The 144,179-nt window shown below is 37.9% G+C and overlaps 1 protein-coding gene and 2 pseudogenes across 1 annotated transcript; all 3 read right to left on the reverse strand.

The window, feature by feature from the left end:
- Positions 1–18,520: 18,520 nt before the first annotated feature.
- LOC149171937 (sister chromatid cohesion protein SCC4 pseudogene) lies at positions 18,521–20,229 on the reverse strand (annotated as a pseudogene).
- Positions 20,230–36,093: 15,864 nt separating this feature from the next.
- Positions 36,094–109,177, reverse strand: VCL1 (vacuoleless1 (VCL1)). Its single transcript, XM_089424158.1, has 16 exons — positions 107,338–109,177; positions 106,402–106,692; positions 43,824–43,963; positions 43,367–43,472; positions 43,166–43,258; positions 42,908–42,997; positions 42,620–42,733; positions 42,216–42,323; positions 41,983–42,056; positions 41,810–41,864; positions 37,759–37,940; positions 37,547–37,676; positions 37,368–37,470; positions 37,137–37,234; positions 36,757–36,933; positions 36,094–36,601 (listed from the first exon to the last, which is right to left on the reverse strand). The coding sequence occupies exons 1-15, from the start codon at positions 108,109–108,111 to the stop codon at positions 36,769–36,771; spliced, it is 2,523 nt and encodes an 840-aa protein (XP_089280284.1). The 5' UTR covers positions 108,112–109,177; the 3' UTR covers positions 36,094–36,601; positions 36,757–36,768.
- A 12,793-nt stretch (positions 109,178–121,970) lies between these two features.
- Positions 121,971–122,698, reverse strand: LOC149171939 (actin pseudogene; annotated as a pseudogene).
- Between the last annotated feature and the right edge of the window lie 21,481 nt (positions 122,699–144,179).

A 144,179-nucleotide genomic window follows, 5' to 3' on the forward strand; every position in this document is an offset into this window, starting at 1 on the left:
TTTAATAATAAATACTTTGATTCCTATAATTTTGGAAACTTCATCTTTGTAATTGTAGTCATCGTCAGCCCTGTGATCATGGGAAAACTTCGGTCCTTTAGGCATTCATCTTCTCCATTATTTGTAGACGTCAAATATCCTTTCTCACTGCTTTTTGTATCTCTTGCTTTCTATCTGAATTACAGACCTTTTTCATCATCGAATTGCTCCAAGATATGTCAAGCAGCTTTGATATTTATAGTGGTTGGAACCTGTAGTTTGAGGCTGACATGATGAAATGAAAGCCAACTTGTAAGGAGACCAAGGTTGACTTGATGGAGATGTAAGACTCAAACATTTTTCTTTCTTAACCTTAAGGAGTCCAAGAAGGGTATAGCTTTTGACTTTGACTCAATGAAAATCCTAGAGCACTCAATGGGTGCTTTTACCTATAGACTTTTTGACCCAAGCATGAAACCCATGCTTTAATAAGTCAATTTAATAATTAAAAAAAAAAATTGACAAATTTATATTACATCATGACTCAAGTATAATTATGAACACTGACACTAGTTACATTCTTCAACACTCCCTCTTAACTAGGGAGGTATTCATAATTACATACATATAAAGGTACATGGAATATTTCAAAATGAAATGAACTACGAAGAGTTCTAGCACACTCAATGTTGCAGATTATATACCTAACCAAGGTAATCTATTTGGGTGGGACTAAGATGGACTCAAGATTTCAACGAGTCTAGGCACCATCAGGCTTACTTACTAACCATCAACCCAGGGATCTAGATGTGTATCCAATGTCAGAGCTCCAGGACCAATGCCACCCTCCCTCTTCGAGATCTAGACATCAACACATAGGCCAGTCATATGTCCTGCCAAGCATCTAACATTAGATGCTTCATATCTCCCTAATAAACTAGACATATCATTTTTTCCTTCTTTATGGAGAGATTTACCTCTTCAAACCTCAACCTCAATCAACAATAAACTTCCAAATATACATACAAGTAAACACAAAACTTTGAGGTCCTCAATCATCCTAATGTCACTTATATCAAGTTATTCCTATGCAACTAGTTAAACGCTTTTCTTCTTTCATTTCTTCAGAAGACATCCTCAATATATTGTAGTACTTTCATTCATTCTACAATTTATTCTTTAAGGTATTCATCATGACTATCATAATATTCTCTCCCTCTTAACTGGGGATATGTACTATTTTCTTCTTTTTATGCTCCCTCTTAGATTAAGGAGATCAACCACTTCCTTCTTCTATAATATTGGAGAACTTGTCATGGCTTCATTCCTTCTTACAACATCAAGGTAATTTTGATATATAGCTTTTAACATCTTCATCATCTTGAAGATTATGCACCTCCAACACTTTAATAGCCAGTACAACCAAATATATATATATATATATATAAGCATGAAGTTAACTATATCGAAATCATATTATAATGGAAGCATTTAGACTTTAGACACCTAAACCTAGTTAGGTTCATAATTGTTGACACCTAATCATTGGGATTGGGTGTATATGTGTAAAATAGTTTAAATAGAAAATAAGGAGAGATGGAATATGAAGAGACACTATGAGATGAAGCCCAAGAGTCTCTCCCTCCATGTGTATATCTATGATCAGCCTTAATGAAAAATAAAAATTCAATTTGAGGAGTTACCTCCTAGCCTAACATGGTATTAGAGCTCAGGTCCCAACCACTATTTTTGGCTCCCTTCCTACCCTTGTAACTCCTTCCTCCCCATGTTCTGCATATTTCATCTGTCCTGCAGTTTAAAAATTTATTGTGTTTGTTGCCTCCTCATTGGATTTTTTGGAGTTGTCTTCACTATTTTTGGAGATTGACGAGCAAGGATTACTGGTTGTTGTGCAGCCTAGAAGCACTGTGTTGTATTGGGATTGTTGCAAAGCGGAAGAGTGGTAAGCCTGAAGTTTATTTTGTTTATGATTAATCGAATGGTGCAAGCATGAATGTGGCTATGTTAATTATACACTGGAATGATATGTTGATGTGTTAGTGTGTTGAACTGGTTTGTATTTCATTGAGTTCAATGGTAGTTATGTTGTTGAATGGCATAATTAATGGCCCAGTTGTTGTGTATGATGTTGAACATTGTGGTATTTACGTTGTATCATATACACCCTCCCGCACCTATGTTGCTTGGTTAATGAACACCACTCATTGTTAATATCACCTCTACCTAGTTCCTTGGTTAATGTTGCTGCTCCTCCCACATATTCATAATCCCACATACCGGTATGTGGCTTCATTGAATATTGACACGTTGGTCCACCCTTTGAAACCACACTTCGTGGCTCTGCAATACCACACTCGGATACACCTTTGCTCCCAGTTTTTAACACCTGCCATACCATACTCTAGTTTTTATTACCCACCATACCACACTCACATTTTTAATACATGTGTTTTTTAATAAAACTACATATTATTGTGTTGCCTCTCTTAATACGTGTATTCACCATGGGGCCAAAACCCGCCTCCCTATAACCCGCTGGCCTCTGTCATATAATTACGTTAAATATAACTTGTTATATCACATAACTCCACCCCTCCACTGGCCTCCATATGTAACGCTACCTCCATATATAACTATGCCATTTCATTTATACCCTCCCCCAAATATACCCTCCCCCATATAAAAGACTGAATGTTTTTTACACATATATCCACCAGAAGTGAAAAAAAAAAAATATATTGGCAGCAAAGTACATTTTACACAATATACATTTTAAAATGCATTCATTGATATTTATTATTGGAGTAGTTCTCTCGGGAAAATAGAACTATCCTGAATGGTCAAGGAAGATAAAACACACTCTCATTTTCAATGAGTTGTTGAAAGGAGTTTGCGCAGGCGAAGGAGATAATGAACTTGAAAATCCCACCTTATATAAGGAGATTGTCATTGGGAAAACAAGAACAGCAAGGTCTGTGCCTTGATTGCAACATTGGTAAATGAAGAGGTGAGTAGCCATATTTCACAATTTTCAAATGCTTTTGAAGCCTTACAGAAGTTGAAGGAACTCTATGACTCACACTCTGAACTTGATGTTGTCCAATTGATGATTAAATTGTGCAGTCTTGAATTGCAAAATGATGATCCTCTTGCTTTAGTATCACAAGTAAGATCTATTATGCATGATATCAAAACCATTGGTGTTCAAATAGACATTCCTCTCATAGCTTTTGTCAAGGCACTATATCCCACTTATTCAAATTATCTTGAGTCATTGCAAGCAAGTGGAAACCTCAAGGAGATTACCTTTGACTCCCTTGAGAATAAGTTTGTTGAGAGAGAGAAGGCTTTTGGGAAGAAGAAAACTCCTCATTCTTCTGAAGAAGTTGTGTGTCTTACACATAAAGAGAAGAATCATGCACAAGGTTATTCTAGAGGAAGAGGTGGCCGAAGAGGAAGAGGAAGAAGGAATTTTAGAGGCAAGGGGGGTAGACATATACAAGGAAAAAGGTATGATCTTCATTGCATACGTTGCAATAGAGATAGACATGATGCATCCACATGTAAGTTGCCTTGGGACAGAATTGAGCAAGAAAGAAATGAAGCCAAAGGTAAAACCAATGACAAAGGGAAAGGTAAAGTACTTGAATCCACTCACTATGTTGTGGCACAATGTAATATTGGAGTAACTAAAGACTTGTTTAATGCTTCACTTGCTTCCTAGAAAAATGATTGGTTGCTTGATTCAGGAGCAACTTGCCACATGAATCTTAGAAGAGATTGTTTTGAATAAATTATAGGAAATGTTGATGGAGTAGTATACTTTGCAGACAAGTCAAAACTCAAGCCATCAGGGCTTGGCACAATCAAACTCAAATTGTTTGGTCTTCCAAACTTTCTTATGCATGACATTTTATATCTCCGGGAGTTGAGGAGAAACTTGTTGTCTTTGGTCCACAACCGCCAGCAAGTACACTCCATTCATATGTTTGATGGCAACGTTGAGGTCAAAAAAGCATCAGATCATTCACTTGTCATGACAGGGATAGAATAAGAAAGACTTATGAAGTTGCAAGGTACCTTCGCTCATGCAGATAACTTCTCATACAGTTCTCATTATGATGAAGGTACAAGTCCATCAAGTCTTTTATGGCATGCTAGATTTGGACACTTGAATTATGAAAACCTTCGTATGTTGAAGAAAAGTGGTGTTACTGGTTTAGTTACAATTCCTAGGAAACTTAAGTAATATGAAGCTTATATCTTATGAAAGCACATCAAGCAGTCTTTTCATTATTCACATTCGAGATCACATAGAAAACTTGAACTTATTCATTCAGACTTATGTGGCCCAATGCTTGTTCCTTCTACAAATGGAAATAAACATATGATGACATTTATTCATGACTACACCACAATGTGTTGGGTTTATTCATTGAATAACAAATCTGATGCTTTTCAAACATTCAAGAACTTTCATGGATTGAAAATGATGCACAATCTCATATTGGCTCTATTCGCACTAATAATGGCAAAGAATACACTTCAAATGAATTTGAAAACTATCTTCACCAGCATGGGATCGAACATAAAACAATTGTGCCTTATAATTCCCAACAGAATGGTGTATCTGAAAGAATGAACAGGACAATCTTAAATATGGTACATTCCATGATGTTTTTCAAGAATGTAAAGTTGATGTTTTGGGATGATGTGGTTCTATGTGATGTGTATATCAAGAATAGGTGTCCATCTAATGTTATTAGAAACAAGACTCCTTATGAAATGTGATATGGCCACATTCCTTCGATAAATCATCTCAGGGTCTTTGGTTCCACCTATAATGCCTTGATACCTGAGGAACAAAGAAACAAACTTGGTGCAAGGAGTCGTAAGTGTATCTTCTTGGGGTATTCAAATACCTCCAAAGCATATTGTCCCTATGATGAAGTTAATAAGAAGTTCGTAGTATCTAGAAATGTGATATTTCTTGAATCTTCCAAGGCTGACAATGTTGTTGAGCGACAGCTTAATTACTTGGATAGATTTGAACAAGCCAAGTCTTTTCAAGAATTTTATAATGAGATTCCACATCTTGAAGGGGGGATTCCTATATTGGATTAATCTATGGAATCTTCCTCTGAAGCACTCTCTCCCCCACATGAAGCTCCAACCACTAATGACACTTTGAGTGATGTGATTGACAAAATTGGGAGACTCAATCTTGATTCAGCCCCAACTCAATTAACTGAGCAGCTTGGGCCATCTTAGAAAGTTCCTCCAAAATGGTTGACAAAGACTCTTGAAAGTGTTTGTCCTGATGAGGTTGGAAAGACAAGAACGAGAAGCACAACCAGACAAAATGGAGGAGATGTAGATGATTCTGATTCACCCATTGATATGGATGTTTATTATGATTTTGAATTGAATTTGTCCACAAATTTTGAACCAACTTCTTTCAAATAAGCCTCTTCTCATGATGAATGGAAGGAAGCGATGCAGAAAGAGTATGATGCCTTGATAGAGAATGGTACTTGGAAGCTGGTTGATCCACCATTGGGAACCTAACCAATAGGCCACAAGTGGGTCTACAAGAACAAGTATAAAGTTGATGGCTCACTTGAAAAGCACAAATCTAGGCTTGTGGCAAAAGGTTTTTCACAAAAGGAATGGGTCGACTATGAAGATACTTTTGCCCCCACAGAAAAATGGGCTACCATTCCGACACTCTTTGACTTGGTAGCTCATAACGGTTGGAAAGTCCATCAAATGGATGTAAAAAATAATTTTTTGCATGGATATCTAAAAGAGAATGTTTTCATGTCCCAGCCAGAAGGATTTGTTGTGAAGGGTCAAGAACATAAAGTATGCAAGCTTGTAAAATATTTGTATGGCCTCAAGAAAGCACCACGAGCCTGGTACGAGAAGTTAATGAAGCATCTTCTGAAACTCAACTTCAAACATTATGATCTTGATGATGCAACTTTGTTTTTCAAGAAATTTAGCAAAACAATTGTATATCTTGTGGTGTATGTAGATGATCTTTTGATGACAGGGAAAAAAGAGAGCTATATTTCATCCATAAAGAAGGAATTAAGGAAAGGTTTTGAAATGAAAAACTTGGGGTATGTTCACTACTATATTGGTATTGAAGTAATGCAACATCTAAAGTTTATATTCCTCTCTCAGAAGAAGCACATTGGAGATCCGTTGAACAAGTTTGGCATGGTTGAGTGCAATCCTTTGACTACTCCAGTAGAATAGAACGTAAAGCTCACATCCACTAAAGGAAAATAATTTTAGGATGCAACAAAGTATAGACAGCTTGTAGGAAGTCTCAACTATCTGACTACTACCAAACCAAACATTTCATTTGTTGTTGGAATCCTCTCCAAGTTTATGCAAAATCCTTGTGAGGGACATTGGTCTGTTGTGAAAAGAGTTCTAAAGTACTTGAAGGGAACTCAAGACTTTGGACTTGAGTATAAACAGGTAGACTTCAGCTTGATTGGATACTCTAATTCAGACTTCGATGGAGATAAATAAACTGGGGTATCTACTTTAGGTTATGTCATGAGTCTTGGATTAGGAGTTGTCTCCTGCAGGTCACGCAAACAATTAATTCCAGCATATTCCACAACAGAGGTAGAATATGTGAAGCAACAAAGGAAATTGTGTGGCTTAGGAAAATTCTGGAAGATTTTCAGGTGAAACAAGTGCATTCAACTCCACTCATGATTGACAACACTTCTGCAATAAAGTTGGCCAAGAACCCAAAGTTCCATGATCGAACAAATCACATCAATACAAAATGCCATCTGATTCAACATCACGTCGAGGCCAAGACAATCCATCTACATCATTGTTCCACAAATTAGCAGATTGCAGATATCTTCACCAAAGCGATTGGAAGAGAAAAGTTCGAAAGATTCAGAACGATGCCTGGACTCACCAACATCCCTTTAGATTAAGGGGGGAATGTTGACACCTAATCATTGGGATTGGGTGAATATGTGTAAAATAGTGTAAATAGAAAATAAGGAGAGCTGGAATATGAAGACACACTAGGAGATGAATCCCAAGAGTCTCTCCCTCCATGTATATATTTATGATCAGCCTTAATGCAAAATCATAATTCAGTTTGAGGAGTTACCTCCTGCCTTGATAATAATCAACAAAAGTTACATACGCGTATTTTTGCTAAGGTTTTTTCACAAACCCTATACTACATAGCAACTTAATCAAGATATTAGTCTCATTGTATCTAGGGCTTCAATATTACTTTCAAAGATATGTGATAGTCTCTATTATAATTTATTGCAAACCCTAGATTCAATTTTCGATACACAAAGCCTTTGATATCAATAATTCAATCAAATAATATGCAACTAAGGTTTTAGCATTGTTAGACTCTACTAGGGTTTGTTGTAGACCCTAGACTAAATCTTATTGAAAACAATATCATCATATCCTACAATATCAATCTATACTAGTGCTTTGTTACAAACCCTAGAATTTATAAACTAAAACATGAGTAACAATAATTAGGTTCCTCATACTCGTATATACATATCTAGGATGCACTTCTCATCAATGTTTACTAGGTAAACCAAGGACACAAAAATCAATACATCAAAGTTAGATATACAACACTTTTATTCAAACTAGGGTTTTGTTCATACAAACGAATATACACCTATGGTTTCATCCCATGACCTTATCTTACTTATAAACCCTAATTTACCAAACCCTAAATATATAGGGTTTCAATACATAACTTAGACATCGATAGCAAATCCTAAAGGACTTAGGGTTTCTATCATAATAATATGAACACCCTAAACATTACAAGAATGGACTTTTCTTTATTGGATCTTTACTAATGACCCCAGGAAGACTAGGAATTCAACATCATTGTTAACATATCCTTGAGCAAGGATAGAAATTCATTATAAAAACCCTAAGTAAACTAGGGTTTCATCGACATACCCTTAAGTTAGGGTTTTTATAGTGAACCCCAAGAGTTAGGGTTCCACAAGAATGATCAAATGATAATATAATGAGGGTAGATTAAATCTAATGATTAATCACCCTAACAAGAATATTTATGATTCAAAACCTTGAAGATGAGATAGTTAGTAATACAAGACATTAAACATAATTTTAATAAGGAAGTTTTTGAAAATCTAATAGTCATAGACATACTTGAAGTTGTTCCTTTTACAAACCTTGTAAGGTGCTCTTTCTCAATCTTTATACTTGCAATACTTAATGACAAGTACAACCAGGAAGAAATTGTGATGTCAATTTGTCTAACTATACTTCCAATTACAAACTTAACAGTTACATAGGAATTTACAATATTAGATAGTAATTTTCAAAATGATGGATACTACCAATCCTAAGACAAGAAGAATATGCCATACATATCTTATGTACCTTTGCCTTTGAGCTTGTTTCCTTTTGCACATTGAAAACAAATTGTTAGATAACCAAAACATGAAGAGTAAATGCAATACTTACGTGAATGGGGTCTAGAAAATTTATTTTGATAGATATTACATAATTTAATTTGTTATCTTATCTTGTTTCATGGTGCCTTTTAATTCATTCCTATCTGTTAGGATATTCCAACACATAGGAAATAGTTAAGTATAACTTAGTCTAGTGTAGAGTTAGATAAAGTGTGTTTCTTTACTATGTACTTTTCTAACTTGCAATCCGACAGTCACGATATGTAGTGATCTGACGGTTCATACTCTCCTTCGTATTACCAATACTTGATCCATGGCTTAACACCTGATTGGTCCATGATCTCTATTTAATGAGCATGGAGGGTTATTTGTAGGGCAACCGTTCGTGAGAGAAGCTTATGCAAATTTTCATTCTTTTATTAATAAATTTCCTGAAGTGTCTGCGTTGGCTCAGGCCGTGGACTGTTTCCCTCTTTGAGGGTTTTAACCACGTCAAGAATACTAGTGTATTGATATGTGATCTATTTGTGAGCGTTGTACTTTGGTGTTCTGTCTGAGGAACTTACCCTATAAATTCCTACATGGTATCAGAGCTATTTGAGGGCCGCATCCATTGGTGATCCAAATATGAAGTCGGTACAACTGCATCTGACTATCGTGTCCTAGATCTACTATTTCTGACTACTTTCGGGCCGAGAGGACTGCTCTATTGTGTTAAGAGCATCTGTTCTAGTGAGAAACCCCTTTCGTTTCACATGAAAAGGTTTCTGGTAGCCCTAGCTATGTCATTTTTAAGATTTGAAGGCATACAGTCTTTATTTGCAGTTCTAGCTATTCATCTCTCTGTTTATTTCAGTTTATTTAGCTCTCTGTTTTTTATTACTGGATCTATACCTTTCATTTTTGCATATGCTCTTTGCCCCACAACTCTGTGCGATCTGGGCAAATCAGAAACAGAAAGGAAGGATTTTTCTCATGTGTATGCTCTTTTCGCCGCACCTTAGTGTGATCTTGGAAAATCAGAAACATTATAGAAAATATTTAGTTTTTGGCTAAATCTAACTTCATGCCGTAAGGTTTGTTATTTTTTGTATGTCTGTGTTGGGTTTTGTGGTTTTTGTTTTGTAGAAAAAAAGAGATTTTTCAAGTAAGAACTCACCCCAAAGCTCCAATGACTAAAAAAACAAAAACAAAAAAAATTCCCCTTCCTCTTTTCCAAAAATTACTAACCTTTTAAACTAGCTCACTTGGTCCAAAGTTACTTTATGAGAATAGAGGTCTTGAGTTCAAGTCTTTCTTTTTGTTGAGTTACTTCTCCAAAAAACACATGTAACTTATGTTTTAAAGTTACTTTATGTAAAAGTGTTTTCACACATAAAAACTGAGTCACTTATAATTCTCGAGTCTCTTTATCTTTTATTTAAGTTACAATTTAGTGGGTAGCTCATAAAGTATCATTCTAAAAGTGACTTTCACTTATTTATAAAAGTGACTCACATAAAAATAAAAAATAAAAAAAAATAAATAAATAAAAGAAAAAATTAAGTAAGCTAATTAGATTAAGTTTGGAAAGGGGTGGCATTTTTTTTAAATACAACATTATCATTCATTTCCACACATTCACGCACTTCGTCGGCATCTTGAACAAATTTTCTTCAAAAAGCCATAACTTCTTCATCCGGAAGTCGTTTTCAGGGTGGTTTTTTTTATCAGCCTAATTTTTCAAGATATTTCCATTGGAACACTTAGTTTTAGCATCTACAGCTTCAGTTTCTGTTAAAATGAAAATTCCATGCCAAGTTATTCTTGACAGCACCAACTACTTCCAATGGTGGTCTTACATTGTGGATTTACTTAGAAGTAAAGGTCTTTACAGAATAGCCTCATGGCAAGAAACCAAACCTCAAGATGAAGATAAGGCATCCAAATGGGAAAATAGGCAAGATCAAGCACGTGGGTTGATAGGGATGTCCATTTCTCCAAACCTTAGATTCCATATCGTAGAACTTGATACTCCTAATAAAGCAATGAAACACCTCACTAAAGGTTTTGGAATTAAAAATGAAATTAGAGCCCATCAACTCGAAAATGAGTTGCTTACATTGGACCCCAATAATTTTTTTTCCATTGAAAATTTTTTGTCCAAGTTCAAGACCCTTAGACTTCTGTTGGGAGGTGTTAAGGTTAAGAAAGAAGATGGTAGCCTTATCTATTCCATTCTTACTAAGTTGGGACCAGCCTACTCTGTGTTTGTTTCCACCTTCCATTCTACTAGAGAAGCCTTTATTTCTCAAGGACAAGACTACAAGTCCCCCTCTTTTGATGCCTTATGTGATTCTTTAATAAGAGAATAAGAAAAGCTCTTATATCTTGGTCTTCATAATCTTGGAAACTCTTCTAAGAAATCCTTAGCCGCCCAGCAACAACCAAATTCAAATAATCCTAAGAAGCAGTATCCTAAAAAGAATGGTCCTAAACCAAACAAGGGTCCTAAGCAATTTCAGTCTCAAAATGAAAAATCATTTCAACAAAATGATAAGGAAAATAAAATCAAAGGGAAGAAGACTGATAGACATTGCCACTTTTGTAATCGAGATGGCCACTTAAAATCCAAATGTTTTAAGAAGATGGAAGCCTTGGAAGCAGCAAAGAAGAAGCATAACATCCATTTGGAGCACTCTTCAACTTCAACTTCATCTTCAGGAATAGCACTTTCTGCTTGTGGTTGTCAAGCATCTCGGTTTGATTATGCACTAAATGTATTTTCTTCTTCTCATTCTCATGAGTGGCTCATTGATTCTGGATCTTCTTATCACATGGCCAAAAACAAAGCCATGTTTTCTCCTTTAAATGATTGTAACACCAAAAATATATATGTTGGTGATGATATATCTCTTAGTGTTGTAGGGACTAGAACTGTTCATCTAGACAATGGTCAATTTAATGATGTATTATGTGTTCCAACCTTATCATGCAACCTTCTATATGTATATCAGATAACTCATTCAGGTGAAGTTAAAATCGTTGATTTTTCACCTCACGATGTTGTAATTAAGGACCTAACAGATCCTAAACAGATTTTAGCTACTGGCATTGTTGATGATTCTACAAGGTTGTATAAGTTTAACAACTTGGGTCATCAAATCTTACCTCCGTATTTGTTTCTCATAATGATGAAGTGAGTAAACTTTGGCATGAGCGATTTGGGCACTTAAACTATCACTCCCTTCAGAATCTATGTAAAGAAAATATGGTGATAGGTCTTCCAATGGTATTTTGCAGAGATGGTGTTTGTTCCAAATGTGTACTCGGAAAACATCATTGGGAAAGTTTTGAAAAACGTGCCTCTTGGCACGCCTCGGCCCCTTTACAGCGTGTGAATAGTGATTTATGTGGTCCACTTCCAGTTGTTTCATTCTCTGGCTACAAGTATTTCTTAACTTTCATTGATGATTTCTCCAGACGCACTTGGGTATACTTCTTAAAACTCAAGAGTGAAGTATTTAATATGTTCTTGGCCTTTAAGACCTTTGTTGAAAAACAATCTGGACATCAAATTCTTAAGTTAAGATCTGATAATGGCAGAGAATATGTTAACAACAAATTCATCAACTTTTGCACTGAGAATGGAATTCAAATGCAACATATTGTTCCATATACTCCACAAAAAAATGGTGTAGGTGAAGGGAAGAATCGTACCTTAAAGGAAATGGCTAATTGTATGCTTCAATCTAAAGGACTTAGTCTTAATTTTTGAGAAGAAGCAATTAACTGTGTAAATTACATAGTAAATTGCACTCCTACTAAGGTTTTAAAGAATATCACTCCGGAAGAAGCATGGAGCTCAATTAAACTAGATGTAAGTCACTTTTGTGTTTTTGGAAGTGAAGCATGGGCCCATATTCCAGATGAGAAACATAAAGCTTTAGAATCTAAGACTGAAAAATGTATTTTTGTTGGATATTCTGAAGATGTCAAAGGATATAGACTTATTCCACTTAAGTCCAAAAATGTTACCATTAGAAGAGATGTAAAGTTTGTTGAAAATATATCGGCCTACGAGCCTAGTTCGACGATGTGCCACCTCTCTTTATCCCTTCTACTTTTGAAAATATTTCTTCTTCAGATGATGATAGTGAGGATGAAAATCCTCCCCCACCTTCTCAGGATCCTCCTTCAACTCCTTAGCTTCCAAATTGGGTCCGTGCTACTCAAGATGCAGCAGGTGCTCTTGTTGGTGATCCTACAGATCAGCGATGTACATGTTCTTAGTCTGATAGAGCCTCTTCTTTACTGGCTCAAGATTCAGCGAATTATGATCTTAACACCTTTGCAGAAGATTCAGGCCATCCAGATTGGGACGTAGCTATGAATGAAGAATATCATTCATTATTGGCAAATGATACATGGGATCTTGTTCCTCTTCCAAAGGGATGAAAACTTGTTAGATGCAAATGGGTTTACAAAACCAAGTATGGACCAGATAGAAATTTTGATAAACATAAAGCTCATCTTGTTGCTAAGGGTTTTTCACAAGTTGAAGGCATTGACTATACTGAAACCTTCTCCCCTGTTGCCAAAATGAACTCTATCCACCTTGTTCTTTCCCTCGCTGCCTCTTTCAAATGGGAAGTCCATCAGATGGATGTTAAATCTGCCTTCTTGCATGGGGACTTGCATGAAGAAATCTATATGGAACAACCTACTGGCTTTATACAAACAGACTCCAGCCTTGTATGTTAGCTTAAGAAATCCCTTTATGGTCTCAAGCAAGCCCCTCGGGCTTGGTATGCCAAAATGGATAGCTTTCTTTTAGAAACTGACTTTTCTAGGTGTCATTCTAACAATATTGTCTACACCAAGAAAGTGGGCAAGTCTCTTATCATTCTTGTTCTTTATGTTGATGATCTTATCCTTACTGGTAGTGATCCCAACCTTATAAACCATGTGAAGTCCAGCCTTAAAAGAAGTTTGAAATGATAGACTTAGGACACTTGTATTATTTTCTTGGTCTTCAAGTCTTGCAATCCAAGGAAGGTATTTCCCTTTCCCAGTCCAAGTATGCATGTGATCTTCTACGCCATTTTCACATGGAAGGCTATAAGCCAACCCCTTCTCCCTTTTAGTCTGGAGCCAAACTTTCAGTCCCTTGTACTTCCCCTGAAGTTGATGCTACCTTATATCGTCAACTTGTAGGAAAACTTTTGTATCTGACCCATACTCGTCCTAACCTTTCCTTTTTTGTTGGCCTTATTGCTCGGTTTATGAAAAACGCACATGAAATTCATTGGAAAGCAGCTAAAGTATTACTTCGTTGTGTTCGAGGTACAGTTTAGTTTGGGATTCATTACAGTGCAGAAGCATCTCCTTTATTGGTTGGTTTCATTGATTCTGATTGGGCTGGTGACCCTGATGATCAGAAGTCTATGGCAAGTTGTGTTCACTCTTGGTTCAGGACCTATTACATGGGATTGCAAGAAACAAAGTGCCATTTCTCTTTCTTTAGCAAAAGTCGAGTATCGTGGTGTCGTAGAAGCTAGTAAGGAAGCCCTGTGGCTTCGTCAGATCCTATCAGAGTTTGGCTTTCAGCAGCAGCATCCGACTACACTTTGGTATGATAATCAAAGTGTCATTCAACTATGCAAAGATCCATTCCAACATCAACGCAGAAAGCACATTGAATTGCACATGCACTTCATCAGAAAGCTCATTCATGACCATGTTCTTGAAGTGCAATATTGTTCAACAGATGATCAAGTTGCAGACATCTTTACAAAGGCTCTCACAGAGGCGAAGTTTACTAAACTTCGATTTATGGTTGGAGTTCAGGAAGTTGTCACTAAGGGGGGATAGGCTCTAATGCCTCCTTCCTTCTGCTATTGTGTCATATTTGTACATCCTTCAATCCTATCCCAAGTTGTTCTTAAGGGGGGATGTTAGGATATTCCGACCCATAGGAAATAGTTAAGTATAACTTGGTCTAGTGTAGAGTTAGATAAAGTGTGTTTCTTTACTATGTACTTTCGTAACTTACAATCTGACGGTCATGATATGTAGTGATCCAACAATTCATTCTCTCCTCGGTATTACCAACACTTGATCCATGGTTTAACATCCTATTGGTCCGTGATCTCTATTTAAAGAGCATGGAGGGTCATTTGTAGGGTAACCGTTCATGAGAGAAGCTTATGTAAATTTTCATTCTTTTATTAATAAATTTCCTAAAGTGGCCGCGTTGGCCTAGGTCGTGGACTGTTTCCCTCTTTGAGGGTTTTAACCACATCAAGAATACTGGTGTATTGATATGTGATCTGTTTGTGAGCATTGTCCTTTGGTGTTCTGTCTGAGGAACTTACCCTGTAAATTCCTACATTATCCACCATGATAACTAAATATATCTTTTACTAGGCTTTGTTATAGAACTTTGAAGTTTTTCTATTACAGTATATGGAAGATTCACTAATTTTGGTAGCTTTATTTTTCCTTTTACTACACAACTAACTATCTTGAACAGGCTTAGGTAATGTATGAATACCAATCTTTGATATTGTAACTCCCATAGTTTGATCAAGGTGATAGAGGCTTTGAATGCTCAGGTCTGATGGTAACCAGTCATATAGGAGGTCTCAACATCTTTTCACAAGGTGACAGGAGCCTTTAATATGATTTCAAAAGCTTGCTTAGGATTTCTTATTTGAATAGCTTGTACCCTGAATGTATTTTCAAAATTTTGATTTACAAATATGTCTTATAGTCCTCAAGGGACTATTTCAATGTTTTGCCTAAGGTATTTATGCATAGAAATAATACTACAAAGTGTTGCTCTTTTGATAGAAGACTTGGATACTTTCTAGGGTTAAATAAGTTAGCAATGGGTAGGTCTTATGGTGCATTGGCTTCTTTAGAGAAAATCCAAAACTTTAATGAACTTAAATGACTAAAATGTATATACCAGAGATGTGAAGTAATGCACAGTAAATTCTAGAAGGTTTGATGGAGATGGCAAGCCTTATTTTGACCTTCACGCCTATGTCAATGACTGTGGCCTTACATGTTCTACTTGATTAGCCTATCATTGCACAAGAATAATTTCCTTTTATGCCCTTGTTTGTGAAGATTAGGTATGTGGTCTAACTGCAGGGATTATGGCTAATGGAGGTTCCCAAAAGGGTTGTGTTATGCTTGCTGATGGATGCGGCTAGGAGAGGGTTGCTTCTTTTCTTAATTGATCTCTTGAAACTGAGAAAAAATGCTCTTTAAATACCCTTGTTGTTGAGACCTTACGGAGACCTAATTTCTATAATTAAGACTTGATATTTTTTACACATAATTTTTTTCTTGATGTCTCTACAACATCAGCCAGGGGAAATTGATTTCCAAGAGATGGAGTGATGTGAAAAATGATTTTCTTGTTGCTTTCTGTTCACAACCATAGCCCCGATACCATGTTGAGAAATATAGGGATCATGTGTTTGATTTGATTTGTCTTTTATTATGACATTATCTTATGATGTTTCACTTATTATATCTTATTTCAATTAGTTATGTTCTTATCGTTAAGACTAATGACAATCCATGATGACAGAAAGGGGAGAGACAAGATATAGGCACACAACCAATGCAAAAGCCCTAGGTAAGGGAAAACCAGTCAACTACTCTTCCTTCAGTAGAATCAGAACAAATTGAGACCAACCTAGTCCCTTGACCGAAATCTCTCTCCATCAATTCAACCTACCAGCTGAAGTAGTCTTCTTACAAAACTGATCCTTCTTCATAAATACTTTGATTCCTGCAATTCTAGAAACTTCATTTCTTTAATTGTAGTCATCTTCGATCCTCTAAGCATCCATCTTCTTCATTATTTGTAGACGTCAAACATCCTTTCTCATTTCTCTTTGTATCTCTTGCTTTCTATATGAATTACAGACCTTTTTCATCATCGAATTACTCCAAGATAGGTCGAGTAGTTTTGTTATTTATAGTGGTTGGAACCTGTAGTTATGTTCTCATCATTAAGACTAATGACAATCCATGAAGATCACATAAAGAGGAGACACAAGATATAGGCACACAGCCAAGGAAAAACCCCTAGGTAAGGGAAAACCATTCAAGAACTCTTCCTTTAGTAGAATCAGATCAAATTGAGACCAACCTAGACCCTTGACCTAAATCTCTCTCCATCAATTCAACCTACCAGTTGAAGTAGTATTCTTCCAAAATTGATCCTTCTTTAATCATAAAGACTTTGATTCCTGCAATTCTAGAAACTTCGTTTCTTTAATTGTAGTCATCTTCGGTCCTTTAAGCATCCATCTTCTTCATTATTTGTAGACGTAAAACATCCTTTCTCATTGCTCTTTGTATCTCTTGCTTTCTATTCTAATTATAGAACTTTTTCATCATCGAATTACTCCAAGATAGGTCGAGTAGTTTTGTTATTTATAGTGGTTGGAACCTATAGTTTGAGGCCGACATGATGAAATGGAAGCCGACTTGATAAGTGAGGAAGTTGACTTGTAAGGAGACCAAGGCTAACTTGATAGTGATGTAAGACTAAAATATTTTTCTTTCTTGACCTTAAGGAGCCCAAGAAGGGTATCTTACAAAATAACTTTTGACTTTGACTCAATGAAAATACGGGCACTCAATGGTTTCTTTTACCTATAGACTTGTTGACCCAAGCATGAAACTCATGTTTTAATAAGTCAATTTAATAATAATAAAATATTTTGACAAATATATATTACATCATGACTCATGTACAATTATGAAGACCAACACTAGTTACATTCTTCAACATATTTGTCCCCATTATGACTGCACTTTTTATTGACTTAACACTCATTTACTAAGGTACTACTTTTCAAAAAAAATTGATAACTCAAAATAAATATCTCATTTTGTAATTCCCTACTTAATCTTATCATGCAAATTTTATTAGTGTTTAAATTACCTAAAAATATTGACTTATAATTGTCAATAAATATTGGTATATACCTACATTTGTGAAACTATAATTTTATTTACTGATATAAATTTTATTATTGTTATTATTTAATTCCCAACTTGTCTTCTCAAATTTAATTTTTGGATAGGATATGGTCTCCTTCCATTTATTCCAAATTAAATATCCATATCCCAAGGTGTCTTTTCAAAATCTACTTGGGAGAATAGATGGTACTCTCCAATTTAATTTCCAAATTAAATATCCATATCTTATCTCCAAAATGTCTTCTCAAATCTACTTTGAACAAGATATGGTAAGAAAAGTCAAGGATATTAAATGAAAGGATGAGGGGGTAGTCATGACATTAATGATAGGTGGTTGAGGTGGATGGGAGGAAGAGACATAAAAGGGGAAGGATGATGAGAGGAGAGGGGGAGGTCCTTGGTCTTGGCTTTGGTTTGGAGGATTTTGTTTTGGGAAGGAATGTGGAGAAAGAGAAGGGAGAGAATGGAGAGATAAAGAAGGGAGATCAAACTTGGATCTGGAGAGTGTTTGTTAAACTTGGACACACTACATCTGGTTGGACTTGGGCTCGGAGGGGAACCTATGGAGGTTCCCTGGGCTAGGAATTACTTCCTAGTTGGCTGGGAGGCAAATCCAGTCAGGTAGTCAAGAGGAGCATCCCAACAGAGTCAGGAGCTCAGGAGCATCTCAACTAAGCTATTGGAACATGTATTCCTCCATTTATTGATTACTTATGTAAATGGTTGCAATGGAATTCTTACTTATTTAATTTGTGGTAAATAAATTTTAATGGTATATTGTCATTAAAAAAATGTTTAGATATAAATAAGTTATTTCCCTTCTTATTGTGTTTAAAATTAGATAAATTTAGTTTTTAGTTAGAGGACCCTAGGAGGGATCCTCACATATGGTATAAGAGCCTAGGTTCAAAATTTGGACCTTGAAACCTACCTACTAGAAGAAAAAAAAAAAATATATATATATATATATATATATATATTGCAAACAAATTTAATTATATTAGAAACCAAAATAAATTGAATTATTAAATTATTAAATGACATTGACCATAAATTTAAATGAAAAAAAAAGGTGCACCTGTTTTCTCTCGAAAGCCCACATATGAGTCCAAAGACCTATAAACAGGACCTATTAAGTCCAAAGCCCTAGAAGATGACTCAGCATCACCTATAAAAATGTAAGATATGGTTGCATACACCTGACACATGGCTTGCATGCTTTTACTCTCGGTTAGCTTTGTTGCTTCGATCCTCGCTCCCTCCTCTTCTCTATTGCTCGTCTTGTCTCCGCATTTTTTATTCATTGCTTTGGTCCTGTTTTCAACATGGTGTATCGGCTTCTATCTACGCACATATTATCTTCTCTGCTGACTGTCATCAAAATTTCTCATGCCCGTCAATATACGACAGCGGCGGCCGAAGCGATGAGAGCACGGGAAGTAGTGGCACAGGAGTTTCTAGAGGGGAGTAAAGCAGGCAGAGGCGGAGAGAATACAAAGAGAACAACATTCTGGATGAGGGATCCGGCCACGGGGGACTGGATTCTGGAGGATCACTTCGGCGAGACCGACATTGCAGAGCTGAGGCAGAAACTCCTCTCCTCCAGAAAGTAGATAAATAGGCATTATAAGAATAGCTTAGTATTAACATCAAGCTTAGAGGTGCTGAAAGGAGATTGGCTGTAGGCACATCTTCTGAGACTTCTTACACTTGCTCATAGTTCTTGCAACTGTAAACGTTCTTTAGATAAATAAATATATTTATTGGCTCACTATTTTAAAAGCAGCTTCATTGAAGCAACCTAATGAGTGTGCATATTGGCCGAGAAGCATTTGAATGGTGTTCTCACACCCTTGTAAAATGGTTGGAAAGCGCCCAAACCAGTCAACAATTTTCTTTAGAGCCTTCTGTGCTTCAAGAAACTCTGTACAAGTCAATTCTATTATAGTTGTGTTTTCCAATAGCTGCACAAGCAGCATCAGATAAACACCTGCCATCCAAATTTCCCAATGTTGCAAATCTACCTCTCTCACATCCCCACTGATTCCAAGCTTCCCCGGCTCCTCTTCAATTCAAGACATTCCTGATAAGATCAGCTTTGCACAATCTTTAAATAACCCCTTAGGCCGACCACATATAACTGCCATAAGGTCAACCAAGACATATACTGCACTCTTTGTTAACCACTCTCCATTAAGAGGATTTTCTTTTCTCGGACAATTCTGATTTTTGTGTTGTTGCAGACCAGGTTGCAATAACCTGCTCTATACTTTGTTAAGTTCTGCACTCAACTTCTAAACTTGTTTTGTTTACTGCATATCATCTTCCAAGATGGCATCTAAGATATTCACAAGGTGTGAAGCCTCCTTGTAATTACATATTCGTAGAAAATAAAATGTGTGCAGCAATCATTTTAAAGGTGCAGACCACGACAACATTGTCTTTGATCCTCGGGAATTGAATTCCAAATGGCATCACATTTGTTCACAGCTCTCTCTAGAGCACTTGCATCTTCCCACTGCATAAGATGAACGTGCAATATCAATGTTGCAAAGACCATCTCAAGTTCAGGATACTTCATTTCACTAGCATGTTGTTGTCTAGTCTCTAAAGCACGTATTGCACCTTGAAAATCCCCTTCAGTTGTCAAAGCATTTGCAAGTTGTAAGCAAAAGTGGCAAGACTAAAATTTTGCAGACTCCCCTTCTCCAACAGAATAATGAGTAGAATGGGCATACTGGATAAGAATACACAACCCATGCATACACTGAGATATCCAAGTTATCCTTGGCCTTCTTCTGCTTTCTTCCTAATTAGACATTTGTTGAGGATCTTAACTGTTGGGTTGTGTTATATTCTTTCCACGACTAGCCCACGTAGTTAACTCGAGGTTACAAGGGAGGAGGTCACATAGGGTTTGAGGGGTACCCATAACCCCACTTTATGGGGTCCGGGGCAGCGCCCCAGAAAATTTTGGTTTTGGACCCTATGGTTTTGTGCATGATTTTCACACATGTTTTTGGACGCGATGGTTTTCAGTCCATGGTATTGGACGTGATGGTTTTTGGTCCATGGTATTGGATGCTTCGGCATGTATAAATATGTATTATAACATTGAAAGGAACATAATGAAAAATCAAGCTGGTAGTCCCGATTTTGGGATCCATGGGAAAATCTCTATTTATATGTGTTTTATGTGTTATGATCTCGCATTGTTTATTTTCTGTGTTTTAGAATTCGTATGCAGGTAATTTCTGTACGGGGTTAAAACCTACATTTGGTATCAGAGTTGTTTTGGCTTCAAGGGAACGCCTTTGTTGCTGAGGGGTTTCGCTCGGGCCTGTGGTAGACCCTGTTCAGTGGGAGATCTGCGAGATTGACTCTGTTGGTGAAAGAAGATGGCGAGCAGTGGAAAGATAGAGATTGAAAAATTTAATGGTCAGAGTTTTGAGTTGTGGAAACTCAAGATGGAGGATCTGTTGGTGGATAAAGATCAATGGATCGCGGTAGATCCGGGTACTAAACCAACAGGAGTGTTCGATGAAGAATGGAAGAAGTTGGATCGGAAGGCAAAGAGCACAATACGATTGTGTGTCTCAGATTCAGTATTGTTGAATGTATTAGGGGAAGCTACGGTGAAGGCTTTGTGGGACTTTGTACCAATCTAACTCTTTGGTGAATAAACTGTTCTTGCGGAAAAAGCTGTATAACCTGAGGATGAAAGATGGAGACTCGATGAAAGAGCATCTGAATGCATTTAATACTGTGGTAAGTCAGTTAGCATCTGTTGATATTAAAATTTTAGATGAAGATAAGTGCATCAGTTTGTTGTGTTCTCTACCAGATTCGTGGGATAGTCGGGTTATTGCAATAGGTAGCAATGAAACTGCCTTGCATTTTGACGCAATAGTCTCATCCTTGCTGACGGAGGAGATGAGATGGAAAAATATGGAGAACCAGAATGGTTATGCCTTGTCTATATGAGGACGGTCCCAGAACATAAACAAAAATAAGTCATCTAGTGGGAGATCTAAATCTCCATGAAAACTCGTAAAGGTGGTGTGCTGGAAATGCGAAAAGGAAGGGCACTTCAAAAGGGACTGTAAATCTAAAGCTCCTAATAAAGAAAAGGGATCTGATGATGCTCCTTATGTAGAGGCGAAAACAACCTCAGATGAAGGTGGGGATATGTACTTGGCTTCTTCAAATACACATGTAGATCATGAGGCATGGTTGATTGACTCAGGTGCATCCTTTCACTTCACTCCCCATAGAGAGTGGTTCTGCGAGTATGAGAAATATGATGGTGGTGATGTCTTCTTGGGGGATGACAGGAAGGCTAGAATCGTTGGTCGCGGAAAAGTAAAGTTGAAGTTGCAAGGTGGAAGGGTTAGAACACTTCCGGGTGTTCTGCATATTCCTGCATTGGCCAGAAATCTGATTTCTGTAAGCAAGTTGGATGATGCAAGTGTAAAAACAGTGTTCGAGAAGGATACCTGGAAGATGGTTCGGGGAGCGCTGGTATTGATGCAGGGAGTTTGGATTGGAACTCTATACAAGCTGCAAGTAGCACTGTTGTTGATGGGTGCACCAATTCAGTGGTTCCTAAAACTAGAGCAGAAAATCTAGTGGTCTCTGGAGAGAAGACCATGTTGTGGCATCAAAGGCTTGGACATATTGGAGAGAAAGGTTTTCGAATACTTCATGGTAAAGGTATGGTAGAAGGTATGAGTAATAGCTCCCTGGATTTTGATTTATGTGAAAATTGTGTATATGGGAAGCAAAATCGGGTGAGTTTCCCCTCTAGTAGTAAGAGGGAGACACTGATATTAGAGCTTGTGCACAGTGATATGTTTGGACTTGTGAAGGTTCCATCACTAGGTAAGTTTGTGTACTATGCATTTTTTATAGATGACTTCTCAAGGAATACATGGATATATTTCCATAAGAAGAAATCTGAAGTCCTTGACAGGTTTAAAAAATTTAAGGCTCTCGTGGAAAATCGGACAGAGAAGAAGATAAAGGTGCTAAGGACAGATAATGGTGGAGAGTTTTGCAGCGAGGAATTTGAAGAATTTTGTAAGAAGTGTGGTATATCATGGCAGAAAACTACTCCATATACACCTCAGCAAAATGGAGTTTCAGAAAGAATGAACAAGACGTTGATGGAAAGGGCAAGAAGCATGCTCAGTGGTGTCGGGTTAGGACAAGAATTCTGGGCAAAGGCGGTGGATATTGTATGTTACCTGGTCAACAAGTCACGTTCATTAGCATTGGAGGATAAGACTCCACAAGAGGTATGGACTGATAAGAAACCCTCTTTTTGACATCTAAGGGTATTTGGATGTGATGCATATGTACATGCTCCAAAGGAGAAACGAACCAAGTTGGATAGTAAATCCGAAAAGTGCATCTTTATTGGGTATAAGGATGGTTTAAAGAGTTATAAGCTTTGGAACCCAGTAACAAGGAAGGTTGTGTACAGCTGAGATGTGCTGTTCAGAGAGGTGAAAGGTGTTATTAAACATGAAGTCCAATCAAAGGAACCTGAGAAGATAGAGTTTGATCTAAAGGAGGAAGAATCAGACTTTACAGCAAAGAAGGAATCAGAATATGAAGAGCCACAAACTCCGGCTGTGAGAAGATCTGTTCGAGAAAGAAGGCAGCCAGAAAGGTATATTCCATCTGCTTTTTGTTCAAATTTTGCTTTGTCTGTTACTGATGATGATCCCAGAACTGTGAAGGAAGCAGTGGATTCAGAGGATGGAAAACTCTGGAAAGAGGCCATGGTTGATGAAATTGCATCTTTGCACAAAAATGAGGCTTGGGATCTGGTGGAGTTGTCGGCTGGAAGGAAACCCATTGGCAGCGAATGGGTGTTCAAAAAGAAGACAAATGCAGAAGGAAAAGTGGAGAAATACAAAGCTCAGTTGATAGCGAAAGGTTATTCCCAGGTGCCGGGAATTGATTTTGGTGATATTTTTCCTCCTGTTGCCAAGGTAACTTCTCTTAGATTACTTTTATCTGTTGCTGCTGCTTTTGATTTTGAGGTAGAACAGATGGATGTGAAGACAACATTTCTTCACAGGGATCTGGAAGAGGAAATCTACATGAAACAACCTTAAGGCTTTGCGGTGAAGGGTAAGAAAGAACTGGTATGCAAGTTAAAGAGGTCTCTGTATGGGTTAAAAGAGTCACCAAAGATGTGGTATCAGAAATTTGATACATTTATACAGGGACTTGGCTCCACCAGAAGCAAAGCAGATCACTGTGTGTATTTTAAATTAATTGGTGACCGTGTTATTTATCTGGTCTTATATGTGGATGATATGTTGCTGGTTGGAAATGACAAAGAAATTATCCATGATTTGAAGACCCAATTGTCCTCCAAATTCGACATGAAAGATCTTGGTGCTGCAAACTATATTTTGGGCATGGAAATTAAAAGAGATCAGGCAAAGAGGAAACTCTGGTTAAACCATGGGAAGTATGTCGAGACAATACTGCAGAGGTTTAATATGCAGGATAGTAAACCGGTGAAGGTTCCTATTCCTGTAGGTGTGAGGTTATCTGTTGAACAGTGTCCCAAGACACAAGAAGAGGAAGAGGACATGTCCCGTGTTCCATATGCAAGTGCAGTCGGTAGCCTGATGTATGCAATGGTTTGTACTAAACCAAACATTGCACATGCAGTGGGAGTATTGAGCAGGTTTATGTCAAAACCAGGAAAGGAGCATTGGACAGCAGTGAAGCAGGCTTTCAGGTATTTTCATCGCACTAGTGATTATGGTTTGTGCTACCAAGGAAGACCAGGATTGGACAGAGTGTTGGATATTCGTGGCTTTGTTGATGCAGATTGGGCTGGAGATTTGGATCAGAGAAGATCTACAAGTGGGTATGTGTTTAACCTATTTGGAGGTGCAGTCAGTTGGATGAGTAAGAAACAATCTGTAGTGGCACTATCAACTACAGAGGCAGAATACATGGCAGCCACTCATGCAAGCAAGGAAGCAGTTTGGTTGCAGAGATTGTGTTCAAGTATGGGTTAGTACAGGAAGCTATAAGGATAGACTGTGACAACCAAAGTGCAATTTTCTTGGCAAAGAACCCCGCATATCATTCAAAGACAAAGCACATTGATGTTCAGTATCACTTTGTGAGAGATATGATAGAAGAAAAAAAGGTGTTGTTCGTAAAGGTGGACACTTTGAAGAATATTGCAAATGCATTAACAAAATTTGTGAGCTCTGAGAAGTTCTCTTGGTGTAGAGAAATAATGGGCGTTTCAGGGCTGGAAAAATGACTAAGCTCTCTTGTGGCCCCCTGTGGAAAGAAAACAACAAGTGGGAGAATGTTGGGTTGTGTTAGATTCTTTCCACGATTAGCCCACATAGTTAACTGGGGGTTACAAGGGGGGAGGTCACAGGGGGTTTGAGGGGTACCCGTAACCCCACTTTATGGGGTCCGGGCAGCGCCCCAGAAAATTTTGGTTTTGGACCCTATGTTAGGTTGGGCGGACCCACCTATGGTTTTGTGCATGATTTTCGCACATGTTTTTGGACACGATGGTTTTCAGTCCATGGTATTGGACGCGATGGTTTTCGGTCCATGGTATTGGATGCTTCGGCATGTATAAATATGTATTATAACATTGAAAGGAACATAATGAAAAATCAAGCTGGTAGTCCCGGTTTTGTGATCAAGGGGAAAATCTCTGTTTATATGTGTTTTATGTGTTATGCTCTCGCATTGTTTATTTTCTGTGTTTTAGAATTCATATGCAGGTAATTTCTGTACGGTGTTAAAACCTACATTAACCTTGTTGTCCAGTAGTTGAATGGCTTGCTAAATCGTTCTGAGATTGGATAGGATCTCGTGACTTGTGTTTAGCCCTTCCTTCAACATCGTCATTACCTTCTAGGAACTAAACCCCACTTCTCTCTACTAACCACTAACTCACGAGAGATACTCCACTAGTTGACAAATTAGAAACACCCAATCGCTGCTTGGAATTTGAAAGAACGTTGATGAGTTGATTCTACGGTTCTGAGAGGAGTTCATATCTTCTGAGAGCCTCGTCTTTTCCCATTGGTGAAAGATTCTCAGTATCTTCTAAATTGTGCTTTAGCATATTACCTGAGTCCAAAATGGTCAATGTTGTAGACATAGTCCCGTTTCCATGCTCTTGTTCCACTCGATTACCAGAACCTTGTTATTAAGGAACTCTGCACTTTGCCAGATTTCCTCTACATGAACAGCAAGAAGACTCAAGTCGCAGTCTTTCCCAATATAGACTACCCACAACAGTGCTGGCAAACACTCAGCAATGGTTTTTAAGAGATTGTAAGTATCAGACCATCTTCCTTCTGTAAAAAAATTGCCTTTGTGATCAACTCACTAAGAGGCTGGATCAATTTGGTCAAACCTTCAATATTGGGTTGCTTACATTTTCTGAAATGAAGCATAACACTCTTTTCTACGGCAAGAGCCTCTCTCAGCAGATTGGTGGGTGCAAAGACTCGATCCCCAATTTTCTCTACTACGGCCAACACTCGCCCAAATGATGTCTAAACCAGTGCATCATATTCCAATATTTTTGAATCATCGAATGACGGTGAGATATTCTGAGACACTGAGGATGATTGACGAATCAACTAGGCAGAGATGTGAATAATCTGCATATAACAGGGGTTGAGCTCTGTCCTCTCCCTCTCCCTCCGTGGGCTAAAGAGGTGATTGTGTTACAAATCCAGGGACCAACAGAGGCAATGTCAGGCATTGCAGGAATCGAGTATCTTGGAGAAATGCGAAGGAATAAGTGCAGGACTATCTTGTGACATCCATTTTCAAATCACTACCTTCGGCAAAATCCTCTTAACATAATTGACTTTTCAGACATTGTATATGAAGTAGAGTATTCAGGCCTATGAATGTTCTTAATCCAAGAATCTTTGTTGCTTTGGGAATTATTTATAATCTCATGTTCTCTCCCAAAAAGGTATGTCTTTCCATTGTTTACTTCAATATCAAAGAGATCGTAATCACTATTCTTCATCCTTGTCAAGTTATCGACAATATCAAGGCTAGACTCAAAGGTTTTACATCATGTAGATTGCCTATCTCCCCAAGTCACATTATCTGTATAAAAGTTATAGACATAAAAACTTCTTGACAATTTCTCTGTAGCTATTGAAGTAGTGGATTTGTTTCCTAGCAAGTCAAATAGCTTCAAAGTTGCAGAGCATGCTTCTTCTACCAAGAAAGCTTCAATTCTTCTTCTAGCTCAGCCATCCTTGAATGTCATGGTACAGATTCCTCAGCTACGACATTGTAGATTTAATCTTCATTGAGAAATCCTCCATAGAGAGATCCTCTGACCATGTTTCTAAACAATCGTGGGGTTTCAAAACCCATTCTGCAATAATTTTCCTTTGTTTATTCAACTATGCATTTATGCATATATGAAATGGGACTGTTTACATTACCTACTGGTTGTAAGAGATCTATTTCCAAGGCCTTCTCTTGGCTTCCAGTTTCAAAACTCAACCTAAGTCATCAATCTACTCCAGTTGATATCTAAGCTTCTCAATTTTGTTCTCGCTTGAGGTAATAAGAAGTCGCTTGATGTAATAAGAAGTAGTGCACCATCCTCCTAATCCAAGCTTCGAAAGAAATTCTCTTGAGGAATTGATAGAAATTTTGGCCAAGGAGTTAATAGAACATTTGGCAAAAAAAGGAAAATCGTGAGGAATATCATTATGGATAATTTCAATCTTTGAAACAGATCTTCTCATCTTTATGGGAGAATTATCTTTGTCGCAATCTTCACTTATAACCATAAAATCAGTGGCTTCTCTGTCAACCACGACAGGTCCAATTTCCAAACATTGCAAGAATTTTTTTTTCTTTTCTTGCCATTCTCAACTTCACTCCAAAATAAGAATAAATGGCCAATTACTCAGAACTAAATGTTGATGGCATTCTACTAACAAATAAACAACATTCAAAAAAAAAAAAAAACCCTATAATACATGGCCCAGGCCTACCCTTTGTCCATCGTTCTATTGTATTTAAGCCCCCCAAGGGTCCAAGGAGTTTTGAGGATTCTATCTTAAGAAAATTTTCCATATGTTGTTTGACTGCAATCAAAGTCCTCAAATAAGAAACATTAATACTCCAATTCTTCGCCCTCTCTCAAAGTTCTTAAACAATCACAAGGTTCAATCATTTCTTTTCTTCACAAACTTAAACACCTGGCCATATTACCAACCTAATTAAAACAGTTATGATGCTGACACCCATCATTTTAAAAGAAGTAACTACGATAACCAAACAACCATCAGTTTAAAAGAAGCAACTGCGACAGCCAAAATCTATAACAATGAAGGTTTTAGATAGAGAAGAATATCCCCAATAGTTTCAAGAAGAACTTTATTGGGGTGAGCAATTTCTGGCTTCTTGATTCTTGAATCTTAACCATATAAAAGCCTCAATGCCTGATCACACTCTCCATTCTGGGCATAACCTGCAATCATGGTATTCTAGGAGACGGATAATGTTGTAAGTAAATGAAGGTAGTTTGTCTAGAATTTTGTATACATTGTTTTGCATGTGGATTCTATATGTGGGGATATTGTTTTCAGTGATTTTTCTTATGATTACATAGTCCCATTGGTGAAGGCTTTTGTTTCATTTTTTTTGTTTATTCATTTTGAAAAAAAAAAAAATGCAACTTACAAGGATAGGGACAATGTCAGCTATATTGACCTGCTAGATATCATGGATGACAGGAATAAAACTTATTTTTCATTTTAATGGATATAGTGCACACTAGGTGAGTAGAGTACATTACAGTTTCATGAGTTTTTTTTTGGGGGGGTTATTTATTTATTTATTTATGTATTCAATCTATGAAGAAAATGAAGCTAACTATTACATCTCCCATAAAAGGCACAAAATATGTCTCTGATCTCATAAACTTCTAGATCTAAATGCATAAATCCCCTCCTGAATAAGATTTTGATATGAAATCCATAAATCCCCTTTTAAATAAGATTTTGATATGAGCCTTCCACTGATTTGTCCAATCCTAATTGTCAACGTTGAAATATTTCTTTATATTTGTACCAATCCAGTTAGTAGGGTATTTAGCAACACTCATGTTTTCGTGTGCAAGGTTTGGGCTAGATTTTATATATATATATATATATATCTTTAAAAAATTATGCCTCAATGTTAATATTGTCAACTTGACAATCTTGTGAAGTTGCTCGATAGGAATACATCTCAACTTGACAATCTTGTGAAGTTGCTCAGTAGGAATACATCTCAACCCTGGATTTGTTATATGTTATTTTGGACAACTATCAAATTCATTGAATTAGCAACTACTTCGGTTTTTTTTTCATTTTCTTTTATTTTCCAATTAACCCCTCACATGAAAATCCCAAGGAAAATCCAAAGGATACTTCTTCACATTTGTAGATGGCATCCCTTATAAACCCATAGGTGTAAATTAGTGTGCCTCACCCAAGGGGAGTCAAACTAATCATTTGTTGGCAACAAAGTAACCAAACGACTAACAACATTGGAAACTATCAATTGAGCTAGCCTCTTCAATGTTAGAACATATAAATCTAAAAAAAAAACTTCATGAGTTCCATAAGTCACTTATGAAGGATTTATATATAAAAAGATATAAAGATTTGTGAATGGCATTCATCTCCCTAGCCTTTTGGCATCATGTTATTGCATTTGTTGCTTTATTAGTCTAATCCATATCAAATATTTTTCACAATATTGAATAAAGAATTATTCCTTTTTAAATCAAGGTTGAGTGCTAGATGGTGTTTGTTAACCCTAACCAAGCATGTTGCACATGGAGTATTGATGTTTTTTTTTGCATATCTTGTTACCAAAGGCACTTATATAAGTGACTATCAATTAACATCTTCTTTATACTAAGCTTGCAATTGTAGGATTATTTGATGGAGCTTAATGCTTTTATTGAGGGAAGTCATGGTTTGTGCTTACATTCTCCTTGACACTTCCCTCATGACATTGTTGATCACCTCTGGTGAGTGTTGAGGTGTCTTAAGGAAAGTTGTTCTTATGCGCACTTACCTAGTGTCGTTGTCCTCGAAATCACATAACCATGGGGGTTTGTTACTATGATTTATTATTGATATCCCATGTTAGATAATGCACATTATGTCCTTGGTTGGCATCATCATTTCTTGTTTGGAGGCTTGCATCTAGCACATATGGTGTTTGAAATGTGATTGAGGGCCTTGCATAACATTGCTCAAACATTTGATTTACCCTTAGCACATTTATGATGAGGGATATCCATCAACTAAGAATTTCCTTAAGTATTGTTGGTTAATTATTGCTCCTTGACATAGTGAATTATTTGTTGGGCATGTTTGCATGTTTTCATAGGGTTTCACTTGGATTATTGTTTCATGATTTTGATTGGTGAACCTTGAAGTAGTACACCCACCTTTTGTTGCATAATTGATGTCCCTTTTGGTGGATGTCTTGCTGACATGGAAAAGTGGTTGTGGTTTGTTAGAAAAATGCCAATGGATATTTATAGTTTGGCTATGATGTGGCATGTTGTGAGTAGTTATTTTCTTGATAGAGGAAATCACTCCCCTTATATGGCATCTTCTCATGCATTTGGAGGCATTTAGACCTTGCTCGAGTGGTCTTCTACATTGACACCCATGGTTTTGGTCACTTTGCATGTTATTTTCACATTGTACCAAATGGGTTCTCTTGGTTTGGGAAGATCCTTTATTACTATATTGGAGAGTGTCCTAGCCTCATTACACAATATCTTAGGGTGAACTATTTATCATATTCCTTGGAGGAGAGGTGTTGGTACATGTGCATTTAACCACTTTGGCACATTGATTGAGGACACCCCACTTCTTTGAGGAGGTTATAACAACTTTATGGACAATTATGGCACATGTTTCTATGGGATTACTATTTATGGCCAATTTGGTTGATCCTGGGAGATAATTCCCTAACATCTTTATACCATTTCCATTTAGAGGAGTTACGTTGTTTGTCTACAAGACTCTAATTACCTTGGCATATTCTTTGAAGTCACTCCACTCGTAAAGGTGGTCATGACCATTAGTTGCAAAAATATTTTTTTTATGGATTACTCTTGAAGGATGAGTTGCTCTCTTCTTGGAGAAACAACCTTAACATATTCTATTTTGGCCATGTATTTGGTATCTCTAGGTGGCTAACTACCTTGTCTAAGAGACTGCTCCCATTTTGGCTTGAGTATTTATAGGTGAAGTTATCTAGCTACATGGGTTACCCACAAAGATCATTTTGATAGGGACTCTCGCTTTACATATACATTTTGGACAAGTTTGCAGTTAGTGTTGGGGACTTAGTTAAACCTTAGCACTGCATATCGTCTATAAATAGATGGAAAGACTGAAAAAGTAAATCGGGTTATAGAATATATGCCTATAATGTATGTCATGGATAATTAGACTCGATGGGAAAGGTACTTACCATTGGTAGAGTTTTCCTATAATAATAATAACCACAATTCAATTAGGATGCCTCCTTATCAAGCTCTATATGGGAGGCCATGCAGGGCACCATTGAGTCGACGAAAGGATGGAATACACAATGATAGTCACGATAGGGTTGTTTCAAAAAAATGGAGTAGGCAAGATAGATTCAACGAAGTTTAAAGGAAGCACAAGATAGGAAAAAAAGTTATGTTGATGCACATAGTATCGGTCGAAGTTTTAAAGTGAGGGACCGAGTTCTTATTTTTATTTTTTAGTTATTCCTAACACTATTCAGTTTGAGAAAGGTATGAAGTTACCACCTCGATTTATAGGACCTTTTATAATCAGAGAGAAAATTGGACCAGTGTCTTATTGTCTTGTACTACCACCCCACTTGCATAAAACTCATGATGTTTTTATGTATCTGTCCTATAACATTATGTTTCTGATAAATCCCACAACTCGACTGGAGGGAATTATAGGTCTCAGACGTGGGAACCATAATGATCAAACCAAAATGCATATTATACCATAGGGTTCGATAGCTCAGGCATCACTTGGTGGACCAAGTTAAGATACAATAGGACAAGTGTAACCCAAAATCTGCTACCCGGAAGGATGCAAAGGCTATATGTCGCAATTACCCCTCACTTTTGACCATTTATGATGTCCATTTTGACTTAGATAGCTACCTATGCTAAGGTTATATTTACAGTTCCATGTTATTTATTTATGAACGCTATGTAATATTGATGCATTTGGTTGGACAAGTGAAACTACTTATATAAATCATTAGATGGATTAGGTATTGATAATTGAAATGTTCGATGTATGACCTAATGTATGACTTACTTGGTTATGATTTATCTAGTGCATGACTTATCAGAGTTATTGTTGTTTCATGTATGGCCTAAGTGGATATGATTTATCTAATGAATGACTTAGTGAAATTATGATTTATCTAATGTAAGATTTATTTCCAATATGAACTACAAAATTGGTACAAGGATACTAGACTTAATAACATAATGTTTAAGATCACTTATCTATATATATTTTGTTGTTATATATATGCATGAATGAGAACTAACCTGCAGATTGAAAAGAACTATATGATAACTAAGATATACTCTTCCATTGGGGAAGGTTGAAACATCTAATGAGGAAAGGTATGATATACATTGTTCTATTACATTTTATATCTACTTGATACGCACTCTTATGACATGGGTAAAATGTAAATCGCAGCTTACAAGACTACCTGACTGGCTTATTCGATGACAAGTATCCAACCAGCGCTGTGGTGTGGTCCATATTAGGGTGTTGACCCTAGTTGTGAGGAGGGGTGGAGGTATTTCCCACCGTGTAACCTCCAAACCTAGAATCGTGGGAGGGCGGTGATGGACACGCTCCCCTAGACATGTGATGACGATTGCCAGTTGCCTGTTGGGGAAGTTAGGTTGATATAGTCGACGTTTCTGCTATATTGGTTTTATCAATGGTTAGATTGGTATAGCCGATGCCATAGTATATAGCAACAGATGATGGATAGGGTGGGAATGGAAGTAGGTTAGGAAGGATAGGAGGATATAGATTAGTTGGAGACTCTTGATGGGAAGTGGTATCATTGTCTGACTTACTAAATTTTACTACTATAACTCTCTCTCTATTTTGTTATGCCTTATTGTCAAACTGCTTTCAAACTCCTTGTATCTTTTTCACTATAACTTCGGGACGAGGCTTTCTGAAGGAGGGGTGTATGTAATGCCCTACTTAATCTTATCATGCAAATTTTATTAGTGTTTAAATTCCCTGAAAATAGACTTATAATTATCAAGAAATATTGGTATATACTTACATTTGTGAAATTGTAATTTTATTTACTGATATAAATTTTATTATTGTCATTATTCAATTCTCAACTTATCTTCTCAAATTTAATTTTTGGATAGGATATGGTCCCCTTCCATTTATTTCAAATTAAATATCCATATCCCAAGGTGTCTTTTCAAAATCTACTTCGGAGAAGAGACGGTACTCTCCAATTTAATTTCCAAATTAAATATCCATATCTTATCCCCAAAATGTCTTCTCAAATCTACTTTGAACATGATATGGTAAGAAAAGTCAAGGATACTAAATGAAAGGATGAGGGGATGGTCATGACATTAATGATAGGTGGTTGAGGTGGATGGGAGGAAAAGACATAAAAGGGGAAGGATGATGAAAGGAGGGGGGAAGTCCTTGGTCTTGGCTTTGGTTTGGAGGATTTTGTTTTGGGAAAGAATGTGGAGAAAGAGAAGGGAGAGAATGGAGAGATAAAGAAGGGAGATCAAACTTGGATCTGAAGAGTGTTTGTTAAACTTGGACACACTACATCTGGTTGGACTTGGGCCCGGAGGGCTAAGGAACATGTGGAGGTTCTCTGAACTAGGAATTACTTCTTAGTTGGCTAGGAAGCAAATCCAATCAATTAGTCAAGAGGAGCATCCCAACAGTGTCAGAAGCTCAAGAACATCTCAACTAAGCTATTAGAACAGATATTCCTCCATTTATTGATTACTTATGTAAATGGTTGCAATGAAATTCTTACTTATTTAATTTGTGGTAAATAAATTTTAATGGTATATTGTTATCAAATAAATGTTTAGATATAAATAAGTTATTTCCTTTCTTATTGTGTTTAAAATTAGATAAATTTAGTTTTTAGTTAAAAGGCCCTATGAAGAATCTTCACACATTTTGAATTTGTTTTCATGTTTTATCATAAATGATGTCAAATGCAATAAAAAATTAAGTCGTGAAAACGGAGGTTGTTGAACATACCTTTCAAAAATGTTAAATGGCTCAAAATACGTTAGTTTTAATTTGTTTTCATGTTTGATGATAAATGTAAATATTTGATGTCAAATGCAAGAAAATAAGTCATGAAAGTAGATATTGCTAAACATGCAACTGCAATACTCAACATCATTAGGGCTGTGCTCTGGTTCAATCTATACCCATTGAAAATTTTGTGAAAGTGATATTTAAATTTGTTGACTCTGACTGTATCTATAAGTATTACAAATTTGTTAGCCTTCATAAGACCCTTGCACAGGGTTGGAATAATTGGGAAAAGTATGCCACCTAATGCATTTGCAATCAAGAAAGAAAGAAAGAAAGAAATTATTTTAACGTCCACGAGGCTAAAGATAGCCTATGGGACAGATTGCTTCTTCATCTACTTGATGTATTCGATCATTTTTCTATGAAGCTTCAAAATAAATGCTCCCGGCTTCTCGGCAAAACCCTCGTTAAATAGATTATCCCAAGAGCTAGTTGCCAGCATATCTGCATAACTTTCCCTGTTGTTTTTGGAAGTCTCACATTCTAAAATGAAATGTTTTTCTGTTTCCACTTTTCCATAAGAACAAAAAATGCATATTTTTTCCTCCCACACTTCCTTTGGCCTTTTCTAGCGCCCTATTTCACAACGAAGTTGATGAGAATTAGTCCTTCACTAGACACTAAGAATTTTGGCTCTCCAAGAGATATTCACCTCAATGTATGCTTTTGGTTGATGACTATGAGTGGGATTAAATACTTCAATATAGTAATTTTTCTTTCTTCCTAGCTCCTTATCCCAAGTACACTTGTGGAACTTTTCCATAACCAAAAGCTTTTATCTCTTTGTTGTTTATGGGACACGCGTTCAAGCAAATACCCTATTTACTAAACCATTTGTTATTTTGTTGCATCCAAATTTTTTTGCTCTTGCACAATCTATCATTAAAGACAACCTTATGCCATCTACCCTCTTCCATTTGCTCAATTTTTTTTAATACCTTATGACTCGCACCATAGCAATTGCTTCAATAGGAGCAGTCCATGTTTCACTTAACAAGATAGCATAAGGAACTACACTTTTAATTTTAAATTTGTTTGTAATCAAACGCTTCTGAATTTGCTCAATTTGTCTCCAATGCATGTCGGATGTACTATTGGCCCATAGTTCACAACCATAGAGAATCACCGGAATCATTAGAAGCCCAAAAATAGTGAGTGGTTTTTCAGTCTCATAACCCTATCTCTCTACACCTACTTTGAAAAGCATAAAATGCTTTCCAACCCCCCAAAGTTCTTTTCTTTCTACAACCATTCCAGCTTAGATTTTTGTTGAAATCAATTCCAAGGTATTTGTAATTCACAACTTCTTTCAGAATGTTGTCTTCAAAGTAGAACTTATGTTGGTTATGTTTTCTTTTCTTAGAGAAAACCACTACTTTCGTTTTGTTGATATTGACTTGCATCCCCACACTTCTACAACAATGCTCAAGGAATAGTAAGTGCTTTTGCAACCAAGAGCCGATAAAGAAGAAAAATATTGTCTTCAAAGTAGAACTTATATTGGTTATGTTTTCTTTTATTAGAGAAAACCACTACTTTTGTTTTGTTGATATTGACTTGCATCCCCACACTTCTACAAAAATGCTCAAAGATTAATAAGTGCTCTTGCAACCAAGAGCCAATAAAAAAGAGTAATGGATGCTACAAAACTTTATCCACATGCTGAACATTATTATTGGTCATACCAAAACATGAATGGATATGCTCTCACCAAAGCGTTCGCCAATGCCATGAGGAGATTAGGACTATTTCTAAACAAATAGAGAAATGGTGGTGAAAAATCACAACAACTTAGTATTTTCAGCCCATTCGTCGAACGACAACATGAAATGCCAACGCTTTCACCAAAATGAGTCACCAAACTTATAGATTGGCAACTTAAGTATTTAACGCCTCAACAGCTCAGAGGAATGGGAAATATTGTTTTCCGATCGTGTAGCGCTGTATCATCCGTCTGGTAAATAAATATGAGCCTCTTGGAGTAGAACAGTAATCCTAGAATGACAACCTTATAAACAAGAGCAGGAATCAAAGGATGACGGGCCTCTCCAAACGAAATAGTAATCCAATAAATAGGAACATTCGTCCAAACCAATTGAAAAACATTTGGTGTACATAAATCATTTTGATCAAAACTTCAAATTTTTGGTCCACGTGAACCAAGCTATCATCATCAAAAGAAAGAATCCCAGTTCAAAAACCCACAAGATGAATATCACATTATATTATAGTTTTTTTGAATCCCAACACATTCTCCCATAAATTGAATTCTATTGGCACTCTGAAATGTCTTGAATAAGATAATTATTTTCCCTTTTATCCTCTACTGAGGAGGAACATAATATGTTAACATATACTCGGAACAAACCAACACTAGGGAATTAGATCCTTGCTCGGATATATATTCTATACACCAGATGCATGCCTGAAGATAGAAAGACCGTTGAAGGAAAAAGAAGAAATCCCTCAAACTGTAAACTGGTAAGATGATCTAGAGCTGTGGCCAAATTTACAATAATTTGGTTATTCTGGCCACAAACATTTTATACAACATTTCAATGATCATGATTGATGATTCAGGTCTTTTCAAGTTCCTATAACACTTCCAACTTCCCAAATACTGCACCCTCTCAGTTCTACATTCAACCAACTAGTGATAATGATCTGAAACCCATGCAGCCAACTGTTCAAGTTGTTCTTCTGCAAACATTCCAGTATAACAGGGAACTTAGTTTTCCATTTGAGACAAACAAGGAAAAATAATTTCAAATTCGAACATGCTTCCTTTGATATGTATTCTTTCATCGATTACAGAAAACACTCAGTTTTGTTCAAACATGAAAATATAAAGACACCTTATGGAAAAACTAAGAGCCTCCTTGTAGAGACAAGCGATCCCGTAGAGTGTCAAAAAGGGCAGTTGCAGCAGTATTCTGCCCAAAAGTTAATTTCAACCGCCCCAGCAGCTCTCCATCCTTGGCTTGAGAAGCAGCCTCCGCTGCTTCCTTAGCCATACCTACACGAGCATAAGCCTGGAGACAAATTTATAACAGTTATGATAGGAGACAAATTCACCAGAAATATATTAGACTATACATGATGCTTGTATCTGCTATGTGCATGTTCAGAAAGGAAACACCTGCCTCAATAGAGAATTGGTATAGGAGAAAACCAATCTTCATGTACCAGGGTAATATAAATTCATTCAAGTAAAAGCGTATGCATCATTACAAACCTCAGCACGCTCATGAGGATCTGCTAGTTTGCCAATGTATTTCAAAGCTTCATTATTATTTTCAGCATCAACGCAAGCCTCTACAAATGGCTTGTAGCCTGCCCAGTTGTACATATTAAAAATTACATTATTGAACAGAATAAAAGAGAGGGTTTATTTTCAAGAAACAAATGCCAACAAGCTCAATGACACGTTAGTCAAATATAGCAAAAGATACGGTGCAGGGCTCACCAATAGGTGGTTTTTTTTCTTTGGAGAATTTCTCTAAGGCATCCCAATCTCTGATAGTTGCTAAGGCAAATACTTTCAGCCAATACCACCGTTTCTCAGAAACCTGTTAGAGGAATGTTAGCTTACTGAAATATACAAAAGGAACAGTCCAGGGAAAACAATGCATTCGGTCACCAAACCTTAAACTCTGCCCTTATCTTCTGAGCTGCACGATGATTTCCTAGTACAATGCATGTGCGGATTGTGTCGCTGACACTTGAATCAACAAATATAGCCTGTTTGGTGCTTGCTTCTAGCTCATGCTGCAGTCTGCAGGCAGTATGAAGAACTTAGCATGGATAGGATATGCTTATGAAAGAGGCAGATCCATGTTTTTAGGTGAGATTCATACCTAAGCAATTTTGCATGCTCTTCTGCTGCCTTTGACTCAAAAGCATGCTCCTTTGTCTCTGCAAAGAGTCTATGCGCTTGATCAATGAGCTTGAGACGAGGACCTTGAAAAGGAGAACCCTTTTGTGCAAGGGGACTCTTTGTATGTTCCCAAGATTCCCTCCAAAGCAGAGCTGCTAATTCCTGCAAAATGATTTTCTAAACCTTGAAGAAACAATCATTCATAGAATCTAACAAGGCAGGCAGATTAAAAATTATGCATATGCCTGTGTTTTTCATGGCCTGGGTGGATTGGTTTTGTGACATCAAATAGCAAGTTTCTTCCCCATTAAAAATTGGAAACAAATTCATGATAAACAAAGAAGAATTATATGCGTTGACATGTATAGAAGACTGAAGTATGCAAGAATACATACCTTGAATGCCAGATCATAATTTGTAACATGGGTGAACAGAAAAAAAGAGAATGCCAAAAGCAATCAGCAAATCTATGATATTTACCATGGATGGCTTTTGGGATTCTATCTATAAATAGATATATTTGAATAACTGACAGAGAACTAAAGAACCTCCAAAGAACTAATCCATCAAAAAATTTAAAAAACATTACAAATCCTGAGAGGTTGCAAGTTAATCTAATTTTAAGGTCACTGCCAAGCCAGATACCAAATTAGTGTATGAGACCTCCTTGTTTTTGGGACAAGGGACCCACCTCCTTGGAGCAATTCAACTGTTAAAGCTAAGGAGGTATACACACTCTACCCCTATGGATTTGAACCAAGGCTGCTTGGGAGAAGGAGCAGAAGCGGGAAGTGGGAGCAGAAGTGGGAGCAGGGAGCAACATTTTCAAAAGCTCCCGGGTTAGGAAGGAATTTTATATAATATATATTTTTATAAATTTTGACACATATATGTCAACAAAAGCATGTAGAATGTGAATTAGATATAAAAAAACATAAACACATGGATTAAACCATATAACATTATGTTTATATAGCATGCACCATGCACATAACCAAAATAGCATCGAGTGCAATACATCTCTGAACCAAAAATAAGTAGGTTGTAGATGGTCTCTAGCATCCAAAAAAATCATGCTACAACAAATACCTACATATCATCAAAATCATTGTCTATCTTGGGATCTTTGTCATTAATATCACCCTCTAAGCATTAACTTAAGATAGAAAAAAACTAGCATGTCAAGTCAAGATTTTGTTTGAGTGATGTGTACTTTTTTAGTAGGGTCATGATAGAGGAGTTTGACAGCCAATGTCACTAACATCAAGGTACATAGAGGGCTTGGTGCTCTTGATTAAATACGAGTCCCATAGTACATACCCTAGTATGTGATAAAATCCAACAGACACAATGCAATGCCCCCAATCCTGAAATCCTGAAAAATTGATCAATTCGTTGGATTTTGAGTGAGATCTAAAATTCTACTTTCTCTAGATGAAATCCAATAAGGTCAAAACCACTCTCAAACATCTTGAGTCATTTCATGGTAATGATAAAAATTTAAGTAAAAAGATGAAAATGAAAGATAAAGGAGAATGTCACTTAAGAATTTAACATTACCATGAATTGCACATCAATACTAGGGCCATAGGCTTGAATATTAGGTTGCCCCACTCAAAAATTATTGTTTCTTTGAAAAAAGTTTGCGTTTGGAACGTGTTTGGGAATTTTTTTGTGAAAAAAGCTAGGGAACGAGATAAAAAAATAAATAAATTTGCGGGGGTGCACTCTAGGGTCGCTTTTGATCCGCTCCTACTCAAAGCATGCTTCAGGAGCGGATTCAAGGGGAGAGGCAGTCCGTTGCAACCCTGATTTGAACTTGTGACCTCTTAGGAGAAAACACATGCAAGTACTGTTGAAATTTGGCAGCTTAGGTAGAAATTCCCTCCCTTGGGGAGCCTTCCTCACCTTCTCAAGACCCTACTAGCCCTTGGAAGAATTTAATTTGCACATGAGAGAACATTATTTTTAGTATTGAACCACATCATCACAAAATGTTCAAGTCAGCCTAGGCAAGGAAATTCGACCTCATCAACCACATATAAATACACTTCATGTCACATCACTTGGAGGCATCATCACACAATGATTTATTCTCTTGATTGGTTCGACTACTGAAAATAGCAGGTCCGAGCTCACATGTGCGAAGGAGAAAGAGGGTGTTTCTGTTGACCAGCGTTGAGTTTCTGTTTGTTTTGACTTGGACATTTTGACTTGGTTTGACCAAATTCTTTGATTTTTTTGGGAAGCTGAGTTGACTGCTGTTTTAACCAAGATTTTCTGGGCATATTTGACTAGCGTTGACCAAAATTCTAAGCTAGGGTTTCCGTAAGTCAGACTTTGACTTTGACCAAATTTATGGGCTGAATTTGTTGACTGTTTTGACCGTGTTTGACTGGGCTGAGGAGGCCAAATTCTTTGCTGCTTTGACTGAACCTTTTGGAGGACTTTGACCATTGACTGTTGACTGGTTAGGGCAGAGTTGACTGTTGTTGACTTTGACCAAAATTTGCAGATTTGAATTTTCGGCTCATCTTTGATTACATATTGGATGGTTGATTTGAATAGTCAGAACTTTGACCTTTGATTCATTGTTGAAGTACTTGGACACTATATCTCTCCGTTGAACATTTGATGACAATTTAATAGAAGAATTTGGAAAAGGTTTCCCCCCTTGAGGGGTTTTTCCCTGGCCTTTGACCAAATCTTGTGTCTCTATTGTTCTTGGTTGTCTTCTATTGTGCATATCGTTTACTATTCTATCTACAATTTCTTACTATCACTGGATAACTGAAAGTGAATTGGATAATTGATTGCTATTGGAAGAAGACTTGTTATAAGTGATTGTTACAGCATAGAATAGTGGAAGAGGGCTCTTGTAGGGAGGATGGCTATGAAGTCGTGCGAAGGATCGAACCCACAGTCTTTGTTAGGGTTTGGATAATTTACAACAGTCGTCTACAGCAAATAGTCGTATGCAACAGAGAAGGGAGGCCTTACCTGTTTCAGCCTGGGGCTGGAGATGTGGGGCTCCGGCAGGTGTTATACAGTGAGAGTGCAGAATACCTATTGGGTATTGAGGCGGCTTCAGAACATTCAAAGGTCAATTTTCATTGATGAGATGGACGAAGAGCTAGAAGATTATTCTTCAGATCCCTTAGATTCAGTGTCGATCTGGACAAACTCTCCACCTCATCATTTTGGTATGGAGCCACCGGGAATAGATGGGGCACTGGCTATGCAAATCGCCTCGTCTAGGTTTTCTCCAAAGGAGGTTTATGGAAGCCCTGCATCCCTAGGATTTGAAAACCTATTGTTGCGTGTGTGTGATATTAAGGTTTTGATGATTGGTATCATTTTATAGCAAACAAATAGTAAATTATTTTTTTTCTTGTTATTATTATTTCTATAGCCAATATGTTTTCTTAATTTGTAGTGGCCATGCAAGTCTCACAAGGCCCCATTCAAAGGTTAGAGGGCCAAAATGCCCAGGAAATGTTTCCAGGAGTTGCTGAGCCATCTCCAAGGTATTGTCGTTTCCAGAACATTATTTTTGGGGGGAGAAAGGAATGCAGGTGTTTCCTGCAACTACTGCCTTCATGTATTATACTACAGTTAATTTCCAATTTCATTGAATGCTTTCAGCCATTTTTGTTCTTTCTTCACAAGGTTGTAAATGAAAGGGAAGATGGAGGAATCTGTCAGTTTAGTACTTAAATGGATGATACTCCAATTGACATTCCTCTTGCCCCTCACTATATTTAACCATCTTCTTAATAACAGACTGTGCCATTCATCCATCAACCCCACAGGATGTTTTGAAATGAGAGCAATAGATTGATAACTATTGTGTGCATTAGGGTTGGCAACTTTCTTCACATAATAACAAAGCAACAAATTGTAAAGCATCCAAAGCAGAGTGGAATAAAAGGATACATGTTGAACACCACAATGGCCAAGAAAAATGGCAAATATCTATTGGCATTTCCATCGAACTTTTACCAGTATAGCCAAAGAAAATATAAATTTACCTGTAGTTGGCCAGCTGACAAATAAAAATCTTTGAGAAACTCCCGATCATAGTTTCTGTACTAACAATGCCACAAAAAAACATTTTAGCAAGGCTGAATAAGATTGGGGAATAATTTTACGAGTACCATTAACTGCTTGATTTCAAATTAAAATGCATCAGGATTAGCAGTACCGTGCATATGTTATAAAGAGATCACGTGCAAGTGACTTAGCCTGGATCATACTAAAAAAATCCAATGATGGCTTCTGCAGTCCACATATCAAATGCCCTATTAAGATGTCATTCTCCACTATAAAGATAAAGAAAACACCCTGGGGCAAGCTACCATCTGCTAAATTATCTGAATTTGAATTTACAATCATTCAATGTCACCAAATAAGAAACCCATGAAGGATTAAAGTTACCCGGTGCCAGATGTGGAAAATAACAAGATAAACAAGATCTGTGTCGCCACTTTCTGTTGCCTTTACCAGGGCTCGGTCTTCCTCTCCCATGCTTGCTAAGAGTGGAACCTGAATTTGAACAAGTGATTGACATGTGTTGCAATTATTTGATCATATCATCACAACTGGCATGCAACAAGGACTGATTAAAACAACTCACTAACATAAGATGAAATTTGTATTGCAAAGGCAGAAGAGAATATCATATATGAAAAAGAAATATCAACAAACAAGTGAAAATGATATTTTAACTCAGATTCCAGAATTTCAATGAGAAAGCTCCAAATGAAAAACTGTCTACATGATTATCATCTAATCTGAAAACCTCCTTCAGAAGTTACATTCCCGAGGCAAGAATAATGAACCTGTTCAGAAGAGCGTGGTTCATATTCGAGAAGCATTGTAGCCAGTTTTCGCCGACCCTTCCTATCTGCATGGGCAGCAACAGCTGCATAAGCAATTCCTTTACAGGCCTTTAGCTGAAAGTCCACAAAACATGTCATGGAATTAGTACATCGATGATCGAACAAATAAGATTTGCAAAAATATCTCCATGATCTACTTCCCAAAAAAGAAAGAAAACAAAGGAAATGGAAATCAACCAGATATCTGATAAGCTCAGGTTAATAGGTAAACTATCAGAGGAATGAGACCTTCTCGAGCAGCAACTCAAGGAGGGGCCCATCTTGAACAGTTGATGCAGCAGTGATTTTGGCACAAGCCCAGTGCATAACAACAGTTTCCTGTTTAATCAGCAACAATGAAAATAAACAGAATTCCAAAGTTCAAATGACTTGTCATGGCATATCAGAACTTTGAACTCCAAAACCACCATAGCACACATAGACAAAATTGGCTCTTTCATAGTTAACCCATACAATTAAAAGGATAATAAATCTACATAGCATTACCTGGCTCAGGTTGATGTACTCAGAGATTCTTAATGCTAGAAGGTGTTGAAATGCATTTATCAGGCGAGCAATTAAGACTGGTGCTGTGAGTACCTGGAACCAGCAAATCATAGATGAGGGCACAGATCATTTTTAAGAAATTTATCCTTCATACACAATGCAATGTAAGACTAAAGTAAGCCACCAGGGTAAAACAATCACCTTATACTGTTGAATGCTGAGAGGAATACCAATCTCATAATGACGAACAGCATTGAGTACTCTCAATATTTGGCACATCTCCCTAAAACGATCCCGTTGAAAATGACTGCCAAACCCAACTGAAAATCATTATAATATTTCAAAGATCAGAAGAGAGTGCATAAATGCATTAAAGGTTACAACAATCAAAGATAAAGGCAGTGAAAAAATAAGCAGTAATGCAAGCCACTAAAACAGAAGAATTGAGTCTACTAGAATGACTTAGGCATCAAAACCAATCCATCAAAGATGTGCTGAAAACTTGTGGCTAGTATTCTGAAAATAACCAAGTCGCATTGAGATTCTGCGACAATAATCTCATCTTGCAAATATCTCTCTTAGCCACTCCTGATCTTTGTCTGCCATGAAAAATTCATTTAGGAATGGACTAGTAAAAACTTCAAAGACATGAACTAACCTGCAAAAAGCCCGACCATAGCTAGCAGCTCTCAAAAGAGTACGTTGTCGTGAAATGTCAAATTCATGACCTGCAGCATCTATACATGTTTCAACGGCCTCAGGGAGGGAGGAACGAATCAACCTGAGGTTCTCATCAGCCTGCAGAACAAGGCCATCCACAAACATAGAGACTTCATTCAACAATCCATGCGAGAAAGACCACAATAAGAAGAAATAATGCTTGGTAAGAAAAAGAATAAAATACTCGATCAGACAAAAACCACTCAAGCGTATGTGTTTCTCTACTAAAACGAGGAATAAACAGCCCAGCAATGTTCTGGACTCTGACATTATGCTAGGATGTCAGCAGTAAAATCACTAGTCATGAGGGAACTTGAATTGTGAATCTAAGATTCTGATGTCTTATTTTGGAGGTCGAATTTTTTACCCATCCCTCCCTTGTATCGTGGCTTCTATTGTAAGAAAAGAAATTGACTTAAATCAATATGCATTAGTAATCATGATTCACAACTAGTATTCTGTCGTATATGGAGTAAAGTTTCTCTGCCTCCTGGACCTTCCAACTTTCGAATGCAATGGGGTGGCACTTTTGCATTAAAACACCCCCTATTCCTTCTCCTGATGCATCGGATTCTAATACAATGGGTTGACTGAAATGGGGAAGGGCCAAGACTGCACATGAGCTCATCACCTTTTTGAGCTTGTTGAACGTCTTGTCTACTTCTTTCGTCCACCTAAATGCTCCTTTCTTCATCAAATTGGTTAATGGTCGACTTAATTGAGAGAACTCGTCGACAAATCACCGGAAATAGCTGTAAATCCCAAAAAATCCCCGTAACTCAGATTCTTAAGTGTGGGCCAATCCAATATTGCTTGAATCTTCTCTTGATGAACCTATACTCCCTTTGCACTAATTATATGTCCCAAAAAGAGAATTATTGTCATTCCAATCTCGGATTTTGATGATTTGGCATAGAGTTACTGTTCTTGCATGATGCTCAAGATTTTATCCAAAAGCTCCAAGCGGTCATCCCATGTCTTGCTATAAATGGGAAGGTCATCAAAAAATACTAATAAGAACTTCCTTAGTTGCTTGTTGAAAACGTTGTTCATGCGATATTGGAAAGTGGTGGGAGCGTTGGTTAACCCAAAGGGCATGACCAAAAACTCAAAGTGATTGTAGTGGCACTGGAACGTTGCTTTCAGTACGTCTTTCTCTCGAACTCGAATTTGATGATACCCTGATTATAAGTCAATCTTTGAAAAATACACTGCTCCATGAAGCTCGTCCAGTAATTCATCGATCCTGGGAATAGGATACCTATTTTTGATGGTTTCCTTGTTGAGAGCTCAATAATCAATACACATCCTCCACGTGCCATCCTTCTTCACAAAAACCACAAATGAGGCGAACAGACTCAAGCTAGATCTAATATGGCATTCTTGGATGATCTTCTCTATCTCGTCTTTGAATTTCTTTGGATGTCGATATGGTGTGGTGATTATAGGCTTAGCCCCTTCTTCCAGTTCTATAGTATGCTCAAACCCTCTCTTAGGGGGTAATCCTGGAGGAATGTCACCAAACATCTGAGCATGCTTGTCCAGCACTTGTTGAATATTTGTCTTGTATTGTGGTTTGTCATTGCTAGGCGTCTTTTGGCTCATAATTTTGTATTCTGCTGCATATGCTACATCTCCATGCCTAAATAGGGCTTCCATCGTCCTGGCTGAAACGATCTGTGGGTTGGCATTAGCCATGCCTCTCAATACTACCTAACTGCCATTTGGTACTTTAAATTCCATTTCCATTGCTTGGTAGTCCATCATGTGCTTGCCCAATGAATACAACCAGTAAATCCCCAAAACCATATTGGGGTATGCAAGATCTATTACATAGAAGTCACTAGTAAAAGTATAGTTACCGAGAGTTATGCTCAAACTTGGGTTCATTCGTGTGCAATCCAAGTTATACCCATCCGCAACTATCACATCCAAGCCCTTGAACTCTTCGGTGGGAAGTCCCCTTTTGGCTACTAGTGTTGCATCAATGAAGTTGTGTGTGGCTCCTCCATCAATTAGTGTTGCGATGCATTGTCCTTTGGTGACTAACCTGACCCTAAAGGTGTAATACTTGGGCGTCCCTAAAGGGTTGCAATCTTAACCTATGGTCGTGTCTTCTTCTCTCCATTGGGCCTTTCCTCTCCTCTCGTTTACTCTTGTGGTGGCTCCTCCTTGGGGCTGCTAGGCTTTTCTTCTTCCTTTGCTTCCTTTTGTGGTAGTTCTTCTTCAACATTTGAAGTGGGCTCCTCTCCTTCTTCCTCATCATCAAAGACTACTTCGATGTAGTGAATTTTTCCCTTACCTAAGCAGCGATGTCCTGGTTCCCATGGCTCCTTACAATTGAGGCATAACTTCTTTCAACTAAGTTCACTTTGTGTTTCTTCATCTAGCCTATCCTTTTTGGACCAATCACGTTGAAAGGGCTTCTTCTCCTTATATTTTGGAGGAATGAAAGGCTTGGATGGAGCCTTGGACTTAGTGGTTTCATTTCCCATACCCTGAATCTTCTTGATAGCCTCCTGAAGGGTAGCGGGGTTGAATGCCTTGACCCAATCTTGTAGGGGTTCGGTAAATGCCTCAATGAAAAGCATGACTAATCACTCTTCAAATATATCTATAACCATGATTGTGGTTCATTCAAATTCTGCAATAAACTCTTCATACAACCCTGTCTGCTTGAGTAGTGCCAATTCTCTGAAGTGGATGTCTGGGTTGTTTTGATCACATCTTTCTATCAATTTTTGTGTAATATACTCATAAGTGATGTTCGCATGCCCCAGTGTTACAAGACCATGATACCACCATTCATGTGCTTCCCCTTTGCTTCCCCTTCTAGATGTAATGTGAAAAATTGGATCGAATCTACTTTTGCCATGGGGTTGAGCCTAAAATAGGTGTCCAATTTATGCATCCAAGCTCTTGTTGTACATTTAGATGATCCATCAAATGAGGGAAAGGAAAGCTTACTCGCCTTGCGTAATATATCAGAATTAGGTTGTCCCCTGGGTCTATTTCGAAATCTGAAATTATTGTATTCATTGAAGGTCATGGTTGTTCATGTGTTTTCTTCTAGCACTGCATATTCCCAAAAGTAACTGTCTAGCAATTTGTTTGGTTCAACAACTTCTTGGTTTACTGCGCCTTGATTATTTGTAAATTGAGGAAGTAACGGTTGGTGACTCCTTCTGTTGGTTTCCCTGGCGTTAGGGGGACTAGGGTTAGGATTCCCACTACCTCCCGTGTTAGTTCTAACTTTTGTTGTTGCAAGCAACATTTTCATTTCCTATGAGATGAGTCATCAGATGTACAAGTTGTTGTCCTTGGCCAATGTTTGCATTAACTGATGTCCTTGTTGCCCTTGTTAGTTTGACATCTCTGTTTGTCCATGTATAAGTACATGTAAGAGTTCCTTGGTGCCTGGATCTCCCCGTTCTTCCTTACCCTCCATGGCTTCCCTGCGATTAACCTTATTCTTCCTGACTGTAACGTTACTTGTATCTCCCGGAAACATACAACACCCACAGGCTGGTAGGACTCCAACACTCTGATACCACTGTAATGTACTAGGGTGATTTCTCCCTAGGGATTTTCCTAGAGAAACAAGTCTTCCTTCTCAAGTACAATAGTTAAATTGGATTTCAATCATCAATCTGTTAATTTCTCTTTTTAGTCATACAGTAAATAAGCAATTTAAAATTGTAAGACAATAGTATAATAATCTCGACATGACAACATATTATTCATAACATAGAAAAACCCATAACGTAGTATCACATAATTCAATCCGAACAACAAACAATTCCACAACAAGGACTACAAATTTCATGTGTGATGGCTACAGACCCTGAATTCCACAAACTTCAAACATAGAGATCACAAAATTAAATGAATTCCTGTCTTATAAATTCTTAGGCCTTATTTGCCCTATAATACCAGTTTCAGGCCTTCTACAGTGTCGACCTTTCATTCCAAGCTACCAATCAAACTTTGATGCCTCTATTGTAATGTTCGATCTATGGAACAAGCGTCAAGTTAGAGGAGGGAATCTTTGCTGGTTTGTACCATTGTGCATTCACCACAGGTCAAGACCAGACAACTTCGGCTTCCTTACAGTCACCGATCCACGCTCACATTATAGATTTCGACACATTTCCACGAGTTATACCACTGGTCCGAATTTTCTAGGGCAACCGATTTTCTTCAGGCCCACTTCCTTCAATTCAAAACTTCGAGATCCACCCAGGAAGTCATTCCATTTCCCTTCCCAGAATGCGGCTTTGGAAGATTAGGGTTTGAAACACTCACACTGTTGAAGAATGTAACTAGTGTCGGTCTACATAATTGTATTTGTCACAAGAAAAAAAAATGTAAAAGAAAAGTATTATTGAAGCATGGGTTTCATGCTCTTTCATTTATTTTCTAGGTCATAACCTCCATTGAAGGCTTCTAGGTTTTGTCAAGAGTCAAGAGAGTCATTGTCACATTTATTAGACCCTTCTTGGGCTTTTGTATCATGTAAAGAAATTTATTGAGTCAAAATAGTCATTTTGTCCCTCCTCACCAAGTCGGCCATGTCCTGGAGATGTTGGCCCTATTGGAGGCAATTCGACTGCGTGGAAGCAATATAAATAGAGGGAGCTCAACTCACTTGGAAGCACACACTCTCAAGTTCGATATCAAGAAGGAATTCGCGATTACAAGAATAGGGTACAATTGCAAGAATTCGCGATTATAGGAATCGTGTACCGATTGCAGGAATTCGCAATTATAGGAATTCGTGTACCGATTGCAGGAATTCGCGATTACGGGAATCTAGGTATGATTGCAGGAATTCGAGTACAATTGCAGGAATCCGTGATTACATGAATTCGGGTATGATTGCAGGAGATCAAAGTTGCAGGTTGAAGTTGGTTGATGCAGAATCAGGAAAAAACTTGTTGAAGGGCTGACTTGGTGATTGGAGGAGGTATTTGTCTAGGTCTAAAGGGTCTTGGATTGTCTCATCTTGATTTGAATATACTAGTGGAAGAGTTGGACTGGGTTTTCCCCTAGATAGGGGTTTTGCCCTGCCTGAGTGCCTACATCTTGTCCCTTGTTGTGATCTTCATTGTTTGGCATTTGTCTTGATGAAAGGAACATAATAAATTAAAAGAAGAACTAATAAGAAGAAAAGAGCAATCACAAGAAAATGTCAAAGTCTAAGAGAAATCTACCTAAAGAACCTAATCCATATGATGCCCTAGATTTCTCAACATGGTATCAGAGCTTGGTTCATTGGCATAAGGGCAGTTAGAAAGTCACAACAAGCAATAGAAGGCTTTAAGACAAGGGAGATAAGTGAGTTATAGAGGACCGAACTCCTACAGAAAAGAAGAACGAATTTTGGGCACATTTATAAGTGACTAGGCTGCAAGCCTGAAATAGGAGATCAAAAGTTTTGAGAAAACTAGAGGATTTGTCATAGAGGTCCGAAGGGCTAATCTTGCAGCCCATGGAAGGTCGAGACATCTGGAGAAGGGAGCGAATGTGTAAGGCTTCTCTATAAGAAGTTGATCTACTTCAAAATTTTGAGCATAAATATAAATTGGAAGCCCTAAAATTGGCCACCGTCACCTTCAGAAAGGAGCCGAAAATCTGAGCAAGATTGAGTCCTCAAATTAATCTATCACCCTCCTTCACGTCATCATCTTGGAGCAAGCAATACGCTGATCTTATAGTGATATGTCAAGTCAAGTTTGGTGGTAAAAGATCCTTTGTTCTGAGTATATAGATACACAGTCTGATCCTAAACAAGGAGACAATAAGTCGAGCCTCCTCTCTTAAACATTAAAAGAATCTTAGTGCTGAAGGAAGAATGAAACTTATGCATAAAAAGAAAGCATTCCTGACTCAAGGAAGGAAGAAGTTTGCAACAATAAATGTGTTATGCACAAGTTCATGGAAGAACCCTTGAAGATTTCATCAAGATCAGGTAAGCATTTTTTTTCTTTTGTCTCATACATCTAACATCATGTCTACAGTTTGCAAAAGGAGCAATAAGCTCAATGGAGTATCAAACAAAGGTATGTATGTCTTAAGGTATGTATAACTTGCTCATTTGTTAAATTGATATCTTAAGGTTAGTTGATTGTATGATTGGCAAATATTGTTAATGTCTAAGATAAAACTCACTCTCATTCAATTGGTCTCCATCTAACAAATGTTTAGGATTTGTAAATAGTCCAAGATATATATCAATCATTGACAAGAATGAAATTAAATAACGTCTAGGAATTCATTCTCTAAAAGGTAATGGAAATCCTAATCACCATGCTAGTGTACTTGTATATTTTGATTATGCTTGTCAAGAAATATTGCAGGTATATATTAAGAATGGTGACTTGGTAAATCAAATCCTTAAAGCACAAGTTGACAAATAAGGAGATGAACTATGAAGATGTTATCATTAAGGAAAACTTACGAGGTTTGTAAAAGGAGTAACTCAAGGTATGTATAAAGATTTATTGTAAATATTCTTCATATTACAAGGAGCGGTGATGTTTTATATTACTAACTCTTTCATGTCTAGGATTTTGAATCATAAAGATTCTTGTTTAGGTGATTAATCTTTAGATTGAATCTACTCTTATCATTTTATCTCTTTTCATTTTGTTTTGATAAAACCTGAACCTTAGGTTTTACTATAAAACCCTAGCCTTTCAATGCTTATGGTATGCTAATGATGAGCCCTAATCTTCTTAGGGTTGATTCATAAAGTTTAAATCTCTTGTTGAAATCCTACTCTCTTAATGTTTAGGAATGTTATGGTAAAACCCTAGTCATTTAGAGTTTGTTGTTGATGTCTAGAAACCCTAGTTTTTATTAGGGTTTGGTATATTAGGGATTATGACTAAACCCTTGTAATAGTCAATATAAAATCCTAGAAATGGATCTTTGGGTATATATGCTTCTGTATAATTGAAACCCTAGCCTGGTCAAAATTATTGTATATCTAATTTTGGAGTTTGATGTTTGTATCTAGGGTTTACGATAAAACCCTAGTATGAGAATGATATAAGTCTCTAGGAAATAATAATGGAACCCTAGAGATGAAATGTTGGTATGCTAACTTGATTGTTGATATTCATGATTTAGTTTTTGAAATCTAGGGTTTGTAACAAAATCCAGTAGAGATTGATATTCTAGAGCATGATAATGAAACCCTAGAAGTATAATGTTTTTGAATATTGATATGATTATGTTTTAATGATGAAATCTAGGGTTTATAACAAAACCCTAGTAAATCTTGTTGCAAGAAGTCTAATGGATGAAGCTCTTAATTGATTATAAAACCTAACTAAGTTTAGGTCTTGAATATCTAAAATCTAATTTATTATGACATACTTAACTTCATGCTCTTGTACATACATATTTGTGTTTGGTTGTACTTGTTAAAGGTTTACAGGTACATAGTCTTCAAGATGATGAAGATGCTTACCTCATATTTGATAATAATTTGATAATGATGTGGAGCATGATGGTAAGAGGGAGCTGTGAGAACTTCGATGACATGACCATGTTACCATGTGAAGGAATGATGAAGTTTTGGAAGGTCTAAATTCTCCGATGAATTGTTGATGCAAAAAGGAAGAGCTTGTGTGACTGGAAGAATAAGATAATTGATGAACTTGTCCTCTAATTACTTGGATAAAGGAGAGTGTATGTCTCCCTAGTTGAGAGGGAGCTTGAAAAGAAGTGAACAACCTGATGAAAAGGCCATGAGGATGTTTGAAATCAGAGAATAGTTGAAGCAATACTGATGGTTATTCGTGATTGATAAAGTTGTGAACAAAACTTGGATGTTTGGTGCTGCTGAAAAGTTGAAGTAAAGCTTCCAAGTAAATTTGTTTGATATGATGATGATCTAAGTAGCATCAAAATGATTAAGAACCCCAAAGGTTTGTGTTAAATATGTATAGTGAAAGTTTATTACTAATTGGGGTTGTGTTTGTGCAAATCTCTCCATAAGAAGGTTGAATATTTGAAGCATGCTTGGATTGGTGGATATATTTGGTTTAGTTGATAAGGAGAGATGAAGCATCTTAGGGCGACAAGATGCTTGGGAGGACATCTAGCCGACCTGTGATGATGTCTAAATCCCGAAGTAGGGAGGGTGGCATTGATCTTGGAGCTCTAACCTTAAATACGCACTTAGATCCCTGGGTTGGTGTTAGAGCTAATGCTTGATGGTACCTGTAAAGGCTAAAGCTAGGAACACACCTTAGTCCCACCTAATTAGAATACCCTGGTCAGGTATCTAATATGTAGCACTATGTGTGTGTTGACTCTTCATAGAGTATATCATTTTGATATCTTCCATGTACCTCTGTATATATGTAATTATGAATACCTCCCTAGTTAAGGAGTGTTGAAGAATGTAACTAGTGTTAGTCTTCATAATTGTATTTTTCAAAAGAAAAATTTATTGTAAAAGAAAAATATTATTGAAGCATGGGTTTCATGCTCTTTCATTTATTTTCTAGGTCATAGCCTCCATTGAAGGCTTCTAGGTTTTGTCAAGAGTCAAAAGAGTCATTGTCACATTTATTAGACCCTTCTTGGGCTTTTGTATCATGTAAAGAAATTTATTTTTGAGTCAAAGTAGTCATTTTGTCCCTCCTCACCAAGTTGGCCCTGTCTTGGAGAAGTCGGCCCTATTGGAGGCAATTCGACCTCATGGAAGCAGTATAAATAGAGGGAGCTCAACTCACTTGGAAGCACATACACTCTCAAGTTCAATCTCAAGAAGGAATTCGCGATTACAAGAATTCGGGTAAAATTGCAGGAATTCGCAATTACGAGAATTTGGGTACAATTGCCGAAATTCGCAATTACATGAATTCAAGTATGATTGGAGTAATTCGCGATTACAAGAATTCAGGTACAATTGCAGGAATTCACGATTACAGGAATCCGCGTATAATTGCAAGAGATCGAAGTTGTAGGTTGAAGTTGGTTGATGCAGAATCAGGGAAAGACTTGTTGGAGGGTTGACTTGGTGATTGGAGGAGATCTTTGTCAAGGTCTGTGTTGGAATTTCTAAGTTTAACCCGTTAGAAATTCTTCCAATACTATTTGATTTATTTCTTCTTACTTGTTCAATTACTTAACAAGTTATTTACCATGTAAATACTAAAAATAAATACAAGTACAGTATCAACACATATAGATCATCAACTGAAGGAAAAACAAGCACACAAGTGACACTGTTGTTTTTGGACTAATGTCCCTGGAAAAACCCAATGCGGAAAAACTGGTGCAGCTATTCAGAGGGTTTTATTATTATGCAATTTTAGAATACAACCTGGGTGCCAGAAATGGCTCACCCAACAAAGGATGCCCTCGGCAGTAGTACCTCTCAATCGGAAACAAATATTCTGGCTAAATCACTGGATGAACGATCCCACAGCAACAATGCAGCTTCTGCTGCTCTGCATCACTCAGATAGGGACTGCATCACCTTATCCGGCTCTCCAGCTCCCAGTTTGTCCCACGAAAAATCTCCCAGCGCTGCCTCTAGGCCCTGCGTCAACCTCTCTAGCCCAGCGTCAACCTCTCTGGGCTTTGCGTCAGCCTCTGGAGCCTCTGTGTCTCACACGCTGGCCCTCTCTGGCTCTGCGCAACTCCTGGCTGCCTCTGCGTGGCCTCTAGCTAGCTCTGCGTCAACCTCTCCCGGCTTCTGCGCTGATCCTCCCGGTACTAACTCTGCCTCTCTGCTATGTATTCACTGCCCCTCAGCTGCAACTCAGATCACTCACTCAATTTCCTCAGCAAACCTTGCCCCAGAAAATCGAATTCTTGATCTCTCTCGGTGTTTTCTCCAACCGACCCTCAAGCCTCCTCTTATACTTTTCCCGTTGGTCCATCAACGGCCGAGATTAAATCTCTAATCAACGGCTAAGATTAGATTTGGCTTGATCCATGACTTTTGGACCCTTCTAACCCAGTTTTATATTAATACCCATTAATATTTTATTTTTCCTAAGTTTAGACTTAGGAACTCCATTAAAAATATTAATTATTTTAATATCTCCCAAACCAGTTAAAATTTGCCAAAACCATTTCTAGGTCTTGGAGATCTCATGTGCTTTAGCCTCCCCACCAATTTTCGTGGCTAGAGAACATCTGATGCTACCCCAAATCAACACTCCCTCTTAGCGAGGACTGTGCTCTAGTAATACTACTCACTGAGTATCACCATGATCATCTAGCATCGGTCCCTGTGCTGATGCTAGGCCTCCCCGCCCAACATCCTCTGCACTGTTGCATCATGTACTACTACCCATGGCCCTACCACTGCCACTGCCACATTTGTACGGTAGCTCCCTCTGCATCTATGTTGTTGCCCATGGCCCTGCCACTGCCAGATCTATACGGCAACTCCCTCTGCATCTGTGTTGTTGCCCATGGCTCTGCCACTGCCACTGCTGCATCTGCATTGCATCCCCTCTCATCATGTTGCATCGTGCTACCCATAACACTACCATTGCTAACCATTGCACTGCAACTTAGTTACTGAGAAGTAAGTAACTGATCCTCCCAACTCTGACATCTCTGTCAAGCTAGAAACACTCCCGATGTTGAAGCTCCCTCTGTCACTGACAAGTGCTCCCTCTACTGACCTTTGCGCTGTTGCAACAACTCCATGCATCTCGCACTATTGCCTTACATTGTCCAGGGACTCCTGCACTGTAGTACCCTCTGTCACTCCATCTGCATCCGTCTTTACCGACATCTGCCAGTCCTGTTACTTATCTTCAGGGCTCCCGTAGCAAGGTATAATCCAAGAGGTTGGGTCCCTCAAGGATCCTGCCCCTCATCGTTTGTAGTCCATCTGACTACAGCTCGATGTCTCCCCTCTTCCTCTCAAGTGGCACATGAGAATTCATAGCACAGTTGTCATCTGTCTCCACTTCTTTCTCTGCCCTTGCTAGCGTTGCCTTGGTCTCAGAAGCCTCTCCCTTGCTCTTCATCCTTGGACACTGGTTCGCATAGTGACCCAGTTCCCCACAGTGAAAGCACTTGACCTTGGAGAGGTCCTTCTTCTGTTTCTCCTGCTTTCCCGCAAATGCTAGAGAAGCATCCTCCTCTTCCTCCTCCTTGATTTTGACCCCCTTACCGCTACTCCCTGCCTTAGTCAGTCGTCTGATCTCTTCTTGACGAAGATTTGCCCACAGTTCCTCCCAATCCGGAAGGTTCGACCTGCCCAGTAAGCTTTGGACAAATACCTCCCAGTCCTCTGAGACTGCGTTTAGTGTGGTCCTCACCAACATCTCCTCATCCAGCGTGGCCCCTATGGAAGTCAGCTGGTCCCGAATCTCTGTCAATCGCCCGAGGAAGATATCTATCTGCTCTCCCCTCTGCATCTGGTATGACCGCAACTGATTTTCTAGAAGCATCTTCCTCTGCACGGAAGTATGTTGATACAACTTCTTCAGGGCATCCCACATCTCATTTTCCGTACCCTTCTCGGCAATATGTGGTACCACATGATCCTTGACCCCATCAAGGATGATGCACTTAGCCCTGGCCATTGCTTCTTCGTACTTCTCATTTTCAGTCGGGTCAACTGGGATCGCTATTGTTTTCAAGGCGAAGTGCTTGATGTGATACCTGTCTAGAATGGACAAGATCCTGGCCTTCTAGACTACGAAGTTGGAAGCTCTGTCCAGTTTATCCTGATCTCTCAGCCCATTCACTGCCATTTCGCTGCTCCTCTTTCGACTCTTTCAAGTCTCTCAACTTCTCGTCTGGAAGTTCTCAGTTTGACTCCCTCTAAGCCTCGATTTCCCTCCTAGAAACCCCTTTGCCAATGTTGAGATGCCCCACTCCGATCGTTTGTGCAACTGCACCACTGATCCAGACTTCTTGGCTAGAAATCCTCGGCAGCAACACCCTCCTCCTTGGTCTTGCCCTGTTAGGTATTGTTCTAACCACAATACCCCACCAACGTCGCTCTGCAACTTACCCACAGCCCTCCTATGCCTCAGCAATCTGAAGGTCTGAGCCTCTAGGCTCTGCACAATGCCGGCACCAGCAAAATCTGCACCTCTTGGCCACAGCATCAATCCTTCTTGACTGAGAAAGATGATCAAGCACTGCGTAGGTTAGGTCTGGTCCTCTCTGCCTCAACGCTGATCCTCCTCCTGGCTTGAACTGATGACGCAAGCCCTTTGCGTCACCCCTTCCTTGCTACTTTCTACTAGGAACAACTTCTGTCACTCGAGACAATTGTTTCTGCTGCTACTGCTCTGCTCGGCTAATGCCTTCAGTTATCCTGTGATCTGCAATCACACTCTGATACCATGTTGGAATTTCTTAGAAATTCTTCCTGTACTATCTGATTTATTTCTTCCTACTTGTTCAATTACTTAACACGTTATTTACCATGTAAATACTGAAAATAAATACAAGTATAGTATCAACACATACAAATCATCAACTGAAGGAAAAACTGTAGGAATTTACAGGGTAAGTTCCTCAAACAGAACACCAAAGGACACCGCTCACAAACAGATCACAGATCAATACACCAGTATTGTTGATGTGGTTAAAACCCTCAAAGAGGGAAACAGTCCACGGCCTAAGCCAACGCGGCCACTTCAGGCAATTTATTAATAAAAGAATGAAAATTTACATAAGCTTCTCTCATGAACGGTTACCCTACAAATGACCCTCCATGCTCTTTAAATAGAGATCATGGACCAATCGGGTGTTAAGCCACGGATCAAGTGTCGGTAATACCGAGGAGAGAATGAACCGTCGGATCACTACATATCGTGACCGTCGGATTGTAAGTTACAAAAGTACATAGTAAAGAAACACACTTTACCTAACTCTACACTAGACCAAGTTATACTTAACTATTTCCTATGTGTCGAAATATCCTAACATCCCCCCTTAAGAACAACTTGGGATAGGATTGAAGGATGTACAAATATGACACAATAGAAGAAGGAAGGAGGCATTAGAGCCTATCCCCCCTTAGTGACAACTTCCTGAACTCCAACCATAAATCGAAGTTTAGTAAACTTCGCCTCTGTGAGAGCCTTTGTAAAGATGTCTGCAACTTGATCATCTGTTGAACAATATTGTACTTCAAGAACATGGTCGTGAATGAGCTTTTTGATGAAGTGCATGTGCAGTTCAATGTGTTTGCTACGCAGATGTTGGACTGGATCTTTGCATAGTTGAATGGCACTTTGATTATCACACCAAAGTGTAATCGGATGCTGCTGCTGAAAGCCAAACTCTGACAGGATCTGACGAAGCCACAGGGCTTCCTTACTATAGCTTCTACGGCCCCACAATACTCTGCTTCTGTTGAAGAAAGAGAAATGGCACTTTGTTTCTTACAAGCCCATGTAATAGATCCTGAACCAAGAGTGAACACATAACCTGCAATAGACTTCCGATCATCAGGGTCACTAGCCCAATCAGAATCAGTGAAACCAACCAATAAAGGAGATGCTTCTACATTGTAATGAATCCCAAACTGGACTGTACCTCGAACATAACGAAGTATTCTTTTACTGCTTTCCAATGACTTTCATGTGGGTTTTGCATAAACCGAGAAATAAGGCCAACAGCAAAGGAAAGGTCAGGACGAGTATGGGTCAGATACAAAAGTTTTCCTACAAGTTGACGATATAAGGTAGCATAAACTTTAGGGGAAGTACAAGTGACGGAAAGTTTGGCTCCAGACTGAAACGAAGAAGGGGCTGGCTTACAGTCTTCCATGCGAAAATGGCATAGAAGATCACAAGCATACTTGGACTGGGAAAGGGAAATACCTACCTTGGATTTCAAGACTTAAAGACCAAGAAAATAATGCAAGTGTCCTAAGTCTGTCATTTCAAACTTCTTTTTAAGGCTAGACTTCACATGGTTTATAAGGTTGGGATCACTACCAGTGAGAATAAGATCATCAACATAAAGAACAAGAATGATAAGGGACTTGCCCATTTTCTTAGTGTAGACAGTATTGTCAGAATGACACCTAGAAAAGCCAATTTCTAAAAGAAAGCTATCCATTTTGGCATACCAAGCCCGAGGAGCCTGCTTGAGACCATAAATGGATTTCTTAAGCCGACATACAAGGCTGGAGTTTGTTTGTATAAAGCCAGTAGGTTGTTCCATATAGATTTCTTCATGCAAGTCCCAATGCAAGAAGGCAGATTTAACATCCATCTGATGGACTTCCCATTTGAAAGAGGCAGCAAGGGAAAGAACAAGGCGGATAGAGTTCATTTTGGCAACAGGGGAGAAGGTTTCAGTATAGTCAATGCCTCCAACTTGTGAAAAACCCTTAGCAACAAGACGAGCTTTATGTTTATCAACTTTCCCATCTGGTCCATACTTGGTTCTGTAAACCCATTTGCATCTAACAAGTTTTCATCCCTTTGGTAGAGGAACAGGATCCCATGTATCATTTGTCAATAATGAACGATATTCTTCATTCATAGTTGTGTCCCAATCCGGATGGCCTGAAGCTTCTCCAAAGGTGTCAGGATCATAATTCGCTGAAGCTTGAGCCAGTAAAGAAGAGGCTCTATCGAACTAAGAATGTGTACGTCGTTGATCTGTAGGATCACTGGAAAGAGCACCTGCTGCATTTCGAGTAGCATAGACCCATTTTGGAAGCTGAGGAGCTAAAGAAGGATCCTGAGAAGGTGGGGGAGGATTTTCATCCTCGCTTTCATCATCTGAAGAAAAAATATTTTCAAAAGTAGAAGAAATAGAGAGAGGTGGCACATCCGCCGAACTAGGCTTGTAGGCCGATATATTTTAAGCAAACTTTACATCTCTTCTAATGATAACATTTTTGGACTTAAGTGGAATAAATCTATATCCTTTGACATCTTCAGAATATCCAACAAAAATACATTTTTCACTTTTAGGTTCTAAAGCTTTATGTTTCTCATCTAGAATATGGGCCCATGCTTCACTTCCAAAAACACAAAAGTGACTTACATCTGGTTTAATTGAGCTCCATGCTTCTTCTGGAGTGATACTCTCTAAAACCTTAGTAGGAGTGCGATTTATTATGTAATTTGCATAGTTAATTGCTTCTGCCCAAAAATTAAGACCAAGTCCTTTAAATTGAAGCATACAAATAGCCATTTCCTTTAAGGTGCGATTCTTCCTTTCAACTACACCATTTTGTTGTGGAGTATATGGAATAGTATGTTGCATTTGAATTCCATTCTCAGTGCAAAAGTTGATGAATTTGTTGTTAACATATTCTCCGCCATTATCAGATCTTAGCTTAAGAATTTGATGTCTAGATTGTTTTTCAACAAAGGCCAAAAACATGTTAAATACCCAAGTGCGTCTGGAGAAATCATCAATGAAAGTTAAGAAATACTTGTAGCCAGAGAATGAAACAACTGGAAGTGGACCACATAAATCACTATGCACAAGCTGTAAAGGGGCTGAGACGTGCCAAGAGGCACTTTTTTCAAAACTATCTCGATGATGTTTTCCGAGTACACATCCGAAACAAACACCATCTCTGCAAGATACCATTGGAAGACCTGTCACCATATTTTCTTTACATAGATTCTGAAGGGAGCGATATTTAAGTGACCAAATCGCTCATGCCAAAGTTTGTTCACTTTATCATTATGAGCAACAACTACCGGGGAAGATTTGATGACCCAAAGTTGTTAAACTTATACAACCTTGTAGAATCATCAGCAATGCCAGTAGCTAAAATCTGTCTAGGATCTCTTAGGTCCTTAATTACAACATCGTGAGGTGAAAATTCAACGATTTTACCTTCACCTGAATGAGTTGTCTGATATACAGATAGAAGGTTGCAGGATAAGGTTGGAACACATAATACATCATTAAATTGACCATTGTTTATATGAACAGTTCCAGTTCCTACAACACTAAGAGATCTATCATCACCAACATATATATTTTTGGTGTTATAATCATTTAAAGAAGAAAACATGGCTTTGTTTTTGGCCATGTGATAAGAAGCTCCAGAATCAATGAGCCACTCATGAGAATTAGAAGAAGAAGATACATTTAGTGCATATCCAGACCGAAATGTTTGACAACCATATGCAGAAAGTGTTATTGTTGAAGATGAAGTTGAAGTTAAAGAGTGCTCCAAATGGATGTTATGCTTCTTCATTGCTGCTTCCAAGGCTTCCATCTTCTTAAAGCATTTGGATTCTAAGTGGCCATCTCGATTACAAAAGTGGCAATGTCTATCAATCTTCTTCCCTTTGTTTTTATTTGCCTTATCATTTTGTTGAAATGATTTTTCATTTTGAGGCTGAAATTGCTTAGGACCCTTGTTTGGTTTAGTACCATTCTTTTTAGGATATTGCTTCTTAGGATTCTTTGAATTTGGTTGTTGTTGGGCGGCTGAGACTTTCTTAGAAGAGTTTCCAAGATTAAGAAGACCAAGGTGTAAGAGTTTTACTTGTTCTCTTATTAAAGAATCACAAAAGGAATCAAAGGAAGGGGACTTGTAGGCTTGACCTTGAGAAATGAAGTCTTCTCTTGTAGAATGGAAGGTGGAAACAAACACAGAGTAGGCTGGTCCCAACTTAGTAAGAATGGAATAGATAAGGTTACCATCTTCTTTCTTAACCTTAACACCTTCCAAAAGAAGTCTAAGGGTCTTGAACTTGGACAGAAAATCTTCAATGGAAGAACAATTATTGGGGTCCAATGTATGCAACTCATTTTCGAGTTGATGGGCTCTAAGTTCATTTTTAATTCCAAAAACTTTAGTGATCTATTTCATTGCTTCATCAAGAGTATCAAGTTCTGCGATATGGAATCTAAGGTCTGGAGAAATAAACATCCCTATCAACCCACGTGGTTGATCTTGCCTATTTTCCCATTTGGCTGCCTTATCTTCATCTTTCAGTTTGGTTTCTTGGCTTGAGGCTATTCGGTAAAGACCTTTACTTCTAAGTAAATCCACAATGTAGGACCACCATTGGAAGTAGTTGGTGCTGTCAAGAATAACTTGGCATGGACTTTCCATTTTTAATAGAAACTGAAGCTGTATATGCTGAAAATAAGTGTTCCAATGGAAAGATCTCGAAAAAATAGGTTGATTCAGAAAAAACGACTCTGAAAACGGCTTCCGGATGAAGAAGTTATGGCCTTTTGAAGAAAAGTTGTTGAAGATGTCGACGAAGTGCGAGAATGTGCAGAAATGAATGATAATGTTATATTAAAAAAAAATCTGCCCCCTTTCCAAACTTAATCTAATAAAGTAGCTTTGGACCAAGAAAGACTTGAACTCAAGACCTCTATTCTCATAAAGTAGCTTTGGACCAAGTGAGCTAGATTAAAAGGTTAGTAATTTTTGGAAAAGAGGAAGGGGTTTTTTTTTTTTTAGTCATTGAAGCTTTGGGCTGCATGCTTACTTGAGAAAGCTCTTTTTTTCCCTACAAAACAAAAAACACAAAACCCAACACGAACATACCAAAAAAAACAAACCTTACGGCTTGAAGTTAGCTTTAGCCGAAAACTATATATTTTCCCCGATGTTTCTGATTTTCCGAGATCACACTAAGGCGCGGCGGAAAAGATCATACGCATGAGAAAAATCTTTCCTCTCTGTTTCTGATTTGCCCAGATCGCACAGAGTCGCGGGGCAAAGAGCATATGCAGAAATGAAAGGTATAGATCTGGTAATAAGAAAACAAAGAGCTAAATAAACCGAAATAAACAGAGAGAAAATAACTAGACACTGCAAATAAACATTGTATACCTCCAGATCTTAAACATGACGTAGCTAGGACTACCAGAAACCTTTTTGCGTAAAACGAAAGGGGTTCCTCACTGGAACAGATGCTCCTAACACAATAAAGCAGTCCTCTCGGCCCGAAAGCAGTCAAAAACAGTACATCTACGAAACAGCAGTCGGATGCAGTTCTACCGACTTCAGATTTGGATCACCAAGAGATGCGAGCCTCAAATAGCTCTAATACCATGTAGGAATTTACAGGGTAAGTTCCTCAGACAGAACACCAAAGGACACCGCTCACAAATAGATCACAGATCAATACACCAGTATTGTTGACGTGGTTAAAACCCTCAAAGAGGGAAACAGTGCATGGCCTGAGCCAACACGGCCACTTCAGGCAATTTATTAATAAAAGAATGAAAATTTACATAAGCTTCTCTCATGAATGGTTACCCTACAAATGACCCTCCATGCTCTTTAAATAGAGATCATGGACCAATCGGGTGTTAAGCCACGGATTAAGTGTCAGTAATATCGAGGAGAGAATGAACTGTCGGATCACTACATATCGTGACCGTCAGATTGTAAGTTACAAAAGTACATAGTAAAGAAACACACTTTACCTAACTCTACACTAGACCAAGTTATACTTAACTATTCCCTATGTGTAGGAATATCCTAACAAGTGACACCATTGTTTTTGAACTAATGTCCCCGGAAAAACTCAATGCGGGAAAACCGGTGCAGCTATTCAGAGGGTTTTATTATTATGCAGTTTCAAAATACAACTTGGGTGCCAGAAATGACTCAACAGTAGTACCTTTCAGTCGGAGACAGATATTCCGGCTAAATCACCGAATGAACAATCCCACAACAACAATGCAACTTCTGCTGCTCTGCGTCACTCTGATAGGGACTGCGTCACCCTATCTGGCTCTCCAGCTCCCAGTCTGTCCCACGAAAAATCTCTCAGCGCTGCCTCTAAGCCCTGCATCAGCCTCTCTGGCCCAGCGTCTGCCTCTCTAGGCTCTGCGTCAACCTCTTTGGGCTCAACGTCAGCCTCTGGAGACTTTGTGTCTCACACGCTGGCCCTCTCTGGCTCTACACAGCTCCTCGCTGCCTCTGCGTGGCCTCTAGCTGGCTCTGCGTCAACCTCTCCCGGCTTTTGCGTTGATCCTCCCGGTACTAACTCTACCTCTCTGCTATGTTTTCACTGCCCCTTAGCTGCAACTCAAATCACTCACTCAATTTCCTTAGCAAACTCTACCCCAGAAAATCGAGTTCTTGATCTCTCTCGGTGTTTTCTCCAACTGACCCTCAAGCCTCTTTTATACTTTTCTCGTTGGTCCATCCACGACCGAGATTAAATCTCTAATCAACGGCTAAGATTAGATTTGGCTTGATCCATGACTTTTGGACCCTTCTAACCCAGTTTTATATTAATACCCATTAATATTTTATTTTTCCTAAGTTTAGACTTAGGAACTCCATTGAAAATATTAATTATTTTAATATCTCCCAAACAGGTTAGAATTTTCCCAAACCATTTTTGAGTCTTGGAAATCTCATGTGCTTTAGCCTCCCCACCATTTTTTGTGGCTAGAGCACATCCGATGCTACCCCAAATCAACAGTCTGAAGGGTCTTGAATTGTCTCATCTTGATTTGAATATACTAGTGGAAGAATTGGACTAGGTTTTGCCCTGGCTAAGTGCCTACATCTTGTGTCCCTTGTTGTGATCTTCATTGTTTGGCATTTGTCTTGATAAAATGAACATAATAAATTAAAGAAGAACTAATAAGAAGAAAAGAGAAATCACAAGAAAATGTCAAAATCTAAGAGAAATCTAACTAAAGAACCTAATCCATATGATGCCCTAGATTTCTCAACACAAACTAGGGTTGTCTCAGATTTCCGTTGTCACTCTATCTCCAACAACTTTTGGATGTTTCAGGAGTGGTTTGTTGTAGGACCTTCATTATTAGAGCTTTCTCCTCGAATTCTTGTTTAGAACAAAGATCGGGAGCAACAAAAAATCTCATTGCCTTAGATTTACCTCATTCCTGCCTTCGAACTTCAGTTATGCAATTCGATTTCCTTCAGAAGATTATTTCCTACCCAAAATGAGTAAAAATAAAAGAGAGAAGATTTTACCAATAGGGTGGAATCTTTCACCACTAAAATTGATAGGAGAAAAAGGGGTCTTAAAACCCTCAGAGTTATAGCTCAATAGAATAGATGATTTGATCCTCAATGATGATCCAAAATTAATTCAATCCTCTTATATTTATAGATTTCCTAGAGGGCCTCTTCTCCTTAATTGACTGAGTAATTTTTACTCAAAAACCCAATTTTGGGTTTCTTTGCCCAGCTGCCACAAAACTCGCCCAAAAATGGAAATTTTGGGGTTTTTCCCCTTTTTTGAGGACTGCAGCCTATGGGATCGATCTGCTATTTCGTCCTTCAATCATCCTCAATTCGTAGAGGACATTACAGTGACATCTTATTTGTCCAAGCAGACACAAGTCAGGGACGCATTGGATGTTGTTGGAGAAATGATTGCTAAGGAGGAGTTTGTGCATATAGCCTTGAATGGATTTTCGAAGCACTAGGAGGTCTTTGTCAAGTGTGTTATGGGTCAGGATCAGCTACCCGATTGGGTGAGGCTTCAGGATAATTTCATCCGGGAGGGGATAATGGTCAGCAAGGTGATCAGAGGAAGAGATTTGAAGAGGGGAACCTTGCTTTGTGAAGCAAGGGTAAGCAGAAGGCCAATAAAGGGCTAAGTGAGGGGTCCTCTTCCAATGGTGAGAAGAAAAACGATCAAAGCAAGGTTAAATCCTTTGCATGCCATCAATTAGATCACTACGCCAGCTAGTGCCCAAATAAGAAGGGAAAGCAGAAGAAACAGGTTGTTTCTATCGCAAAGGTGGACGAGTTTACAGCACGGTTCGAGAATGATTTTTTGCTCATTGCATGTCTCTCGAGTTCAGTTGCCATCAGTGTATGGTACATTGATAGTAGGGCTTTTTGCCACATGACAGGAGTAAAAGAGCATTTGACATGTTTGAAGAAAGAGTCAGATTTCTACATAGAGCTTAGAGACGATGCCACGTACCATCTAGCTGGTATTGGCATAATCAAGTTTCAAAGGGAGTCTGGCAAACCCTTGTTGGTGGAGGACATGTTGTATGTTTCGGGTATGACAAAGAACCTGATTTTAGTTGCTACCTTGGAGGACAAGGGTTACATTGTGACCTTTGAGGAGGGTAAAGTGTATATTTGGCCCAAGAACTCCAAGACAACGAAAGTAATAGGGGTCAAGAAGGGCAACTTGTTTCAATTGCAATTTGAGCCAACGCATGCATTGGTAAGCTGTAACAAAGGGTTGGGAGAATTATGGCACAGGAGGATGGCTCATCTTCATCATGGATCACTTAATGTGCTCAAGGAGATAGTGATGGGGTTGCCAGAACTGAAGGTTGAGCAACATGAGGTGTGCAAGGGTTGCACACTGAGTAAATATGCCAAGACTAGTTTTCCGAGCAACAACACTAGGTCCAAAGGGATTTTGGATCTAGTACACTCAGACGTGTGTGGGCCCATGTCAACAATATCCTTGAGTCGGTACTAGTATTATGTGACCTTCATTGACGACTTCTCTAGGAAGACCTAGATCTATTTCATGAAAAATAAGGACGAGGTCTTCAGCAAATTCAAGGAGTTCAAGGCTCTAGTTGAGAATCAGATAAGGAGGAAGATCAAGACACTGAGGTCGGATAATGAAGGCAAGTACATCTTGAATGACTTCAAGGACTTTTGTGCTCATGAAGGTCTCAAGAAGGATTTGATTGTTTCGTACCACCCTCAGCAAAATGGAGTTGTAGCGCAGAAAAACAGGGCTATAATTGGAGCAGCCAAGGCCATGCTCCATGACCAGGATCTTCCTTTGTTTCTATGAGAAGAGGCTTGCAACACTATCGTATACTTGTCGAATAGAAGCCCACACAAAGTGTTAGGCAGATTGACACTAGAGGAGGCGTTTACAGGGAAGAACCCAGTTTGGGACGCATTTGCATCTTTGTGTGCTTTGTGTCTGCCATGTTCCCGAGGAGAAAAGGACCAAGTTGGAGGCTATTACAAAGAAAGGTATCCTTGTGGGCTACAGTTAGACTTCAAAATCCTATCATGTTTACATTCCTACTCTCAAGAAGATAGTGGTGTGTAGGGATGTGAAGTTCGTAGAAGAGAGGGCTCTTCGAAAGTTTGGCAGCATGAGTTCTTCTGCAGTTGAAGTTCAAGAGGAGCAAGAACCAAAGGTTGAGTCAGCACATATTCCTTTGACCACAATCACAAAGGTTTGTGAGCAAAGCGAGCAAGCCAAGTAGAGATATAAAGATGAGGATTAGGGGATTCTTCACACCTAACCTCAGACTCCAAGCATGGGGAGGAAGTAAGCCAACTAGGTAGAGCAGACATTGAGAGAGGCCCAAGAGTATGTTGGTGCTCTGAGATATTCAATTAGACAAAGCAAGGCTCCTCAACACTATTTTGAGTATATGGCGTTGATGAGTGAATTGATTCAGGTTGAACATACCAGCTTTCAGGAGGCGTCCAAGCACTTCTATGTCGTATCTTGTCCTGTCGGTCCGTCACACCCATACTGCTCGCTAGTAGTGCCTTAGTCCATCAAGGCCACTACACATCGAGACTCCAGGAGGGTTGCCTCCTATCACTGTTGCAAGTCATGTCTGCTACAATGAACATGGGCTCATCAACTGCTCTCTGGGTTGGCCAATTCCCGAGCTCCAATCTGCCACGCTAGCAACAACTTTAGTCCATCAAAGTGTTGCACTTTGGCACCGTCCTTCACCCAACCTTCAGTTGCTCTTTGTCCTTCAAGATAGCTCGTCTAGGGCTACTTTGGGTAGCCAACACACTGCCCTCCAACCAGCTCTATGACACCCAATGCTTCACTATTGAATCTGCTCCTAGGAAGACACTTTCCCTCTCCCGGAATGTCTTCCAATTGGCTCCAACATGCTGCTTATAAAAATGATCCAAACTGGTCAAATATATTGACCCAATACACCTCCAAGTACTGTTGTCCTCCACTGTTTACTTGTTGCTCCTGTAATTCTGGTTAGGGCATAATGTGCAGCCCTTAACCTCCACGCAACTCAGCAACTAGCCTCCTTTTTTACTGCGGTCCACCTTAGGGAGATTCCTCCTGCCTTATAGGGTTGTTATCCACCTTGAACGCAGCTCCTATAGGCTCCACTTGCTGGCTATGGCCTACGGCCTAGCCCAGCAATGGACTGCGGTAGCTGTCTCCTCCACACAGTCCGCAATTATGTCTTCAAAACAGCAACAACACCCTTCTCTTAACTGCAGTTTTCCTACCCTACAAATGCACCAAGAACAGCCCCTAACACAAGCCCAAACAACCCTCCAAATGCCACGTTGTCACCTACAGCACTGCGGCTCAATCACAGAAATTCCACATTGTTTCCTAGGCTTCTCCACACTGTCTTGTTCTCCCTTGTTGCAGCTTCTTCTCCACGAAATTTCAGAGATATCCCTTGAGTGTATTGCTCAAACTTGGATGCTTAAATTACCTCAATACGCCTTGTATTTATACACATACAATGGCTCAACGTCTCACTTGAAGTGACACATATCAAGTCGGCCTACTTGACAACCAAATTAATCTGTCAAATTCAAAAATCCATATCTCCCAAACGGCAACTCAGATTCAGAGAATTCGATGCGTTGGAATCATCTTTCCAAGCACTATCATCCTCATCCATCACATACCGTGAATCCATCATGGTTTTGCCCCAAAACGCAATGGGTGTCAAAACCCCATATTTGGGTTCCAAGCCCACAGCTACCCTTGTGGCGCTTTGTCCTCCAAACCCTAAACCCTAGGGCTTGGAGTACCTCCCAAGCTACACAAATCAACACTATGCATGCTTAAGAAAGCCTTCATGGTACTCGAAGATTGACTCCTACTTGCAGCACATGGGTTTCGAGAAGAATGATGAGTAATGCAGATCCGAACCTACATTACATTGTGGTTGGCAAGGATCCGCTCATTCTTGTACAATATGTTGATGATTTATTCATTACAGGAGAGGAGAGACTCATTGAGCACTACAAGAGAGATCTTGCTTCAGAGTTCGAGATGATAAATATAGAACTGATGCACTATTTTCTGGGGTTGGAGGTTTGGTAGGAGGATGGGCATATCTTCTTGGGTCAGGGCAAGTATGCAAGGGGCATATTGAGGAGATTTTGTATGGAGGACTGTAGGCCTATGACCACACCGATGATTACCAACCAGAAGAAGCTACATGCTTCTAATTCTGAGTTGGTAGACACCACTTTATATCATCGATTGATCGGGTCATTGATGTATCTGGTCAACACTAGACTAGATATTTGTTTCACTGTCAACACATTGAGTCTTTTTATGATGGAGCCTAGGAAGGTGCATTGGGTGGTTACGAAACATGTGTTACGGTACCTACAAGGCATAGTGGATTATGGACTAGACTATGTCCAAGGGGATGGAGTCAGGTTGATAGGTTGTACAAACTCAGATTGGGTAGGCAATGCTAGTGATAGGAAGAGTACATATGGATGTTGTCTCATGTTGGGCTCAGCAATGGTGTCATGGTTCAATAAGAAACAGAGTTTAGTGGCACTAAGTTCCACAGAGGTTGAGTACATTGCAGCTAGTCAGGCCAGTTGCAAGGCCATTTGACTTCGTAAGATGTTGTATGGCTTATTTGGTCAGTGGTTAAGACCAATTATGATTTATTGTGATAATCATAGTTGTATTAAACTCATAAAGAATACAGTTTTTCATAACTAAACATATTGAGATCAAATACCACTTCATCCGGGATTGTGTTCAGAGAGGGGCAGTGAAGCTAGAGTACATATCCACTGATGAACAAGTTGCAAACATTCTCACCAAGTCCTTGCCAAGGGGCAAGTATGTCTACTTCAGGGATAAGATGGGAGTGGTGAGAAACACCTTCCTCGGTAAGAGGAAGTGTTGAAAAAGGTACCAAGGAGGTGTTTCCTAGTGTTTTTTTCCTATGCCTAGGAAAACAAGTGAACCCACCTTTTTAGTGAGACTTTATGAAATCATTGAAGTTATGTGACTTTTTAGTCACTTTATGAGGTCTAAAAGTACAATGTACTTTTGTAATATTAAAGTGACTTTATGACGCAAAAAGTGCACAGTACAACAAGTTATTAAAGTGACTAGAGGAGGTCATTAATCAAGAGGGAGACCTGAGAGGGGGTCAATGTGAGGTTTAGATCTCCACCCTTGATCAAGAGAAGTTGAGATCTAATCTCAGGCCTTGGTCAATGTGTAGATTTGGAAGAGAGGAGCAATAAGCCTCAGGAATGGTCTCGGATTTTCTCCAAAATCACCACAAACTAATGTAACAGATGAGCCCAGATATGCCCTACCACAAGGGGCCGAATAACCTTAGAAGATGACCTTAGATCAAACGAAAATATCTCAGAAAAACTCAGCCTAAAACTCTAGATTGGCGAGACAAAACAAGGCCTCATAAATCATAAATGATCTTTTCAAATAATGTGCATACTTCATACAATGATTCATATCAGGTTCATCTTCCTTGACTTGACCTCTCTTAATTTGATCATTCTTGACTTGACCCTTTTGGTGGCTGTTCTTTAACCATAGCTCTGATTTCATGTTAATTTTTAGGGATTTTCTTAACTGATAATTACTTCCAATTAATTCTTTATTAATATATCTTATGTTGCATTCATCATTTAGTAATTACATGTAGAAAATCTCAACAGTATAAACAATAAATCCAATAGAATCATGAAGAGACAGCCAAACACAAGGGACAAAAAATTACCCTGGGAAAACCCAAACCAGGAAAAAATCGCAGCAACCTTTTCTTAGATAAATGTGTCCAATTCAACAAGGAATACATCTGATCTAGTCAAAAAGAAAGACAAACTGACCAGTAACCAAACCTGGTAAAACATAAATAAATTCGACATTAATTCTGCCTCAGATAAGTCCCCTTTACCTCAGATTCATCCTTTTCATCTTGCCACAAATTTGTCCTTTTCATCCTGTCTCAAATTCGTCTTTTTCATCCTACCTCAAATTCATCCTTTTCACCCTGCCTCAGATTCGTCTTTTTCATGCCTCAAATTGTGATCCGAATTGTTCATCAAGTGAGGGAGGTCGAGGTGTATTTATGGTTGACTTAAGGAGCCCTATATTGGGGCCAACATGATCTTTTGAAGAGACACATCCTTATTTGGAGCCAACTTTAGAAACTAGATTCAAATTTAGTTTTCCTCCCTTTTGTAGGCCAATTTGAGTTCAATCCAATACCAACCGAAGCTACAATAAAATCATCATGGAGCAGCCCTCTTCAGGAGTACATAGGCAATGCTTGCAATATCATGAATCCACATAGTGGGGAGGTAAGTTGGTATGACTAAGAAGGAGCCAACTCCTCCTGATTGCTTTTACAGCTTGACCAGATCATGAGATAGAGATTCAGTATATGAGCATTCTAGTTGAAATCAGAGTGGTGCAGTATCAACATGGTGGGAATATTCCTTATGCTGCCATTTATAAACGAGGTCTTTTTCAAGGGTTGTTGATGACTAAAGATGATGGAAGACATTCCGGGGGAGTTTAAGGACTCTAAAATAATATCATATAGTTCCCATTTCAGAAGTCCATTTCAGTTGGAACAGAGAGAGTTGGTATCCCACCAAGTTAGTGATGTTTGGAAAAATACTTTTAGCTGAAGGTATAACGCAATAGGAGCCCTCAAATATTTGGGATGACATAATCCCAAATGGGCAATGGGATCCAGGTCTGGATAGGGTATGCAAGATTCATGTGATGTAGCTATGATTTCTTAGATTCAGTCAGGGTGAGATATCATGAACAGCAAGATCAGATAGATCTTTTGACAGAGTGGTGGGGCGCACTATTGGGTTTATGGAGAGCATGGATGACATTGTTACAGGTATTTTATTCGGAAGACCAACAACATGCAAAGATTGGGTATCACACTTGGGGATGGAGCATTCAGAGAATAGGTTTGCCTCTGAGTTCAGGGTTGGATACCTACAGGATGACAGGTATACAATAGAGGATGACATCATCTGCTTAGTCCCTGAGTCCACACTCAAGGACAAGACTGTGAGAGTGGTCCATGCTTCACTATTGGCAATGCATCCTGAGGATTGCCACATTTACAGTCAGGTCAGAGAGAGGTTCTATGGGGAGGGCCTTGAGGGTGTTATGTCAGGTGATGAGATGGAGTGTATGACTTGTCAACAGGACAAGTCGAGGCATGTTTGTTCGGTAGGCTTATTGCAAGAATTACCTACTCTTGATCTGGAATTAGAAAGTGTAACTGTGGACCTTATAATAGGCCTACCAGAGGTGCAATGTTGTGGTTACATTGATAGAGTATTTGACTGGGTGAGTGAGTTCATGCGTTCTTTCACGTTTCCATCAAAGTACAAATCAACCCAGGGGGCAGGTTTATATGGCAGGGAAGTGTGCAGCCTCCATGAGATGTCTAGGTATACTCTTAGCAACTAGGATAGTGATATCTCCAGAGTGCATTGGCAAGATCTTTTCAGTTGGGATGGCAATGGTATGACACAGTGTCAAGCATGGTATGGTAAGGATGCTCTCCATTTGGTGGATTGGATTTTAGGGGAGCAGATGATTAGCACCGTTGTGAAACCCCCACCGGCACATGAGGAGATATGCCCTTCAGATTTCCCGGGATGATTATGACGGATGTCGCATTATTATGTATTTACTTGCCTATGGTATTGGTGGCCATGGTATTGGTACCCATGGTATTGTGTTAAATTTTGAAACTAGAGCCAAACTCCACCTTGGAGAGCTCATATGATGGAGATAATATTTTTATTGGATTCCTCTTTCCGAGAGGTGCAAGATTGATCTAAAGATCATCTCATTCTGACAAGTAGAAATGGAATTATGAATTTATTTTTTCTATGGACAAATTGTCAAGGTCGGCTAGAAGTCTAATGTAGGCTCATGAAGCCCAACAGACATGTCTCTTCACCCTCAACATTGTGTATAAATAGAAGAGGCCTCTTCCTCGTTTGGACACCATCAACACTCATATTTCTCTCTCTTCTTCTCATTGGTTCGTACAGCAATCAGGAGCATCTTCTTCCTCCTGCGTTGATTTGGGTTGACTGAAATTGCAAGCGAAAATTTCAGATCTGTTTTGGACAAATTACAGGGACGTTGACCAACGTTAACCGAGGGTCAAACTCTCTCATTTGACTGTGTTTTTCAGGCAGGAAATTCGATTTCCTTAGGCCACATCTCTTGGCACAAAAATCGAGGAATTTGCAGTTGTTTGACTAGTGTTGACCGCAGGACCTTTGACCACAGTGTTGACTTTGTGTTGTCCAGGTTTGCCGAGAATTTCAGGACTATTTTGGGTTGATTAAAACTGTCTTTGGAGGCCGAGTTGACTGGGTTTGACCAAGCTTATTTGGAGGAAACTTTCAGCTGGTTTGACCAGTGTTGACATTTTCGTCAGGGCATCATGTTGACTGCAGTTTGACTGGATTGTTTTGACAGTGTTTGGGCAAGTAAATTTTGTATGATGTACTCTCTCCCTCTGCTGAACTTTTGAAGAATAATAAGAAGTTGACTTTCTGGTTAGGGCATCCTGTTGACTGCAGTTTGAATGGACTGTTTTGACAGTGTTTTGGCAAGTAAATTTTGTATGATGTACTCTCTCCCTCTGCCAAACTTTTGAAGAGTAATAAGAAGATTTGATCAAAGGGTTTTCCCCACATTGGGGTTTTTCCATGGCATCCGCCAAATATTGTGTTCTCGTCTTTGCTTGTCTTCTGCTTATTGTTTATTACTTGTCAACAGGACAAGTCAAGGCATATTTGTTCGGTAGGCTTATTGCAAGAATTGCCTACTCTTGATCTGGAATTAGAAAGTGTAACAGTGGACCTTATAATAGGCCTACTAGAGGTGTAATGTTGTGGTTACATTGATAAAGTATTTGACTGGGTGAGTGAGTTCACGCGTCCTTTCACGTTTCCATCAAAGTACAAATCAACCCAGGGGGCAGGTTTATATGGCAGGGAAGTGTGCAGCCTCCATGAGATGTCTAAGTATACTCTTAGCAACCAGGATAGCGAGATCTCCAGAGTGCATTGGCAAGATCTTTTCAGTTGGGATGGCAATCGTATGACTCAGTGTCAAGCATGGTATGGTAAGGATGCTCTCCATTTGGTGGATTAGATTCTAGGGGAGCAGATGATTAGCACCGTTGTGACATCCCCACCGGCACATGAGGAGATATGCCCTTCAGATTTCCCAAGGATGATTATGAGGGATGTCACATTATTATGTATTTACTTGCCTATGGTATTGGTGGCCATGGTATTGGTTACCCATGGTATTGTGTTAAATTTGGCAACTAGGGCCAAACTCCACCTTGGACAACTCATATGATGGAGATAATATTTTTATTGGATTCCTCTTTCCAAGAGGTGCAAAATTGATCTAAAGATCATCTCATTCTGACAAGTAGAAATGGAATTATGAATTTATTTTTTCTATGGACAAATTGTCAAGGTCGGCCAGCAGTCTAATGTAGGCTCATGAAGTCCAACAGACGTGTCTCTTCACCCTCAACGTTGTGTATAAATAAAAGAGGCCTCTTCCTCATTTGAACACCATCAACACTCATATTTCTCTCTTCTTCTCATTGGTTCGTACAGCAATCAGGAGCATCTTCTTCTTCATGCGTTGATTTGGGTTGACTGAAATTGCAAGCCGAAAATTTCGGATCTGTTTTGGACAAATTACAGGGACGTTGACCGAGGGTCAAACTCTCTCATTTGACTGTGTTTTTCAGGCAGGAAATTCGATTTCTGTAGGCTGCATCTCCTGGCACAAAAATCGAGGAATTTGCAGTTGTTTGACTAGAGTTGACCACAGGGCCTTTGACCGCAGTGTTGACTTTGTGTTGTCCAAGTTTGCCGAGAATTTCAGGACTATTGTGGGTTGATTAAAACTGTCTTTGTAGGCCAAGTTGACTGGGTTTGACCAAGCTTATTTGGAGGAAACTTTCTGTTGGTTTGACCAGTGTTGACTTTCTGGTTAGGGCATCATGTTGACTACAGTTTGATTGGACTGTTTTGACAGTGTTTGGGCAAGTAAATTTTGTATGATGTACTCTCTCCCTCTGCCAAACTTTCGAAGAATAATAAGAAGTTGACTTTCTGGTTAGGGCATCTTGTTAACTGCAGTTTAACTAGACTGTTTTGACAGTGTTTGGGCAAGTAAATTTTGTATGATGTACTCTATCCCTCTACCAAACTTTTGAAGAATAATACAAAGATTTGATGAAAGGGTTTTCCCCACATAAGGGTTTTTCCCTGGCATCCGCCAAATATTGTTTCCTCTTGTCTTTGCTTGTCTTCTGCTTATTGTTTATGACTTGTCAACAGGACAAGTCGAGGCATTTTTGTTCGGTAGGCTTATTGCAAGAATTGCCTACTCTTGATCTGGAATTAGACAGTGTAACTGTGGACCTTATAATAAGCCTACCAGAGGTGCAATGTTGTGGTTACATCTAAGTTGCACGAAACAGGGAAACGCAATATATATATATATATATATATATTAGGACATTTAAAAAATATGTGCAATCATAAAGCATATATGATACATTCTAATTTATTACATTATGATTAAAATGTCAATTGTCAATGCATAAACTATAAGTCTCTAAATTTACATCACATTTACTCATGAATGGTCACATAATGAAAATAGCAATATCCAAAATCAACCACCAGAAATTTCTAATTTCTTGTCTCGTGCTTGATTGGGAGTCTCCTCCTACATAGTCGAACGACCATAGTGCTCTTGATTAAATACAAGTTCCATACCCTAGTACCCTACGTGCTCTTGATTATTGGGAGTCTCCCCTGCATAGAGGGCTTGGTTCTCTTGATTAAATACAAGTTCCATACCCCAGTACATGACAGAATCCAATGGAAACATTGCAATCCCCCCAATCCTGAAACCCTGAAAAATAGACAATTCTACTGGATTTTGAGTGAGATCTAAAATTCTACTTTCTACATATGAAATCCAATGAGGGGGAAACCACTCTCAAACATCCTGAGTCATTTCATGGTAATGTTAAAAATTTAAGTAAAAGTGATATTCTCCTTTATTTTTCATATTCTCTTTTATTCTCCATACGGTACGAGTTTCCATTCGTTTCGTGCAGAAAACGAACCCTTCTCCAACGTTTCCTGCAACTTAAGGTTACATTGATAGAGTATTTGACTGGGTGAGTGAGTTCACGCATCCTTTCATGTTTCCATCAAAGTACAAATCAACCCAAGGGGCAGGTTTATATGGCAAGGAAGTGTGCAGCCTCCATGAGATGTCTAGGTATACTCTTAGCGACTAGGATAGTGAGATCTCCAGAGTGCATTAGCAAGATCTTTTCAGTTGGGATGGCAATGGTATGACATAGTGTCAAGCATGGTATGGTAAGGATGCTCTCCATTTGTTGGATTGGATTCTAGGGGAGCAAATGATTAGCACCGTTGTGACACCCCCACATGCACATGAGGAGATATGCCCTTAAGATTTCCCAGGGATGATTATGAGGGATGTCACATTATTATGTATTTACTTGCCTATGGTATTGGTACCCATGGTATTGTGTTAAATTTGGCAACTAGGGCCAAACTCCACATTGGACAGCTCATATGATGGAGATAACATTTGTATTGGATTCCTCTTACCGAGAGGTGCAAGATTGATCTAAAGATCATCTCATTTTGAGAAGTAGAAATGGAATTATGAATTTATTTTTTCTATGCGCAAATTGTCAAGGTCGGCCAGAAGTCTAATGTAGGCTCATGAAGCCCAACAGACGTGTATCTTCACCCTCAACATTGTGTATAAATAGAATAGGCCTCTTCCTCATTTGGACACCATCAACATTCATATTTCTCTCTCTTCTTCTCATTGGTTCCTACAGCAATTAGGAGCATCTTCTTCATGCATTGTTTTGAGTTGACAGAAATTGCAAGCCGAAAATTTCAGATCTGTTTTGGACAAATTACAGGGACGTTGACCGAGGGTCAAACTCTCTCATTTGACTGTGTTTTTCAGGCAGGAAATTCGATTTCCTTAGGCCGCATCTCTTGGCACAAAAATCTAGGAATTTGCAGTTGTTTGACTAGCGTTGACCGCAAGGCCTTTGACTGCAGTGTTGCCTTTGTGTTGTCCACGTTTGCCGAGAATTTCAAGACTATTTTGGGTTGATTCAAACTGTCTTTGGAGGCCGAGTTGACTGGGTTTGACCAAGCTTATTTGGAGGAAACTTTCTGCTGGTTTGACAAGTGTTGACTTTGTGGTTAGGGCATCATGTTGACTGCAATTTGACTGGATTGTTTTAACAGTGTTTGGGCAAGTAAATTTTGTATGATGTACTCTCTCCCTCTGCTGAACTTTTGAAGAATAATAAGAAGTTGACTTTCTGGGTGGGCATCCTATTGACTGTAGTTTAACTTACTGTTTTGATAGTGTTTGGGCAAGTAAATTTTGTATGATGTACTCTCTCCCTCTGCCGAACTTTTGAAGAATAATAAGAAGATTTGATCAAAGGGTTTTCCCCACATAGGTGTTTTTCCCTGGCATCCGCCAAATATTGTGTCCTCTTGTCTTTGCTTGTCTTCTGCTTATTGTTTATGACTTGTCAATAGGACTTGACCTGGAATTAGAAAGTGTAATTGTGGACCTTATAATAGGCCTACCAGAGGTGCAATGTTGTGGTTACACTAATAGAGTATTTGACTGGGTGAGTGAGTTCACGCGTCCTTTCACGTTTCCATCAAAGTACAAATCAACCGAGGGGGCAAGTTTATATGGCATGGAAGTGTGCAGCCTCCATGAGATGTTTAGTTATACTCTTAGCGACTAGGATAGCAAGATCTCCAGAAAACATTGGCAAGATCTTTTCAGTTGGGATGGCAATGGTATGACACAGTGTCAAGCATGGTATGGTAAGGATGCTCTCCATTTGGTGGATTGGATTCTAGGGGAGCAGATGATTAGCACCGTTGTGACACCCCCACCGGCACATGAGGAGATATGCCCTTCAGATTTCCCAAGGGATGATTATGAGGGATGTCACATTATTATGTATTTACTTGCCTTTGGTCTTGGTGGCCATGGTATTGGTACACATGGTATTGTGTTAAATTTGGCAACTAAGGCCAAACTCCACCTTGAACAGCTCATATGATGGAGATAATATTTTCATTGGATTCCTCTTTCCAAGAGGTGCAAGATTGATCTAAAGATCATCTCATTCTGACAAGTAGAAAAGGAATTATGAATTTATTTTTTCTATGGACAAATTGTCAAGGTCGGCCAGAAGTCTAACGTAGGCTCATGAAGCCCAACAGACATGTCTCTTCACCCTCAACGTTGTGTATAAATACAAGAGGCCTCTTCCTCATTTGGACACCATCAACACTCATATTTCTCTCTCTTCTTCTCATTGGTTCGTACAGCAATCAGGAGCATCTTCTTCTTCATGTGTTGAAATGGGTTGACTAAAATTGCAAGCCGAAAATTTCAGATCTGTTTTGGACAAATTACAGGGACGTTGACCGAGGGTCAAACTCTCTCATTTGACTGTGTTTTTTAGGCAGGAAATTTGATTTCCTTAGGCCGCACATCTCTTGGCACAAAAGTCGAGAAATTTCAAGTGTTTTACTAGCGTTGACCGCAGGGCCTTTGACCGCAGTGTTGACTTTGCATTGTCCAAGTTTGCCGAGAATTTCAGGACTATTTTGGGTTGATTCAAATTATCTTTGGAGGCCAAGTTGACCGGGCTTGACCAAGCTTATTTGGAGGAAACTTTCTACTGGTTTGACCAGTGTTGACTTTATGGTTGTTAAAATTGGCAACTAGGGCCAAACTCCATGTGGGTCATCTTATTTATGGCAGCTGATATTTTTCTTGGATCCCTCTCATTGAGAGGTATAGGATTGATCTAAAGATCATCCAATTCCGATAAGTATTCATGGAGTTACGAACTTATTTGTGTTATAGGACAATTCGTCAAGGTTAGCCAGCAACCAAATAAACCCCACATGTGCTCAACATTTTAGTATAAAAGGAGATGACTTGAGAGTCATTTAACACACACTTCTATCTTGATTTCTCTCCACTTGTCTTGGGTTTTAGTGGAAGAGAAATCTAGGAGTGGAAGCCCTAGATGTTGGAGGATAAAGATTGCCCTAGCCGCAGCCAAGAAGAAATGTGTTGCCCTAATCTAGAGAACGCAGTCATGAAGAAAAGCCCTAACGCTATCAAGAAGAAGCCCTAAACCTATACGCTGGTCCTTACTAAAACACAGACCTAAACGTTGCCCTAACGCAGCCCTCACTAAGACCTAAAGGCAGCCCTAACGAAGCTATCCTAAGGCAGCTCAAGAAGAAGGAGGACAGTGATGTGAAAGGTCAAATGGACAGCATGGAGGCTGCCCTAGACAGCGTGAAGGGCTGTGTGGACAGCGGAGCCTTAGCCGCAGCATGAAGGATCAGCATGGAGGTTGCCCTAGACAGCGTGAAAGCGTTGTAGGGATAGCATGGGGACAGGATGGTTAAGAGCACTATAGGCAAGCAACCAGGTCGACGAGAATAGAAGCAATATTCTATTGTTTGTGGACGGATAGCTGGGTGTGTAAGGGCTTCCAAATGCCCTAACTAGTCACCATATAAGCAACAGTAAAGGCAGCATTGGAACAGCAGTGTTGTGGACAACAGCAAAGTAAATAGGACAATTGGGCTATAGGACAGCTAGGCTACATGGCGCTGCTAACTAGTGCAGCAAAGTTAATAGGACAGCAAGCTACACAACATTGCTAAAATGTATGGGACAGCAAGGTGACTAGTGCAGCTAAAATGCATGGGACAGCAAGGCTACATAGTGCTGCAAAGATGCATGGGACAGCAGGCTACATAGTGCTGCTAAAATATATGGGACAACAAGGTGACTAGTGCAGCTAAAATGCATGGGATAGCAAGGCTACATAGTGCTGCAAAGATGCATGGGACAGCAAGCTACATAGCAAAGATGCATGGGACAGCAAGCAAACTTGAAATGAACAGTGGGACAGTTGTATGCCACATCGGACAACAGTGACTAGCATGTTACAGCAAAGGCACATGGGACAGCAGCAAGCATGGACAACAAGGCAAGCATGGTGCAGCATAGCAAGCATGGTGCAGCAGTATGATGTGTACAACATGGTCATGAGGTCCAGCATTATGATGATGGGTGCAGCGTGGTGAGGTGCAGCGTGATGACGAGATGCAAGCACAATGATAGGTGAAGGAGTCACCTTGGAGAATCAGTTGAAGCATGTATCATCTTCTTAGAGATGATCTATTGCTCTTATTTGGATAAGTCAAAGTGTTGACTTCTGTTGTAAATGTACTATCTCTCTCTCTCTCTGCTGAACTATTGAAGAACATATAAGAAGAATTGATCAAGGGTTTCCCCACATTGGAGTTTGTCCCTCGCTAACGCCACATCTTGTGTCCTCTTGTCTTGGCTTGTCTTTTGTGATTTATGTTTATGTTCTATCAGCAGTTTACTTTAATGCTGATGTGATTGCTAATCTGGAAAAGCTATTGAGCTAACTGTGAAAATTGAAATAAATTGCTCTAAGCATAGAACATACATAAAATTAACATGGTATCAAAGCTGAGGTGAAGAAAATGCCCAAGCAAGAGTGAAAGAGCAATCACCAAAGGCAGTTGGGAAAGGACAAAAAAATCAATGGATTCCTCATCCCTCTTCAAATTCACCAAAGGTGAAATCGAAGCAAAGAATATTATCAAAATGGCGCAATGGAAGCTTTTGATGGCCTACCTAAAGATCACTTCATTGGTAAGTCCGGATCTAAGGGTGGAAGGAAAGGAAGATGCCTTGTTTGTAAATAAGTTCGACCATTATGCGAAGGAGTGTCCGAATGGCAGGGACACACCACTTGATGATGATAACAATCATTCCAGGGACATCTTCAATGATCAAAGGAATGACAAGTAATGCAAATCATCAAGGCAATGACCGACTCTTCAAAGAAGCAAGGAACCCCAAGTATGAAGAATCAAATGTTGTTTCTGATAAGATAAAGAAGCGTTATCTTGTATTGGCCCTCTCGTTTAGATTCTTTGGGAATCTGGCTTATTGATTGTAGTGCTTCAAGGCACTTCATTAGATAGAAGGGTGCTCTCTATAATTTAGTAGAGATGGAAACAATCGTGGGATTATACTTGGAGTTGATGCCACCTATCCCGGAAAGGGTGTAGGGAATGTTACCCCTCAATTGAATGAGGGTAACTCGATTCATTTACAAAATTCTCTTTTGTGTACCTGATCGCAAGAAGAACCTGGTGTCCATTTCGGCAATGGAAGTCAAAGGTTTCAGGGTGGCATTCATCGATGGAAAGGTACATATTTGAAAATGGAATTTTCAATACTTTTGAGTTCAGGGTTGTATCAAGTTGCTGGAAGTCCATTGGGGACCATGTTAGTTGTCACATCTCATCTATAGCACCGGAGGTCTACTTATGGGGCCTTACCCGATGTGAGTCAGATGGTGACTTGGATGCTTGAATTCAAGAAGAGCATGAAGGTACATGTCTGAGATGTACCGAAGGAAAATCTTACAAGGGGACTATTCCCCTCATGTAGCAGGTCCACAGGTTTGGAACAACCCGAAGAGTTTGAGATTCGTGAATAGGAATCTTAAGGGGAAGAAAGCCCTCTGTGGCATGAAGCAAAACACCTTGGGCAGAGTATGAGAGGATTGATAGTTGTTTGATGAAGCTGAGATTCACTAGGAGTGAAGTCAATCCAAACCATTGCTCGAAGGTTGTGGATGATAGCCCTCTCATACCGGCACCTTCTGAGGATGACCTATTTCTGACAAGTGCAGACCCTCTCATTTGCAAAAGTAAAAGAGAGTTGGATTCCGGATTTGAAAAGGTGAACAGCAAGCCTGCAACTACCTCGATGGAGCTTAACTTTCAGAAGTTATATAGTGGTGATGCTGGACCAGATTTGGGAAATGCCTCTAAGTTTCATTAACTCATTTGCATTGATGTTCTTGTTGAACTTCCATCCGAATATATGTTTTGCAGTTAGCATGGTGAGCTCATATATGGTTGAGCCACACTGGATTGGTGCCAAGAATCTTCTAAGATATCTTTGGGACACAATCTCTCATGGATTGAGATACACTGCCGGAAATATAAAGGTGCATGATTATTCGAATGCTGACAAGGCAGGCAATGTGGAGGATCGCAAGAGCACTTCCGAGTGCTAGTTCTCTTTGGGTTTTGTTCGATATCCTGGATGAGCAGGAAGCAAAAGTCGGTTGCTATAAGCACCCGCTGAGACCGAATACATAGCTATGAGTATGATCTCGTGTGAAGCTACCTGGTTGTGGAAGCCCTTTAGCGGGCTGTTTCTACACATGATGGATACCACCGAGATCCTCTGTGTCAACCAAGGGGGATTTGATTGTTAAGGAATCCAGTTTTCTATGATTGCTCCAGTATATAGACATCAGATACTACCTTATCTAGGATATGGTACGTTGATGAGCGAGGAGGCTCTATCGCATTGAGACTGATGTACAAGTCGCAGACATTCTGTCAAAGACCTAGGGAAAGGTCAAATTTGTGACTTTCGCAGACATTCTGTCAAAGCCCCAAGGAAAGGTCAAATTTGTGACTTTCCCGAACGACTTGGAGTCGTTGAGAGACCTACTTATGAGGGTCCTGCATGATGCATGCATTGAGCTCTGGGAGCTCCAGGGGGCTTGGGGTACTTATTGGAGCAACAAGCGACCATAGGGCGACTCACCCTTCCCAAATGGTGCGCTGTGTACAGGGTGAATGGCTCATCCTTCCCCCGTGATACCCCGTGGCGACTTAGGGACAGGATGAATGGTTCTCCTGTCAAGGCATCCTACCCATGCAGTCTGGGACTCATGTGAAGTACCTCTCATATGGCCAATGAGCAAGGAAATGGGGTTAGGGACCATAGTAGTACTATCAATGGACGCATCGTTGTATTTACCGTACTCCCTATGCTAGGATGACCTCCAAGGTTAATTTTAGGGGTGAATAATCGCCCAAAGGCGAAATTTAAGGCTTTTTATATTTTAATGGGGCGAATTTTTAATTAAAATAATATTTTTTTTTTATATAATTAGCCCATATTTTATTTAAAAATTAATTTATTTTTTTATTTTAGCCCAGGGCAGATAAACTAACCGAATTGTATTTGATCAAAATAGCCCCATTTTGATATTTGTGGAATCGTATTTGATCAAAATCGCCCCCATTTTGATTTACAGTTTGGATTTTCTGGTTTGGGAGTGGTTTGTGAGGGTCGATTTGGTCCCGGGAGTGGTTTGTGAGGGTTGATTTGGTCATGGGATGTTAGATTTATTTTGAAATGGAGGGCGGCTCCCTGTTTTGACGGATTCAGCCCGCTGTTTTGGTGTATATGGCTCCCTGGGTTCTTGTATAAAAATGGTTTTGAAATAGGTTTTTTCATCCTAGTTCACAAATCTAGCAGCAGTTTCGGTGGGATATTCTTGCATTTTCAGATTTCAATCCGCTTATTCTTCTATGGTTTCGGTATCCATTGTTTCTTGGATTTGAATGGCTCATGCCACTGCAGCAGCAACAACAACAGTCGGTACTCTTGTTGGCTGAGCGCGAGAAATTAGGCCCCTTTATTCTCATGTTCGTGTAAAAGGTATATTAACTCTGCTGATATTCAAGCATGGGATAAGTAGCCGTGATCTGCACCATTTTTGCAGTAACTTTCTGGTCATTGTTGTTTTATCTGTTGCTTATATCACGCCTATTTCGTTAAATGTCCGTTTCTTTTTCCTTTGGTGTTCCCTTTCATTCTGTTAGCTTTCTTATAGCTGTAGATTGTGCTCATTTTTGTGCAATCCAGATGTGTTCTTGGGTGTTTAATGTCAAAATACGCGGTCATTTTTATTTTCAGGGTTATTTTATCAGATGATAGGTTAATTTCAAATTTCAATTCGCTGAATATGTTGTGCTTCTTTGGCACAGTACGTCATATTGTTTCTTGCGGTGATAAGGGCCAGAGCAGTTGGTGCCGGCAATGATTGTTGGAACCTTCAACATAGGAAATCGCAAACATATGCATCGAGTGGCCTTGTCACATAATTTTGGTGTATCATATTGTGAGCTCAAGTTAATATGCAATGATATTTCTGTCCCTAATAATCTCTGATGGAAGAAATTCTACAGCGTACTATACTACTATTGTGGTTCTTGTGTTGATAAATCTCCTTTGCCCATTGAAATAACTACTTCAGCTAATTCTTGGTAACGATGGTCACACAATGCCCTATGAATAGTAGAATTTCCTTAAGAATCTGCAGTCCAATGAAAGAAAGTCCATCCATGTGCATATCGAAAGTTAATCCCAGTGCCATCATCGATTGCACACTCAATTTGTTCCCACTGCTCTTCGCTTGCTGCTTTCAAACACAAAATAATATCTTTGACTATAACATCTTCATACATAGTATGATCAAAATTTGAACTTGGTTTTATTCCAGAGTGAAGCATGTGAGCAGATTGAGCATGCAACAAAATTTCCTCGTAGCCTTGCTTGGCATCCATAGACTCTAGAAGCGTTTCCATTCCCAATATTAGATTTCTCCTTATTATCCACAAAATTACCCTTACAGAATCAATTAAGACAATGTCATCTTTGTTGTTCGGGTCAGATTCACTAGAAATATTTGAATATGGAAATTTTCCCATCTTTACAGAAGTATCTATATCCCACAATAATGCACAAGTCTCATCAAACCCTGAGGCATCAATGTTATCCAAGGAAAAATCCATAGCTTCTTTTATCTGATTTCTTTCCAGGGTGAAGGCTTTCAATGTGTCTTCAAATCCGCCTTTTTGTTTGTCAATTGAGGAGCGCTCTAGATCAACCCACCCACTCTATAAGTTGCACTACAACCTTTCTCCTTTTCTAGACTTCTCATGCCTTCCTGTTGGGATAAAAGTGGTGGTATCCATTGTCCACTTTCAGTTACCATGGTGAAAAGCCTTGTCTACGGTGTTTGAAGTAGTTTTTCTTGAGAAAATGAATAGGTCGGAAAAATGTAGTATGTATGCTCCTTTAATCTAAGGTCAACTAAGAAATTCATCAATTGAAGGTCACGTCCCCTTCCCATTATTTCTTGCTTATAAGCACAACTACAATCAACCACACACATTGCCATGGTGTCGATCATGTTCATTTGATGCTCATCGTCTTGGAAAGGAAGTGTAACCAATTCACCCTAGCTAAACTCTTGCATTTCATCCTCGGCTGCCTTACCATCTGCTTTGGTCATGAAAACAATGAAACTGATGTTCCATTGCCTTATTCGTTCTTCTTCCATTCTCGGCTGCCTCATTCTATTAATGGCATTAGGACTAGGCCAATCTAATGTCAGTGAAAGACAATTCTCATCCACCTGGCGCACTAGACTTTTTATATAAGGATTAGTTGTCTGAAGATCTTCATTATCAAGTATACTAATTGGCCTTCTACTTGAATTAATCTCATTGGCTAGTTCATCGAACCAACCTACCAGTTGTGAGACTACCTCAAAACTCAGATTTGCAAAATCCAGCTCTATGTCTGAAGATTCTTTTTGCACGATTGTTAACTTTGGATGTGAAATGACCAGGCTATGTTCCCTTGGAGTAGTATCTATAAGCACAGAATAGCTGGTGGAAATGAGTTCAACCATGGACTTGGAAGGACCTCCATTATCCCAAGGCAATTTTCTACTCCGACAACAACAGATAATTGTGGTATTTTCTCAAACAAATGTGTAGCCTACTTTTGCAGGAGTCTTTCAATTCTCTCTTGCCTCATTAAGAATACAACAATGTCACCAAAATCCTCCCTTATAAAATTATGGAAGACAGTTACCAATGTTGTGTTAATATAATCTGGTTCTACGTTGTAAATATGTAGAATTTATACAACATATCGTTGTTCATTAGCCATGAAGTTTGCCAAAACATTCAGTGCATCTTCATCTGGAGCTATAAGAAGTTATCCTTTTGTTCTATTCTCAAGTGACTGCTTGTTATTGGAAAGCTTAATCCCATGACAATGTTCTTTGAAAACCATATGTGTGAACATGGATTCAGAATCCACATATTGGTTTTGTTCTTCAGAAATGCATGTACCTGCAATAGACCTCAATTTAGCCTCTGCAACATTTTTGAGCATGACCATGGCAATTCCCACCTCGTTTATTGTTTTCTTATCATTTGGAAAATTGAAGGAAACTGTTTGAGAACCTTTGACATCCCCTGCATTATATATCAGTTGGATCCCACAAAAAGGAGCAGCAACCAAATTTACCATATTCCATTCCATATAAATACCCCCAGAATTTGTCAGAGCCTGAGGATGATTTTCCTAAATTTGAAGGTAGTTCTGGTAACAAGCAATTTCTTCGTCCACTTTCCCCATAAATTTTCAATGCATCACCCAGGTTATTCTATACCTCCAAAAAGATGGAGTCCAGGATGATAGAATATTTCTAGAGTGGTAATGCCAACTCTTGTTCATAAAAAGCGTTGGATAAATACCCGAAGGCAAATAGATAGTCAATACACAATTGGATTGTTGGTTGGTAGCGCAAAATTACATCTTGAAGCTCTCTCATAGCCTTTAATACATTTCCTTGGCTCAATTGAACATCCAATTATAGGCTTCAACCTGATTGCCCCCTTATAATAAACAAGGGCCTTCTGTAAACCCCCTGCTTCCATTAATAGCCCAGCCAAGCACAAATACTCCAGTCCAAATGATGATGATGCTACGGGTCCCTCAAAAAGTATAAAAACTTCATTCACTAGGCAACGCAATTATTGCATAGTTCTAACTGGGGTAACTTTACCCTTAAATTCCTTTTCTGGCAGTGGCCCTTTCTGCATTGACAATTCTTACTTAGACAATATGTTCATTGAATTCTCCATAGGCATGAAAATAGATAATTTCTGCAAAATTCATTCTTACCTCTGAAATCCTGTTTATGGTTAGAATAAGCACCAGATTTTCAATATGGCTTCTTCCATTTGCCCAATCTATAATCAGTTTTGAATCCCCCATATCTTAGAGACCATCAATTCCTTTTTAAGTTGCACATTTCAGAAGTAACCATAAAGTGTAAAACTCAGCTCTATTATTAGTCCTCTGGTCTGTTGCATACTTGAAAGAAACATAACGTTTTTCTATTAAATACAAAATTCTACTAGTTTCACATTTCCTTGGAGTTCCTTAATAGGCACTGTAAAAAAAAACCAGCCTTATTTTTGTTGATCTGTGGAACCTTAAGAATTCTTGGACGTTTGACTTTTTCAGGTTTTCATGACCCTCCATAGGCATATCTAATTTGATGGCATACCTGAGTTGAAGGATTATCTATATCTTGGAATATCATGTGATAAAAGAAATTCTTGTATGTAGTGATTTGACCTTCGAAGTAATATATGCAACATATCTCAAATAAAAATTCATTTGTTGTCATTGGTGGCTTGCCAAGTCAATGAAAGCAAGGTGTTGTTATTACTCCCACTAAGGTTCAAGTCCTCCAATGACATGCTCATACCCATGATAATATGTGTGCCAATGCTTATGAGAAATGGGCAGATCCAGGTGTAAGTTTCATCTAATATTGGTAGAATAAACAACCCACACTCATGGCATTTTAACCAAAGGGTTCTCTCATAGAATGGCAGTGTTTTTTATTTATTCACTATCCCCATGATAATGTGTGTGCCAATGCTTATGAGAAATAGGTAGGAAGTGTAAGTTTTATCTAATATTGGCAGAATAAACAACCCCCACTCTTGGCATTTTAACCAAAGGGTTCTCTCATAGAATGGCAGGGTTTTTTATTTATTCAATATCCCCATGATAATGTGTGTTCCAATGCTTATGAGAAATAGGTAGGCCCAAGTGTAAGTTTTATCTAATATTGGCAAAATAAACAACCCCCACTTCTGGGGTTTTAACCAAAGGTTTCTCTCATAGAATGGCAGGGTTTTTTATTTATTCAATATCCAAAATAAAGCAATTGCAGCTTCATTGTATTGTTCGGAGGTGCTAAGTCAACCAAAAAATATTTCCTTATCTATTTTGACCACTCATCAAACATTCAACAATCAAGTTCTAGATGAATAAGACCACCACCACCTCATGCATCATCCGCTATTGAGTACTGTTTCAGGAGTTCAATTTAGACATCCAAGATAATCTCAGAAAGATAACATAATTGCAGATCATCTATCATAGTCAGTGAATTGAGTAGAAGGGAACCCTGATATGGTCCTGGAGTGCACCTGTTTGCAATCAGCAAAAGGACACCATGGTTCGCTGATATAGATAACTTTGGTGTTGGTGGGGTGTTGCCACAACCTTTTTTGAAAATGATCACAGAACATTGGTGAAACAAAGTGCTGCCTTGAATTTCCAGGAGCTTGTACATACAAGATATTGATTATGTTCTGCAGAGATGTGAAAGAGAGGATGAGATCTATCACGTTTTGAGCATATGCCATGGAGACCTTTCTGAAAGACATTTTGCAGCCCAAAAGACTACACACAAAGTGCATACTGTTGGCCATCTGTTTTCAGAGCTATAGAAAAGTACGCATGGTCATGTGATTATGTCTAGAGAATGGGAAAATTTTCAAAAGACAGGTGCTACACCCTTGCAGCTAGTTCTAGCCAGACCCTTTTCAAGAAAGGGTATTGATTTTGTAGGCCCTATTTCACCTGCCTCAAGGAATATGAGCTGTTCTTGTTTTCCTTGATTATCTTCTAAGGAAACTGGTCTAGAAATGAAAGAAGCCCCATCAGAGGATGCTGGTCTCTAAGTATATTTTTTGCTACTGGTCTAGAAATGAAAAAAGCCCCATCAGAGGATGCCGATCTCTTCTAAGTCTTCTAGATTAGTTCAATATTGTGTTTGGAGCCTTTTAAATTTATTTGGTTATTTCAAATAATAGAGAAATATAGGGTGTTTTAGATTAGTTGTTGATTGACATTATGTATCATATTTAGTTCTTAATTCTTATTTATAAGAAAGTTGTTCTAAGTCTTCAACATATTGGTAATTTTATATATTTATGAATAGTCTGATTGATTGAGTAATAGTGTCCTGTGCAGACACTCTTCAGATTAGACTAAGCTCACCTGAGAGATGCTTATTTCCTCAGTATTATGTCTCTCAATTTATTCACATATATAACAGATTTAGAATCCTTTGATTTTATACTCTGTTCTGGTTTACTCTGTTATTTTACTGTATACTTTAGAATCCTTTGATTTTATACTCTGTTCGGGTTTACTCTGTTATTTTACTGTATACTTGGTTTTATTTAGAGACCGGTATCAGAGCAGGTTTAAGGGGATTTTAGGTTTTTTATTTTTTTTGAGTTTGCTTGAGATGGATAGCAATGTGAACAGTAGTACATAGACAAAATTTCCACGGTTTGATATCAACAATTATGATAGAATGTATGATATTTAGCATATCAAGATGAAAATTAATCATTTCTCTGAAGTTATTTGGAAATAGATTTCTGCATGCTGTAGTTCATGCTGCATTTATGGACTTACTCAAGCTGAGAGGAATATAGTAAAAGAGAATAGGAAGAAATACACTAAAGCCTTTTGTCTTATATAAACGGCAATGCGGGACTTCATTTTTTTGAAAGCTACAAAATCGATGTATGGCATACATTGCAAAACAAATATCAAAGCAGTAGAGCTGGTCAAACAAATATCAAGGCAGTATACCTTGTGGAGTTACAATATCTAAGAAGAGATATTGAATATTTGGAGATGAAGGAGCGCAATTCAATTCCTTATTTCTTTATTTTCACTATAAACTTGGTTAATCTAACTAAAATTAATAGAAACATTATTGAGGATTAAAAATGATAGTAAACATTATGACCAGTTTTTTTCCTTGATTTGATTTTCTGGTTGTAGTAAGATTTTTAATGGATTTAACTTGTGTGATTATTTGGAGATGAAGGAGCGCAATTCAATTCATGATTTGTTTATTTTCACTATAAACTTGGTTAATCTAACTAAAATTAATAGAAACATTATTGAGGATAAAAAATGATAGTAAACGTTATGACCAGTTTTTCTCTTTGATTTGATTTTCTGGTTTTAGTAAGATTTTCAATGGATTTAACTTGTGTGACATTTTATGAATTTATGGGCTCACTATTATTCCATCTATAATTTTATGAATAAAGATTGAACATATTAACTAACATAGTTTCATTTTAGTTGTGTATCTACCAAGAGACTAGTAGCATCAAAACTTTTAAGATAGCAAATATCTTTTAGAGTGCAAAACTTAAAGAGAGGTTTGCAATTCAAGAGATTCGATCCATCTCATTACTTAGTGGATACATAGTTCAGATGCATCTATGTTGGTTTTCATAAGCACACTTATAAAATGTTAATACATGCCCATCATATATATAGACATATTTGATTATTTTTGTTATTAAAATTTTTCAAAATGTTAGAACTATCTCTGTTTCTTATAGAGAGAGGAAGAGAGAGATTTAATTCCCCTTGTTATTAAAAATTTTCAAAAAGTAGAAGTATGATTGTTTATCTATCTATCTATGTGTACATTGAATTATTTTTGTTATTAATATTTTTTAAAGCATCATCAAACATTAATTGAATTGCAAATTTCCCCATATCATTAATTAGAAAGTACCTATTAATATGTTTGAAGGTTTTAAACATATATATGTTAATGTTCAAATATTTTAATCAACATATAAGAAAAATGCTAAATTTGATATAAAATTATGCTATTTAAAATAGACTTCTACATAGTTTAGTAATAACTTGTATTAAACTATTATTATATTTTTGTTTTAAGTGGTACATGTCAACTAAATATAAAATGAATTAAATATTTTCTAATATTTATAAGATTATTTTTACATGGTATTTATCAATTCCATGTTAAGTAGTGAGCCAATTACTTATTTTCTTCACTTATAAAGTAGATTGAACATGCCGATGATAACTCCCAACACATCTAGATACATGCCGATGATAAATTTAAAAGGCTCCAGGAGATTAATGAAGAAACTATTGAGACCCTGCATAACAATGGCACACAATCAAGCTGATATTGTGGATCCAAATTTGACCACCATGCAGAAACAGCACTAGATATCAGCAAGGTCAACAGGTTTGGAAGGATATTCGTTTGACAATCGAGTTGGCTATGTTAACAACTTAACATATTGCATTGTTGCAACTAAGTACAATCAAAATTAGAGATAAGGAGGATGAATTAAATTGGTCTAACAACCTTGATTCAGTCGGCTACACAGCAAAGCTTGGTTACAAAGCAGAGCTCACAGAGAAAACACAAGGGGAGCCAGTATGCTGGTAGAGAAGCATATGGAAAATCAAAGACGAAGTCAAAACTAAGTTGTTTAGAAAAAAGATATTGAAATTTAACTGAGGATATAAACCTAGGATACCTACCACAGTCCGGGTAGAATTTGAATATTTTTCTAAATTCTTAACCAGACCATATAAGGGTTCCCCTACATATTAGCATCACTAGTTGTACTTTGTAGTCCCATTTACCTATCTGTCAGGCTTTATTTAGACTTAAATAAAATTATCTTGCCTTATCTACATTGTTTCTCAGCCTTATATCTTATGCTACAAAATTAGATAGAACTTTGTAATAAAGGCAGGACAACCTTTCAATCTGAGTCTTGACTTGCAGCATCCTACAAGTTGGTCAGGCTTAAATTTTTTTGTTGGCAGGTATTGAACGATGATACTATATCTATAAAATATATTTCTTCTGTACTAACTGTATTGCCTAGAATATTTTGGTCATTGAAGTTGTGGGTTGGCAGGCTCTAATAGCCCACTTGGAGCACAACCCCTTGAAAAATTCGGCTTTAAGAAGAATTACATGAGAAAATTGCTGTCACTTAGATGTCAGTAAAAACAGGTAGGTCTTTAGACTTTTGATCATAGTTGAGAACATTCCTGAGATAACTTTCTTTGATACTCCAGACTATAAAATTTCTGAGAATGCTGCAAAATGGAAAAACTGGAACTAGACATGCTTAAACCTTCTGCACTCCTCAAAATAGTTCCGCTTACACTGTTTGATTTATAAAACAGAGAATGCCAAGCCAACTGAGCAATGGCATTCATCAACTCCTATATCTTCAGACTTGATTGTTTCTCTTGAAGTCTCATCTTCCGAAGGCTAGTGATTGGTCAGAAAGAAGCCTTGACTTTCAGTAGATGAGCTTTTCTCTAAACAAACCTCTTGATGTGGAAGTAATAGTGGCTTTCCTTGACCCTGTCAAGACTTCCAAATTAAGCTTTCCATCTTATTATATTTTAACCATTTATTTTTCACATGCTAAGGGATGGAGGCTCTACCCTTTCCATACTTAGATTTCTGGTTGTTCAAATTTCTTCCTCAGGTAGCAATACCCTTTCATTTGGCTTAGCATTAGCTTTTGAGTTTTGGGCATGGTAGACATACTGTAAGCTAGCTTGGGAGGAGGGGACCAGGTCCTGAATCTGTCAACCAACTTCTGTAGGAAATTAGGAATAATTCAAATAAAGTGATGTTGTTTCAATGTTATACAAATGAATTATTATATTTTATGTCTTAAAATTTAATAGTTTCCCATTATCATTGTTAAATAATTTTTGTGAAATTCCATTTTGCCTCAAAATTCAATTTCTGATATATGTTCTTTCAATGTTGACTCAACAATTATTTTGCAAAGTATAATTCTATTTTCTATGAACAAGTGAATTTATATGAAGCATATCTCAACGCTTGAAAACTATTGATGCAGGTTTGCAGATCGATTGGAAATTTTACTTGTGGAATATTTAGTGAGATGTCAAAAGATAATCATGGGAAGAAACCATCAAGGCAAACAGATGTATTATCATACTTTCAAAAGGCTCCATCCAAAAATACACATCCTCTTCATGATTCAAGCTCCTTTGAACAATCTGTTACTGAGAGAGAGGTTAACTCTTGTGGAAATGCATTTGATATCCATACGATGGATGAAGAAATAGGTTCCTCAAGTGGTCAGGGTGAGATAAATGCAGTTTCAACAGAAATTGGTGATGAAAATGTTAAAGATTTTTCCTGGGAAAGTGACACAATCCATTCGCGGAAAAGGAAAAGAGGCCAGTGGGCCATAGGAAGACGATTCCAAGAAAATTGGGTCTCAAGTTTTCCATTTATTGAAGAAATACCTCCTACAAATGAGAAAGAGCTTTTCCGACAAGTTAGATGTATTGCGTGTAGTTGGAAAACTCAAAAGGAAGTGAAATTTCAGATGAAGCTAGATACGGTACAAAAGCATGCAGGAAAGGTGTATGAAAAGAAAATTGTAAATGGTAAAGAGAAATCTATTGTTAGATGGAAATCTTCCGAGGAATGTCGACATGTTGAATATGCAGAAGAATATAAAAAATATTTATTATGTAAGAGGAAACTTGAGGCGGACGAAGGAACCATCATATCTCTATTTGAAAAGACGATGGAAAGAAATTTGTTATCCAAGAAGATACAATTGAGCACTGTATTTCACATCTTATCTAAAGGTCGTCCTATGACAGATTATCCAGATCACATGAAATTACTATCTTTTCTTCAAGTGCCAAACTTTCCATCTTCTCATTGGTCTGTAACTAGTGGTTGGGGATGGGCAGGATATCTAGCTCAAGTAGAAAAGGATGATTTGAAAGAGAAGATTGCAAATGCTAGGTTTTTGGCATTGTCTTTAGATGAGGTTACAGCTATAGATAATACTTCATGGATTTGCATGAGCATTTATATGGTTAATGACCATATTAGACATTCCTATCTACTTGGGATTAATAAGATGAGAGAGACTTCTACAGCTGAAAATATTTATGAACTTGTTCTTAATGGATTGAAGGAAAGTGGTATGGATGAATTAATGATTGCAAAAAAGTTGGTATGTGTTGGAGCAGATGGAGCAGCGGTAATGCAAGGACAAAGGAATGGCCTTTGTGTTAGGCTACAACTATCAGCTTCACCATATATGCTTAATATTCATTGTATGGCTCATAGGATGAATCTTGCATTTAAAATAGTAAGCAAGTTTCCATCAGTTTCAAAAGTTGAAGATCTTGTACGTGAGACTCATGCATACTTTTCTCGTAGTCCCAAACGATATTTAGAGTTTCAACAATTTGCAGATGGTATTACGGATGGAAAAAAACTACTGAAAGATGTTGATACAAGATGGATCTCATTAAATGGACCAGCTCAAAGACTATTTAGTGAGTTCAAATCTTTGGTAGGATTGATGTATGAAAATCGCTATAATGTAGACAAAGCTCAAGATCTTCTTTTTCAACTAACTAATATAGAGACATTATTGACATTGGCTGGAATTCTTCCTATGCTACATGAAATGAATGTCCTCGTGAAAATGTCTCAGAATCACACAATGTATATTGCGGAATACACAAATGCAAAAAAGTCAGCATGTCTTGCATTGGATAATTTGTATATGATGCCAGACTCTTTTACTGGTCCAGAGTTTAAAAGTTGGACTGAGATCATCAATATAGAAAATACTGAAAATTTTTTGACCTTTGATGAAAAAGGGATACTATGTATCGTAGTGCGTGGGTATATGGTTCCCTTTCATTATATTAGTAAGACAGGACGAATCACCAAAGATTGCCCCGTGTCAAGAGACCAATTTGATAATATTGTGATTTCAGTGAGACAAAATTTGATAGAAATTGCAAGATCACTATCATTAGAGATAAGAGAACGATTTCCTCGAGATGAATTGTTGGAGGCCATGTGTGTGGTATACCCTCAATATTGGAACAATTGTCAATGTCGAAGAACTTTAAAAGCTGATTTTCAAAAAAGATTAAAATGTTTAGTAGACCATTTTTGCAAGAAAGTCTGGATACATGGAGAACAAATTGAAGGTATTTTAGATTCATCAAAATTGTATCAACAAGGTGGACGCTTTGCTGAAACAATGTGGAAACAATATCCTTTTTTGGAGAATCCTAATGAAAATGGTGCTATAACAAGATTATGGACTACTTTAAGTGCTAGCCAATACTTGCAAGAAAACATATCAGAATATTTCAAATTAGCAGATTTGTGTCAAACCATGATTTTGGGATCAGTGGAGGATGAGAGAATGTTTAATGCATTATCATTCTTGAAGTCAAAGTTGAGGAACAAGCTTGATAAACATGTGGATACATGTTTAAGATTATATGTAACAAAGTATGACATTGACAATTTTCCATATGAAAGAGCGCTAACTCTTTGGCGATCAGATTGTGATAGAAGGGGAGAAAACAATATAATAAATCTATCTAATGAACTTGATATAGAACATAATGTTTTGGAGGCTCATAATGACAGTTCATTTAGAGAAGATCATGTTCACAATTTAGAAAATGAGGACCAAGATGAGAACTGGGAAATTGAACTACCCTAGGACTCTTATTTTGGTATACATGTTCCATTGATCATGCAAAATTACTATATGTCAACTTCAGGTAAAAATAGGTTCTATATTTGTATTTTTCATTGTAACATTGCAACAACATTATTTTGATGTGTGTTATTTTAAGATTGATGTTTCATATTTAATCATTACATTGTTTGTTTCTTATTTGTGACAGGAAATAAAGCTGGATTTGGTGAGGTTGGGACCTATTTCTTTTCATTTGCTAGCCATTTCTTGTCAGTGATTTGTCAGCCATGTTTTCAAGTCTTTTAGGTACTAAATTGTTCGGGTCCCCACATGTCCTTAGGACCATTAAGGGATGAGATAACATGAGTCAGTCCAACTCATGCCCCGAATTTACTTTTTACCTATTGATGTAAGTGTTTTGTTACCACTTATCACCAACAAAATTCTACCATAACATAAACCAACTTGAAGACGACACTTCTCATCTTCCTTTTACATAAATGCTCTATGGATCTCCCTACTATACTTTTCCGAGACCAACGTCCCTTCTTGGTAGGTCTCTCCACCATACCACTAATCACACAATAGTAACTACTGCCTTCTATAAATCTCTCTAGTCTCAGTTATTTGTGTCCCTGTCACACTCGACCAATATAATCTTGCAGGTCTACTTTTTTATCATATCTTTATTTTTTGTTATTTTGTGTATTTAACATTAGTACCATCCAAGAGTAACGAGTTAGTGTTCTTTGGATTTGATCTTTGATTTGAAATGAAGTCAGATTTGATGAAGCTGGGACCTATTTCTTTTCACATAGACAGTGTCCTAGTATTAAATGATAAATAACTAATTTAAGAAGTCTAACGCTAAGCAACAATGGGCTTATTCAAGTACATGAAATTGCGTTGATGTCTAGCTCTAATATCTTAGAAAATTTTAGCAGTTTGTTTGCTGCTTGTTTAGAGGATTTTGTCAAGTTTGAAATTTTTGGTTTATTTTGGTCATATTTTTTTAGTCGCTTGACTTATTTCATGCATAGATCGACAGATCTAGTTTTATTTTTATAATTATTGTTGTTTTCTTTATATATTTGGTGGTTTGAGGAAAGATATTTGATTTCCTTTCACTTTGTGGCATGATTTCAACATCTTCACCTTTTAGAATATAGTAAAATATTATTCTTATTTTATGTTTTCTTGGAAAAGAATTATTGATATTTGGAAAGAGAAATAAGCCCTAGGTAGCTAAGCGAAGAGAAAAATGGTCTATGTACTAGGTTCCTGCGCATTCATCGTAGGAGACCTATTGGCATGAGACCGACATTCCTTTTATGCAATTACACTTTTTCAAGGCGGAGCTGAGTTTGCTGACTTGGGAAGAACACTGACAGCTGATCATAATGCTAAGGAGATTATAATGTTGGTTTCAAAAACAGGATTGTGAAAATTGTTTGCACTAGTTCTTCTTTTGGTCATATTTACTACCAAATTTGTGTCTTGCTGATTTTTTACATTTGTAATGACCTTGTGCAGAGATGGTTTGAAGAGCCCGATGTTAGAGTGTGAAGACTCTCTACAAACCACAAGGACTACATTTTCTTGGAGGGCACTCGATGTTCTTGGTGTTGCTGAGTCTCTTCGCTCGAAGCGTAAATGGATACAATGGTATGGCCATAACATCACTTAATTTGATCCTCTTTACCAATCTCCTAATATCATTTCAATACATCAAATTGCTTTGTTTTCATGGAATCCAAAGATACATCAGTAATGTTATTTTGTCTTGGAAATACTAAATTATTTTGTTTTGGTATCACCCAGTTTGAGTTGTTCTTTGCAACTACCACTTGATCATTTAACAAGCATTTGAAATTCAAAGTGAAATAAAGCTCTTTTAGTTTTTTTCCAGAAGAAGATTAGATGTTGATTGATTTCATTTTCCAACAAATGTGGTATTTAAGTTACTTTCTTCTTGCAAGTCGATTTTACCGTTATTAGTACACTGCTAGTAGATTTGTTTGACATGATCATTTTCTTCAATTTCAGGGTCGACTAGCTTAATGATAGTGTCCTTTTGCTTCAGCTCATGTTCATTCATCAGTTCTCAATTGATTCTCTCTGTGTTCAAAATGGATTCAAGTATCTTAGGAATTACATCGATTTCCATGTTCATTCATCAGTTCTCAACTGATTCTCTCTGTGTTCAATGGATTCAAGTAGCTTGGAAGTCACATCAATTTCCTTTTATATTGTATTAAAATGTACAGGAATGTCATAGTGGAATTGCTTTCCACAACAATACTTCTTTGTAACTATGGACTTTATCTCAACTCAACTGGATTTCATTTCTAACAAGAGATTTCCTTAATAAATTCCTCTTGACAAATTTTTCTGTTATAAAACTTTGCAAAAGCATACCCTTGGTATAGCTCACTACACAAGAAAATTCATTTTTGAAGCATAATTCTTATACTTGCAACTTTCATTTCTCTGTATAGACTTTCTAGAAAATAAATTGCGTGTAAAGAGTCTATATTCCACTCTTGGATTCATTTTGTTCGAGAGTTATGTGAAGGACTAACGAACCTAGTAGTCACAGGACGAAACAAACCCTGAGGCAGTAAAAATTTGTACATGGGTCCACATTTGCTCCCGTTATGGTCCTTACAGAGAGTGCATTGAAGGTAGGTATGTTGCAGTTGGTAGAATATGACGAATGTGCTCCCTTCATGTTCTCTAAGACGACAACTTACAATTATTTGACAATTTCCTCATCAAATGATTTTGAATGAGTAATTTCATCTAAATTTAACTGATTTTCAAACTGGGATTTAGTCTTCTTAATTTAACTGATTTTCAAACTGAGATTTAGTCAGTGTTATTGAGGAGTGAAATAGAAACTGATTTTCTCTTGCAGAGAATAACAAGGATTGGTGTGAGCTTATACTCTGCCTTATAGACCTTCAAATACAAATAAGCTCTTGTATCCCTATTTCAATCACATAATTTAAATGAATATAATGTCATTTTATTAGAAAAATGCAATGAGTATGAAATAGATCATCAGAATGGCCACTATAGCCCAGGCTGGTGAGAACTTGAGTATTTTATATCTGACTAAACACATGCACGTGAAAAGAAACATCACCTGACACAGACATGAACAAGATAGAATCTAGATATTAGAATTTTGGGGAAAAACAATTGTGCCTTAACAGAGAGCTTCTTATCCTACACCACACATTTCACTCTTTCAAGGTGGAGTTACAAACTGAACATGCAATGACTGAGCTGCATGGTCACCAAAGTTGTTACACACCCAAAAAAACAATGCTTCATATCGGCTTCTCAATTATGTGTGTTTAGCATTAGTGATATAGTCTCTTCTGAACTTTTATTTCAAGTAGAAATTTGATTAAATTTCAAAAGTGCAAGAAATCACAGAAAACCCTCCGGCAGTAAATTGATAGGATAAATCTTCAAAAAAACCTGGAAGCTGTCCTGTTCATATTGTCCTGGACTTTTTAGCCAAGTTAATATGTCTGTAAAGAATACTATTTTATCCTAAGAAAAGATTGACACTTTGTTTATCACCAGATGAAAATAAATTAGAAGCAAAACATCAGGTTGGTGACAAATCCAAAACAAGTTGCAAGACTGTAACCCAATCTGCAAAACATCAAAAAACTGATTGTCCCAGAGTGGGATGCACTATGGGAAGCTGTGCTGTCCCATCTTTTACTAGTGTCAGCTTCATAGCACCTGCTTCCATTTCCAGCAGCTCTGTCTTTAAGAGAGCATCGACCTCTATCTTGATAGTGTTGTCATCAAGAGATTTGTAGCTGATTTCCATTTTTAATCTTTATGGCAGCTGTTTATAGTCCTGTAGGACTGAACGTATGGATGTTTCAAAGCTTCATTAGCTGTTATTCTTTTGTTTCCATCCACTTGTAACATTTGTTTCAGCAAATCCACACCTTCTAGACACCCAACATTTTTAACAAATCTTGTGAGGGATGGGAAAGGCTTTCCCGGATTTGGAAATATGATATCCAACTACTCCTTTACAGATTGCCCACGAAATAGCGGCTCACTGATGAACAATTCTGCCGACATGTTATTTGTTGCTTTTTTCTAGACTAGCTCTCACAAAGCATTTGAGTTGTTCCTGTTCCTGGTTGGTTTTTTTATAATTTTATAGACAAGTTCCATGTCGTGGAAATGTGAAAAAAGATAGTGATATTGCCACCATATGGCTCTTATCATATATGGTTTTATACTTCTTCAAAAAATTCTCTAAGAGTTCACAATGCTAAAATTCACTAGGACTTTACAAAGTTTTATTATTTAGTGAAAGACTTGCCAAGTTCTTACAAGATTTTATAATTGAGTAAAATATTCGCCATGCCTGGTGAGAGATTCGCCAGAAAATTATATATACATATTATATTATTGATAAAATCGCCTTCCATTTTTCCTATATACCATGGAGATTCGCCCAATTATTATATTTATAAATTTGGGGGGGGTTCTTAAAATTTTCCCTGATGACCTCCATTGATCTGGGATCAATGAAACTGATATGGGATCAGTATGAGTGATTTGAGACACTCCCTTATGATATTGATCTGGGATCAATAAAACAGACTTCGGATCAGTAGAGAATGGTATGAGACATTCTCGATCAATTCTTCTTCTTCATGGTTCAGGAGAGCAGAGCAAAGCGGAGCAGTGCAGGGCACTGATGGCAAAGAGTACATTCGGACATATGGATCAGCGAATGGAGTTCTCCCTAGTTGAGAAGGAGTATTAAAATTGGCAATTAGGGCCAAACTCCATGTGGGTCATCTTATTTATGGCAACTAATATTTTTCTTGGATCCCTCTCATCAAGATATGTAGGATTGATCTAAAGATCATCTAATTTCGATAAGTATTCATGGAGTTATGAATTTATTTGTGTTATAGGACAAATCGTCAAGGTCGGCCAGCAACCAAATAAACCCCACATGTGCTCAATGTTTTAGTATAAAAGGAGATGACTTGAGAGTCATTTCACACACACTTCTATCTTGATTTCCCTCCACTTGTCTTGGGTTTTAGTGGAAGAGAAATCTAGGACAGGAAGCCCTAGACATTGGAGGATAAGAGGTTGCCCTAGCCGCAGTCAAGAAGAAATACGTTGCCCTAATCTAGAGGATGCAGTCATAAAGAAAAGCCCTAACACTATCAAGAAGGAGCCCTAAACCTATATGCTGGTCCTTACTAAAACACAAACCTAAAGGTTGCCCTAATGAAGCTATCCTAAGGCAGCTCAAGAAGAAGGAGGACGGTGATGTGAAGGGTCAAAGGGTCAGCGTGGAGGCTGCCCTAAACAGCGTGAAGGGTTGTGTGAACAGCGGAGCCTTAGCCGCAGCATGAAGGATCAAAGGGATAACATGGAGGCTGCCCTAGACAGCGTGAAAGGGTTGTAGGGACAGCATGGGGACAGAACGGTTAAGAGAACAATAGGCAAGCAACCAAGCCGAGGAGAATAGAAGTAATATGCTACTGTTTGTGGACGGATAGTTGGGTGTGTAAGGGTTGCCAGATGCCCTAACCAGTCACCATATAAGCAGTAGTAAAGGCAGCATTGGAACAACAGTGTTGTGGACAACAACAAAGTAAATAGGACAGCTGGGCTATAAGTTAATTTTAGGTATGTTCTATGCTTAGAGCAATTTATTTCAATTTTCACAGTTAGCTCAATATCTTTCCCAGATTAGTAATCACATCAGCATTAAAGTAAACTGCAGATAGAACATAAACATAAATCACAAAAGACAAGCCAAGACAAGAGGACACAAGATGTGACACTAGCCAGAGACAAACCCCAATGTGGGGAAACCCTTGATCAATTCTTCTTATATGTTCTTCAATAGTTCGGCAGAGAGAGAGACAGTACGTTTACAACAGAAGTCAACACTTTGACTTATCTAGATAAGAGCATAGATCATCTCTAAGAAGATGATACATGAGGTCAATTGAAGACATGCTGCTTCAACTGATTCTCCAAGGTGACTCCTTCACCTATCGTTGTGCTGCATTTCGTCATCATGTTGCATCTCACCACGCTGCACCATGTTGCACCCATCATCACTATGCTGCATCTCATCACGCTTCATTAATCATGACTGTACCCATCACTGTGCTGCATTATGTGCCATTGCTGCACCATGTTGCCATACTGACCTATGTGTTGGTTGCACCTTGCTTACTTGTTGTCCCTAGCATGCTTGTTGTCCTTAGCATGCTTGTTGTTGCATGCTAGTTGTCCCTTGCATGCTAGCTGTAACATTGCATGCTTGGTGTATTTGTTGCTAAGTACCATACAACTGTCCCAATGTTAGTTGTCCCTTGCATGCTGCTCTCTTTCGGAGACAGATGCTCCAACAGTTCCCGGCAGTTCCAGCAGTTTCGGCTATTCCTGACAGTTCCGGTAGTTCCCGACAGTTCCTGCAGTTCCGGTTGTTCTCGGCAGTTCCAGCAGTTCCGACTTTTCCCGGCAGTTCCCGACAATTCCGGCAATTCTGGCTATTCCCGGGAGTTCTGGCAGTTCCGACAATTGCGGTGATTCCGGCTATTCCCGGCAGTTCCGGCCTTTCCGGGCAGTTCCGGCTTCTGCCCTCTACGTCAGCTTTCCCGGTTGTTCCGGCAGTTCCGGCTTCTGCCCTCTGCGTCAGCTTTCCCGGTTGTTCCGGCAATTCCGGCTTCTGCCCTCTAGATTAGGGCAGCGTTATCCCTCAGGATCTCTCCTCCTACTAAAACCCAAAGACAAGTAGAGAGGAAGAGATCCCAAGTGTGTTTAAATGACTTGAAGGCCACCTCTATTTATACTAAAACGTTGAGCACAAGTGGGGTTTATTTGGTTGCTGGCCGACCTTGACGAATTATCCCATAACACAAATAAATTCATATCTCCATGAATACTTATCGGAATCGGATGATCTTTAGATCAATCCTACACCTCTCGATGAGAGGAATCCAAGAAAGATATTAGCGTCCATTAATAAGATGACCCACATGGAGTTTGGCCCTAGTTGCCAATTTTAACACTCCCTCTCAACTAGGGAGAACTCCATCCGCTAATCCATATGTCCGACTACACTATCTCTGCCATCAGTGCCCTGCACTGCTCTGCTCTGCTGAACCATGAAGAAGAAGAATTGATCGAGAATGTCTCATACCATTCTCTATTGACCCAAAGTCAGTTTTATTGATCCCAGATTAATATCACAAGAGAGTGTCTCAAACCACTCATACTGATCCTAGATCAATGGAGGTCATCCTAGCATAGGGAGTACGGTAGATACAACGATGCGTCCATCGATAGTACTACTATGGTCCCTAAGCCCATTTCCTTGCTCATTGATCAAATGAGAGGTACTTCCCATGAGTCCCAGACTACATGGGTAGGATGCCTCGACAGGAGAACTAATCATCCTGCCCACAGGAGAATGAATCATCCTACCCCACAGTCGCCACAGGAGAACTAATCATCCCGGCCCACAGGAGAACTAATCATCCTGTTTCACAGTTGCCATGGGAGAACTAATCATCCCGGCCCACAGGAGAACTAATCATCCTATTTCATAATTGCCACAGGAGAATTAATCATCCCGGCCCACAGGAGAACTAATCATCCTGTTCCATAGTTGCCATGGGAGAACTAATTATCCCGGCCCACAGGAGAACTAATCATCCTATTCCATAGTTGCCACGAGAGAACTAATCATCTCAGCCCACAGGAGAACTAATCATCATGTTCCACAGTCGCCACGGGGTATCACAGGGGAAGGTTGAACCTATCATCTTGTACACAGCGCACCACCAGGGGAGGGTGAGTCGCCACGGGGTATCACAGGGGAAGGTTGAACCTATCATCTTGTACATAGCGCATCACCAGGGGAGGGTGAGTCGCCTTGTGGTCATATGTTGCTCCAATAAGTACCCCAAGCCCCCCAAAGCTCAATGCATGCAACATGCAGGACCCTTATAAGAAGGTCTCTCAACAACTCCAAGTCATTCATGAAAGTCACAGATTTGACCTTTCCCCGAGGCTTTGACAAAATGTTTGCGACCTGTACATCAGTCTCAATGCGATGGAGCCTCCTCACTCATCGACTTACCATATCCCAGATAAGGCAGTGTCTGATGTCTATCTACTAGAGCAATCATCGAATACGGGATTCCTCAATAATCGAATCCCCCCTCTGGCCATCACAGAAAATCACAGTGGTATTCATCATGTGTACAAAGTTACAAACAACTCACTTAAGAGCTTCTGCAACCATGCAGCTTCACACGAGATCATACTCATAGCTGTGTATTCGGTCTCGGCGGTGCTTATAGCAACCGACTTCTGCTTCCTGCTCATCCATGATATCGAAGCAGAATCCAAAGAGAACCAGCACTAAGAAGTGCTCTAGTGATTCTCCACACTGCCTGCCTAGTCAACATTCGAATAATCATGCAGCTTCATATTTCCGGTAGTGTATCTCAATCCATGAGAGATTGTGCCCCGAAGATATCTCAGAAGATTCTTAGCACCAATCCAGTGAGGCTCAATCAAATATGAGCTCACCATGCTAACTGCAAAACATATATTCGGACAGAAGTTCACCAAGAACATCAACACGAATGAGTTTATGAAACTCAAAGGCATTTCCCAAATCTGGTCCGACATCACTACCATATAACTTCTGAAAGTTAAAATCCTCGAGGTAGTCACAGGCTTGCAGTTTATCATTCCACATCTGGAATCCAACTCCCTCTTACTTCTGCAAATGAGAGGGTCTGCACCTGTCAGAAATAGGTCATCCTCATAAGGTGCTGGTATGAGAGGTCTATCATCCACAACCTTCAAACAATGGTTTGGATCGGCTTCACTCTTAGTGAATCTCAGCTTCATCTGACAGCTATCAATCCTCTCATACTACGCCCGAGGAGTTTTACTTCAAGCCATAGAGGGCTTTCTTCCACCTGCATACGTGAGATTCCTGATCATCAATCTCAAACCCCTTGGTTTGTTCCAAACCTGTGGACCTGCTACATGAGGGGAATGGTCCCCTTGTAAGATTTTCCTTCGGTACATCTCAGACATGTACTTTCATGCTCTTTTTCAATTCAGGCATCCCTGTCACCATTTGACTCACAAGCCTCCGATGCTATTTGTCAATGGACATGGTCCCCAATGGACTTCCTGCAACTTGATACAACCCTGAACTCAAAAACATCTTTGAAAATTCTATTTTCAAACACGTACCTTTTCATCGATGAGTGCCACCTTGTAACCTTTGACTTACATTGCTGAAATGGACACCGGGTTCTTCTTGCGATCAACTACATAAAAGAGATTCTGTAAATGAATCGAATTACCCTCATTCAATTGAGGGGCAACATTCCCTACACCCTTTCCGAGATAGGTGGCATCGACTCCAAGTATAATCCCACGGTTGTTTTCGTCTTTGCCAAATTCGAGAGAGCACCCATCTATCTGATGAGGTGCCTTGAAGCACTACGATCAATAAGCCAGATTCCCAAAGAATTTGAAGGAGAGGGCGAATACAAGATAACGCTTCTTTATCTTATCATAAACAACATTTGATTCTTCATACCTGAGGTCCCTTGCTTTCTCTGAAGAGTCGGTCGTTTCCTTGATGACCTGCATTACCTGTCATTCCTCTTATCATTGAAAATGTCCCTGAAATGATTGTTATCTTCATCAAGAGATGTGTCTCTGCCATTCGGACACTCCTTCGCATAATGGCCGAACTTATTACAACCAAGGTATCTGCCTTTCCTTCCACCCTTAGATCCAGACTTTTGCTGCGCCATTCTGATAATATTCTCTGCTTCGACTTCACCCTCGGTGAATTTGAAGAGGGATGAGGAATCCACTGATCCTTTTGTCATTTCCCAACTGTCTTCGGTGATTGCTCTTTCACTCTTGCTTGGCCATTGTCTTCACCTCACTTCTGATACCATGTTAATTTTAGGTATGTTCTATGCTTAGAGCAATTTATTTCAATTTTCACAATTAATATATTTTCCAGATTAGCAATCACATCAACATTAAAGTAAACTGCAGATAAAACATAAATATAAATCGCAGAAGACAAGCCAAGATAAGAGGACACAAGATGTGGCGCTAGCCAGGGACAAACCCCAATGTGGGGAACCCTTGATCAATTCTTCTTATATGTTCTTCAATAGTTCAGCAGGGAGAGAGAGAGAGTACGTTTACAACAGAAGTCAACACTTTGACTTATCTAAATAAGAGCATAGATCATCTCTAAGAAGATGATACATGAGATCAGTGGAAGACATGCTGCTTCAACTGATTCTCCATGGTGACTCCTTCGAATATCGTTGTGTTGCATTTCATCATCATGCTACACCTCACCACGCTGCACCATGCTGCACCCATCATCACTATGTTGCATCTCATCACACTTCATTAATCATGACTGTACCCATCACTGTGTTGCATTATGTGCCATTGTTGCACCATGTTGCCATACTAACCTATGTGTTGGCTGCACCTTGCTTGCTTGTTGTCCCTTGCTTGCTTGTTGTCTCTAGCATGCTTGTTGTCCTTAGCATGCTTGCAGTTGCATGCTAGCTGTCCCTTGCATGCTAGCTGTAACATTGCATGCTTGGTGTATTTGCTGCTAAGTACCATACAACTGTCCCAATGTTAGTTAGTTGTCCCTTGCATGCTACTCTCCTTCGGAGACAGATGCTCTGACAGTTCCCGGCAGTTCCAGCAGTTACGGCTGTTCCCGGCAGTTCCCGACAGTTCCGGCTGTTCCGACAGTTCCCGACAGAAATCGAGGAATTTGCAGCTGTTTGACCAGCGTTGACCGCAGGGCTTTTGACCGCAGTGTTGACTCTGCATTGACCAGGTTTTACCAAGAATTTCAGGACTGTTTTGGGCTGATTTGGACTGTCCTTGGAGGCCGAGTTGACTGGGTTTGACCGAGCTTATTTGGAGTTAAGCTGTTTTAACATTCTAAGACATTGTGTCTTCAGCCTTCATTACTTTTCCAAGCTTCTGACCTACAAAAGCCATGATCAGGGCTCCGCAGAAATACACGTGGGTCACTTGCTTACTCTGATAGTTAATCCTCCAAGTCAAATACCTTACAAATTGAATGTAACATAATTCCCTCATTATTTCTCCAAATTTGGATACGTACTTTGTCTAATGCTGTTTATTATTTTGTCAGAACAAACCAGATAAAAATCATTTCAAAATGTGCAAGCAAAAATGAAGACTGCAATCTATTTCCGTAACGGAATCAAATCTACAAGAACTCTTGGCAAGGTATTTCAAGTCAAAAAGTGATTAAGAGATATATGAATTCATTTATACTACAAACTAGAAACTGTTAACAGTCAATTAAATGACTTTTAGACAATTAGGGACACTCTGATGAGTCTGATCAAGACGAGACTTGTCATGGAACACTTTCCCTCTGTGGAATCCAACCATGAAGATTTGCAAACAATTCTGTTCATCAAAAGAACTGAACATTTTGTTTTTGAAATCCTCCCAGCCTGTGACAAAATATGGGACAGGCAACATGGTTCATCTCTTTACTCAGTTAGAGAGGATATGTTTGAGCAATCTTTGCCAAATTGTAATAGCCATTTTTTCTTTCTTGGTCGCCATAGCTCAGTATAGACAAAACTCTGGGAAATGCGGAACTCTTTTGAGATCATTATTCTACTTGCAAAATGAAAAGAGGCAAATTTTCTTATATGTCGCACATAGAATTTCTACACAGGTAAATTCCCTGGTTCCATAAAGTCATATAACATATGCCGAGTTGCAACTATAAATATAGTATGCATAATTATAACAAGTGTGCTATTTGAAAAATACGCAAATGATAATTATATTCACATGATGAAAAGCATACCTTTGCACTTCGCCTGTCAAAGTGATCTAGGGCATCATATAATAAAGCTGCGGGTGATGTGCTTCCAATCTTAAAAATGGATTCAGTAGAGTCGGGCACACGCTGCAGAAATTCCATATTGGAATTGGACAGAATCCTTACACCATCACATTCAGGGATCAAAACCACAGGTTCATCATAAAAATATTTCACCGAGTCACCATAAGGCCCCACCATCACTAACATGTCTTCCCAATATAGCAGTACGCTATCCATTCCACACCAGACTAGCTGCTCTGGAGGTAGAGCTGACTGCACATACAATAAAACGTGAATTTCAGCATAGGGATCTTAGGATAGCAAGATACAGTCTTTATGGTAGACAAAAACCTATTGCGCATCATACAAAATGTCCCATTTGCCCCTGATATACGATGCACTCATAGACCTACCCCAAAAGAGATAGTCCACTGTAAATGGAATAGTCACAAAGTAGTTTAATACACAAAATGTCATATGGGTTTACAGCGCTGCACAAGAAGTTGAAACTTAAATATTGTGACTTAACCATGAATTGATGAACATTTTGCTTGTGATAAATAATGTTTTGCACTTTCTTATTTTAGTCTAATTGGGATAATGACAAGTTTGGGTTTCCCGCATGATTGAAGTTCAAGAAATTTTCAATGTGGTTTCCCAGTAAATTCCCAAAGTGATTAGGTGACACACCCAACAAGTCTCCAGAATTATCTGATGTTAAAATATCCTAAAAGATTTGAACAAACAACCAACCTTAAAGCATAATTGCCGCGTATAGCTCAAACCGCAAAGATAAATCAATATTCCCATTTGACAACTTTAACTCGTGGGGCTATACTGAATTTGAGAAAGTCGCGAAATAAGTTTTTCAGGCATTCGATAAATTTAAAAACAAAATGTGACAGAAAAAACACTCACCTCGCAGTTGAACTCAAACAGGACTTTTGAAAAGTCTGTGGAAACCATTAGCAGACGACCATCATGAGTAAAAGATGCAAGAAAATTCCCATTAGGCGAAACTGCCATCTTCTGCAAGGGCCCAATACCAATTCCCTGTTGTTGTACAGCCTCCTCCTCCACAACCAAAACATAGTCATTCACTGCAAGAAGTACTTCTACATTTCCCGACATAGTATACTGAGGCTCGATCACCGTCATGCAAAGTGGAGGCTCCTCAAGATTCGGGTACGTGAGCTTAAACGGTATTGGCCTCTGCAAATCAGGTATGCAGAAAAGCTGGTTCCCCTCGGTAAGACAGACTAAACCATTACCCCATATGATGCACTCCACCACATTCTGTTCCCAGCACTCCTTGCCCATAGAAATATGAGGTTCCTGAAGCTCACCGTGAATGTTATACCGATACACAGTGCCGTCTTGCACGACGCAAACCAGAGTTTCCTCATCAGTCCAACCCAAGCCAATCAACCTTCCACCAGGCCGATCCCAAACACTGGAAGCTAGAAGCCTCCCGGCTGAATTGAAGATTTGCAGTTTTCTTCTGGCTGACTCAGCATAGAGCTGGACAATCTTTGAATCATCTCGGATGACGGCAATTGGCCCACCGAAGCGGGCGCAGGCCACCTTGTGACGGCTTAAATCCATCTTCTGCCAGACCATGGAGTAAATTTCTGATTTTCGATAATATCGATTGTAAAGAGCCTGCCATTCTGCTGCTACTGAGACGGACATGGTTGTATTCAAATGCGCGGAAATCGCCAATGAGATTGTAGTTCAACAGTGAAGTCAGTGGCATGTCAATCCAGCAAAAAGGTTCAATTCTAATAGAGACACAAATAAGTGATTAGGGCAGGGTGCAAGTCCGGCCAGGTAATTTTAACCGAAGAGCCGAAGAGCAACGCCCGTCGCAACAGTTTAGCCAAATAAAAAAGCTTGTGATTAATGGACTACCCTTGAAGGGCCGTCTTGCTTGGTAAAATAGGCCACTTGTGGTTCCTAACGTACTCTGGCCAGCTGTAATGTTTCTGAATTTAAGAGGAGCCCTTTCATAAAGCATAATGTGAAAATTAATATCTCAACTGACCTTCAAGGACTATTTTGTAAGCCAAAACCCTGAAAAATAATTGGCTCGTAAACTTTGAATGGTGCAAGGCATAATTTCATCAATACCAACCCTAAATCCAAGCTTCATTCTAAATTTTCTATGCCAATAACCCTTGTTCGCTCAGCAATAACAAATTTTCCATTTGCTTACTCCAAAACCATAAAATTAAGCATGAATGGTACAAAGAAGCCAAGAACATTATCACAACATCAAAAATTCAAAACCCTTGCATTGGCAAGGCATCTCAGAGATGAAGCAATGCACGCGATCGATTTTACAGAATGTCCGGCGAGCAAAAATGAAACTAGCGCGAATCGATCTCTTTACCTTCAGTCTGAAGATAAAAAAAAACTTCTGCAAAATATGCTAAAAATGCAGATCGGATTGTGCACGCGACTTATTTGACAAAATGCCCAAGCGATATACACAAAACCCAGAAGAATCGATCGCGTTGGATTCAGTCCGACTATTCTCACAAAATAACGAACGATTGAATTCAGTGCTGTGAATCAATTATAAGGTCGGATTGGAGGAGATTATGAAGAAAAATGATGAACACCCTCCTACTTTGATCAAATTGCGAGCAAATCCTGCGAAAGCGTGCACAGGCTTTGAAAGTCTGTAAAGAAGAGAACTGGTTAGCTGACAAACAGCAAATTATCCTGATTACACGTTTATTTTAGATAATTGAAACGTAAATATGTATGATTATTTTTGTGAGTATTAAATATAAATAAACTAGCAATTGCATCTAATGGTGGTGAAAAGAATGCCTAACGAAGAGGGAATTTAAAAATTATCATAGATTTATAGTCTAACATTATTATCTATTAAGAGATTTGGATTTAAAAATTTCCATAGATTTATAGGTATCATCTATTAAGTATTTTGGAGGAATCAAATTTTTGGAAATGCCAATTTTTCTTTAAATTTTTTATGAGAAATTTTCTTGAAATTTTACATTCAAAAAGAAGTTTACATCTTAAGAGATTTGATCCCTCTTTACATTTAAGAAACTCATATTTAAAATGGATCTATCTTTATTTATATTTTAAAAATTAAAGGTGGATCTTAAAATCCTTCCGTGGGAATCATGGAAAAGGAAGATCTCACAATGACAAAAGCAATTTGATGATCTTCAGATCCTTCACTATTACGGGGAGCATTATGCTCTAGTAGATCCACTCTCAAAAGTAGCTTTACTTGTGGCAATTTGATGATCTTCAGATCCTTCACTATTACAGGGAGCATTATGTTCTAGTAGATCCACTCTCAAAAGTAGCTTTACTTGTGGAGGTTGGCATTTGTACTTGCCCATAACTTCGCATGGAGTTGTTTTTAATGCGACTTTTTGGACTTTCCAGTGCCGGAATCCAGCGGAAAATTTTGCGGGTGAAATCTTCATTTGTGTTATTTAAACTAGTTTTTTCACTGTATATATAGATTCATCACCCTGAAAAACCTCTTGGGCATTTTGCTTGTGCAGGGTTTACCCATCAAGCTTGTGATTTCAAAAAATTCCTGCCAGATTTTAGAGGAATTAGACCGAAACAACCCACCACAAAAGCTTCCAAAAAGTCTCACTAAAGACAACTCAAATTTAGCAATGGTGGTTTATCATAAATATTTTATTTTAATCTATTTAATCTTTATTTCCGATGAAAAGTTATATTTTTTCTCCTTTATATATGTCTCAAGCATATTTTGGATGATAAAATGTTTGATAACAAATCAAGTGCGTTGTTATGCAGTCAAGAGAATGTACTTTTTTTATTTTTATTCTAAAAATATCAAAAATATGTTTTTTTTTCCTTTTGAAAAAAAGGTAGTAGATGTTGAAAATAGCAATAAGAAATGCTAAAAATAACACTGCTATAAATAGCATTTCAAGATACATTCCAATTTTAGTTAGTCCCTAAACTAAAATTGAGAATTAAAATTCGAATTTGATCTTAGTAGTTGTTTGTAAAATAATTAATTAATTCATCTTGAGTTAATTAGTTGTAGAAAATCAAACATGAAGTCTATGTGAAGACATGCAACAGTTTCCCCTTTGATTGAGGAAGTTATCCCTTGATTAAAGGAGATCAGGATGAGTTGTACTTTGAGTTGTAATTAGTTAGCTCAGTTAACTGAGTTAAGTCCAGTTAGATTAGTTCCAACAGTTTGTGGAACTGATTGTGAGTTCAGTTAGTTAATGCATGCATGCATGTAACTGCTGCACTTCAAATAACTGAATATTCTCTCATAAATAACTCATGCATGTCAGTTCAGTCAGAGACCCAGTTGAGATCAGATGATGGGACAGTGTACTATCAGTTGCAGGAATATTCCATTGAGGATATCTCTTGCATGCAGAAGGAATTCATTCCTTGGAGATTGTGCAATTACTTCTGAGTTTGATGAGTGTGTGATGAGGCCAATTCACACAGGTGGCAGCATTGGACCCCAAGAGAAACTGCGCAAGGAAATAGAAGGCTTGGAGGATTGGAGGAAGGCATATATTGTGTCTATTCAGTCTGTGAGCTGTATTGACGAATTGTACTGAGAGCTAGACAGCTTGTGAGCTAAAGCTTTGCATAATCCAGACATATTTCCACTTGTATGATAATACAGAGATCGGGGTTTTTAGCTGAGGCTTTCCCCAAAGTATTCTTCTGTGTTCATGTGTGATTGATTTCTCATTCCCTATTATATGTGTTCTATTTGATCTTGCTCTAATCGATTAAGCTTCCACAAGTTTGTTTGTAGAAGTATATCAGGTATTTTGCTTTAGTATATTGCATTATCAGGTGATCTACAGTGAGAATTTCTACAGTAGATGTTTTGTTAAGGTACTTTGTGATTAAAGGATCATTGATTCAAAATTTTGTAGGCATAAATTCAACCATCATTTTTAACTAAGGCCATGCACCATTCGAGATAATTTCAACGTCCAATTTGAAACTCTATATGCACAAAATCAACCATGAATACTACTTAATGTAGCCCACGGCCTACGATATCCAAATCATTTTAGCCACTTATATGTATGAGTCATGATTTAATCTCCTTAGTTATAAATAAACTAATCTAAAAAAACAATTATATTCTCAATCTTATTAATCAAATTTAATTACTTATAAATATTAATAACAAATTATATTGTTATTTTAATCTTATACTCGTGAGTTTGATAATGTTGTTTTTTCTCTATCTATATATATAAATAATAGTATGTGTTTGTCGATGAAAAGCATGTCACTTTTTTTAAAGGTCTAAGGGTTAAAATGTCAAATGTCTAGAATAATGTAGGATATGCATACTTTTGTATTTATATAAAAATTAAATAAAAGGTAAAATATGCCTACTTTTTAATATACAAAAACACACACACACACACACACACATTTAAAATAATAAATAAAAGCATCCCAAAGTTCAGGTAATGGAGCGGGTGAAGTTCTGGTAATGGAGTCGGTGGTCTATCAACGTGAGTGGGTGGCACTCACATGAAAGGAAAATACAGGCTTTACAGGTTTAGGTCCCAAAAAGGTATTCGAGTGGGATAACCTTGAATATCCAGCACTATTCTCATTATAAAATATAGCGCGAACTTATTATCCCACTACCCTTGAGGGGATTTATAGAACTGCAATAGTACTCCATTAGTATATCCTCAATGCACTAGGAAAATTTATTGACTCTGGTATTGGAAGTCCTTTGGTATGGATAGTTCGACCCGGCTTGTTGTTCATGACACGATAGGCAATCGACGCACAAGGTAGACACACCTTCACATAGTTTGCAATTCCCTCTGTGGCGAATACGTACAGCTAGAAATATTAGTGCTTAGTTTCTCTGTAACACAATAAACATTCGTCACCTATTTCTCTTTCGTGTTTCGTTCTTCATGCAAACACTCATCACCCACTGCTCTTCTGTGTTGCATTCTTCATGCAAGGAGATCGAGAGTGACATGTGTCTGTCTATTTCTCGGTTTGAATTTTACACGTGTCTGCATAGCGAAGAACACAACTTTGAGTACAAAGCCTGTGTTATTTTCTAGTCGTCTCTAAATTAACGTGACATTGAGATCCATGGTTCGAATATCTGAGCTGAGTCTGGGGTATAGACATTCCTTCTTGTGCATCATATACTCATCCAGCAAAAGGTGTAGCTGCAACAAGGAAGAAAAAGGGAAAGTTGAAGGCTTGTGTTCGATGCTCAGGGAATTGCAGACTTGTTATCGAAGCATAGAAATCAGAGAGACATTTTGTATCCTTATAACTTAACAAAAAATGCAGTGAGCATCTCATGCTAAACAATAATGGTAGAAAGAAAACGTATAGAACAAGTCAAACCCAGCAAAGTTGCATAAAAAGCACTATAACATTCAAAACTTGCTAGTTCTTCTTCATGGTCCCACTAGTTATTCTTATTCTCTTGGTGCTAAATTTTAGTTTTCGCATTATAATGTATTGTATTTTAACTGTTCCCGATTGATTTGCAAGGTATTCAATACTAAAGACTACTACAATCTCATTTTGTGCATCGAGTGGGTTTCATTCGCCTTGGGGAGATTGAGAGGCATCTGGAGCGTGAGAGGGAGGTGTTTTTGGCTTGATGGAGAACAATGTCTCTACCAGAACTGTTCTATTCTAGAGTGCTTTGAGGGGCATCTAAGAGCGCGAGAGGGGGGTGTGTTTGGCTTGATGGAGAACAATGTCTCTGCCAGAACTGCTTTGTTCCAAAGTGCTTCGAGGGGCATCTGAGAGACTCAACAACTCTCTAGCCACCTTAGGTTCTGAAGTAATAACAGTTGGAGTAGACCCCAAGCTAAACACCATGAGCTTCTTGGCACCATGAAGACGAGCTAGACAATCAAGCTTGCGGTGAGCAAGACCAATACGGTGAACCGCGGTGAGCAAGACCAAGACAAAGGTTCACGTGTCAAATTTGGATAAGCTCGAGGAGGATGAAAACTATGCTCATTGATTCGCTACAATGAACAGTCAAATACAATCAAAATTTGAACTTTTATATATCTTCTAAAAAATATAGTAGAAGCTAAATTCAAACTGTATATGATAACAACATCACTCATATTGTCATGATCACAAAAATCCCCCTCATCACAAAAAAGATCAATGCGAGAAGATTCCTTTAACACGTGAAAAGGAGATAAACCATTATTAAACTGCTAAACTACTAACAAGGGACTAAAAAAGACTTAGGACTAGAAAGGACTTTTCATTTACAGTGAGATGAAAATGGTATTTATTTCGTGTTGTGGTAATTATTAAGTTTAATTTTAATGATGATAAATAAATTAATGTATTTTAATTAATTATATTTATTAATTATTAAAAAATATTTTAAATATGATTTTTCAAAACAATTTTCAAAAATATATGTATTTACTTATCTATGTTTAAAAAGTGATCTCATATTTAATTTTATTATAAAATCTATAATAAAAAAATAGTATTTATTTAATAATGTTGATTTTTTTAATATTTATAATTATTTATAATATTTTAATTGTATTTTACAACTTTCTTCTTAAATGTAATATTATTTTCCAAATAAATACAACAATTTTGTCGTTCCATCCCGACGCAATCTTGATAGAATAATGCATGAAAATCACTCATGGACCATGACAATGACAGATGGATACATAGGACAAAGTTGAGTGCTCGCTCTACGTCCGAGATTGTCCTTATCCTTAAATTTTCGAACATGACAACCCATTTCATGTTTTTTCTCATGCTTGCATGCCAAGTGTTTCCTTAGAGTGTTCTCGTGTCTCTGCAAATTTTATTTCTGCACTTTGTTCATTTGCCCCAGTCCCTTCTTTTATTTGTTTCAGTGCATTACTTTTGATTAGGAGGTCTTCTATAAGAGAAACAGTTACATAATTAGCCCTAGCCTTGCTAGTATGACATGTTCTCCTTATCTGAAATTGTGGTTAAGGAAAGACAAACTAGAATTGTGAGCTTTAGGAATTCTTCAAGTCCGTTAAACTTTCCTCCTATATTTAGCATAGGAGAATCCACTGGTAATGATCGCAAGGTGGAATTTCTATCTTCATCCTTGACAATGTTTGCTAGTTTGGCTGAATTGGGTGCATCTTCTCAAATCAACAGAATACCCATTTTCTAGAATTGTGAGCTTTAGGAATTCTTCAAATCTGTTAAATTTTCCTATGATATTTAGTGTTAGGAAACCAGCTCACAAAAAGATAGAAAAGATAGATCAACGCCTTAGAATTCAGCCTCTTCGAGGGGGCAACCTCCTTTACATTACACATATGAATAATTCTTGGATGATACGAATGACTAAACCTCCCTTCTATATATAGGAGTCTAAGGGGTCACAATATAATCAAGCTGACATAACAATAATAATATAAGGGCACAAAAATAACAATAATGGGTTTCTATGGGGCATACTAATAACAATATGGGGACAATAGGGGCACAATAATAACAATAGGGGATACAATGACAATAGTAATGGGGGAATCATTAGTATTATAGGGGCCTAACATGCCCCTCTCCTTCTGAAAAGTGTTGTCCTCAACGCTTGAGTAGTTTTGGATGCTTCTGTATAAAATTCTCATCCTCCCACGTGGAATCTTCAATGGATAAGTTCTTCCACTTGATGAGATACTCTGAAATTGATCGATTTCATAGCTATCGAGTTCTTGTTTCTGTGACTGCTTCCGGTTCCAATATGATTTTCCCTTCCTCATCAAGTTCTGGCAATATTGTTTGAACTAGGAGCTTGTCACCTATAACCTTCTTTAAACATGAAACATGGAAAACTGGGTGCACTCGGGAAGCTGCAGGAAGCTCCAATTTGTATGCCATAGTACCAATCTTTTGCAACACCTTGTACGGACCATAATACTTTGGTGATAATTTATTATCCTTCTTAGATTGCTTGAGGGACATTTGTTTATATGGTTATAGTCGTAGGAATACCCAGTCACCTACATCAAAACTTCTTTCGCTGCAATGTTGATTTGCCTGTTGTTTCATTCTATTCTGCGCCAACGTGAGGTTATCCTTTAAGAGTTGGAGAACTTGTTGTTGATGCTCGATGTGATGTTCCACTACTTGAACCTTAGAATTTTCTCTTAAATATGATGTGATGGATGGTGGATGATATCCATAAAGTGCCATAAATGGGGTCATTTTTGTTGCAGTATAGAAGGAAGTGTTATACCACCATTTAGCCAGAGGCAACCATTTGACCCATTGTGTCTATTTATCATATACAAAGCAATGAAGATATCATTCCAAACATTTGTTTACTATCTCAGTTTGCCCATCAGATTGAGGATGATAAGATGAGCTATGAGCTAACTGAGTACCGAGACAAGAAAATAATTCTGTCCAAAAATTTCCAGTGAAAATGGGATCTCTGTCGCTTACAATAATATTTGCGTTTCCATGTAGCTTTTGAATTGTTTCCGTAAATGCAGTAGAAACTGTACTGGCTTTAAATGGATGTGATAATCCACAAAAGTGTGCATACTTGGTAAGTCTGTCAATTACCACCATGATGACACTCTTTCCTTCGGACTTGGGTAGACTTGTGATAAAATCCATTGAAACCTCCTCCCAACGTTGGCTTGGAATGGATAAAGGTTGTAATAGACCTAGGGTCTTAATTGTTTCAACTTTACTTTGTTGGCAAACCAAACATTCTGCCACAAACTTTTGAATATCCGATTTAAGGCCATCCCAAAAAAATTCCTTCGTAACCCTGTGGTAAGTTTTTAAAAATCCTGAGTGCCCTCCTAAGGGAGAAGTGTGCAGTTCCATAAGAATCTTTTGTTTGAGTTGGGAATTCTTACATAGGTATAAGCGATCTTTGTACCATAACGAATCATTTTTCTAGCTAAATGTATCAGATGTACTGGGATCTTGTCATAACTTTCGAATGAGTGCCCACATGTCTTCGTCATTCTTTTATTCCTCCCTTGCTTCATTTATCCAATTTGGTTGGATAATAGAAATGGCGCACAGCAATGCTTCCACATCTTCATCCTTTCTTGAGAGTGCATCTGCCACAACATTTTGCTTCCCTTTTTTGTAGATGATTTCAAAGTCATAATCAACATCTTTGTGACCCATTTTTGTTGCTCTTCAGAGGATAATCTTTGTTCCAAAAAGTATTTAAGACTATCATGATCCGTTTTTACCTTGAAGTGTCTTCCCATTAGGTAGGGTCGTGATTTCTTAAGTGCATGTAGTATTGCCAACATTTCCTTCTCATACATAGCTTTGTGTAAATACTTTCCCTTGATTGGACGACTTTCGAAAGCAATGGGTTTTTCATCTTGCATTAAAACAACACCAATTCCATTTCCTGAAGTTCGGCGTAGCTAAGACCGGTGCTTGGCACATTGCCTCTTTAAGATGTTCGAAGGCCTTTGTTGCTTCTGGAGTCCATGAAAATGCATCTTTCTTCAATAATGTTGTTAGAGGTGCTGTTATTCTCCCATAATTCTTAACAAACTTGCAATAATACCCTGTCAACCCGAGAAATCCTCGCAGATGCTTTATGGATGTGGGGATTTTCCATTCCTTAATGGCTTTAATTTTTCTAGGGTCTACCTTAACACCTTCATGAGATACAATATGACCCAGATATTCCATCTCTTGTACTCCAAAGAAACATTTGGAGCTTTTTGCATATAATTGTTTCTCCTCCAATAGTTTGAGCACCCTGTCAACATGCTCAACATGATCCTTCCAGGACTTGTTGTAGATTAGAATATCATCAAAAAATAATAACACAAAATTTCTAAGGAAGGGTTTGAAAATGGAATTCATCAAACCTTGAAATGTAGAAGGTGCATTGGTAAGGCCAAAAGGCATGACCAAAAATTCATAATGACCCTCATGAGTTCTAAATGTTGTTTTCGGAATATCTTCATTCTGATTTGATGATATATTGAACGAAGATCCAACTTAGTAAAGTAAATTGATCCATGCAATTTGTCCAATAATTCATCAATGACAGGAATGGGAAATTTGTCTTTAATAGTGAGCTTGTTGAGCTCCCTATAATCCGGACACATGCGCCATGATCCATCCTTCTTGTGCACCAATACTACTGGAGCAGAGAAAGAACTTTGACTAGGTTGAATTATACCAACCTCTAGCATTTCTGCAACCATATGTTCAATTTCACTCTTTTGTGCATAGGGATATCTATACGGCCTGATGTTTGGAGGAACACTTCCCTGGAATCAAATGAATAGCATGATCATGACCACGAATAGGTGGGAGACCTTTGGGAGTCTCAAATACCTTGGAACGATTGTCCGAGACTTTTTGGAGATCTAGAGAAACAGATGATTTCGATGTAGGAACCTCTAGCAAACATAATTGTGCAATTACACCTCGTTGTTCCTTCTTTAGAAGCTTTGTCATACCATTAGAGCTGATTATCTTTCCCAATTTCTCTGCAATGCCCCTTAATTCAACTTCATTTCCTTCGGCACAAAATTTCATGAAAAGTTCTTGAAAATTAAAAGCTATTATACTCAAGGATTGTAGCCATTGGACTCCTAGTACAACATCAGCACCACCTATTGGAATGGAAAGCATTGGGCTATTCAATACATATTCTCCCATGGATAGCTTGATATTATGGCACTTTCTCGAGCAATTTATGGTTCCTCCACTTGCAACCATCACTTGACACTCTGGTGCTGGATATAGGAAGCAATTCAATTCCTTTGCTATCTTACAATGAATAAAATTATGCGTACTTCCCGAATCAATTAACACTGTTACCTTTTTCTTCTTGATATGTCCTTCTATCTTGATAGTTTGAGGAGTGGTAATTCTAGCCAATGCATTACAAGATATGGTCGGATTCATTTCTTCTTTATCTAGTGTTTGTTTTTGGAGTATATCCTCTTCTTTTGACATTTTTTGTTCCTTTTCTTCCTCCTCTTCACAACCTATGTAGAATAATTTCTTCTCAGCACACTTATGACCTTTAGTGTATTTGTTATCACAAATGTAACAAAGCCCTTTTGCTCTTTTTTCTTCCAATTGTTGTGGTATCAACCTTGTAGGTTGTGGAAGGCTAGGGTCAACAACACTTCCATCTTTATAGTTGTGAGTGGTAGGCTTCTTGGTTGCCATAATTTTGCTTTCCATTTGTCTTGCTAACCTGAATGCCTTCTCCAATGAATCAGGTTCCCAAAGGCGAACCTCATGTTGGATATTATCCTTTAAAGTCCCTATGAACACATCAATCCTATGCTCCTCTGGAATATCTTTCACCCTTATGTTCAATTTTTGGAAGTCTTCAATGTGCTCCATCATTGAACCCTTTTGTTTGAGATTTATCAATTGGCTAAAAAAGGTGTTGCTTTGTGTATCCTCATAATGTGCTATCATTTCTTTCGTAAAAATTGCCCAAATGACAATTTGTTTACGAGAGCAAATTCATCAATATCATACAAACTGATTTGGTTCCAAATATAAAGTTGCAATACGTACCTTTTGTGTGTTTTGCACATTATGGAGATTGAAAATTTGTTCCATCTGTAGTATCCATGTTCCGGGATCCTTGCCATCAAACTTCTTCATATTGATTTTTGGAACATGGTGGATCTTCAATCCAACATTAGAGTCTATGAAATCATGATTAACATTTCTTTTGTTCTCATCATGAGTTTCCTTTACTACCCTTTCACCATTAGTGACCATTTCTTGTAGCAACTTATTCAAATTTATCTTCAATTCTTCCATATTATCGTCCATGCCATTCATCTTAGCGTCCATGCCATTCAACTTAACTTGCATGCCATTCATATTAGCTTCCACACCATTCATCTTGGTTTCATTTGCCTTTAGTGAGAGTTAAATTTATTGTACTTAGTCTTGTAATTTTGATATATCATGTTGCATTTCTTCCTGTTCTTCACGAGTCAGGCTAGAGCTTTCAAGTTGCTTACTAGGTGTTTCCATTTTCTTTCTTCGGGGAATTAATTAATGCTAATAATTCTTCACTATTCCCTTTTAATTCCTTCAAACTAATTTTTCAAACCAATCTTATGCAAAATTTAAAAAACTACACACCTATTTTTCACTTTGTAAGATCTCAATATTGAGTATGTTGTATCTCTGTAACTGCAGACCTCAAATATCTGAAATCTCGTCCTGCGATAGCCCTTTGAGTCCTCTTTCTAACCCCATAAGTCTGATCAAGATTGGATTCTCCAAGGAAGAGTTATGCCAAATCTCCCACGGTGACCTGATTATAGACCAGTTCAGTAGAGCGAACTTGTACGAAGTGCCACGTGTTAATGTGTCAACCTTAGTACCTGAAACTGATACACAGAAAACTACAAGCTGTCCTCTTTCTGAATCTTCTTACGAAATTTCAATATGATGCTCAAACCAAAAGTTATGACGATTTTCCCCAGGTCACCTGTTTGGAATGTAATTCGAGAGTCTGCAAAAACCCTAACTTCCTCAGATCATATCTCCTCAAATATAGTGAGACAAGCTCTGAAATTCGGACCCGAAGTTCAGAACGGTTTCGACTCAAATGGGTTCTTTTGTTAGCTTCTGAAACATCGTAGAAAAAACACTATAGTGAAAATACCACAATGACCTATTTGGAGCAGCGAAACCCTAGAATCCAAAGCTCTGATACCAAATGTTAGGAAACCAGCTCACAAAAAGATAGAAAATATAGATCAACGCCTTAGAATTCAACCTTTTCAAGGGGGCAACCTCTTCAAGGGGGCAACCTCCTTTACATTAAACAAATGAATAAATCTAGGATGATACAAATGACTAAACCTCCCTTCTATATATAGGAGTCTAAGGCGTCACAATATAATCAAGCTGACATAACAGTAATAACCTAAGGGCACAAAATAACAATAGTGGGTTTCTATGGGGCATACTAATAACAATATGGGGACAATAAGGGCACAATAATAACAATAAAGGATACAATGACAATAGTAATGGGGGAATCACTAATATTATAGGGGCCTAACATTTAGCATAGGAGAATCTACTGGTAATGATTGCAAGGCGGAATTTGTATCTTCATCCTTGACAGGGTTTTCTAGTTTGGCTGAATTGGGTACATCTTCTCATATCAGCAGAATATTCATTTTTTGTATCTATTAGAAGAGGTAACGATATTGAATTTGTTTTTGATGTTTTAGTTTCTTGGTTCTTGTTTGGGTTGTATGTTGTTTCCATTTTGTTACTATATGATGGGTTGTCAAAATATGATTTGTACTGTCTTTGAATTTTCCCTTTGTAGGCTATGCTTTGTATTTTATGAAGCTTCTTTGAATTCATTCAAGTAAAATCTAATGGATCTTCAAAACTATATTGATTTTTGTTTTAGTCAATTTTAATGTTGAGACAAGACATTATTTATGCATATTTATGGCACTACAATTGAATCAAGTCATTGTTAGTAATTCAATGTCAGCGCAGAGCGATATGGTTCTTGAGTCTGTGTATAAGGATCTCATTTTGAATCGACCTTGAACATCCTTTGAACCCACTCAATACTAATCATTCCTTCCCTCCATGAGAATGGTGGTTGCCTAATAGCCGCATTCTATTGAGTGTTCGATTTCACTACCATGTTTCAAATGTAAATTTGGTGGGTTTGTTGTTATTGGCAAGTTTGAAATATAGGATTGGTTGTGATTTTGCAATTGGATCTGCATTGTTATTGTATAGTGGTCATTTAAGTATATTTTTGTGTTCGTAAGGGACATAATTTATTGGGCCTAACATAACGAGTTTTGTGATATAATGCATTTCTGGAACTGTGATGTTGTTGCTATCTTTTTCTTCTAGGCTTCTCTAACATTGTTCAAAAAAATATCGTTTGTAGTTGTTAGACATTGCACAAAAGGCATCTAAATAAATTTTGTGCTCTAAAGAGAAAAACAATTTATTGGTCGCTAATGTAATGAGTTCTACAATATGTTGCATATGGGTTTCACTTTTTTCTTCTAGGCTTTTATCACATTGTTCTAGAAAAATATCATTTGTAGCTGTTGGACATTGCACAATGATCATCTGAATAAATTTTGTGCAAGAGAAAATATTTTTTGGTCGCTAAAGTAGTGAGTTTTGTAGTATGTTGCATATGGGTTTCAATGATATTGTTGTAGGTGTCCTTTCTCTCATAGGAATCTGTCACATCATTCCAGATAATATCTATTTGCATCTATGCGAAAAATAAAAATAAAAATGAGAAACAGATAGGTTTTTGGTCACATCTAGCAATACAAACACAAATAATTGTGGAACAGAGCCACAAAACTATGCTTCAAAGCATCTAATTACACAGATATATTCTATAAAACCCTTGCATAAAAAATAAATTGAATCTCGACCTTAGCACTATTTCCACCATCTCAAGCAAACATTCTCTAGAATACCCATCTTCACAAAGCACTAAAGTAACATAAGCATTGAACTTAAAAACATTTTTTGTGGATGATGGAAGGACCAGATTCATCATACTCAACCTTTGCAATCCACATCTGTTGCTAAGAGATGCCAAAATAGAACCTCCAATCTAGACACTGTACTTCCTCTCTAGAGGTGCAACCACCTTGATTTTCATGTTGTTGGGAGCCAGTGCAGTGATTTCCTTGCTCATACGGTCAGCAATACCAAGAAACATAGTAGACCCACCACTAAGCACAATGTTTCCATATAGATCCTTTCTAATATCCACATCACACTTCATGATGGAGTTGTATGTTGTCTCATGGATACCTACAACTTCCATCCCAATTAGAGAAGGTTGGAACAATACTTCAGGGCATCTAAAACATTCAACACCAATGGTGATCACCTGCCCATCAGGGAGCTCGTAACTTTTGTCAATGGAAGAGTTGCTTTTAGCTGTCTCGAGCTCTTGTTCATAGTCAAGAGCCACATATGCAAGCTTTTCCTTCACATCACAGACAATTTCATGCTCTGCAGTGGTGGTGAATGAATACCCTCTCTCTGTCAAGATCTTCATTAATGCATCTGTCAAATCTTGCCCCGCAAGATCCAACCTAAGTATAGCATGAGGCAGGGCATATCCTTCATAAATTGGCACTATGTGACTAACACCATCCCCAGAATCCAACACAATACCAGTTGTACGACCACTTGCATAGAAAGATAGAATTGCCTGAATGGAAACATACATAGCAGGCACATTGAAAGTTTCAAACATAATAAATTGATGAACCAGTGTGAATGATTGTTTGTTGCTTGTGTGCCCAGATATTGTTCAAAACCATACTCAACTACATCACAATATTGTTGAATTGCATTGTATGTTTACCCAACTATGAACTTTACCTGTCATCATTATGTGCTACTGTTAAAGTTTTTCATGGGCTGAATTGTGTAAGAGTTTAGTAAAGTAGCGTTAATTTTCCAAGAAATTTGGTCTCTGGGACTTTTACCATTGAGAACCAGATGGCATACAAAGATGATTTGGATCCCGTTGGCAGAAGTTCGATGTGCAGAAAGGCAATCTGGCTTTTAATTGCAGCCAAATTGAAGACCATGACAGGTTTCTCCAAGTGGATGTTCTATTGGGAGACCTTCTTGTTTTATTTGAAGGCATTGTATGAGGTGAAGGTCACAGTGTGAAGGTGTCGTACCAGGTGAATTTCATAGTGTGGACGTGTTCCCTAAATATAGAATGCGAGGTGTGAAGGTTTGACGAGTTTGTTTGGAAGGCCTTCACTTGGTTGTGCTTGAACTAATTGACTAGTTTATCTCATAGCTTCTCTTGGAGATGGCTATTTGTGGAGATGTTGTGAAAGAAAGTTCTATTTGGTTCACTCTAGTCGCAGATTTGTCACTATGGAGAGGCTATGAAAGATAGTTCTATTCAGCTGCCTCTGGTGCAGGGAACTAACCACTGCGTGAGCTTAATAGCATGGTGGCAGGAACTACCAGAAAAAACAAACCATGATGTGAATATGGGTGGGACTTGTGGGTGGGGTGGAGAAGCGATGGGTCCAAAAATTGTTTCATTGTTCCACGTGGTAGTTTTTTAATTGGAAAGAGGATGAAATCAATGATTCGGCCTCCACCCAACTTCCTTTTTTTTCCTCGTATCAAATTTGTATTGGATCAAGGAGGACAAAAATGAAATTTTGTGATTGGTTGGGGCGAACAATGCCTGCACACCCTAACTCGATAGAGAACGCATTCGGCCTAATTAAATATGGTTCAGAGTATTTATTAATGATGGTATAAGTTATGGCTAGGAAATAGTGGGAGGGGTCATTTTACGCCCTTACAATGAAAGCATTGTAATAGAGATGAAATTTGCATGGGGTTTAGGTAGCGTAATTAACAATCATATTGAAATTCTTTTCGAGGTCGCTATTGCAACGCAGATCCATCATCTGGTAATTTATTGGGATACCATGATTGTCATTAAGAAAAATCTCAAAGCCAAAGGGATGTTGGAAAAAGATCTCCCTCCAATGTTTCTTAGAATAAGGGCGCAACTCTAAAAGTTTGTAAGTATAGAATTATTTCACATCAAAAGAAAGAACAATCAAGTAGTGGATCTCCTAGCCATACAAGGAGCACTTTAGATCAAGGAGTGTTTTTTTAGGATTAAGGAAACCCATCCACATTTTTCATTCCATGAATATAAAATTGATTTTTTTTTGGGATATCACATCTTGATATGTTGATAATTGGAGATTGATTAGTGTTGAATTAAGGCTTGTCAAGTCATTTATTGAACCTTATATCCACAAATTCTCAAAGGATCGTGTTTGGCAGCTCGCGTCCATGATGAACAATGTCATTGAATTGTCTGGATGGGCTTTTAAGGTGATTCATACAATGCCTTTGGACATGTGGTGTCCCTCCTTCATCACATTAATTCATAAAGTTACGAAAGAGCACGCTTGTGTGCTGCAAATCCTGCGAACCTTAAATTCGCTCGAGCTTGGTTGCTTAAGGAAAGAATTCATAATGGCAACTCCTAATACGAACTCTCAAGTGAAGGACTATGGAATTGAATGTGAAAAAGGAATAGTTGGAAGGTGAGGAATAAAAGTGGGAGGTTATAAATGCAGCATGATGGTAATTGCCCTCTTGTTGAGCCGCAACAATATAGGAAATTTCTACATAATGAAACGCCCGAGAAATTAGGAATGCAAGGAATATGTGAAGGTGCAGTTGGCTTCGAGCATGTCTTATTTTTCATCTCTTATAACTACTCAGGGCGAACAAGTTGCCACATAAGCAAGGTCCCACTTCACACCGGTTAGTAAGCAGTTGGAAATGTTGTAGGCGAAGGTGGATCGGTTGCATGTGAATATGGAAATTCTATCTCTCAAAATGGACATTATAAAACTAATTGTGGAGACAACAACTATGGGTATTATGAAAGAGGTGTATGGAATTACGGATGGCTCACCGCATAAAGAGTGTGCATGACAGGAGAATGAGGAGCCCCTGGAGCATCCTATGGATGAGGCCCCTTTTCAGCCAATGGAAAATGCACAGACTGCGAAGCTGGAAGCTTTAGACTAGGAAATGATGGCACTGATTAGTTATTAGAGTTTAGTTTATGCTTTGTAAGTTTATAGAGTATCAAGGAGTCTTTTGGAGACTCTGCAAAATAAATTATGTACAAATTCTAGTTAGTAGCTGGCAGGGTAGAAACATATCTCTTTTTGTCCAATTTGGAACTCTTAAGATGAAGGACATGCTCTGAATGTAAAGGGGTTAGCCTGTAAACCAAAATTCTTAATATAAAATATATGTTTCTTTAAAAAAAAAATGGTACAAGTTAGATATATTAACAAATTATAATTTAGTAAGAGTCCAAACTTGATGAAAAAGGGGTAATTTTGGAGATTTCTGAAAGTGAACTGTGTAATGGATTTGATCCGTCCAACGTTTTGAATGGTTACTCCATCCATCATCAGGGACCAAAGAGATTTATCAAGGGGTCACTTTATCAATATGAATAACCGTGGAAGTCTTTGATCACTTATAAAGGGGTAATTTATTCTTTAAGCTTTATCACAATTGGCCAAGATATATTTTTATGAGATCAGTCCTGAATGGAGGGGGAAAAATTCCCAAGCCATTTAATAAGGGGAAACAAATCGTTTTCTCATGGGATGACATAAAACAATACTCTGAGGACACCCATGGAATGACATAAAACAATGGTTTTTTGTTCCCTTGCAACACCCCTAGGCAGGCCCACCTGAAGGGGCCTCACGCCCAATCGACCCAACATCAAGGTTGACCCCTGATGGACCAAATGAGAATTGAACCCATGCCTCATGACAAAGATCCAATGACTTGTTGGGGGGGCTTCAACCAACTAGGCTACCATCAGGGCTAAAACAACGGTTAATATAAGGTACTCTCATGGAAAAGGGGAGGGGAGCAGGTTATTCTCTCATGGGGAAGGGAGGGGAACCTAGGGGAGGGGAGAATATTATTATCTCATGGGGAAGGGAGGGGAACCTAGGGGAGCAATGTAGAAGGAATATGATGCTCTCGTAAAGAATGGAACATGGAAGTTGGTGGACCTTCCATTTGGAACCAAATCAATTGCTACAAATGGGTCTACAAGAACAATCACAAATCATATGACTCACTTGAAAAGCACAAAAGCAAGTCGTGTGGCCAAAGGATTTGCACAGAGAGAGTGGTGTTGGTTATGAATAAACTTTTTCCCCCACAACAAAATGGGCCACAATACATACTCTCTTTGCCTTGGCAGCTCTGAATGGATGAAAAGATCATCAAATGGATGTGAAGACTACTTTCTTGAATGGACACTTAAAAGAGAATGTCTTTGTGGCTCAAACGAAAGGTTTTGTTGTGAAGGGAGAAGGAAAAAAAGTATGTGAACTCACAAAATCCTTATATGGCTCAAAACAAGCATTACAAAAACTACTATGAAAATTTAACTAAGCAACTTGTGAAATTAAATTTCAAACACTTTAATCTTGATGATGCAACATTGTTTGTCAAGAAAGTTGGCAGAACCATTGTATATCTTGTGGTATATGTAGATGATATATTTGTAACAAGGAACAACGAAAACCATATTGCATCCATAAAAAAATTGTTGAAGAAGGGCCTTGAGATGACAAAGTTGGGACACTTTCACTACTACTTGACCATTGAAGCGACTTGACATCCAAAATATATATTCTTCTCCCAAAATAAGTATATTGGATAATTGTTGAACATGCTTGAAAATGTTGAATGCAACCCTTAATGTACTCCGATGGAACACAAATTGAAGCTCACATCAAAAGAATGGAATCAATTTGAGGATTCAACTAAGTATAGACAGCGTGTGGAAAGTCTTATATACCTCACTACTACCAAACCACATATTTCATTTGTTGTTGGAATTATTTGTTGTGTGAAGGTTGAACCTTGATGCATCCCCATCTCAATAAATGGAGCAACCTCGACCATTTCATAAAAGGTCCCCCAAAATGGCTCACCAAAACACTTGAATGTGTTCATCCTGATGAGTTTAGAAAGATAGGAACCAGAGGTTCCACCAGACAAGATGGAGGTGATGTAGATAATTATGATTCAGTTGATGTAGATAATATTGATGTTTCATATGATTATGAATTGAATCTATATACTAACTTTGAACCAATTTCCTTAAAAAAAACTACTTATCATGATGAATGGAAAGAAACAATGCAGAAGCAATATGATGCTCTCCTAAAAAATGGAACATGGAATTTGGTGGGCCCTCCATTTGGAACCAAACCAATTGGATACAAATGGGTCTACAAGAACAATTAGAAATCAAATGACTCACTTAAAAAGCACAAAGCAAGGCTTGTAGCAAAAGGATTTACATAAAGAGAATGTATTTATTACGAAGAAACCTTTTCCCCCACAACAAAATGGTCCACAATTTGGACTCTCTTTGCCTTGGAAGCTCCGAATGGATGGAAAGTTCATCCAATGGATGTGAAGACTACTTTCTTAAATGGAGACTTGGAGGAGAACATTGTCATGGCTTAACTGGAAGGTTTTTTTGTGAAGGGAAAGTAAGAAAAATATGTAAACTCATCAAATCCTTATATGGCCCAAAACAAGCAATGTGAGCCTACTATGAAAAGTTAACTAAGCAACTTATGGAATTAAATTTCAAACACTTAATCATGATGATGAAATATTGTTTGTCAAGAAAGTTGGTAGAATTGTTGTATATCTTGTGGTATGTGTAGATGATCTATTGATAATAGGGAACAATGAAAACTATGTTGCATCCATAAAGAAAGAGTTGAAGAAAAGCTTTGAAATGATAGAGTTGGGACACTTTCACTACTAGTTGGGCATTGAAGTTACTCAACATTCAAAATATATATTCCTCTCCCAAATAAGTATATTGGAGAATTGTTAAAGATGTTTGCCATGGCTAAATGCAACCCTCTATGTACTTTGATGGAACATAACTTGAAGCTCACATCAAAAGAATGGAATGAATTTTAGGATTCAACCAAGTATAGGCAGCTTGTGGGAAGTCTTATCTACCTCACTACTACTAGACCAAATATTTCATTTATTGTTGGAATTATTTCTAGATTTATGCAAAATCCTTGTGAAATACATTGCTATACTGCAAAAATAGTTTTGAATTATTTCAAAGGAACTTGGGACTTTGGACTAAATTATTCATTGGTGGATGAATTTAGTTTGATTGGATATTCAGATTCAGACTTTAATGGAGACAAAAAAGTGGAATATTGACTTAAGGATATCTCATGAGTCTTGGATCAACAAATCACCCTTGGAGATCACGCATACAGTCAACTCCAATAGATTTCACGGCAGAGGAAAAATATGTGGTATTTGTAGAAGCAATAAAGGAGATTGTGTGGCTCAAGAAAATACTTGAAGGATTGCAATAGAAATAAGTGAACTCTACTCTTTTTCTCATTCACGATACTTCTACAATCAAGTTGGCCAAGAATCCCATATTCCATGATTGAACCAAACACATTAACACAAAGTATCATTTGTGATGTCATGTAGGGGACAAGGCTATCCATTTAAGACATTGTTCTAGTAATGGGAAAATTGTAGACATATTCATCAAAGCACTCGAAAGAGAAAATTTTGTAAAATTCAAAATGGAATATGGGATTATGTTCCCCATAAAGAAAGGTGCCCTTGATCAACATGCAAATAATTTAGATTTCAATTTGTAGTTCATTAATAATAGATGTACTTATTGGATGTGCTTGTATAATAAAGTTGAAGCTAGATTCTCAATCTATTGTAGTAGGTGATGATCTTAGCAAGGTAGGTTAGTGTTGGTCAAGGCAGTTTTAGAAAGCATTCCTATGTGCTAGATATTAACTACCTACATTTTTTAAGGTATTCTCGCCAAAATTAGGAAAAATATTGTGTTTCAATTCTTTTGGATAAAGAAAAGGGAGGAGGGAAGCCCATTAGTTAAATACACAAGTGTGGAAAACTTGAAATAAGTGGGGAGATGTGATTTGAAGAATGTTTATGTTTTTAGTACAATCTAGCAATAAAAAACTTTTGGAGGCTTATCTATAATGAAGGGCTAAGGGGTAAAATGATGAAATTAGAGTATCTAAAAGGAGTTTATATGGATAATTGGTTCAAAAGAGAAAGGAAAAGCACTCAAGACTCTTCAATTTTCTAGAAAACCTTGATTAGGGCATTTCCTTTAGTTAACAAATCTTCAACCTAACTTGTAGGGAAGTGAAACAAAGTAAGAATTAGAGAGGATCCTTGGATTGGGTGCAAATGACATTATATACTATCAAAAGCCATAATAAATATATTGCAAAATTTGGGAACCTTTTCATTAGAAGATGCAACTAGCCTTAAAGGTAAAAATGTTTGGGCTAAAGGATGGAAATTAGTAGATTTTTTTTTAATTTGCAAGATGAATTGGTAGAGGAATGGGTAAACTATGTGGGTATGTTAAATCACATTGCTTTAAGGATCATAGAGCAAGAAGATTTAATAAAGTGGTAAAAAAATAAAGGGAGAAGGGAATATACAACCAAAATGGGATACTTTACAAAAATGGAAAAATTTATGAAAGAAGAAAGAGTATGGTGGTAGAAGCAAGTACAAAAACTTGACATTTAAAATAAAAAATATATCTTTGGTTGGTCGTGGCCAATAAAATTTTAACATGGGATAATTATCAAAAGAGAAGCTCACAAGGTTCGAGCAGGTCTATTATGTGTAAAGAAAGAGAGGAAATTGTAGTCTATTTGTTTCTTGCTTTCTCTTTTTCTAATATGTCTATATTGAAGTCTATTAATATCAAATAGGAGGAATAAATGGGATCATAGTTCTTTGGTTGATTGTTACTATTCTTAGATAGTGGACATATCTAAAAAGGTTTACTAAGCTTTGCTTTAGAATACGGGGAATTTGTTTTTTGATTTTGTAAGTTCAAGATTGGTGAGGCTACATCATGGTCATGTCCAAGAATAACACCTTAATAGGGCGGGGAATTGAATCAATGACTTAACATCTAGGAGTGCTTTAATAGTGCACCTGATCACTGTCTATCCAAGACCCTATGGACAATATAGGGAATACGGTTATTAAGGAACATTATGTATTTTCAAGGGATTAATATCTCTCCAACTTAGGTTGCTCATAAAATTAGGGTCTCATTTGAAGGGAGTTGGAAACCTCCAAAAGAAAATCCATAACTAATTTTAAAGGAGCATGTCACTAATTATGATAAAGCATGGGAATTTTTTCAATGATGCTTCTATTGGAACTCCATGTATGTGTGAGGTTATAACAATTCTTTATCTATATTCGAAACATTACATTTTCCTATTTATGTTGTTGGATAGGGATCAAACAATAGAGTTCAATTCTATGCTTTGTGGATTTCATTGAAAACAATGGTAGGCAAAAGACTAAACCGCTTACATGTATTTGGTGATTTAAAGATGTTGATGGATTGGACCAACAATAAATGTAGAATTGAAAACATATTGTTACCTTCAATCATGAGTCGATTCATGGAGGTAAAAAGTAAATTTGAGATGATATCCTTTGCTCACATTTATAAAGAATTCAACTCCAAGGCAGATCAATTATTTTAAGAAGTACTGTTATTACAAGAGGAACTTTTATTTAAGCAGTAGTTCATATGAGGGACATAAATCTCAATTGACGAAAGATCTCTTTATTAATAGAGAAGTCAAAAATATATATATTTTTTATTTAAAAGTTGAGACCTATGTTTTTTTTTAAGTACAAGGCTAAAATGAATGTTTTTTAAGGCTACCATGTGGGAGCCTAGGTTGGTTGCATGACTATTTTCAAGGCAACATTTTAGACTTGTTTTTTGAGACCTTATAGTTAGTTTAATGAATATTCTAATTTCACACTTCAAATATTGAATATAAAGGGTTTTTTTCTTGGAAAAACATATCATATATAACTCATCAATAATTGGCTCAATAATAGTAAGCATGCCAACAAATGGGATATATATGTATGTATGTATGCATATGTATTTATCAACAAATCAACCGACTAAGAGTAAAAATGCCACAAAGTGGGACGTGAACCCAACGGGGAGGGTAACAGTTTTCCTCACAACCACTCATGTGTATGTGTACGCACAAGTGGTTGTGAAGGAACTTGTTACCCTCCTCCACCCACCCTAGGTTCACATCCCATTATGTGACATGTTCACTCTTAATGAGCTATATATGATTATTTTTTCCCATATAAAAAATCATTATATTTGACATTTCAAGTGTGAAATCATAATGTACATCATACTCCCTGTAAATGCTAAAAAATAGTAGTTTAAAATATTGTCTTGAAAACTATCTCATATCCCATCTTTCTCTACATACTACAAACATCCTAGGTTCCCCCGTGGTTTCCTTCAAGAATAATTTGTTTGGACTTGGACTCCAATAAAAAAAACTCCATACACAAGTCTCAACTTAAAAAAAAAGCAGTATTTTTTTAAGCTTAATAAAGAAATATTTCAAAATTTGAAATTTAGGTCCCTCATTTAAACTCTTGCTTATATCTTGAATGTAGGTCTTATGTTAGAAGGTAGATTTGAGGTTTTAGGAAAAGTGTATAGGATGGTAAATCTTTATGGAGCAAGACCCAGGTTTACCCCTTGTGACCGTAACCTAAAATGTGGGTAAAAAATACCTTAAAATCAACCCCCAAAATAAAATGTTACGCTACTAGTAACATCCTTATATTTTTCTTTTGGGGAGGAGCATAATAAAATTACAAATTCTATGAAATTATGACTCTAATAATTGGTATTGTTGCAACGAAAATCCTAAAATCATTCAATCGATTGTAAAGTAATGTTCTGAGTAGCACCTTTTGTTTTTTATAGTTGAAAATACAACTTGTTTGGAACCATGACCTTATGAATTAGTACCATTACAACCAAAATTTGAAAATCAACCTTGCATCGAAAAGAGAAACTAACTGCGCACCTTTTTGTTTGTGTAAACATAAAATCACAACATTTTTTAAACCACCATCTAAGATATTGATATTATTGCAAACAAAATTACCCGATCAACCCTTCTTCCACCCTCACCCTCTACTTATTTTTTGTAACAACCGCGGGTTAAAAATCCAAGTAATAAAGTTAATAAAGGAAAAATAAGATCAAGGTCATGGGACATGTATTCCAAGATGAATGTTGGGCAAAACATCCTAGCGAGTGTTCATTTGGTTTATTATGGCTAAGGGAAATTGACAAAGGTAATGACAAAGGATTTGGAAAGGCAAGAGGCATTAATCAACATTTTATTTATGAAAATAATGGAAAATAGGAGAAAAGGAAGGTGAAAGGTCACAAGTTGCACGTGAGGAGGAAAATGAAGGAAAAATAGCGAAAAATGAAGAAATAGAGGCCTCAATGATAAAAAGGCTTCTAAGGATCCATTCAGGGACTTTTGATAGTTTTTTGGTGGAGCTCTCTCTCCATTCTCTCTATCACACACTTAGAGCATTCTTGGAGTACTCTAGTATTGAGGAAAGAAAGGCAAAGGAAGGACAAGAAAGCAAAGGGAAGAAAAGATCAAGCAAGGAAGAGTTGGATCAAGCGGCTATAGCGGGATTACTTGCAGCTATCAAGTTGCTTGTATGATTTCCTTCTTATTTTTGGCATGCATGTGTGTATTTGGTTCTCTTGTTGTAATTGGCATGGGTTTTTCCAGGTGTGACAGTGGTTTTTAGCCTTGCCTTGCCATTTCCAGATAGCCATGGTGTGATGGGGTTATTTTACTTGGTTGAGTTGGATTGCCGGATGGTTTCGAAACTGAGTGGGGTGGTCTCAGGGAAAATCACAAGCCTTAGTAATCCCTTGACCAGTAATGGAGGGATATATAGTAAATACTGGTTGTGAATACCCTAGTTGGGCCTAGGAATCCCTTAAATGATAATGATAGGATACACAGTAAATCCTAGAGGGTGGAGACAAAAATTCCTCATGGTTTAGGTGGAGAGATCCGGAGGCATCCATGCTTGTTTAGGCCTAGTGATCCCTTGACCGGTATATGGCAAGATTGCGGTAAAGCCTGTAGTGTATGTATATTTTTGGGCCTAGGAATCCCTTGGCGGGATACACGGTAAAGCCTAAGGAAGTCTTGATTGCTTCTGTTGTGAGTCCCAAATTCATGCTTGGAAAATGGCACGTGGGTGATTAGCTGAGAGAAAGATTTGGTGCAACCCAATCTATGATCGGGTGGTAAGTGTAAATCCTTGACTTGGTTGGATTTTGCATATGTTAGTAAGAGCTCTCTCCTCTTGTGCTTTATGTGTAAATATACTTGTTAATATGTGATTTTAATGGTTGTTCTATCATTGTTATTATGTTGGTTATATGCTGCTTATAAGCATGGTTTATGATAGACTTTAGTTATGGCTCTCATCATGTTTTGATTAGTAAATGAACTATTAACGAATGTATGATCTAATAGAGAATAATGCAACTATTTTGAGAGGGCATCAGACCTTCTTGACGAATCTCAAATAAGTATGAGATCCTTATGATTAGATGTGTTTATATGACCTGTACATTACATGTTTATGATATGTTTGATGGAATGCATGCCATGGCTGGTAGGGGTCAAGTCAAGTCCTTGTTCAAGTGTTTGCATTAGTCTTATTTCATTGTTATTTATCATATCTGAAAAATTCATGAAGTTCTGGCTGAGTCCTAACCCTAAAAAAGTGGCTTAGAATCTTGAGTTGCTGACATAGAACTACCTATAAAAGGCCACAGTCGCATGGATGCATTGCATTGGGAGTGACTAGATGGTCCCAGTCGCATGGAAGGCTTGTCATGGGAGCGACTAGGGGTCTAGTTCAAGAAAACATCAAGTTGGCTTAGGGTTGGACACACCTGGAGGCATTGGTTGTATCTTGAAGGTTCTGAAGCTCCAGAGGAAGGTCAGATTGGTCTTGTCTTGTTGGTTACACTTCCTTAATTGTACATGGGGAGTTTAATCACATCATAATAACTCTTCATCGCATGTTTATCCCAGTGGACTGGTTAGCTTGGGTAAATGTGGGAGAAGGGTGTTACAGAGTGGTATCAGAGCACGACTCACCCCTTGGACTGGATGGAAAAAATGTGTTTGTCATGCATACATGTCGGTTGCATATGTGTTCTTTATGCTTGTGATCTATGTGCTTGTTGTGTATGCATGGTGGTGGTCATTGTTGCAGTTGTGTCGCCATGTGGAAGTTGATGGCGTTGTTGTTGGATGTGGTTGTCATGAATGCATGTCGTTATGCATGCATTGTCATGGTTATGGTATAGTCATGCCTGGTAACTGGATAATGGTTGAAGTGATGTCTATAAACTGGTAAAAATATGATTATACATGTATTGTGCTAATCTGGTTGATCTTGCAGACGAGATATCCTCCCTTGAGATATACTAAGGTATGTTGATTTTGTTTATATTTTGGTTTAGCTGACATGGTATACTTGTAGGAAGAAGATCAAATATGACTAGCAAGATGGTAGACTACAGTTAATGAGACTCTCCCTAAATGTCAAATGAGCAGCATGGTGATGGGAACTATCCCGACATAGCAGACACATTGAGAAGTTTGAAGGCAGAAATAAGAAGTTTCAAAGCAGATAATGACATAATCATTCAGTCACAAGAGAGACTTGCCAGGGCATGGGAGAAACAAGTAGAGGTTAATGCAGTCATCCTTAAGAGATTTTTAGACTTGCAAATACAGGGACCTCTCAGGATCAATCATGCATAAGAGGTAAAGATTAATGGAGCCTATGGTAGCAGGTGTCATTGTAGGCACAGGTCAGACATAGATGACACGATAAGAGATGGTAGATTCTTGGATACACTTGACATATGAGGCAATGGACATGGGCTTTACTCTAGTTCTGGGTCAGACAGGTACCATGATCATCATCACTAACATCCTTACAGGAGGAGTGATGGGGGATATTTTCTGAATGAGTTCAAGAAAGAAAAATCACCTACATTCGATGGAGATTTGAAGAAACTGGAAGATGCAAAGGCATGGTTGCTTGGAAGGAAGAAGGATCAGATTGAGCTTTCCTTGGAAGCATTGGGAACCCATGGGGGTGAGTCATGGTATCTGTTGTTAATTTTGCGCTTTCAGTGTTTTGTGATTTGTTAGTGTTTGACTTGCAATTTTGTTTATGTCTGGTGCATTGCCATGCCATTTTGTTGTGGTGTTGTATTATTATTGGAATTCATGGTTTTCTTCTTGTTTGTCTCTTATTCTTTCCTTTTTATGTTTTGAGGGTCTTGGGACTTGGTTTGGAAAAGAGGAAAGGGAGAGCTGAATGAAGTCCAACAGGTAATGTAAGACTCAAATGAAGCTCGATGCATGAGTAAAGAGCAACGTAACAAAGGTGATGGTAGGTTACAGAATATAGGAGCAAGTGACAAGTTGTAGGTTGCAAGTTGCAGGTTACAGGTTACAGGTGCAGTTACAGGTTACAGGTGCAGTTACAGGTTAGTGCAGTTGGCTACATGTACTAAGAAGAGAGCCCATCATTGGGTAAGAGTTGGTGCATTTGAGTTAAATTATATTCCTACATCAGCGCATCTAAATGTCATTACGTTGGATTCATACAATATGCTTCTGGGTATGGACTAGTTGTATCTTCAAAGGACTAAGGTGGATCGTTATGAGAAGGCCATTGAGTGCTTGGATGACAATGGAGAACAAAGGATCATGCAGGGTAATAAGAAGGAAACATCAGTTAGAATGGTTACAACTATGCAGACACAACGTAGTCATAGGAAAGGGTGTGTCTTATTTGTAGTGCATATATTTCCAGTGATAAAGGTAAGGATGCTGAGGATGCGAAAGTCTTCAAGAGGTATCCAATTTTGCAGCAGTTTCAGGATGTATTCCCAGCAAAGATTTCAGAGTTTCCACCTCACAATGAGGTGGACTTTTCTATTGAGTTAGTACCGGGGACAACTAAAGGCAAGAGTATGACATCTAGTTGGATTGGTTGGGTCCATTGAAGTAAGTGGATGGTGGTAGGACAATCATGAGAAAGGTAATTAGGAAAGGTAAAGTAAATGGATTTGAGGCATCATATGCCTTTGCTGAGTTGGGAATTTTTGTTCTCAATGTTGTTCATGTTGTGCACGGATAAAGGGAGTTCTCTTAACCTAGACCTTATGATATCTGGTAATTATGTTATGATCATGATTATGTTGATGTCTCTATATGTATACATGTATGTATGTATGTCATTGTCTGACAGGGTCGTCAAAGATCATGATTGTTTTATGCTAATGTTTATATGTATGTATGTATGTCATTATCTGACAAGGTCATCAGGGATCATGCTTGTGGAGGAATGATTTCTTATGCAGGTGAATGGCATGAAGAGGTTCCTGGTTTATGAGGAATCAAGTGGGAAGAGTAGTCTTGACAAATCTATGAGGTCAATATCATGTGGATATGAATTAATATTATGTGATTATACTATGTCTATGTTATGGCAGGTAATGCTGAGGGATACATCAATGAAATGAAAGAAGTGTGATCTGCGACATGTTGGGGCAAGCATGGATGGTGGAAAGACACTAGAAGCAAGGTTGCATGGTAGAGATAGTGTAGTCTTTGGATATGCATTACTACTACTGTGTATATGTTGTACATATTGCACATATTGTACCTATGATGTTGTATACATGTGGTGTTGTGTACATATGGTGCTTTTTGCATGTTTCATATGCAGTGCAATGTACATATGGCGTTGCGTGCATGTTGTATATGTGGTGCTATGCACATGCGTGGTGTTGTGTGCATGATTGTACATGTGGTGTTGTGTACATGTTGTACATGAGGTGTTATGTGCAGGTGTTGTTGTGTACATGTCGTGCATATGGTGTTGTGTACATGTCATGCATGTGGCGTTGTGTATAAGTGGCATTGTGTACATGCGGTGTTGTGTACATGTTGTGCATGTGGCACTATGTACATGTGGTATTGTGTACACCTCGTACACGTTGTGTTGTGCATGTGTGGTATTGTGTTATTGTGTTACGGGGATTGTGTAGTCATTGTATTGTGACGTGTATTTGTTGTGTTGTACTTTGTGTACGTATATGTATTGTGTTGTATGCCAGGTGTAGGTGTATGTATTTTGTTGTGTTGTACACCGAGTGTTAGTGTATGTGTTGTGATGTACATTGTACGTGATTGAATAGGGGAGAAGGCACTAGGTGCTTGCTAGGTGTGGCAACCAATCCAGTGTGCGTACAGAAAGGACAAAGGACAAAGGTAGAATTAAAGGACTGATTAAAGGATAAGTACCAGTATTTTATTTCAGTTTTATTATGCATGTGATCTATGATTCTCGTTTATGATTATTACATGTGATCTATGATTCTGGTTTATGATTGTGTTGTAACATATTTTGGCACACTGAAAATTAAAAATTTTCAATGTGAAATTGCCATTTTTTTTCTATATAATAATTTTAATTTTAAAAATTAAAATTATATTATAAAAAATAAAATTTAATCCTAATCATAAGCTAAAATGATAAGCGCACTCAAAGCTAAACGTCAAAGCCTATGACCCACCTTGCATTTAACTGATTAAACTCTCCTTATCTTTCATGCCTTGAGATATGGGTAGTAAAATGGAATTACAGGTTAATGTGTTACAACTACAGGTAAAATAAATTTTGGGTGCATGAAAATGAATAAAGGGAGGTTTTGCAATCATATATTGATGAAATTAATGTACAGGAGAGCAAAAAGATATTTATGTCAATACACGTGAAATTGAAGTTAGAGTTAAGAAGTAAGAATAATTTACAAGCGTGGTGAAATCAGGTTGAGGTGAAAGTAAAAGAGCAAAGTAAAATACTCTACCAACTATAGAAAACAAGACATGGATTTACAAAACTACATATGGTTTTTTAATCTGTAAATGAATTTCACATAAAGGAAATTTACACTGTGAAAGTAAAATACCAAATTTATTCAGGGAATATTTGAAAACATTTTAGTAAATTCATGAAAATACACACATGAGAAATAGAAACACGACATAATTTCAAATAAATGGAATTTATCCATAAATTTATTATTTGAGGAGATACTTTCTGAATTTATTTAGTAAATTCATGAAAATACCAAATTTATTCACGGAATATTTGAAAACATTTTAGTAAATTCATGAAAATACCAAATTTATTCACCGAATATTTGAAAACATTTATGATTATCAATTGAAAGGCAAATGGCAGAAATAACAGCTCTAGATTTTAAAGGCATGGAGATATTAGCATTCAGAACATCAAAAGATCAACAGATTGAGGATCATTCTGCAGATTTTCAACAATCATTCAACCAACTCCAGATTTCAAGGCAGATACTTGCAATAGTTCCAGATTCCCTGCAACTAATAAGGAAATATTATTTAATTTTAATATACAGTTCAGAATTTCATTCCAGGATTATTGTAATAGTTTAGAGGATATTTAGTCTATATATTGTTTTATTTGTTATAAACAAGGGTGGGATTTTGATGCTAAGACTCTACACTTTGTAATAGCTTCTCTTTTTTGATTTCTAATGAAAGCCTTATGGCCCTCGTTTGACAAAATTTTGTGTTTCTTGTATGTTTTTCCAGTATTTCCATATCTGTTTTCTGCACATGTTCACAATATTATACAAGACCTGGTTAAGAATAGATTGTGCTTCAATCTCTTTGAAATCCCCTGTAGATTTATAATTGTCTAAAGAGATTAGTATAACAGAATGTCTGTCTGATCTAGCTCCTCTTGGAAATTGGTTATTGTTTGTCCTTTTATTTTCTCATGAATATGTTTTATCGGGCTGTAGAAATATTCTACACGCATCCAAATCTTCCTAGTTGTTAAGTAATTAGTCTCGCTGCTTAATTATTAGGAATCTCCTTACATTCTTCTGTCAAATTCTAATACAAATCAAGTCATTATGTCAGGCTGGAAGCTGACACGCTCAGAAGGGACCCTGTGAGAGAGACATTTAATATGAATAGGGATTGTCATTGATTGCCAACCATACCTAATTAAAACCATAAATCTAGCCATTGTGCTTCAAAGGCTGTTGTTCAGTGACAAGAGAACAACATTAAACAAAGCCTCGTAACAACTGAGGGAGCCCCCTCTGGTTCAAGGGCTAGCTTGAGCCTAAAGATTGGTTGAGTTGGTTTCCTGGTGTAGTTTTTGCAGCCAAGGACTGCCTACGAGAAACAGGTACAACATTTGGCGTCATTGTCGGGGAACAAAGTAACGAAGATATCTTTCTCCAGGGAACGATAAAGAATAGATCTATTCCTTGCTGGTGAACAAGGAGTAGGCATTTATTATTGGATGCATTTCTTTCACCTAGTGACTCCACTTTGTCATATGGCGATTCCACTCGGTAACCGATCCCACTCTTTTGAAATTTCAACTGCCTTTACTGCTATGCAAGGTTCGTTGATACTTACAATTAGCAGTATATGTCTTTCCCTCTCAGCCATGGTCAGAAATCTAAAATGTCTACAGATGATGCAGCTTTTAACGTACACCTATGAGTATAAGTTTTCCATGGGATTTTATGTTCATATTGTATATATGCTTCAAATTTTTAGCTGTTGGCAACGTGGTTTGTCAATAAATCCACTCTGCACTTGGTTACATTGGAAAACAGATTATACTTAACAGTGTAAAATTTTCCAATTCAGTTAGATAGAGGTGTGGGATTGATTGGCTACTTTCAGATTCAGGGTGCAGTGGATCTACAATTGTTTCAGTTATATTTCAAGATTGCAGTATTAATTTTGGTTTGGTTGAGTGCAATGAATTCCAAGGGATTAAATGATTGACTCCATAGCCCATGAATTAGGCACTCTTGTGATTATTTCCACTTACAGTGACAGTTGTTTCACTTCAGCAGTTTTCAATTTTCAGATTTCAGAATGAATAAGTCTTTGGATTAGTGCAAGAAATATAAGTTTCCATTTACAGTTGCAGGTTTAATATGCAGTAGTTGGATGATGGGGATTGGCTATACATTACATGATGGCAGATCAGTGATCAATGATTTTATGGTATGACTCCATGCCCAACACATAAGGCAGTTGGTCTACTAGTTCTCTGCATCCCACAGGGGGAAGCAGTCCCCATTGGAGCCGATGTTGTAACATATTTTAGCACACTGAAAATTAAATTTTCAGTGTGAAATTGCCATTTCCTTATGAGTTAAATACTAAGGGCATATATAAATTTTATGCTTTTGAATGATTTATTTATTTTTTATATATAATAATTTTAATTTTAAAAATTATTTTTATTTTTATAAAAATATAATTATATATTTTTATGAAAATATTTATTTCAAATTAAAATTATATTATAAAAAATAAAATTTAATCTTAATAAGCTAAAATCATAAGCGCACTCAAACCTAAAGGTCAAAGCCTAAAGCCCACCCCTCATTTAATGGATTAAACTCTCCTTATCTTTCATGCCTCAAGATATGGGTAATTTAATCCAACGTTTAAAAAGTGATTTCGGAGCCCGCTTGGCCATTTCCCGTTAACATAAGGGGTCCGAAAAGCAATTTTAATGGCAGACTCCCAAACCTATGTGTCACCATCTCATGAATTCGGGACTTAAAATCCAAAACCATTTACCACTAAGGAGGGGGCCCAAAAACCATACCTAGTATTAATTAGAATTTTATATGGCGGGAATACTATTATGAAATAAATTTATTTCACGATGGAAGGCAAAGTGGGTAAAATGGAATTACAGGTTAATGTGTTACAACTACAGGTAAAATAAATTCTCGATGCATGAAAATGAATAAAGGGAGGCTTTGCAATCATATATTTATGAAATTAATGTCCAAGAGAGCAAACAGATATTTACGTCAATAAATGTGAAATTGAAGTCAAAGTTAAGAAGTAAGAATAATTTACACGCATGGTGAAATCAAGTTACGGTTGAGATGAAAGTAAAAGAGCAAAGTAAAATACGTATGGATTTACAAAACCACATATGTTTTTTAATCTATAAATGAATTTCACAGTGTGAAAGTAAATGAGTTTTTACAGGGAAGGAGAAACAAGACATGGATTTACAAAACCACATATAGTTTTGTAAACACATGAGAAATAGAAACATGACATAATTTCAAATAAGTGGATTCTTATTTGAGGAGATACTTTTTGAATTTATTTAGTAAATTCATGAAAATACCAAATTTATTCACCGAATATTTGAAACATTTATGATTTTGAAATTAGTGAAGCATTGTCAAAAAGTGACATAAATGCAGTCCAAACAGATGTTCAGCAACAACTTCACAAACCCCAAATTTCAAGGCACAAAAATATCAATTGAAAGGCAAATGACAGAAACAATAGCTCTAGATTTTAAAGGCATGGAGATATCAGCATTCAGAACATCAAAAGATCAACAGATTGAGGATCATTCTGCAGATTTTCAGCAGTCATTCAACCAACTCCAGATTTCAAGGCAGATACTTGCAACAATTCCAGATTCCCTGCAACTAATAAGGAAATATTATTTATTTTTAATATACAGTTCAGAATTTCATTCCAGGATTATTGTAACAGTTTAGGGGATATTTAGTCTATATATTGTTTTATTTGTAATAAACAAGGGTGGGATTTTGATGCCAAGACTCTACACTTTGTAATAGCTTCTCTTTTTTTATTTCTAATGAAAGCCTTATGGCTCTGGTTTGACAGAATTTTGTGTTTCTTGTATGTTTTTCCAATATTTCCATATCTGTTTTCTGCACATGTTCACAATATTATAGAAGACCTGGGTAAGAACAGATTGTGTTTCAATCTCTCTGAAATCCCCTGCAGATTTATAATTGTCTAAAGAGATTAGTATAGTAGACTATCTGTCTGATCTAGCTCCTCTTTGAAATTGGTTATTGTTTGTCCTTCTATTTTCTCCTGAATATGTTTTATCGGGCTGTAGAAATCTTCTACACGCATCCAAATCTTCCTAGTTGTTAAGTAATCAGTTTGCCTGCTCAATTATTAGGAATCTCCTTACATTCTTTTGTCAAATTCTAATACAAATCAAGTCGTTCTGTCAGCCTGGAAGCTGACACGTTCAGAAGGGACCCTTTGAGAGATACATTTTGTTATGAAACCAGCTCACAAAAAGATAGAAAAGATAGTTGAAACGCCTTAGAATCAGCTCTTCGAGGGGGCAACCTCCTTTACATTACACAAATGAACAATTCTTGGATGATACAAATGACAAAACCTCCTTTCTATATATAGTCTAGGTCTAAGGGGTCACAAATAACCAAAACCTGCCAAACAATAATAATATAAAGGCACAAAAATAACAATAGAGGGATTCTATGGGGCACAGTAATAACAATAGGGGCACAACAATATTAATAAGGGATACAACTACAATAGTAATGGGGTCATCACTAGTATTATAGGGACCTAACATGCCCCTCTTCTTCAAAAAAAAAGTTTGTCCTCAACGCTTGAGTATGTTCTGGATGCTTCTGTATAAGATTCTCATCTTGTGTGAGGATCTTCCACTTAATGATACTTTGAATGGATTGATTTCGTGAGCGTCGAGTTCTTGTTGTCTTGACTGTTTCCATATTAGCTCGTTCCAATTTAATTCTTTTCATCGTCTGGCAATATTGTTTGAACTGGGAGCTTGTCACCTATAACCTTCTTTAAACATGGAACATGGAAAGCACTGCACTCGAGAAGCTACAGGAAGCTCCAATTTGTATGCCATAGTACCAATCTTTTGCAACACCTTGTACGAACCATAATACTTTGGTGACAATTTATTATCATTCTTACCTTGCTTGAGGGACATTTGTTTATATGGTTGTAGCCGTAGGAATACCCAGTCACCTACATCAAAACTTCTTTCGCTGTGATGTTGATCTGCCTGTTGTTTCATTCTATTCTACGCCAACACGAGGTTATCCTTTAAGAGTCGGAGAACTTGTTGTTGATGCTCGATGTGATGTTCCACTTCTTGAACCTTAGAATTTTCTCTTAAATATGATGTGATGGATGGTGGCTGATATCCATAAAGTGCCATAAATGGGGTCATTTTTGTTGTAGTATGGAAGGAAGTGTTATACCACCATTCAGCCAAAGGCAACCATTTGACCCATTGTGTCTGTTTATCAAATACAAAGCAAAGAATATATCCTTCCAAACATTTGTTTACTATCTCAGTTTGCCCATCAGATTGAGGATGATAAGAGGAGCTATGAGCTAACTGAGTACCAAGACAAGAAAATAATTCTGTCCAAAAATTTCCAGTAAAAATGGGATCTCTGTCACTTACAATAATCTTTGGGTTTCCATGTAGCTTTTGAATTGTTTCCATAAATGCCGTAGAAACTGTACTGGCTTTAAATGGATGTGATAATGCACAAAAGTGTGCATACTTGGTAAGTCTGTCAACTACCACCATGATGACACTCTTTCCCTCATACTTGCGTAAACCTGTGGTAAAATCAATTGAAACCTCCTCCCAATGTTGGCTTGGAATGGATAAAGGTTGTAATAGACCTGGTGTCTTAATTGTTTCAGCTTTATTTTGTTGGCATACCAAACATTCCGCCACAAACTTTTGAATATCCGATTTAAGGCCATCCCAAAAAAATTCCTTCTTAACCTGTGGTAAGTTTTTAAAAATCCTGAGTGCCCTCCTAAGGGAGAAGCATGCAATTCCAGAAGAATCTTTTGTTTGAGTTGGGAATTCTTACAGAGGTATAAGCGATGTTTTTACCATAATGAATAATTTTTCCAGCTAAATGTATCAGAAGTACTGGAATCTTGTTGTAACTTTCGAATAATTTCCCACACTTCTTCGTCCATTCCTCCCTTGATTCGTTTATCCAATCTGGTTGGATAATAGAAATGGCACACAACAATGCTTCCACATCCTCATCCTTTCTTGAGAGTGCATCTGCCACAACATTTTGCTTCCCTTTTTTGTATATGATTTCAAAGTCATAACCCAACATCTTTGTGACCTATTTTTGTTGTTCTTCAGAGGATAATCTTTGTTCTAAAAAGTATTTAAGG

Source organism: Pinus tabuliformis, chromosome 4_2 (genome assembly GCF_031772625.1).
Source record: "Pinus tabuliformis cultivar Carrire ecotype Pingquan chromosome 4_2, CPIR1, whole genome shotgun sequence".
In the NCBI taxonomy this organism is placed as follows: domain Eukaryota; kingdom Viridiplantae; phylum Streptophyta; class Pinopsida; order Pinales; family Pinaceae; genus Pinus; species Pinus tabuliformis.

What these genes read in the sequence shown, in the direction of transcription:
- VCL1 (XM_089424158.1), bottom strand. Translation starts at nt 108,111, where the DNA reads ATGTCCGTCTCAGTAGCAGCAGAATGGCAGGCTCTTTACAATCGATAT. An exon ending in TTTTCCACATCTGGCACCGG is followed by an intron (nt 42,057 to 42,215) that starts GTAACTTTAATC and finishes TGTGGACTGCAG; the next exon opens with AAGCCATCATTGGATTTTTT. An exon ending in CTCTTTATAACATATGCACG is followed by an intron (nt 41,865 to 41,982) that starts GTACTGCTAATC and finishes TTGTTAGTACAG; the next exon opens with AAACTATGATCGGGAGTTTC.